The 144,179-nt window shown below is 39.5% G+C and overlaps 1 protein-coding gene across 1 annotated transcript; it reads right to left on the bottom strand.

Moving 5' to 3' along the window:
- Nucleotides 1-113,048: 113,048 nt before the first annotated feature.
- Nucleotides 113,049-114,145, bottom strand: LOC124615753 (U2 small nuclear ribonucleoprotein A'-like). The gene has a single exon (XM_047143840.1). The coding sequence runs from the start codon at nt 114,045-114,047 to the stop codon at nt 113,256-113,258; it is 792 nt and encodes a 263-aa protein (XP_046999796.1). The 5' UTR covers nt 114,048-114,145; the 3' UTR covers nt 113,049-113,255.
- Between the last annotated feature and the right edge of the window lie 30,034 nt (nt 114,146-144,179).

The following is a 144,179-nucleotide window of genomic DNA, read 5'->3' as shown; positions in this document are numbered from 1 at the left end:
TAACCCACCAAGGTCGCTGATGTTCCACTTGTCGCAATCATCATGGATTTTCTGTTGCCCGATAGTGCATATAAGCCGGTTTATGTTACCACTGTTGGTGATTGACGCTTCGTCACTAAATAGAGTGTGTGAAAAAAATCTGTCATCATCCCATAATTTCTCTTGTGCCCAGTGGCAGAACTGTACACAACGTTCAAAGTTGTCGCCATGCAATTCCTGGTGCATAGAGATATGGTATGGGTGCAATCGATGTTGATGTAGCATTCTCAACACTGACATTTTTTAGATTCCCGATTCTCGCACAATTTGTCTGCTACTGATGTGTGGATTAGCCGATGGCAGCTAAAACACCTACTTGGACATCATCATTTGTTGCAGGTCATGGTTGACATTTCACATGTGGCTGAACACTTCCTGTTCCCTTAAATAGCGTAACTATCCAGCGAACGGTCCAGACATTTGGATGATGTCGTCCATGATACAGAGCAGCATACATACCACATGCCCATTGGGCATTTTGATTACAATAGCCATACATCAACAAGATATCTACCTTTTCCGCAATTGGTAAACAGCCCATTTTAACACTGGTAATGTATCACGAAGCAAATACCGCCCGCATTGGCGGAATGTTACATGATACCACATACTTATACATTTGTGACTATTACAGCACCAACTATCACAAAGCGAAAAAAGTGGTCCAACTAAAACATTTCTTTACGTACTACACGTATATGTATTAAAAAAGGGGGGTTCTTATTTTGAAAAACGCAGTTGATATCCGTTTGACCTATGGCAGCGCCATCTAGCGGGCCAACCACAGCACCATCTGGTTTCCCCCTTCAAGCTAGACAAGTTTTGTTCTTTGTAGCTTTTTCATTTGACACATATTTCGTGAGCTATTTGGCCCGGTCACTATCAGTGGACCACCCTGTACACACACACACACACACACACACACACACACACACACACACACACACGACTGCAGTCTCAGGCAACTGAAACCATACTGTGCGCAGCAGCACCAGTGCATGATGTGAGCAGTGACTTGGTGTAGGTAAGGAGCAGGCTGGGGCAGGGAGGGGGAGGGATAGTCTGATGGAGGTGGTGGACAGTGGAGTGCTGCAGGTTAGACGAAGAGCAAAGGAGAGTCGTGGAGGGGGAGGGGGAGGGAGTGCAGTAGTGGCAAAGGAGAGAGGTAAAAAGACTGAGTGTGATGGTTGAATGTACTGTAATGAGAACAGGGAAGGGGCTGGATGGGTGAGGACAGTGACTAACGAAGGCTGAGGCTCGGAGGGGTACGGGAGCATAGGATGTATTGCAGGGAAATTTCCTACCTGCACAATTCAGAAAAGCTGGTGTTGGTGGGAAAGATCAATATGGCACACATAAGGAAGCAGTCACTGAAATGAAGGATGTCATGTTTGGCAGCGTGTTCAGTAACAGGGTGGTTCACTTGCTTCTTGGCCACAATTTGTCGGTGGCCATTCATGCGGACAGACAACTTGTTGGTTGTCATGCCCACATAGAATGCAGTGCAGTGGTTGCAGCTTAGCTTGTAAATCACATGACTGGTTTCACAGGTGTCCCTGCCTTTGATGGAATAGGTGATGTTAGTGACTGGACTGGAGTAGGTGGTGGGGGAGGATGTATGGGACAGCTCTTGCACCGAGCGAGGTGGCGCAGTGGCTAGCACACTGGACTCGCATTCGGAAGGATGACGGTTCCATCCCATGTCCGACCATCCTAATTTAGGTTTTCTGTGATTTCCCTAAATCACTCCAGGCAAATGCCCGGATGGTTCCTTTGAAAGGGCACGGCCAACTTCCTCCCCCCGTCCTTCCCTAATCCGATTAGACCGATGACCTCGCTGTCTGGTCTCTTCCCCCAAAAACAACCCAACAACAACCCAACAGCTCTTGCATCTAGGTCTATTACAGGGATATGAGCCATTAGGTAAGGGGTTGGGAATAGGGATTATGTAGGGATGGACAAGTACGCTATGTGATCAAAAGTATCTGGACACCCCAAAAAACATACATTTTTCATATTAGGTGCATTGTGCTGCCACCTACTGCCAGGTACAACATATCAGCGACCTCAGTAGTCATTAGACATCATGAGAGAGCAGACTGGCATGCTCTGCATAACTCACGGACTTCGAAAGTGGTCAGGTGATTATTGGGTGTCACTTGTGTCATACATCTGTACTCGAGATTTCCACACTCCTGAACAGCCCTAGGTCCACTGTTTCCGATGTGGTAGTGAAGTGGAAATGTGAAGGGACACGTACACCACAAAAGCCTACAGGTCGACTTTTGTATCCTGCCTGGAAGGCGGCGTGTGGGCCTGCTCCTGTGATCTGCAAAATAGGCCGAAGGAAGAAAGCGAGTAGGAGCAGGAAAGGTAAAGCACTTTGGTACTGCATTTAAAGTAAAAGCACATTTAATAGAAAATATTAGTAAATGACATCTACTTAACTTGGTCTTGATGAGCACATAGGTGTGAAGCTGTTCATGAATCAAAGCTAACAATTGCTATTAGTTAAACTATCATTGAAGTAACAAATGCAAAGTCTGTATTGGCTAGCCCCCTGTGAAATAGAAGCTAAGTTGCTTGGCCATCTGCTCTTGATCAACTGGGGCGAAAGCAGAGCGGCGCTCGTTAAGCTCCACAGCGTTTGTTAGAGGGTGCTGTGGTCAAAATAGTTTGTCCGCTCTCATAGTGCCAACTTACAAGCATGCACCTACGCTGTGGCATCAGAACTATTAATACCACACTGACCTCGACTGTGACTGACAGAGACTGCCGACAGTTGAAGAGGGTCAAAATGTCTAATAAGCAGACATCCAACCAGACCATCACAGAGGAATTCCAAACTGCATCAGGATCCATTGCAAGTACTATGACAGTTGGGCAGGAGGTGAGAAAACTTGGATTTCATGGTCAAGCACCTGCTCATAAGCCACACATCACACCAGTAAATGCCAAACGATGCTTCGCTTGGTGTAACGAGGGTAAACATTGGACAATTGAATAGTGGAAAAATGTTGTGTGGAGTGATGAATCATGGTAGACAATGTGTTGATTTGATGGCAGGGTGTGGGTATGGCGAATGCCTGGTGAACGTCATCTGCAGCATGTCTGGTGCCAACAGTAAAATTCGGAGGAGGTGGTGCTACAGTGTGGTCTTGTTTTTCATGGAGGAGGCTTGCACTGCCTGTTTTTTTGCTTGGCACTATCACAGCACCAGTCTATATTGATGTTTTAAGCGTATTCTTGCTTCCCACTGTTGAAGAGCAATTCAGCAATGGCGATTGCATCTTTCAACAAACGAGCACCTGTTCTTAATGCATGGCCTGTGGTGGAGTAGTTACATGACAATAACATCCCTGTAATGGAGTGGCCTGCACAGTGTCCTGACCTAAATCCTATAGAACACCTTTGGGATGTTTTGGAACACCGACCGACATCGATACCTCTCCTCAGAGCAGCTATCCGTGAAGACTGGGCTGCCATTCCCCAAGATACCTTCCATCACCTGAAACTTCCTGGCTGATTAAAACTGTGTGCTGGACCGAGACTCGAACTTGGGACCTTTGCCTTTCGCGGGCAAGTGCTCTACCAACTGAGTTACCTAAGCACGGCTCACGCCCCATCCTCACAGCTTTACTTCTGCCAGTATCTCGTCTCCTACCTTCCAAACTTTACAGAAGCTCTCCTGCGCAGGAGAGGTACTGGCAGAAGTAAAGCTGTGAGGACGGGGCGTGAGCCGTGCTTGGGTAGCTCAGTTGGTAGAGCACTTGCCCGCGAAAGGCAAAGGTCCAGAGTTCGAGTCTCAGTCTGGTACACAGTTTTAATCTGCCAGGAAGTTTCATATCGCCGCACAGTCCGCTGCAGAGTGAAAATCTCATTTAACGTATGCCGGCGAGAGCGGAAGCTGTCAACAAGGCTAAGGGTAGTCCAGGGCACCATGAACTTGTAAGTCATTTTCAGCCAGGTGTCTAAATACTTTTGATCACATAATTTATATGGTGTAGGTTCAGTGGACAGTGGAATACCACTGTGGGAGTTGTGGGAAGGATAGTGGGCAGGATATTTCTCATTCCAGGGCAGGATGAGAGGTAGTCAGAACCCTGGTGGAGAATGCAATTCAGTTGCTCCAATCCTGGGTGGTACTGAGATACAAGGGGAATGCTACTCTGTGGTTGGACAGTGGGGCTTTGGGAGGTGGTGGGAGACTGGAAAGATACAGCATGGAAGATTTGCTTTTGTACAAGGTTGTGAGGATAATTAATGTCTGTAAAGGATTCAGTGAGTCCTTTGGTATATTTCGAGACTGCAGATGTGACAACCGTGGGTGGCTAGGGTGTATGGAAGGGACTTCTTGGTATGGAATGGGTGACAGCTGTCAAAGTGACATGGACAGAGGTACTGATGTAGCCATCTTTGAGATGGGGGTCGACATCTGGGAAGGTGGCTTGTTGTGTTGAGTTGGACCAGGTGAAGCAAATGGGGGAGAAGTTGTTGAGATTGTGGAGGAATGTGGATAGGGTGTCCTCACCCTCGATCCAGATCACAGAGATGTCATCACTGAATCTGAACCAGGTGAGGGGTTTAGGATTCTGGCTTTTTAGGAAGGATACCTCTAGATGGCCCATGAATAGGTTGGCATAAGATAGTGCCATGCGGGTGCCCGTAGCCATACCCTGGATTTGTTTGTAGGTAATGCCTTCAAAGGAGAAGTAATTGTGGGTGTGGATATAGTTGGTCATGGCTACTAGGAAGGAGGTTGTTGGTTTGAAATCCATTGAGCATTGGGAAAGGTAGTGTTCAATAGTTGTAAGGCCATGGGCATTAGGAATGTTAGTGTAAAGGGAGGTGGCATCAATAGTGACTAGCAGGCCACCTTGTGGTAAAGAGATCAAGACCTGTCTCATGCATCCTCCCACCACCACCTACTCCAGTCCGGTCATGAAAATCACCTATCCCATCAAAGGGTGAAACCAGTTAAGTGATCTACAAGCTAATAAGCAACCACTGTGCTGCATTCTATGTGGGTATGACAACCAACAAGCTCTCTGTCCGCATGAATGACCTAACAAACTGTGGCCCAGAAACAAGTGGACCACCCTGATGCTGAACATGCTGCCAAACATGACATCCTTCATTTCAATGACTGCTTCACAGCATGTGCCTTAAGCATCCTTCCCACCAACACCAGCTTTTCTGAATTGCGCAGGTGGGAACTTTTCCTGCAATACATCCTATGCTCACGTAACCCTCCTGGCCTCAACCTTCGTTAGTCACTGTCCTCAACCATCCAGCCTCTTCCCTGTTCCCATCCAGCACAACACAACTGTCATTCCACCATCACACTCAATCTTTTTACTTCTCTTCTCCTTTTCGCTACTCCCCCCCTCCCCTCCCCACCTCTCCCCTGCCCTCTGTCTAACCTGCAGCACTTCACTGTCCACCACGCCCACCATACTATACCTCCCCCTTCCCGTCCCAGCCTCCTCCTTACCCCAACAGAGTCGCTACTCCCATCATGCACTGATGCTGCTGCTCTAAAAAAGCTTTATTTATGACAGTTTTTCTGTTGTGCTTATGTGCGACTCAGCATCTTCACTGTATGGTGAGTATTAAGGACTTAGATTGGAATATCGTCAGGTTTAGAAGAATTACAGGTTTTCAGTAAATTTTTCTCATCTCTGAAACAGGATATGGGAAAACTGATTGGTATGTGACTATGTAATGCCTATCTAAGTAAAAGTAGTGGATCAATCTTTGATCTAAAATTTTTCTTCACTGTGTTTGCAGTTGCTGTTAGGAAAAATTAATTGAAATTAGTGGTCAGTTATTGGAAGTCAGGATTGTATCTCTCACCACTTCTGTTGTCATGAAGTTTAACAGCATTTGCCTTCCCAACTTTACTTGGTTCATGTCTTGAATTTCTTGGGTGCAGTACTTTTATTTGCATTTTAATGGTATAATAAAGAATTCTGCAATATTGCTTGTAGTTCCCTTTAAATTTTTGATTACAGTATGGCATTAGACGATCTGCATTAATTAAATCTCTCTTCCTGGCACAGATACTGTGATCTCAAATTTTAGTCACACTCTCTCCCAGCTTCTTCTAATTGTTCCAGGTCCATTATAAAGGGATACAGGATTGAAAATGTTGTAATAATAGGTTTAGGAAAGAATTAAATTTTTCATCTACAGTGTGTCATTCATTTGGACCAATCTTCGATGAAAATGTCATGGAGTGGAGGATAAGGAAAAATGAAGAACTACGGGAGCTGTACAAACATAGTACCATTGTGGAAATGTTAAAGAAGAGAAGACTGAACTGGGCTGGTCATGTAGCAAGGATGCCGGAGAACAGACTACCCAAAATAGCATCCACTAAGAAATTAGAAGGAAAGAGAAGAAGAGGAAGACCTCGAATTAGGTGGATGGAGAATATCCGGGAAGATGCAGCTAGGATGGGCATCAACTCTGATTGGACAACAATTTCCCTGGATAGAAATAATTGGAAGAGGCTCGTAGAGCAGGTGTATGGTCGATAAGGCCTTAGCCACGTGTAAAGTAAAGTAAGTGTGTCATTCATAAAATTCTTCCCAGTGTTTACTTCATAAATTCTCACTGAATGGTAGCTGAGTCTGGTGCAAATGACTTCCTCAGGCTGGGCACTGACAACACACACCTTGGGGAGGCGCAGCGAGAGTTGTCCTCTCTGGAGCATCACCTGAGCAATGAGATGTGGACTGCTCTCCTCTATGTTGCCTTTGATAGGGCAGCTATCTCAGCATCTGCCGTAACATCCAGGCAGTGCCACTGGGTCAATGACTTTGCCTGCTTGCTATCTGGATGTGACTTCATCAACTGTATCTGGGCTCCCATCAATGCACATCTGACAGTAGCATGATGGACTAGTGAGCAGGATGCAGACACCAACTGAAGAGAGAGCTGAAATACCTCCAAGGCAACCAACCATGTTATCCAGGCTTTGGTTCCAGACCAAAAGTACCCACATCAAGTGCCAAGAAGCAGTTTTGATGTACCTCAGCACTTCCTGTACCAGTAGGGATTCGATGTCTCTATCAAGCTCCCCTTACACACAAGTGAGGGGGGTCCAGAAGCTGGACATCATGGTGGTCCAGCAAGGCAATGTTCACATCATCGATGCGTAGATCGGCTATGACAATATGCACATGGACAGATGTCAACAGCAGGATGTAATGAAGTGTGACTCACCAGCTATCTGTTGAGCAGTACAGCCTGTGGTGAAGGAATTACCATGTATAAAGCCAAGCTGAACTGGCAGTGTACTGGGCTATAACATCTGCCGCCGACATCTACTCCCTCAGCTTCTGCCACCAGAAGCTGTCCGTCCTATCAATAGGAAAGATCATCAGTACCCAATTTGCTTTCGGTGTTTTTTAGAAGATGAATTCCACATGGATGATTTCAAAATCCAAAGTTGGCTAGTGTGTTGGATTCTTTGTCAACCCATGCTGGGATCCCACCAACAAGCACAAGACATTCATTGTTCAGTCTTGTTAATACATAAGTTGCTAAAACTCTGTAATGCTTTGGAACATTAAATATCGTTTCTAGTCAAATTGCCTAAAAAATTATATTTTTCCCTTCATAACCAAACTTGATTAATAGGGATACTTTATTGCTACCATTTGACCACCATGGTCAGTTGAGTTCACATGTATGTCAAGGAAAACATTGGAATTTGAAATAAATTATCAAGTGGTGTTGTACTATGTCCCATTGTTGGGAAATTTTGTGTGGGGATCAAACCAAAATCAGTAACTGTACGTGCCCTTCCCAATTTTTTACTCTGTCTTACTGATATATTCTCTGATTGTTTAATGAAGTGTTAAACATTTGCTGTCAAGAGGTTTCCATATGGTCAAAACTGTTACATTGTATATTTCCACATATGTTGTTGAAGTACTGCACTCAAAGATCTGTTCAATGCAAATTTTTCGACTACATCTGTTTCCTGGGACTTCATATCTTTTCTTTTGCAAGTAGCCACTCTCCCTTTCCATACAGTAATGTGATACTGACATGAAGCCATTTAGGTGGATATTTCCAATTTCTGAGCTTTCTAGACGCAAGACACATCTTTAGAAATATCTTTAGATTTTTCAGTCTCCTGCAGTGAGATGAGAATCTTATCTCTCTTATTTAACAAGCTTCTTGTTATGTCCTAGCCAGTAATGCCACCCGAGCCCGCTGCCAAAAGGTTGGCAGTATCAAAGTCCAGACGCCGTCTGCATAAGCAGCGCCAGCGAGACAGCAAATCGCCGCAAGTCTGCGCGCGCCACCACTGGTTTCTGGCTTCTTAAGCACTAGAGTCACGAGCGCTAGGACAGTTCTGTATTCACCGCTCAGTTGTATACTCGCCACCGAATTGTGTACTTGCTAGTCAGTTGTGTGTTCATCGCAGCAGAGTTGTTGTTTGTCGTCAGCCGACGCTGACCTAGCCGCTCCGACTCGAACTAGACCGATTTCTGTAGACACGGAGTTCTCTACTGTGTTTCTGTATCTTCGACAATAAAGATAAGTACCGACTTTTATTTAATCAGAGTGTTTGGGTTTTCATCTTTCTGTTCACTGTTCCAGCGGACCGGTCGGCCCGCTATTAAAAGTGTGGCGGTGACTTCGTAAGCCGTTTCTACCGCGAAGTGTTTGTCGCTACGAACACCGCCACAAAACTTCTTATGGTATGATATAAAAGGACAAATGTATCACAGCTGTTACCTTTCATGCTGTCCAAACTGGTACTTTTTCTGAACTATCCATGTTATTTGACTGTGGCTTTCTGCAAACATTCTCTCCCATAATTTCTAAAAATCACAGCATATTCAGGACTGCACAGCTCTGTAGTATTTTCTTTTTCTTGAAGTCTGTACTTAATTTATTACAGACTAGCTTAGCACTCACTTCTTTGCTTGCATAGACTGTATGGTCTGCACAGATTTTTTTTCCTTTAATCAAATTATTATGTTCTTCACAAATTGCAACATCTTCTAAACTTATCATGCTAATTAAGACCATAGAAGCATGGTCTTTTCTGAGTGTATTTCTGGCCAAAAGGCTATCCTGGTAGCTAGAGTCAGAGGTATTTGTTAACCCTATCTCTGAGTTCTTGTGGCTATATGTCCATAAAAGCTTTCATCCCATAACACATATTTCTTTAAAAGTCAAATACCAATTTTCACAGTTTTGGGTTCAAAACTGCTTTAATAGTGACATATTATCAAAAGACTTTTCATCCTGTACTTCATCCCCACAGGGATGGAATTTCAAGCAATCCCTTACTAAACAATGCAATAATATAAGATCAACACTCTCTCCAAATTTCAAGTTTCTGTCCTCAGTGGTTTGGGCTGAGTCATACACATAATTGCTCTATATGTCACTTAAAGTAGAGGGCATATCTGCCACTGCCCCCTGGTTCAAAAATAGAACACAGTGTAGCAAAATGTGGCACACAGTTGTCTGTATATACAACCACCACACATTGGAGGATCCTCTCATTGAAGTAGAGAGCCACGTATCAGAGGACTATGATCTATGCAAAGATAAATAACAAGGACTTCATGCCATCATTGTGGCTGAAAGAAGGCAGTAGTGGGCTTTACTATATGCAGCTTATCAGTCACTTCCAGCCACTCATCTTCCTATCGATTCATAATTCTGTAGCTCAATGGTGAGATAGTAGCATGCATGGGGACAGCACACTGAAATAACTGATGATCGCTACATGCCTTCTTGACTGCTACATCCTTCCTTTCATTCCCCACAATACCCATGTTCCCTGGTACCCAGCAGAAAGACACCTCCTTCACCAGCCATTATACCTGAAGGAGGGCACACTGGATATTCTTGAATACTTTATCTGCTGGGTACAAGCACTGTAGAGAGTGTAGGGCACTCAGAAAATGTATACTTTTTTTAAAAAAAGAAGAAAAACAAAGGAATTTGCACTCAAAGCATGCCTCATCTCCTCCAGTGTCTGGAAGATAGCGGACAGTTCCCCATCAGAGGCAGTGAAGTCTTGAGGCAGTCAGACGTTGAGGACACAATCAGGGAAAACGACAGAAAAACCAGTGGAGACCCCCTGTTTTGACACATCTATAAAAACAACTGTAGAGTTGTTGCGCTCAGTTAAAATGTCAGGAAATAAAGTATTAAAAACATATGCAAGAGTGCAATCTCTCTTGTGTTGCAATAAATCTGAAATTACTCTGGGCCTCTGCAATAACCAGCGTGGCAGACATTTAAAGCCCTGGATTTGGGGTTGTACTTGCTCCACACCATGTGACTCCAACACATGCTGCACACAGATCAGAAGTGGCCTTGTTGTTCATGGATGACTAGAGGAAAGGTATTCCAGAGGTGGACGAGCAACAGTATGGTGTGTAGATGAATTCAGAGCTGCGAGGAACTTACACTCCTGATGGACCATGAGGAGCAGCAGCCAGATGAGTGGCAGTTCCCTGGCCTCAGTAATGAGACTTGGTATGGAGCTGGTCCTGTAAGCATCTGTAGTCAACCTAACTGACTCACAGTGGACAGTGTCAATAATTTTCGGGCAAGAAGGCCTTGCTGATCCATAAACTGTGCATCCATGTGCATGAACACACAAAAGCCCCCTAAAACTGGAGCAGATGCACTGTGGTAGCTCCCCAAGACCTGTGGCTAATGCACTTTATGATATTCAGTACCTATTAAGTTCTGGCTTTCATGTCTCTCAGATGTGGTAACCATGACAATTGAGAGCCGAAAATGAGGCCCAGGAACCTCACTGAGTCTTTAATATGTAGAATGGTGTTCCACATATGCAAGTCAGGTAAATTAAAAATACAATGAGAATGATGAAATGAACACACACACTTTTCTGCAGAAAATTGAAAGCCTATCATTGTAGTCCACTCCTTCAACCTCTGAACTGTAAGTTGCAACTGACGGGTCACTGTTGCAACACTGGGGGAGGAACAGAAAACAGCAAAATCGTCCACAAATAAGGAGCACTGTACAGGACTCCCTAGCATAGGCATGATACTTTTTATGGCTATGGCAAAGAGGCTAACACTTAAAACACTGCCCTGAGGAACACCATTCTCTTGCTCAAAATGGTCCGACAGCATGCCACCAACCCAGGACTTAAAAAAGTGCTTGAACAGGAAAGACTGCATGAAGATGGTGAGATGCCATGAAAACCCAACTGATGGAATGAACAAGAGTATTGTGTCTTCAAGTAGTATCATATGCTTTACCGATATCAGAGAATATATGAAGACAGTGATGTCTACATAGGAAAGCCCACTGAATAGCCACCTCTAGTGGGGTCAGGTTGTCTACCATGGACCAAAATCTCCTGAATCCACACTGAGAGTTACTTTGGAGTTGCCTGGTCTCTACCAACCAGACCAGATGGCAGTTAACCATTCCCTCCAGGGTCATTTCTACACAGCTCGTTAAAGGCGATGTATGTAACTATTGGGACATGTGTGATCCTTTCCTGGTTTGAGTAGGGGTATCTGGATTGCCTCTCTCCTCAATTTGGGGAAGTTGCCTGTGTGCCATATAAGATTAAAACATTTGTGGAACATTTCCTTTGACGCTGCTGGCAAATGTCAAAGCATGCAATACTGGATTTGGTCATGACCACGTGCAGTATCAAGAGCATCAGACAGGGCTGATTCCAGCTCCCACATGGATAAAGGGTAGTTGTAGTGTCAAGCCTTGGTTCCTGTGACTAAAAATACTGTGAGGCTGTCTGCTGTTGGGCAGCCTTTGAACCTTATAAGAGGTGCACACTTGTCCTGGATTGCTGGATAGTACTCATCAGTCCACCAAGGTACAGGTTGCTTCCTAAGATGAACCAAAGACTTTCAGATAGGTAAGTCAGCGGCATGATGGATCACTCGTGTAATGTGGTCCACACATTCCTGGATGCTACTGCGGTGTTTAAACACAGCTGGCTGAACAGTGTCCAATTAGCTCTGCTGACTGCCCATTTTGGTGGCTTCTGTTCAAGCTATCTGCTATACAGTGGGTGGATCCATAGGGGGAAATGGCCACTGGAGAGATTGTCATCAGTTTCTTCCTACTTTGCTGAATCAGCGAGGCATCAGTTGCTTCCCACTGTGTTGAATCAGCGAGGGCTGGAGAACTGAAAGAGAGGTCCAGGCTGAGAAATGAATGGGACTGTCCATATTGAGGATGCACAGTTCCTGAGACATCATGAGGTTCTCCAAGACTCGAATCCTGAGGCAAGTATAGTTCAAGCCCCTTAATACATTATGGGCACTGAAATCACCCAGTAGGAGAAAGGGGCAGGGGCATTGTGCATTAAGGCCTTCGAGAATCTATAGAATCCTGTGAAGGTATATACTTGGAGCTGAAAGTGATCTTCTGACCTACATGAACAGCAGTTTATACTGACTGTAGGTCGGTAACCAAAGAGAGAGCAGAGGAATGGTGTGTGTTAGTGACAAACACAGTGACATCTCCCTTCACTTTTTCCTGTCAGGTCACCCTTTTGATGGAGGGTAAAGCCTCATGACACAGGTGCATCAGTGGCTTTGAAATTTGTTTCCTGTAAACACAAGCACAGATGTTGTGCCTGCGCCAGGGGTTTCAGTTACTCCTCTTCAGTCCTGAACTCATTATGTTCCACTATAGTGTGGGAGCCATTTCGTCAGTGTGGTCTTGATTTACCCCTGTCCTGCACCAGGGAGGCTGGAGGGCCTGCCTGGGTCTGGTGATGAGGTGTCAAACTCTATGATGTCATCATCAGTCAGACATGCCAAAATGACATCTGATGACACCTGGAACAACTTCTGACCCAAATGCTGAGACCTTTTCCTTGCTTCCTTTTACAGCAGCAGTGAGGGGGAAAGGGGGAGGGGGGCTGAGAGACAGTCTTCTTTGAGGAAAGCAGGCATTGAGAGGCACTCTACTTTTGGGATGCCTTTGTGATACTCACTGTGAAAGCATTGCTGGTCTCTTCTGTTATAGCTGCCTGGATCACTACATTTTTACTAACTTGGCTGGAGAGAATGTCATCAGTTCCTTCCTATTTTGTTGAATCAGCGAGGCATCAATTGCTTCCCACTGTGTTGAATCAGCGAGGGCTGGTGTTGGATTTTGGTATGCTGGACATCATTTTGTGTTGAAGCTTCGACCTTGGGAACAGGTCTCAGCACCACAGAGGCATAAGAAATGACAAGGACAGGGTTTTGTAGCCATACAGTCCTTTTTGGCCTCTGCACAGGGGATACACTTGGTCACTTACATTTCTTGAATTTTGCATTCCTCGGCAAAAACAAGTCGGTTTCAGCTCCAGACTGTGTGGCTCCCAGAGCGGTTAATACAGAATGCTGGAGGTGTATGGTCAGTCCCAGCTTCATGAGCTGCCTTTCCACGCTTCCCACAGGTTGCTTTACTTCCACAACTCAGCACTGTATGGCCAAATGTATGTATGAAGCATGGCATGGGCTTAGGTACATAGGGCTTAACCCTGAGTCAAAGGAAAAAGATCACAATGAAGGTGGTGGTATTCTCAATTTCTCCATTATTTCTACATATCTTTGCTCCACATCTGCTATCCCCTATGATCCCCATTCTTGTTTGATTTTGGCAGTATTGATGTCCATTATGTCATGGCAGGTGGCACACCCTTGCTGGAGTTAAAGGTGCTATGCAACTCAACAACGATGTCATAATCACCCAGTTTTTGTGACTTCCTAACTAGTTCCTCCTGCTTTGCCAGGTTAGTCTCAACCAGCATGGAATCATTTTGCAAGTTCGTGATGGAATGTAAGGTACCAGTGACCTTTTCTAATCTTTTATGGATATAGAAGTGGGACACTTTTTCAAAAATCCCTTCCTTCCTCTTGATCACTATAAAAACATTCTAGTTTATGACTCCTTGAACCGCATTACTAAAGACAAGTTGATTATCAGGAACCCCATTACTAAAGACAAGAAGAAGATTTTGAGGGTTCCATCTCCGTCCCATGAGCAACTAGGGAAATAACGGTTCACTCAGACAGAGCCCCACATGCCTGAGTAAGTGTTATACAACTGCGGCACAGCAAGTACCCAGGGGTTGCCCACTAATGATTTTTTCACCTCAACAGCCATGCATCTCATCAGTGCACAGCACACTTTGAGACTGAGGGTTTTTTATAGAGATTTTTAGCATCCTCGTGATCCAGGTGGTGAAGCCAAGAACCCCGCTCTCTGTAACACTCAATGCTTCACTTCCTTGCTGTACAGTGGTCACAGGAACACACCCAGAGCTTACTATGACAGGGAACTGGTGACACCAGTCCGCAGCGCAATAATCAAGAACCCCAGGGTCACCAGGGTCACCAAGCTGGTACCCAGCAAACAAATGCTGAGCCCCTGATGGGACTCATAAAGCAGGTACATTGTGAGGGTACCTTGAGTAACTGAAGGTTGGTTTTGTGTAAAATTTTTTAAATTTATGGTAAGATCTTATGGGAGCAAACTGCTTAGGTCGTTGGTCCCACTGCTTACACTCTACTTAATGTAACTTAAACTAACTTATGCTATGGACAACATGCACACCCATGCCCAAGGGAGGACTTAAACCTCTGATGGGGGGATGGCTTTTTGTGTTGGCTTCTGTTGTAACTGTCAACACAATGAAATGTGTCACAACAATAAATGGTTATATTTGGAAGAGGACAAGTATAGTATGAACTGCTCACATGCTTAACAGACAAGTAATACAGATCAAACCTACAGCATAACTAAGTTAGTAGCAATTCCAGTATTGTAGCACAGTTGACTATAATGGTGGTAAACAGTGCAAACAATGACATGTCTGTCTGAGCTGTTGCATCAGTGTTTAACAGGGACCATAGTTCGGAGATTTAGAGATGGTGCTAGGAGGGTACCAGCTCATGCATTTTGTGTTGCAGACTTGCAGCAGCATCTTTGGTGCTGCGCCTAGTGGCTGGCCCTGAAACTCACCTCTGAATGATAGGTGAGGCTCAGGACGGTGTGCTGTGTTGAGCCCCACATCAGTGGGAACAGTGGCACAGTGTGTTGTGTCCTGCGATCATGAAGGTGGGGAGCAGCTTTGGTCCAACTGTGGCTGGCCCACTTGTTTACTCTTGATGACTGCATGACACAAAGCTTAATGCCTCAACCTGGGCCTGTCATCACTGACATTGGACTGTTGATCACACTGGAAACATGTTGTCTGGTCAGACAAGTCTCATTTCAAACTGTATCAAGCAGAATGATGTGTATGGCTGTGGAGACAACCTCATGAATCCATGAACCCTGCATGTCAGCAGGGGGACTGTTCAAGCTGGTGGAGGCTCTGTAATGGTGTGAGGTGTGTGCAGTTGAAGTGATATAGGACCCCTGATACATCTAGATATGACTCTGACAAGTGACACAAGTGTCCGATCACCTACATCCATTCATGACCATTGTGCATTCCAACGGACTTGGGCAATTCCAGCAAGACACTGCGACACCTCACATATCCTGAATTGCTACAGAGTGTCTCCAAGAACACACTTCTGAGCTTAAACATTTCTGCTGGCCACCATACTCCCTAGACATGAACATTATTGAGCGTATCTGGGATGCCTTGCAACGAGCTATTCAGAAGAGACCTCCACCCCCTCGTAATCTTATGGATTTATGGACAGCCCTGCAGGATTCCTGGGGTCTATTCCCTCCAGCACTACTTCAAACATTAGTCGAGTCTGTACACCAATGTCATGTTGCGGCACTTCTGCATGTTCCTGGAGGCCCTACGTGATATTAGGCATATGTACCAGTTTCTTTGGCTCTTCAGTGTAGAAAAAGTACACACATTCACACACACAATCATACAGACACTCAAATGCACAGATTGTGTTTCAGTGTTTGTACTTTTGCTAGAAAAAGAGCTAGTACTTCAAAGCTACATGTTTCTGTGCTCCACGCGTCCATCTGCTATTGTGTGATTGCATTTCCTTTATTTTAAATGTTGCTTCATCCAGGAATTTCAGCTTTCAAGGTACATAGAGCTGTTGTAATCTCCCCACGGAAAATTACCCTCTACCACGCAATAATTAATAATGGTCAACCAAATCATCCACATGTATTTTCGTTTGAAAAGTATCTGATCAGATTTTCTAGTAATATATGCGCCGACAGCTCGTCGACGTCAAGGTATTTTTCTAGTACGTTTATTCTTTGGAACAATAGAGGTACAGGTTAGTATAGAGAGAGAGAGGAACAGCTTCAGAAGTATCAGTTGGAAGATTGTCGGATTGCTAAAGGAGATTTATTTACTCTTCTTCGCGCTAAAGCGAGCTAGGAAAGTTTGTGCCGCTAGCGTGATAGATAAAGAGAAAGAAAAACCTGTAAAAGAAAATTACATGAGACTTGGAACCAACAGAAAACGGAACATGTACGGAAATGGATTCAATATACAATTTTCCTCAGAAATAAGGTTTGTGACCATTTTATTCTAGAGTGAATGACGAATGAGTTCTCTGTCTGAACCATTGATGATTGTCTGGGCCCTGTAATTAATTGGGAAGTTTCAGCTGTGACGAAGAGAGCCTGCAATCTCTGAGTTTTTTTGAAATCGTCCAAAAAGGCTTCGTCCACATCTGAAATTTTAGATCTCTCGTAAACTGAACGAATTGTTCAAACGATCGATTTTCCCAACTGAATGCAGCGCTTAATAATAATAACAAATGTAAAGATCTTTTCTAGCAAGCCAGCCACTGAATATTAAGACGAAGGGCTCCACCAGAGATTCTACTAGGCTGATTTCATGTAAATAATATATTTAAACTGTACACAGATAAAGGACAGAGAGAGAGAGAGAGAGAGAGAGAGAGAGAGAGAGAGAGAGAGAGTGAGAGAATCCTCCATTAGCATAATTGTTTCTCTGTCTTTTCACGGATCAGCCTAACTAGAAAACACGAAGCCCTGACTTTATTGTACTGATTTATGTTTGAGAGGGAAAGAGCGATAAAGGTGACAGATACACTTCTGTACAGACAAAACATTACACCAAGTTAATGGCAAGCTGCATTCACATAGACTTTCATCATTTATAAAAGCAGAGTAGAATTCATTATAATGGCCAATCCGTGACAGGACACGTTTTTGGACGTTGTTAAAATAATTTTGTTCTCTGTTTCATGTGAACTACGACGAGACAACTTAACTTGGAAAAGAGAAGAAATACTCGCAGGCAAATTAAGTGGATCTACAAATAAAAGCAGCACGCTGGGCACAGAAAAAAGGCCAGATCTATAATTTTTTATTAAAGCTTGCTAGTATTGAGGAAGTAGACGTAGATTTGAACATTTACTAATTGTGTTCATGCCAGACGTAGTTTGATTGACCTGCACTAGTTGCGTTTACCTGTATAAGTACTATAAGAAAGTAGCCACAGAAGTATTCTTGTGTGAAGGGAGATATATACATATTGACTGTAGAACATTTATATCGTTTTAACTAGGGCAATGTTTAAGATGAGTCAAGCAGAGCAGAGCAACACGCAACAGCCTTCAGCTGTGAGCACGGATAATAGTGATGTAGTAAGAAGTGTTGTAGAACCGATCGCTACAGATAGTGCAATAGAACGCCCGGTAGACACGGCTGGAGATGTAACAGCAAGTATGCAACATGGATTAGATCCATTAGTAATTATCATGAGACAGATGCAGATGATAACCGAGAGCATGAATAATATGAAAACCGACATTAATGCGAAGTTAGCCTCAGTTACTGAGGGGCAAAATGATTTGAATGCGAAATTAGCCTCAGTTACTGAGGGGCAGGAAAATCTGAAAGCTGAGATTAAGCAGCAGTTACATGACAGTTTTTCCGAATTAGGGCAGCAGATAGAGGCGAAGACAAAGGAACTTAAAGATCAGGCCGAAGAGACGGAACGAAAATTAACTGCACAAATAAAATTGGTTAAAGCTCAATGTGAGGAATCTACTTAACGCGTACGTGTAGAAATGAAGGAGTATGTGGCTATTAAGATAGATACCGTACGGGAACAGGTGGAAATGGTTCCGCAATTAGTACAAAAGCAAGATGCCATGTCATGTGCAATTGCGCAACTTCCTGAATTGGCACATACGCAGACAAACCTAAAGGAAAGTGTTGAACATCTGACCGAACGTCAAGACGTTATAGACCACCAAATTAATGTATTAACGGGTAAATTATCCAAAATCACATTAGAAAACAAAAGGCTAATGTGAGAAAACGTTGAGCAAAATGTTAAAGCAGCATTCCAGAGTCTATGCGGCAAACAGGAAGAGAATTTGTTTGCGAAAGGACTTGAGGAAGTGCGACTGCAGTTAGGTGCTGATTTCGAGCATTGGAAACAAACGATAGAAGAGTCGATACGCGTTTCACAACAAGGCTCAGAACAAATGAATACCGGCCAGCAGCAGAAGTTGGCAGCGTCTGTAGAGCCAGTTACTGCACATTCGCACACGATACCAACTTGTGTGAGTAACTCGAATATTAAATTGCCACGAGGTAGTTGTTCGCGTGAAGTTTTATCTGACGGAGATTACGAAAGCCTTTGCCATGCCGAAGAAAAAATGATAAAGCATCGGCAATTCCAGATTTTTAACACTGACAAAAGGGGGGTCCATCCGATTGTTTTTATCCAAAGTTTTAGAGGAGTGCTACCCAGAAATTGGTCGGAGTGGCAGAAAATCAGTTTCGTGACTGGGTATATACAAGGTTCGGGGGCGATCTGGGCCTCGGACATGACTTCTGTTTGCTCGACATATGACGATTTTGAGAAAGCGTTTTTAGCAAAATTCTGGTCAGAAGGGGTACAGGAACGCCTGAGGCAGGAGGTGCTCTACCCAGAGCCTTTCTCTTTTTCAAAAGGAAGCCTTAGGAAGTATTTTGAAAAACTATATAAACAAAACTAGATATTGGGATAGACCTATGCCTTTGCCAGACATAATAAACATACTTAAGGCAAGATTACCAACTAACATCCGGAATCAATTAATTTATGGGAACGATAAAGACTTGGAGTCGTTCCTCACGACGTTAGATCATATAGACATTATAGAAGAGAGCAACCAGAAAGCCCGTAACAACAGATTCCAATATAGGAAGATAGAACCTCCGCCAAATGGTAGGCAAGGGAACGCACAGAGATCGATAAATAGTGGAGAAACCCCTCAAAATCTCAATAATAATACCGGCAATAGTCTTGCGAGGGGCTATCCAAGGAACAACAGGAATGGGAAACGATACAATCCCGTATGGGGGAACGAAAGGAATTTCAGACCGCAAGCCTGGAACAATAACAGTAATAGAAAGTGGAATCAACCGGGGGGAATAGATTCAAATAACCAACATCAGTGGGGACGGACATCTACGAATCAACCGGTAATTACCGAAGTGACGGACGATGTCAACCACCAGGCGAATCAAAATCCAACAAACTTGTAAGGACCCACTCGTGCCCCGGAGGAGCGGTCAACAATTGGTTGAGGGGCAACAGGATATGTGTACCCATGCTAACGTATAATGATGGACGATTACTGGCAGATGAATTGACCGAGGACTTAGAACTCCAAGATGAGGATAAGGAACAGGTGGCAGTAGCCGAAGTGCAAGTCATTTTGGAGACTGTACCTATAGTGGCGGTTTTGGACACAGCTGCAACCACTAATGTTATTTCGGAGGCTCTATTCAACAAGATCAGAAATATAAGACGAGTACCAATTTTTCCAGTTCAAAATTGCAGAATAATAGGCGCCGTTGGGGCTAGATTGGCTAATGTAAAAGTGCAGTCACTACTTAGTGTAGAAGTCGGAAATGTAGCAATATTAAGCACACTCCTTGTTGTAAAAAATTTGGTGGTAGACTGCATTATAGGAGTCGACAGCCTACGTCAATACGGATGCAGAATAGATTTTAAAACAGGAAAAATTTGGTTAAATGTAAATAAACAAGAAATTGAGTTGGACTTGTTGAAAAAGGAAAGCCTTACCAGAAAATATAATAGTGGGATCAGTGTGCAAGTAATCAGGACTGCACAAAATTCTAAACAGCACGTAAATAATGAGTTCCAAGTCAAAGGAGACTTTGGTCAATTAGTGTATGAGAAGTTAAATGAATCCGACTGCATTATTGAAGAGCAGAAGAAGCAGCTCAAAGAATTATTATTAGTGTATGAAAACGTGTTTGACGAAAGGCCAGGAGTTATTAAGGGATACATACGCCATCTCTACGTTAAGCCACACGAAACGTATTGTAGAACTTTCTATCCTGTTCCCTGGAGGTTAAAGGCTCAAGTTCAAAAAGAAATAGATCGCATGTTGAAATGGGGTTTGATCGAACCCTCTACAAGCCCATACTGCTCCCCATTGTTGGTCGTGACAAAAGCAAATGGAACTGTGAGACTGGTACTCGACGCCAGGGAAATAAATAAAATCATAATTCCAGTGAGAACACATCCGGAAAACATAGACGAACTGATACAACGGTTCCAGGATGTCCAATATTTGACGAGCATCGATTTGTGGAGTTCGTATTGGCAGGTCAAGCTGGATGAGTTATCAAGGAAATATACAGCTTTCATTTATGCCGGAAGAAGTTACCAATTTACTGTAGTTCCTTTCGGACTCAACATTAGTGCTGGAATCTTTATAGCAGCTCTAGATTATGCTCTAGGCCCAGAACTAAGAAGCAGGATAACAGTATTTGTTGATGATATGCTTATTGCATCGAAGACCTGGGAGGAGCATATTACCTTACTGAGTCGGGTGTTGGGCGTGTTCAAAAGCATGGGAATAACTGCTAACCTACAGAAATCCCATTTTGCACTAAACAGAATCAAGTTCCTGGGGCATATAGTTGACGCAAAGGGAATTTTACCGACCAAGGAGAAGCTAATTGCGATTAGTAAGTTTCCAACACCGAGAAATAGGAGGCAATTAAAAGGGTTTATGGGTCTTGCCTCATTTTTTAGAAGATTTATAACGAATCAGGCCATGAATGCAGCAGCTCTAAATAGTTTGCTGAAGAAGGATGTGCCCTGGCTCTGGACATTAGAGTGTCAAGAAGCATTTGAAGAGATAAAGAAGCAATTAGTAAATGCACCGCTTTTGTACCATCCGGACATGCAAGAGGAATTCTACTTGTCAACAGATTCGTCAAATGTGGGTCTTGGATCAGATGGCAAACTATTACAAGCTGGTAAATGGCGTATTATTTTTACGCTGTGGAAGGCCAAACAAAGTCCGTTGGTGTGTTTGTATACCTGAGGCACAAATAGAGAAACTTGTATGGTTCACTCATTTAACCTGGGGACATTTCGGTGCGACAAGATGTGCAGACAAAATAAGTGGGTACTGTTATTTTCCCAACATAAAGCGCAGAGTGCATGAGCTCTTAAAGAGATGCATAATATGTCAAAAAACAAAGCCGGATTCAAAAGGGACTAAGCACCCATTATGCTCAATATTAGTACAAGAACCAAAAGAATTAATTTCATGCGATCTGTGTGGACCGTTACCTACTTCAAGAGGTGGTGTTAAATATGTGTTGGCATTTCTCGATGTGTGTACGAAATACATAAAGCTATACCCGATAAAGGCGGCTACAGCCAAAGTAATTGTATTAAGATTGATAAGGGATTATCTTCCACATGTTGGTACACCTAAGGCGATCATAACAGACAATGCTAAAATATTCACGGGACTCTGACGGAAGCAGACTTTGTCTCAAGTCGGTGTGAAACATATACTAACATCATTTTACCACCCACAAGGCAACTTGGTTGAGAGGATTTTTAGAGAATTCAATCGATTTGTGAGGACGTATTGCCATAATAAGCAAACTGCGTGGGCAAATTATGTGGAAGAGTTTGAGCAGATATACAATAACATGCCCCACTCCTCAACTGGATATACACCTTGTGAATTGATGTTCGGAGCAAAAGAGGAAAACTTCTGGACTGACCATATCCCCAAAACTCAGGAAACTGAGATGCCTTGGGAAGAAAAAATAAGACAAGCTATCATAAATATGACGAAAAAGGCTGATCAAAGAAAACAACGATATGACAAATTAATCAAAAGGGTACAGACATACCATGTCGGAGAGAAGGTACTAGTTAAACAACATACCAAATCATCCGTAATAAAGGAAAGTATAAAGAAATGGGAGTTACTATATACTGGACCATACATTATCCTACAAATTCCGAATCCGGGGGCTTATCTGTTAGCATACCCAGGATCGAACAAAATAAAAGGGTTATTTTCTCATAACGACTTAAAAAAGTATAATGAAGATTAGAAGATAGGGAGGAATGGTGTTCCGAGTGACAGAAATGAACGCTCGTAAAAAACATAACAATAAACTGTGCGTGTAGTGATAGAAACCTTTAAATTGAAATAGTTAATCAGTGACATAGAGTATAGAAATAGTGACTAACTATTATTATCGAGTGTTGTAAAGAAGATAGTGGAGATAGGCTTCACCTGTGGTTTGGGTGAACATAGAACTTTAGCATTGCTAATGTCATCAAGAATGATTAAGGATCTAACTGACCTTCAAGAAGAATGAAATGTTTCCCGCAAATGACGCGGAATAATCAAAAGAGGTTCCGAGTGAATATTCATATATAATCTCATGTGAACGCTTACATGTGTAAACGTGTGAAGGGATGTGTTGTGGTAGTGAATCGTGAGTGCCGGTTAACACCGCAAAGATAATTTCCCGCGCAAAACAGTTGACGTCGGCGCGAGAATTAAAATCGATATAGACGATACAGATATGCTTTGTAAGAGACTCACACCAAACGCGAGGATAAACTGATTCATGTTGAACTCTAAAAGGAATAGGTGTTATAATTAGAAGTTAAGAGTTCTTAATTTATTAATGAATGATTAAAGAAAGTAATATTCATAGATTCAGTAGTAATTTAATGGTTCGTGTTCGTTTGGGAATTTTGTGTGAAAAATCCATTTCCATATATGAGCATGGATGAACACCGTATGAATCAGAGAGTAATTGAAAGAAGCGAATCCGCATTCCTCAATGCTAATAACTTTTACATTTCAGCACTCAAGCGAAGAAATATGTGTATTTAGAATAAAAAGTTTTGAGTATAGCTAAATTATATGACTTATCAAGGAAATATGGATGATGTCTTGGTATAAAATGAACTACACTCTCCATTATTCAATGATTTGAATCCAAAATCTATAGTAAGTTACATGAATCCTTTAAATTACGAAGAACAAATCAGTGATAGAAAATGTGTTAGAACTTTTGGACTTATAAGCACAAGTGGGGAGGCAAAGTCAAAAGGAGTATTCAAAAGGGAGTAAATCGGATGATGCTTTTGGCAACATCATTAGTTAATGGTTGAATTCCTTGAAGTACGTCGTAACAAAAAGGATCCATGAAGCCATAAGGATTTTGCTTTCAAAAAGGAGAATCTTGGACGGTGCAACCTAATCAGTTCTCTTACAGGAAGAGTTTTCCTTTTGGTCATTGCTAATTCTTTTGGAATGAATGTTGCATGTGAATTCGAGTATCCCTGTTCCTTCTACTCTTCCCATTGTGGGCCGCGTAGAAGATCAACTACAGAGGGGGCCGCATAGAAGACCGACTACAAATGTGGACGTCGGGGACATGCAAGACCCGGGGGAGTTTAGCACCGCAAGATATTGTACCAGGAGCAAGATTGTAAAACGAGAATTCACGTTATTTATTGTAAAACGTTTTTTTTGCTAGAGGCACAAACCACTCTTCTCCAAATCGTGATACAAATTGATCCCTGTCTTTCCTTTAGAGATCTATTTCAAAATTATATTTTTTTTTTCTTCTACAGGCTTTCCTATCTTCTATGTACCGTAGGCTGGGGGTCTAGGCTTAAGAGGTTTTCCAAGGTTTCCCTGCTTAAGAAAGTTCCCGAATGGGTAGACCCTGACATCAGTTCATGAAAGATCATCTTCCTTGGTTGTGCACAGCAAATATAACACCTAGATGCACGTAAAAGCAATACAGCCGCGGTACCGGTCTCTTCATTTCTTCTGTCTTCAACATTTCTTTTCTTCGTCTGTCTCAAATATAATATTCTTTTTCAGTCGGAGGACTGACAATCATCACTTCCGGGTTATCCACGCTAATAGATAGCTCGCGAAGTGTGTTCGGTGAATCAAAATTGAGCTCACAAACTTCGCTCGCTGCGAGGGGCATTGTAATCTCCCCACGGAAAATTACCCTCTACCACGCAATAATTAATAATGGTCAACCAAATCATCCACATGTATTTACGTTTGAAAAGTATCTGATCAGATTTTCTAGTAATATATACGCCGCCGACAGCTCGTCGACGCCAAGGTATTTTTCTAGTACGTTTATTCTTTGGAACAACAGAGGTACAGAAATGTATGCTCCATGGTTATTATAGAGAGAGAGAGAAACAGCTTCGGAAGTATCGGTTGGAAGATTGTCGGATTGCTAAAGGAGATTTATTTACTCTTCTTCGCGCTAAAGCGAGCTAGGAAAGTTTGTGCTGCTAGTGTGATAGATAAAGAGAAAGAAAAACCTGTAAAAGAAAATTACATGAGACTTGGAACCAACAGAAAACGGAACATGTACGGAAATGGATTCAATATACAATTTTCCTCAGAAATAAGGTTTGTGACCATTTTATTCTAGAGTGAATGACGAATGAGTTCTCTGTCTGAACCATTGATGATTGTCTGGGCCCTGTAATTAATTGGGAAGTTTCAGCTGTGACGAAGAGAGCCTGCAATCTCTGAGTTTTTTTGAAATCGTCCAAAAAGGCTTCGTCCACATCTGAAATTTTAGATCTCTCGTAAACTGAACGAATTGTTCAAACGATCGATTTTCCCAACTGAATGCAGCGCTTAATAATAATAACAAATGTAAAGATCTTTTCTAGCAAGCCAGCCGCTGAATATTAAGACGAAGGGCTCCACCAGAGATTCTACTAGGCTGATTTCACGTAAATAATATATTTAAACTGTACACAGATAAAGGACAGAGAGAGAGAGAGAGAGAGAGAGTGAGAGAATCCTCCATTAGCATAATTGTTTCTCTGTCTTTTCACGGATCAGCCTAACTAGAAAACACAAAGCCCTGACTTTATTGTACCGATTTATGCGTGAGAGGGAAAGAGCGATAAAGGTGACAGATACACTTCTGTACAGACAAAACATTACACCAAGTTAACGGCAAGCTGCATTCACATAGACTTTCATCATTTACAAAAGCAGCGTAGAATTCATTATACTGTAACTGTCAATCATTTCACATAATAGATTTCTTGGAACAAAATGTTCTCAAACACACCTTGTCAGCTGTATAAATAAAATATGGATACATTTCTGCACATACTTTTGACCCCTAATTTAATATAGTTAACTTTATCAAATATTATTAATCAATAAATTATTCTTAATGCACATGTACCTCTCATATGTTATTAGCTGGTGCCTTGTACATTATTTCGTTAAAAATAGATATAAATTTGCAGGCTGAAGTACCTTTTCACAGTTGTAACGTTATTTCTGTTTGTGGCCTGATGTCTTCAAGTCTGTCACAGGCAGTGTACACAATCCCATGCTGTATATCTCTGTTGCAGTTGTATTTTTGTTGTGAGGTGCAAACTTTAAAACTGGCCAGGTGACATATCAGCTGTGACACTGGATCCGTGTTCAGAAGGACAGAGGTTCCAGTCCTCATGTGGTCTACTTGATTAAGTTTTTCCATGGTTTTCTTAAATCATTTAAGGCAAAATACTTTAGGAATATACTTTATACAGCATACTTTAGAAAAGCACAGCAAATATTCTTCCCTAATCTGAGCTTGTGTTCCATGTCATACAACTTCATTGCTGAGAGAACATTAAACCCTGATCTCCATTCTGTGGAAACTTTCACGTGCATAACTGTTGATCTTATTTGTTAAAATATTATGAGTTGTTATACCATGGTCACATATTCCCTGTTAAAATTCCAAAGACATTTTCAGAGAGGCCGTGGCATCAATGTATAACTGATCCACACTGCAGTTGACTTCTGACTGGGATGTATCTTATAGGTTACATCTACACAAAGGCATGATGTCTCTTAGTTTCAAAACATAAGCTCAACTAGTCTGCTGATTGGTCATTACATAAGTCACTGTGCTTTACATTGAAAAAATGGTATCATATTATATATTAGTCTATGAGAAAGATATAGGAATATATAAAATCAGTAAATAATACTCATAATCAGTATAAAAAAATTAGATATATGAAGAATATAATGTAGGTACAAGCAGAAGTGGTTACTATGAGAACAAGTAAATGGGGAATGGTTTAAGTGTTAATCAGATGAAAAATGACATCCTAAAGGTGGTAGAGGATCTTTTATTATGTGTGCAATAAACTAATTGACAAAGGTTCAAATAACCTGGTGGAATTTCAGCTGGGTGAGTCTGACAGGAGCACACTCTGCCATTTTCAAAGAAAAACTGCAGCAAGTAAGCATTTTACATGGGAATTTAAATACTTGGATCTCAAATGGACAAAGGAAGCATTTCTAAAAAAGATAAATTTATGAACACTGAATATAAATTTAAATGTTAGGAAGCCTTCTCTGGAATATTTGTTTGGAGTCCGTGACATAGGAATTTGGAACTAATCCATCTATTATATCTTCAGTTCTTGTTAATAGCTAATTTTTTCCTAAGTACTGTGCATGTGAGAGGTGCTGGAAGAATTCAAGATGTAAATTAAACTATTTCCTACTTAGATTCATTATTCAAGTAATCTTTTTATGTGCTGAGTCTAATGCTGCACTTATTTTTGCTGGGAAATCAGGTGATTATAAATTATACCTAACTGAAGATTCTAGTACATGACTAAATAAGAAAAACCTTGTAAACTAATATGTGTTTCTGGACATAGTGATACCAATAGTTATAAAGACTGGTAGTTCAACTTTTAAACAACATTTTCAAATTTTAATGAAAAACATTAAATTATGAGATCATTAAAATTAAGTTTCAGAAGCAGCTTCAATTTCCATTTCACATTTTGCCTCAGTCCTTGTTAGATTCTGACCTTTGCAATGGTACTTTTACTAACCTAAATATTATGCACCAATAACATACTTCATTAATTGACTGGTTCATTAATTAAGCTTTTTGCATAACTTACAATAATTTTTGATATGGCACTTGTAAGATATTTCCAGTGTGGATGCATAAGCTGATTCCATAAATTTTTATATATTCTTAGATTAACACATTTCTTATAAACCAAAATTTTATCCATTCTGAGAAGCAAAATTTAACCTAAACATTTTTAAAATAATTGCAAAGTTTCCAAAATTACACTTTGTTCGTATACCAGACTGTAAATAATTGACATCACTCAAAGTCTGCAGCCAGTCCCAGTAAAGCTAACAAACACATAACATCTATGTCAAGTTTGTTCCCAGCATTTGCTCATTCAGTAGTTATGTGCAAGTGGTTCATGAAAATATGTGTATCAGTATCTGTAAAAATTCAGTAATGCCAAACTTTAAAAACTTAAAGTGATTTGTATAACTCAAGGTAATGAAAACTTGGACTGAACTGTATTGCGGTTGATAGCAGATTTAGACAGCCTTATTCATTTCAACCAACAATTGTTGCATGTTGTGACTCTAATAAATAACTCAACTAAGTTAACTGTTGCAGTGTACTTTTATCTGATGGATTACTACATGGTAATACCCTAACTGTATTGTTTAGTGTTAAATGTAAAGTTCAGGCATATTAGGAATATTGGGGGGAAAATTTATAAAGGTTTGAAACTTTGGGAAAACACTCTTAGGGGATGCAGAAGTAAAAAAGAGGAAAGTACCTTTCCCTATCAGGGGAGCTTCCCCCTTCCCCACCCCTTAATGTAATTTATTTTCCTTTTTTCAAACTTTATGGACAACGCTTCATTTAACAAAGTTATCTATATGACAGAAAATATTTATGGTGAAATTCTACTCAGAGAGGGTCAAATGCATGTTTAAGCAAGGTAATTAGTTTATGAATGCTAAAATTTGAAGGTAAAAAAAGTGAAATTTCTTTTAAAGCAGACTTCTATTTGTACAGAACAATTTTGCTTTATAGTCTTCTAATTCAGATTTATGAAACTTAAATTATTGAAATGAAAATCATTTTTCATGAAAATTAAGAATTACTGTAAAACTAATCAACAATTACTTTTGTTGTGATATATTTGCAATCATATGTACAGCACGTAGACAATGAAAATACCACAATATCTATCAAACAAATAAATTCTAGTAAATATTTTTTTTTTACATAAAACCAACATTCAAATCTTTTGTCAAATCACTGTGAGGCACATTAGTGCAGCTTTGTCTATGACAGGTTTTGCACATTGTTGTACAATGTAGGTCAGCCTTCACACACCCGCACTTTCTTCTGCAGCCCTGAGTGCAGTCCCATGAAATCAGTAGCAGTGTTTTCTCTGGAGCAGGTGGTTGCTTCTTGTTAATTGGGGAGAGGGATGAGTTTTATTCCCTCCAGATCCAGTTTCTGGGATCCAAGTTATTCCTCAGCTATAGCTGGACTTGTGGGTAAACTCGGGAAGAGCGGTGGCGTCCTGCGTCAGTAGTGGGTGGCAAATGAGAGAGTATGACAACATTGTTAGCCTGACCCACAAGTACATTAAAACATTTAAATTGGGCATTTTAGTTGTCATCATTAGGACTCTCCACTGTTTTTGGGTAGAGAGAGTATAAATTTCTCTCCTGCTTTTGCAACGGTATGAGGAGAGGAAGCAGGATCGTTGAATATCCATGGAATATTTGGAAGTTGGGGATACTGGTTGAATAGTTGGAAAGCTTGGAGATTTCTTTTCCCAAACAAGGCTGAAGTGCTGTCACAACCACTTACTGTATGATGAAACAGTATTGAATTCATGACTGAGTGAGTTCATTTGCAAAATTGTACACAAAAAAGATCCTGTGCATCATTTCATTTATATGAATGGTATTTGAGGTATAAGAACTGGAATAGAATTCTGTTAATGTAATAGTTTGCAGTTTTTATTACTTAGCAAAGTATTTAAGTGTAAATCATAATTAAGTGTAGGGAAACATTTTGTAGCCTATATATTCTACTTGATGATAGTTCTTTTGTGATCAGTATCGTTGACATCAGGAGTACATGCCAACAATGAAGACATCGAGTTCCCCTTCCCATTCACTCAGCACTCCCCTACCACTACTGTGATGTTTCTTCCAGCACAGTGTCCAGTTCAGTTGAGTTAATATTGTGAATTGTCAAAGTAGTGTCAGAGAGGTCTGTTTTTGTGACAGTATTTATCAGTTTGTGGTGTTATGAAGTGCTTCTTCTTAGTCTCATTTATTTTGCCTGGATGGAGAAAACAATAATACTGGACTGTACTACCTTTCTTTTTTATTTATTTATTTTTTATTTTTTTAAAATCTGTTTTGGAAGGAAAGACATGAATAGTGATGAAGGGCTTGAAAACTCTGTCTGATATGCGTCAGCAAGGAACGGAAGGCTGGGGCTCATAATCTTCTACAGAATGCTGGACTGATTGAAATGCATAAGGTATGTCGATGTGAAGGAATGTAATGTAAGGAAACTAATTAATCAGAATGTTGCACAAGCAGATGATAAAAGTTTGAGATCCTCTTTCTCTTACCCATTCGATTTCAAAAAGACTGTTTCATATGTGCTGAAAAGTGTGACATAGAGGTGGAAACAAAAAAACCATTCCACAAACTCCATGTGTGTTTGAAGTTTGCTCTTTAACTGAGAAACATACGCTGATTGAGAAAGCAGAGAAATGCGATGATGATGTCGGTAGAAAGGTTGCCAATTGCATCAAAAGTGTATTGTGTTTAGTAGATGCAGAAGCCCATTATCATTGAGATTGCTATGCTAAATTAGTGTTGAACCCCCCCTCTTTTCAAAAAAGAGGCTGTCTGCAAAATACCAACTTTGATGCAGCTTTTCAAGAACTATGCAAATTTATAGATAGTTCAGAGGAATGTCAATTTTCACTGCTTTTTTTCTTGTAGAAAGTTAATGAATGCCTCCCAGAACGAGAGATAATGACTATAAAAACTCTGAAAAGCAAACTGACTGAGTACTTCAGTGATGTGGTTTTGTTTGCCACAATGCCAAAAAATCCTCCAGCTGTATGTTTTTGTGGCAGTGGCCACAAACTTTTGAATCAATGGTACAACGAATGAAAATACTAAAGAAAGAGAATAGTAGAAGCAGCAGCAAGTGTCATCCATGAAGATATAGTAATGACTCCTTTAGTATTGCCGTTTATCCAAATATCAATTCTGAAGTTATGGTTCCTGACACTTTACAGGAATTTTTGAAGGGTGTGGGTTTGTCAAAAAAAAGATAGTGTACAGTCCCCTTTAAAAAAATGTACAGCAATCGCCCATGAGTTTGTGTCAACTACCAGGCCTCGTTCATTCACCTCCCCACTGCAACTTGGTCTTGCAGTGTACTTGTTTCACAAAGTGGTATCAAAAAATGTTGTCGAAATTGTCTCGAATGTGGGTTTCTGCTCTTAATATAGCACTATGGCTATATTTGAGGCTTCTACCATTCAGTTCTGGAAACCAAATATTTCAAATGATTGGTTCTTGCAGTTCATTTACAATAATGTTGACTTCACTATTGCAACAATGATGGGCACAGCTACATTCCATGCTATGGGTGGCATCAGTTGTGTGACTCCTGGGAGGGCAAGGAGATCAGAAAGTAATGAAATTCTCTGTCGTGCCAAGCTCTACTGAAACAGCATGTGCCTGAAAAAGTAGTCTCTAACATTCCAAAGGCAGAATAGAGTTGGAATTGAAGAAATTGTTCTGCAAAATGTCTACTCAGAACAATCACTCACTAAAGCAACAGTGCTTACCAATCACGATTTTACTTAGATGATGGAAAAGTTTTTACAGTTTTCTATTCCTGCATGGCAAGGTTTTATGGAGAAAATCACAACAGAGAACCTTGTATGCAACCGAACATATTAGTGCTTCCATTCATCAACAACCTGCCCACAGATTATAGTACTATTTTAACTGCTTTAACTTATGCCATCACAGATAGAAGACCACACAGCAAACATATATTGTGACATTTGATCAACCACTTTACATGAAAGCTTAAGATATAGTTGCAGTGGAGGCTAATGGAGGGAATGACCTATTCATTAATGTAGTTACTCAATTAGGAGGCTTTCACTCGATAATGTCTTTTCTAGGAGCAATAGGATTCTTAATGAGAGGCAGTGGACACACTCAACCTTTGGAGACTGTATATGCTGCAGCTTCTGTTCCCCATATACTTTCTGATAGTGCATACATGAGGGCAATTCAGGCTCACTCTACAATCATGTGTGCTCTTTCCATTATAATACTGGAGGAAATGGCAGACATGGAGGAGGCAAACGCAACTCACACACGACTGCAGTCTCAAGCAACTGAAACCACTGTGGTTTCAGTTGCCTGAGACTGCAAGTGAGTTGCGTTTGTGTGTGTGTGTGTGTGTGTGTGTGTGTGTGTGTGTCGTTGACAAAGGAAAGGTCTTAAGGGGCGAAAGCTGTAACTGTGAGAGTCTTTCTGTTGTGCCTGTCTGTGACTCAGCATCTCCACTATACAATGAGAAGCTACTTTCCTTCTCATAACATTGTTGAGAAAAGTATAATATTCATTGTTTATGTTGCCTGCACTACAAACCTCATGCAACTGTTGCCCTTTAAAGTGTTTTAAAAAAGTATTACATTCATTGTTTATGTTGTCTGCACTATAAATCTCCGGCAACTGTTGTTCTTTAAAAAGTTTTAAAAATTCGCTGTTGCCACTGGATTAACATTTCTAAATAGTTTGTACTTATATGTTGTGTGTGTGTGTGTGTGTGTGTGTGTGTGTGTGTGTGTGTGTGTGTGTGAGAGAGAGAGAGAGAGAGAGAGAGAGAGAGAGTGCGCATGTGGGCCTGCGCAAAATTCCTTTCAATGTCAAAATTTGTGTGTTGCAGTCTGAAAAGCCATCTGCACTTTCACTAACAGAATGTCCCTCTAGTAATGAAGAATGAACAAAAATGTTGTCTATAGGTGTGCTACTGTCCTCCTGCTGGTTGTAAAAAATACAGTATGCACCAGATGATACAAATTTAGGTGATCTCCCAGCACAGTTTTCATTGAACAACTTAATTCAACTTCACTTGTATTTCTCCCACTATGAAGTTGTTGTTAGAACTTATGTCTGCACCTGGGCAAGATTTTGCATTCTTCAGACAGTTCCTAAACCTTTTCTCCACTGGGATGTATCCAACTGATAACTTTCTCTATTCAAGTTTGAAGTCCATGTATAATTACTCCTTTTGTGATTTTCAAATAATATGTAACACACCACTAGGAAATTTTGTTTGTAAAAGCTAATTAGCCATTCACCTCTGTCATTTCTCATCCCTAATCCAAATTATCCTACTGTATCTTCATCTCTTCCTTCACCCCCCAATGCTTTCCAGTCCCTTATGACGATAACCCAGACATTTGTATTTTCTTTCTCAATAAGTTCTTGAATATTCTCCCAATGGTCCTCTATGCTAGCTGGCTGACATGTATACCTCTATTAATACCACGTCTTTTGAACTACCCTGCAATTTAGGATGAACTCAGAAATTCACAATCACAAAACTAGAAGTGTATGGGACAATAAAAAAGTTTCTGTTTGAGAGCATTGCTGCAGCATATAAGCAACAGAGTACAACTCTAGTGCAGCTATATAAGCACCAATATGTACACATGGGATTACTGTGACATTAATGTCTTTCTGATGTGCATGTGGTAAATTTGGCATTATTACCAAATACATCCAAAGAGGACCAGCATGCTTTTATTCTTTTCTTGGCTGCTGAAGGACAAAAGACAGTAGACATCCAGTGGAAAATGAAGAATGTGTATGAGTCAATATGGTGCGCCAAGTTCTGTGATGGTTCCAATTAAACACAAGATATGGGTAAATTGGGAAAGCCACCCTCATTCATTACAGACAACAACAAATGGGTCATTGATGATGTGCCACCACTGGGAACCGGAGTTGAAAGTGTTGACAATGCAGTGTTGTTATCTGTCATCCTGTGTTGCACAACGCTTAAGAACCAGCCATCTGCTGGAAAGCTAGTGCTCTTCTTGTTCTTTGATTTCCAGAACCTATTGTGTATTGAATACAAGGAATATGGTGCCTCCATCACAGAGGAACAGTACTGGGCAATGCTGGAGAAATTACTGTGTGCAATTAAGTCAAAACATCCAGGAACACTGCTTTACAAGAATACACATCCCCTTATTACAAATGTTGTAATGCAGAAGATATGCAAACTGAGGTGGGAGACACTCAAGCATCCGGCCTGTAGTCCTGATCCCTCCTCATGTGATTATCATTCCTTCAGTCCATTAAAAAAAGGCCTTGAAGGATCAATGATTCTTGTCAGATGAGACTATGCAGCATGGAGTTACAGACTTCTCCAGGGAGGAGGACATAGTGTTTTACCAAATGGTATCTTCAACTTGGTGCATCAGTGGAATGACAACTCCTATGTTCATGGAAATTCTGCTTGTTTGGCATACTGAGTCTGGATTGTGCGGCCTTCTCTAAGGTTCAGAATGAAGTTTTATATTCTGATTCACAAGCCTAACAGTTGTCAGTAGACACTGGACAGGAAATCATCATCCACAAATACTTAAAAGTAAAGTAAAAGAATATCTTATGAGCCCATCCTCCAACAATTATCAGAACAATTCAAGGCTATAATGTAAATTCTGTGTAACACTAATATTTACATAGATAGATCAAGAGGTCAGGCTGTTGCATTTTGAATGCTCACCAAAGAGAAGGCAGGTGGGTGTGGGCTCAGGACAGACAGAGTGGGCAAATGGTTACGTGTGGTGTGGGCAGTCTCGCAGCTGAGTATCAGCACAAGTGATCCTACTCCACTGACTGAAATCAGGGGGCCAGAGGTGGCCAAGCAGGTTGCATGTAATATTTATATAGATAGATCACACTGCTCTGGCTTGCGTGTCTGCCCGAGAGCAGCCAGGCGGACATGGGCTCAGTGCAGGTGACGGTGGGCAAATGGTTACATGTAGTGTAGGCAGCCTTACATCTGAGACCTAGTGTATGTGACTGTACTCCATTGGCTGAACTCAGGTGGGTGCGAGTGGCCAAGCAGGTCGCACACACGCAGCACACATGCAGTCTTTAAAGTTGCCCACACCACCTGTGCCTGCCAGCGAGTGAGCTAAAGTGTACTCGCAGGCACCTGTACCTGACAGGATGGTGCCGAAACAACCTGAGATAGATCCGTGTTTTGCAAGTATGCAGGCAACTAATAGCACTCTGTGTGTTACATAAGCAGCATAGTAAATGAAGCAGTGGCTCTTTTATACCCTAACTTACAGGGTATAAAAAAAATTCATACACAAAATTTCTGAGTGGTTCAATATAGATAAAAAGAAATATACCTTATTGCGATAAAATTTTATGGGTGCAATATTTCCTCACTGGGGTTCCATGACAGTTTTGACACAAGTGATTTTCAGAGATTGTGTTCAAACTGCTGTGAGATGACTATTGTCTTAGAGTTGTTGTTAAAAATGTTGCCTACTTACATTAGTGCACAAGTGGCACCTTCATGCTAATGATTGCTTAACATGCTCAAAACAACCAGGTGTGTCATGAATAATGGCAACAGCTTCCACCACATGGACAGCCAGCTCTTTTGGAGTGGCTATCAGTGACTCATGTAGTAAATCTTCACTCACAAAAAGAAATCCATAGAAGTGAGGCCAGGATGTTGTGGCACCTACCTTTCCCAATCCATCAATTGGGGAAAATATTTTCCCTGAGATAAAAGATAAAAGTGTAGTGGAGTCAGGTCATGATGGAACAATAAACATTGCCCGATTGCTAAAGGGACATTCTCCAACATTTTTGATAGTGCTTCACAGAAAAAGATACATAAATTTGCTCTACCATGTGTGTTAGGCAGAAGTTACAGCTCAGTCAGATGGTAAATCTCCTAATGATGGAACACACAAATTGTCCTAGGATTTCCCAACTTCCAGACATGACTACTGTGCCTGCCAATATTCCTTCCCTTGTGAAGAAAGCCACATCAATAAACAAAACATGTGTTTCTAAGTCAATGACATTTGTAATTTGACATCAACACTATTGGCAGAATTCCATGTGCTGGGGGAAGTATCAGGTGAAAGGTCTTGCACTTTCTGATGAATGCAGGGCATTTCACACATTGGTGTTGAACCTATTTAGCTCCTTTGCTATGGATCATGTACTGGTGCTGAGATTGTCCGAAATTCACTGCAACACAGCCTCCTAAACCTGAGTAGTTCACACACAGCAAGATTTTCTAGTTTCCCACCAATCTGGTGTAAAGAATCCTGTTTCAAAAAGATGGCCATCGAGTCTCTGAAATGTAATATGATTTGGTAACTTCCTTCCTGGAAACTGTTATGCATACAGGTGTCTCATTGCTCAACTGTTGCATCATGTCTCCCCATAAATGAGATGGATCTCAGCTAACTTGGTTAGTGTGTAATCAGCCATCAAGACCCAGTAAACATCAGTAGAAAATTTCATGTAAACACAACCTAACATAAACAATAATAATGTAATACTTTTTCCAGAATTGTAGAGACTGCCAGCAGCAATGAAAACCTTCTCTTCTTAGCAGCAAGATGTAATTGTGTTGTGAATCTGGTTCCACTGTCAATGCATTGCATACAACGGAGCCAAAACAGCTGTGAACATTGGCTTAAGCGAAGTCCAGCATCAAACCCTAATGTGGAAATGGTGCACCTTTGATGTCTGTGTGATACAATAAAAACGTTCCTTTTTATCTCCTCTGATTTATGCACAAATTAGTGTACATACTTCTTTTACATCCTGTAAAGCAGAGGTGCCCAGTATTTACCTTAATGCAGTCACATTGGAAGAAAATGAGTATTTTTAGGCTGCACATAAATGTACTTAACACTAAAAATAACTGACAATGGGGAAAAAGGGAGAAGAGAAGACAGCCAGAGGTATATAGTTAACACTTTTGGGTAGTTTAGAATTTATTAATTTATGATTCTTTATTCTAAGAAATACAGATGGAATTAATTTCACATTTTATGTATGAGATGTCATTAATAATTTTACATATATAAGTAATTACAAATCACAGAATTAATGCAACATTTGGCATTGAATTTGGAAAATAATGCATCAATATCAGGTTCTATTAAACTAGTTACATTTCTCGTGGTGTTTTCAAGGTGTTTATGTGAGATTTTTGTTCTATTTTTACTCTTTGTATGTTTTAATCTTAGAAATAACCGTTCACAAACATACATATATTCAAACAAAGACGGTATCTTAGCACATGACAGTGCAGTATGTTTTAATGCATCTGGATGCACAGTAATTATTCTGATCTTATCCACATGATTTCTGTGTCAGCATTACATAGGGTATTGCAGTATATTCCTAGAGCATCACTGAAAGACAGTTCTTGAAATCTTGTGAACTGACTTTCTCATGATGGTTTACAAACATCTTCAAGAGTCTTCCAGGTCAGTTCCTTCAGAATATCTGTGGCACTCTCCCACATATTAAACAAACCTATGACCACTTGCGCTGCCCTTCTCTGTATACATTCAATATCCCCTGTTAACCCTATCTGGTACGAGCCCCACACACTTGAGCAATATTCTAGAACTGGTTGCAGGAGTAATTTGTAAGCAATCTCCTTTGCAGACTGATTGCACTTCCCCAGGAGTAATTTGTAAGCAATCTCCTTTGCAGACTGATTGCACTTCCCCAGTATTCTACCAATAAATTGAAGTCTACCATCTGCTTTCCAGCAGCTAACTGTTGCTGAATCGTATCTTCCACTACAGATTGCGAATGATACAGTATATGATATGGTTTTTGTGCAATCGGCCGTGCTTCACCGGTCAGAATTTTGTGATGAACCAAATCCGTGGCTGGTAAGAATTGCCTCTCTTCAAACAACCAAGAAAATTGCTCTAACACTGGCTGAAACATCTTCTTCTCCTCAGTGTTTAAATGACTTAATTTCTCTGACAATTGAGTCCTTAATGACTACATGACACAGTGGACTTCTCTAACTGAACACTTCTTTCTCCTCCATCCCTTCTCATCTTTACCTCGCTGCATCTCAGCTCCTCATACTTCTTCAAAAATCTCCTGTCCACTAGCAACAACAGTACCTTTTGGTATCACAACATCTTTTACACCAAAATTATCTATACTCACCGGTATGGCAAAACCTTTCTGTTTTCTTTCTGGTCGACAAATACTTCTCTTTATATGTACTGATTGATGATCTAATACAGCATTCTGGGTGAGCGGATCCACCAGAATGTCTATCATGGCTGTGTATGATTTTTGACATCTATCCAAAGAATCTTTCCACTTCCACTTCTTATCTTTACAGGGTCAGTGATTTTTATCGCCCACGTCCGCGGTTTTATGGGAGACTGTGAATGGTGCCTTTCACAGTTTCCTTGCAGCTGGTGGGATGTTGCACTGCTGAAATGATGATAACGGTGGAAGAAGTCATTCTCTAATATGATATCAAAATCACCTTTCATTAACCTTATTATTTGCATTTCTTGACTGTATTTACCCTTGTCTAATTGCAGATTCACTACACACAAACCTGCAGGGACAATTACTCCCTCTTCAAGGCCAGTGATATGAAATCGGGGTGACTGAAACACCCTTTGATCATTTTTATCTACAAATAATAAATGGTGAGAAAATAGTGGCTTTGTGGGGCAAACATTATTGGTATGGCCTACAGTCTGGCGAAAATTACAGAAAGGTGTGCGACAGCACATTGCCATGTGGTTGTGTCTCCCACAACGCTGACGAAATACTTCCCTTGCTGAAACCGGTACTGGGTCCGGAGGACGCAGTGCAGCGGCACAGAAGTGCAATACATCTTCGCGTACGATTGCCAAACAAACAGCTTCAAACAGTGAGGTGGGGGAGGCTGCTTTAACTTCTTCTCTGATGCGGGGATCAATACCGCAAACAAACACATCAATTGCATGCAATTCTGCTTCTGAGTGGGAAATTCTATTTTCACTGGCATTTTTGCCTAGCTTGTAGGTACAACAAGATACGGCTCATATGTGATCTGCAAAGGCATCAAAATCTTCATTTGGCTTCTGCCTAAGGGTTGACAATTGATCTCTATAGTATCCGGTACCTCTGGTATCAGTATAACATGTAGTTAGTCCGTGGGCCAAAACTTCAAAGTCACGCGTATCGCACAGTTCGTCCACTGTTTCTATAAACATTTGAGCTTCCCCTGTCAACTTTAATCTGGCTAGATCATCTGGCCAGGCACAAGTGCAACCCACAGTGCAAATATTCTGTGTGAACATAGCCATATTTTCGTGGGACTTCCCGGAAAAGGTGGGAATGAAATCAGCTGCAGGAAAATTACTTATAGTTACCACGTTAGCTGATATTGTGGCAGTCGCATTAGTGACAGAATTAGTATTAGGTGTCACTGATGGCACATTGGTTACAGGCATTCTAGCCACAGGTACTGAAGGTTGCACACTGGCTTCCAGCATCTGTTTCAAGATGTGGTTTTGCTCAAGAAATTCATGATTTTGTGTGAACAATTGGTTCATTTGTGCATTTATGGCTTCGAGCGGGTCTTGCAAGACAGCTACCTCTTCAGGGGGGTCTCTCCCTTGAGATTTTTCTTCGGCATGTTTACAAATTTAAGGGACACTAGTGGCCAAAAAAAATAATTGTTACATAAAAGGACGGTCGCAAAGTTTCCTAATCCAGTGGCAGATGACTCATGATGTTACTGTTCAAAACAGCGCCCTGACTTACATAGTAGTGGAGTCGGCGCGACGCATTGGTGGTGGTGGCAGCGGTGTGGTAGAGTGGCGGCGGCGGGTGACGTGCTGGTGGCGGTCATCCATATGGGCGGCTGATTGGCACATTGTATGTGCAAAATACTCGGCGTTTTGTCAGGAGCTTTGGAAATAGCGTCAAAGTCACTATGGGAATGGATCCCACTCCTGACACCAAATGTACAGGATGGTTGGATGGGAAGGCTGTGGGTGTGAAGGAAGGATTAAAAGAGTAGATGTAATAGGTCTTTTATTGACCATTTTTGCCTTATGAAGGATCACATCATCAGGCCTAGGGAGGCGAGGGTGAGCCAGAGCGTATTGTTTGGTGAAATATAGTTCGTGAAGCTAACGAAAGTTGGTGTCTGCCAATCGGGCAAGTTAGAGCGGCATTCCTTCTGCGAAAACTAAGTTCATGGCATGTCAGCATCAGGAGAAGTGGGAGATGTTCACTGCTACAGGGTACGTGTCCAAGAGTGCGGGCCCAGCGACTGGTGGCCGGGTACATTCATCATGCCATGCGGCTTTCTCCGCCCTGATTGGTCAGGACTGAGAAACCCGCGGGGGTGGCAATGGAACTTTCCAGAGTGTGGCTTGGTAAGCAACGCCTGGGGCGGCGTTACTTTGTCACCACATGAGAGAGGCACGTAATCGAGATTGCCTGCCTTGGTGCTGACTTCCTGTTGCTGGACCGTGGAATGGAAAAATTACAGGCAGCCGATGCTGCCGGCTGAGGCTTCGCTGTAACAGGAAAAATAAAGTTAACTTTTGAAAGCTAATATAATAAAGTAAAATCCCCTACTGTCTGGGTCATCTTTACAATATCAATGAGTCAGTGTTGGAATCGACCAACTCATACAAATACCTGGACTTAACTTTTAGTATGGAAATGAAATTGAATGATCACAAACATTCAGTCTTGGGTTCATGAGTGTCCCTCGTGGTTATCATACGAAAAAGACCATAAATGGAGAGAAAGCCTATCTGTGTGTCAATACGCAGGCAGTTAACCAAGTAACCACACCAGACATGTATCCATTACAGCGCACTGACGAGACATTAGACCATCTAGGTAACTGCAAGTATTTCACCACCCTTGACTTATGCTCCGGATATCATCAGATCCCTGTTGCACCCCAGGACTGCCATAAAACTGCTTTTGTCATACCGACAGGATTATGTTGTTGTTGTGGTCTTCAGTCCAGAGACTGGTTTGATGCAGCTCTGCATGCTACTCTATCCTGTGCAGGCTTCTTCATCTCCCAGTACCTACTGCAACCTACAACCTTCTGAATCTGTTTAGTGTAGTCATCTCTTGGTCTCCCTCTACGATTTTTACCCTCCATGCTGCCCTCCAATACAGGATTATATGAATTTGTAAGAATGCCTTTTGGTTTGAGGAATGCACCCACCACTTTTCAAAGATTTGCAGATTTGCAAATACGCTTCTCGGGTTTGCCGCCGGATCGTATTGTCTCGGGTTTGCCGCCGGATCGTATTGTGTAAATCGTACGATATTTCTTCGATGCAACTGCTCGACATCATCAGGTGGTGGTAGCTGCTGCTGTCACTGCTACAAGGCGCGACTGATGATAATCGCGCGGCGGCGGCGGAATTTATCATGACGGGAGCAGGCAATACGCGTGCGCGAGAAGACGCTCATAGTTGGAGAAAGCGGCGCTCCTGGTGCCCCCTACTGGGAGCTGCAGAAAGGCCATCCACGCGTGCGCTTTGGGCAATAACTGTGCTGCCGGACGCCCCTGCGGATAAAATTTGAACTAAATCTCAGCTACACGTTGAGTCACTTGAGGAAACGGAAGTTCTTATTTTCCCTGTTTTTGATTTAATGGCAGCCAGTGCTGGATTCCAGGTGGCGCTCAGTTGAAAACCTGCATCCCTGTTGATTAGATTGTCCGCCGTGTGAATATATATGGCCTCCTTAATAACACAGTCCCAGAAAGATGACGCTGGGGATAAAATTTCCGTCTGTTCGTAAAGCATACAATGTCCCGTGTCCAGGCAATGTTCCGCTACCGCTGATTTATCAGGTTGCCCCAGGCGTGTATGACGATGATGTTCGACGCAGCGTTCTTGCACGGTTCGGCATGTCTGTCCAATATAAGATTTTCCACATTGGCATGGGATATTGTACACGCCACGTTTTCTGAGGCCAAGATCGTCTTTGACAGAGCACAATAAATTCCTCAGTTTTGCTGGTGGGCTAAAAACACACTTGACGTCATGCTTTTTGAGGATTCTTTCTATTCTCAAAGACATGCCACCAAAATAGGGCAAGAACGCTGTTGCAGTGGGTGCCTCCGCATCTTCATATACATCCCTGCGTCGAGTTTGCTGAGAACGGAATGCATGGCATATCTGCCTTTCGGAATAGCCATTCTGTTGGAATGCCGTTCTCAGGTGTTGTAGCTCACCAGGTAGGCTGTCAGCATCTGAGACTACAGGGAAAATAAGAACTTCCATTTCCTCAAGTGACTCAACGCGTAGCTGAGATTTAGTTCAAATTTTATCCGCAGGGGCGTCCGGCAGCACCGTTATTGCCCAAAGCGCATGCGTGGATGGCCTTTCTGCAGCTCCCAGTAGGGGGCACCAGGAGCGCCGGTTTCTCCAACTATGAGCGTGTTCTCGCGCACGCGTATTGCCTGCTCCCGTCATGATAAATTCCGACGCCGCCGCGCGATTATCATCAGTCGCACCTTGTAGCAGTGACAGCAGCAGCTACCACCACCTGATGATGTCGAGCAGTTGCATCGAAGAAATATTGTACGATTTACACAATATGATCCGGCGGCAAACCCGAGAAGCGTATTTGCAACAGATCCGTCGGGAAAGCATGAAAAGTCACATTTGCAGATTTGTTGTTGCACGGATTGAAATCCACTACATGATTTAGATGGCATTATTATTTTTTCTAAAACTATCAAAGAAAATGCAGAAAGGCTGAGCGGTGTTTTTGAATGGTTGAAAGGAACTCACTTGAGTGTGAAACTGGAAAAGTGTGCCTTTGCTCAAATGCAGGTACAATATTTGAGGCATATAATAAGTGAAGAAGATGTAAAACCGGATCCCTGTTTGACTACAGCAGTAAAGGAATTTCCAACACCAACAAATAACAAAGAATTACAGTCATTTCTAGGCCTTGCAAATTATTACAGACATTTTGTGAACAATTATGCTACCATTGTGAAGCACTTGACTAAATTATTGAAAAAAGGAGGTAGTTTTATCTGGACCAAGGAATGTGATGAAGCAATGAAACAAATCCAACATGTTTTAACTAGAGCCCCTGTCCTAGCATACCCAGACTTTGAAAAGCCATTCATTCTGTCGGTAGATGCCTCCAATTATGCTGTAGAAGCCATCCTGTCACAAGAAATGGATCGAGAAGAACGACCAATTGGTTATGTGTCTCGACAGCTTAACAAAGCAGAATCAAATTACAGTACCACTGAGAAGGAGCTTTCAGTGCTCAGGTTTGGTGTAACCTGTTTCCAATTTTATTTGTAGGGGAGAAAATTTACTGTCATCACTGATCATGCCGCATTACAGTGGATGCTAAGCTTAAAAGACCCTAGCAGCAGGCTAGCTTGTTGGACTATAAAATTGAGCGAATATGAAGTAAAACATAAACCAGGTAAGTTACATCAGAATGCCGACGCATTAAGCTGGAAAGTTAGGGTAATTGTTACCAAAGATGTTTCTACTGAAGAATGGAGAGAAACACAACAGAGAGATGTTGAATGTCAGAAGTATGAAACTCTGCCTGAATTTTCCGTTGAAGATGGAATCTTGTATCGAAAAACCCAATGGGTAAATGGGTAGTAATTTCAAAAGAACTATGTCCCAAGATAATAGCACAATGTCATGATAGCCTAAAAGCATGTCATAATGGCCTTAGCACCACTAATTATTGAATAGGCACCTGCTATTTCTGGGAAGGCAGACGAGGAGATGTACAAAAGTACATACAAAATTGCTTGCCCTGCGTTAAGAGGTCATTACCACCCAGAACAAAGGTACCCTAACAGAAAGTGCCAGAAGCCACATGTCCTTGGGCTTTAGTAGCCACAGGTTTTGTTGGTCCTTTCCCTCTGAGTCCACAGAATAACAGATATATATTGTACATCATAGATCATTTTTCCAGTTTCTTAATTCTCGTTCCCATACCAGATATGTCCACAGAAACAGTAGCTTGTGCATTTGTCACCCATTTGATATTACCCTATGGAAGTCCTGAAGCTGTACTTACAGATCAAGGCACGAATTTTATGTCCGCATTGTTCACATAAGTCTGTCGATTGTTGCGAATCAAAAAGTGGAGAACGACATCGTTTCATCCAAAAGTGGACGGACGCCTGGAGCGGGTCCATAGCACCGTTATGCACATGCTTTCTTACTATGTCAATAAAAATCACACTGGCTGGGACAGGTATGTCCAATACGTCACATAAGCATATAATAGCCATATCCATAGCTACAGGATATTCCCCTTACGAAGCTGTATATGGCCGCCCTTAAATCCAAAGACGTGAAAGGTTTGGCCTGACATCTAGAAACCATTTGGAAAAAAGTGAGAGGGAATAACACAAAAGCCATGGCTCAACAGATAAGAGGGATAATCAGAAAGCAAAAATGCCCAAGCACAAGGTAGGAGACCTAGTTATGTTGCGCAGTCCAGCAGTAAAGAAGGGAAGAACCAAGAAGTTTACACCTACTTGGCTTACTTCACCAGTAAATGTGGAAATTCAGTTAGCAGAATTCACAGTGATCAATCATTTTGACAGGTTAAAGTTGTACAAAGTTTCTGAGCCACCCCTGCCCAATAGTGAAACCAGGCCTATTACGCCAGTAGTTCCACCCAAAAAAGCAAGAAAGAAGATAATACGACTGTCTAGACTGCAACATAAATATGCTCTAAGATCAAAGCACCCCAATGATTTACGTTCCAAGAATTACGTCTGTGATGACATGTAAACAGTTGCGAAAGTCCTGCGTGCAGCAAGAGCATTAATTGACGGAAACTATGGTTCATACTATATATTCATTTCAGTTGTGCACGTTAGTTAAAAGCAGACATAAGAATTTCCAACCATTGGTGACAGAATTTAGGATGTCACATGTTAATGGAAGTGATTGAAGTTTCTGTAATCATTTTGTCTTGTGCCATTTAATGTCTCTAGTAATGTTGTTGTAGCAGCCGAGAATTGAAAACACAAATACTTATTGGTAATGGAATTAAGGGGAAAGTTGTCCTTGCCAATAGAACATGCTAAGCTAAGAATCAGCTAATCTGGTATATGTCAAAGGGATTCACACTTCACCTGTTGATTTAGTGAATAGTGCACAAACACAGCTGTTAAAGCTTTACCATAAAAAGATGATAGTAGCATACCTCCATATCTGCCAGTAGATCAGTAACAACATGCTGCCATCTACCTGCCATTAGAAATAAGCCCCATTACATATATGTATATGCTGAATATTTACACGCCGATAATAACAAGAATATGTACAGCCAAGTTAAACAACAAATAAGTTACTTTAAAAGTGAAAGGAGCCTTCCTTAAGGGCTATCTTACTGTTTTCATAATGCGATGTTGAAGAGACAGCAAAGTAAGTTTTTATAATGCTAAGTGTTTCGGTAAATTAAATACCAACATGGAAGTCGCACAATTAATGTCAAGCACAATCTGTTTACAAAGTGCCAGCCTCGCCCCTCCCTGCCAACTGCTGACACGACCTCCCTTACTTCCGGCCGTTGGCACAGGCAGTACCTGCACCTTTCACTTCACCCCACCTCACCCCCCCCCCCCCCCCTTCGTTCTGCAGGCCACGTGCCTCAGCTATGCTGAAGCAAGCACCCAGCTGCGTATCCCCACCTGCAATCTTATGTTGTAGCATAACCAGTAAATCCAAGAAGATAGTTATGAAAGTAAATCCACCCGCATAATATTGTCCTAGAGATTTTACTAGTTTTACCCAATAAAGGAAATCTATTCGTGATGTGTATTCAAATTTTCAGTAAAGAACAAAACCTAGAGTGAAAAGAAAATTTTTTCCTTGTAAACACTGTCTATGCCGCCAAAAGGTAGGAGACATTGGAATTTCAGACCAGACTCCAGCTGTGTTGTATTACCTTTCTTGCAGTTAATAAACAGGTCTATATGGCGTCAAGGAAACTGGCCCTTTCTGTGATATTTATTCTGTGAGTGACCGCTGTGTGGGAAACACGTCAGCCAAAGGATCGAATTTGAAATGCCAACGTGCAATACAGTAACGTCAAGTAACAACCAAGTCAATGTTAGTTCCAAATAACAACCCTAACATTAGTGTCCAGTTCAGAAGTTATTAGCCACTAGTTTCGAGTAAGTGATCTCTAAGAGAGCCAAGTCATCTTCACAATTAATACAGAAGTATAAAAATTCATAAATTATGTTCATTTTAGATTGACAGAGTATCTAAGCGAATAAATGAGTCATGATAATTTCACGAATTTTAACGGTTGAGTTATCTGAGTTCCTTGAAAACATCCTCCATGAATAACTGATGTGAACAACATATGCTAATGCTGGAAGGAATTTTGTGACCATCCCGAGGAACTAAACTCAATGTACAGCAAGGAGACCACCTAGCCACCCACATACGAAGGCCTACTCAGTTCTACGCCAGCCTCGCCAACCCCCGTCAGGACCAGGCTTGGCCATCCACATTGTCTCCAGCTGCAGGCAAAAAGAAACGACTGTTGAGACAGTCCGCACTCTCCGCATTTCTGAGGCGTTCGGACCGTGTCACCTAGTGCAGTGTACGATGATAGCAAAAGCAGGAAGTAACTGAAATATCTATACTTTATAAGGGATCATTTTTTACTTCCATTAACACTACTACTACTACTACTACTACTACTACTGAAATTAAGGTTTAATCTGTTGCAACAGCAAGATTGAGAATGCTTTATGTACGTATTAATTGGGAGTTGTAAAGAGGGAGAGATAAAAGTTCAATGACCTGCAAAGAGCTACTTGAGAAGCCATCTACACTTCTATTTGCCTTTCGTAAGGCATAATTCTGCCTGCAGGGAAGTACAGTAGCTCCGGCATATGTGTGCACAGACACCATTACAGCTGCCGAGCCAGTTAGAACCAGTCGCAGCCATACTGTCAGCTGTATTGTCAGCACTCAGCAATCTTACATGTGCGACACGTGTCGCACCTTAGCACCTCAAGCTCCACAGAATTTTTAACCACTCGTGATGAATATTTGGTATAACTTTACACACATTGTCAACACTAAGGAAATTACATTCCTCCCTATACACTCTATATATGGCAATGGACTCCAATTCTATTAAAAACAAAAGTGCCGACAGGTACATCATATCGACGTCTTCTAGAGGCAATCAGCTTCATCGGGCCGTCAATAATGAATATATGGAAGCAGGTAGGTAAGAGAATTAACAAAAGGAACAACAATCATACCCTTGAACGATTGATTGGGAGACTGATAAGCACCAATATTCGCAATTATGAGACAAGGTGTACAAATCAACACAGGAAATATCATACAAAATGTTTAATAATTACTGATCTGTTAACTGAAGGAGACATAAAACTACTTTAAATTAAACCTCTCTAAAGGAAATGTTGACAAAACACTGCATTCTTCCACAGCATTACTCATAACGTTGACATAGCTCAACAACAGCTTTCCTGTAGGTAAACACACCCAAGCCATTTCAATCTGTATGGAAATATAAACAAGGGCATAACGAAATAACAGAGAATACTTACATTTATTTTGCTATGAAATGTAACTGGAGAATAAGGGAGTTTTGTGTAAAGAAAATAATATTTAGTACTTTTGCTTCTATTGCGGTTTTCCCACTGCTTGTGTCACTATGATGGGTTGCCAGTTACTTATGTTGATGTATTATTTTTACTATTGTTCATTTTGTCCATGTTTTATTTATGTTATTATCAGTTTATTGGAGAGACTTGCTAGAGTTTTGCCAGCACTAGTAAATTAGTGTATGGGTACCTGAACCTAATGCTTCTATGGGTTACTTCGTAGCTAGAATTATGGGGATAATTATTCAATTCGTGGGATTCCAAGTATGCCAGAGTAAGTTCTTGAGTATTGCCAATTACTTAAGTGTTTATTAATAATGTTCGAGTTAAGAAACTATTGTGGAAGGGTAATTTAAGATGTAACCATGATTTATTTCATTTGTATTTGAACGTTTATCTGGAGGGACATACCACATGCCTATCCCGTGATAAGTAACGTAAACAGAGTGAATCACACCCACAGGATGAGCAAGGTTTGGCCATATACCTAGTCTGTTGGATGAACAAGAGAACCAATCCTGCAATGGTACGCACCTGGTGTAATGCAATTGGCAATCGCACGGACCTCTAGCCGTCTGTGTCATTTCTTCACTTTTAAATTTCGCGACGTAATCTGTCCTACCCATTGTTATCTATCAACTTTCAACTGAGCAGCATTTTTTGGAGTTTATTATCAGGGCATATTCTAACACAAAACTATTCAGTCCATGTGAACTAATGCAGTCAGACTTTAATCTTTCATGTTGAAGAAGAGTTCATGAGAACAGTGTTCCATGCTCTCTGACAACGGCTGATCAGACGCGAACCGCATCTAGCCTGCAGCTAAACTGCCAGTAAGCAGAAATCTCTGTTCAAAACTTGAGCCTTCTTTGACACTGTTTTTCCGTAGTATTTTCCAAAGGAATACCGACTACTGAAGTAGTAGCATTTAACTGTATGATGTGTCTTAGGACACTGCGATATACCCAAGGATAGATGGGAGTTTTAAGCAATTGGCTGGGCCCGATGAGGCCAGCATTATGGAGTCATAAGGACGGCAAATTTGGTCACACCAAAAAGTTTTTGTCTTGTGAGAGGTGTCAAGCTTTAGGAAGAAGTACGTAGCACCTATCTTGGAATAGTAGCATTGTCGTATACACAGTTAAGTAGGTGATCATAAAAGAAAAGTCCTTCAGAAATTATGCTCAACTTAATCATTTGTAATTCAATTCCTTACGCTTTCAGTTTTCCTGTCTTTGGGGTCTGTCATCTTTTCCTCTTCAACTCCACCATTCCCTATCTTCTATTTCATTTCTTACTTCTTGTCAGAGTACCAAGCTAATCTTCCCTCTGTCCACATGTATATGTCTCTACTGCTGACTCGTCATTGTTGACTAAAGCCTATTATGGTTCAGAAGAAACAAGCTAATAATAAATAATGAAAAAACAGTGACAGTCAATTTCCACAATTCACAGAAACTACATTCTGAAGACGAATTTTTAAAATTGATGGAAAAACTGTCTCATCGGTGAGCAACACAAAATTTTTAGGTATACATATTCAGCAAAACCTAAAATTGGAGACACATCTTAACCATGTAAATAAAAAGCTAAACACACTCATGTACGCAGTAAGAATCCTCGCACAAAATACAAGCCGTGCATCTGTGATCACAATGTACAATGGCAGTATTCAGTCACTGCTGATGTACAGAATTATCTTTTGGGGGAACTCCGTAGGTACAAACAAAACATTTAGGCTACAGAAAAAGATTGTTAGAATAATAAACCATGCTAAGTACAGTGACTCCTGTAGACCAATATTTAAAAATCTCAATATACTGCCTCTTCTTTGCTTATACAGGGTGTTACAAAAAGGTACGGCCAAACTTTCAGGAAACATTCCTCACACACAAATAAAGAAAATATGTTATGTGGACATGTGTCCGGAAATGCTTAATTGCCATGTTAGAGCTCATTTTAGTTTTGTCAGTATGCACTGTACTTCCTCGATTCACCACCAGTTGGCGCAATTGAAGGAAGGCAATGTAGACTTCGGTGCTTGTGTTGACATGCAACTCATTGCTCTACAGTACTAGCATCAAGCACATCAGTACGTAGCATCAACAGGTTAGTGTTCATCACGAATGTGGTTTTGCAGTCAGTGCAATGTTTACAAATGCGGAGTTGGCAGATGCTCATTTGATGTATGGATTAGCAAGGGGCAATAGCCATGGTGCGGTACGTTTGTATCGAGACAGATTTCCAGAACGAAGGTGTCCCAACAGGAAGACGTTCGAAGCAATTGATCGGCATCTTAGGGAACACGGAACATTCCAGCCTATGACTCGCAACTGGGGAAGACCTAGAATGACGAGGACACCTGCAATGGATGAGGCAATTCTTCGTGCAGTTGACGATAACCCTAATGTCAGCGTTAGAGAAGTTGCTGCTGTACAAGGTAACGTTGACAACGTCACTGTATGGAGAGTGCTACGGGAGAACCAATTGTTTCTGTACCATGTACAGCGTGCGCAGGCACTATCAGCAGCTGATTGGCCTCCACGGGTACACTTCTGCGAATGGTTCATCCAACAATGTGTCAATCCTCATTTCAGTGCAAATGTTCTCTTTACAGATGAGGCTTCATTGCAATGTGATGAAATCGTAAATTTTCACAATCAACATGTGTGGGCTGACGAGAATCCACACGCAGTTGTACAATCACGTCATAAACACAGATTTTCTGTGAACATTTGGGCAGGCATTGTTGGTGATGTCTTGATTGGGCCCCATGTTCTTCCACCTATGATCAGTGGAGCACATTATCATGATTTCATATGGGATACTCTAGTTGTGCTGCTAGAACATGTGCCTTTACAAGTACGACACAACATGTGGTTCATGCACGATGGAGTTCCTTCAAATTTCAGTCGAAGTGTTCGTACACTTCTCAACAACAGATTCGGTGACCGATGGATTGGTAGAGATGGACCAATTCCATGGCCTCCAGCTCTCCTGACCTCAACCCTCTTGACTTTCATTTATGGGGGCATTTGAAAGCTCTTGTCTACGCAACCCCGGTACCAAATGTAGAGACTCTTCGTGGTCGTATTGTGGACAGCTTTGATACAATACGACATTCTCCAGGGCTGCATCAGTGCATCAGGGATTCCATGCGACAGAGGGTGGATGCATGTATCCTCGCTAACGGAGGACATTTTGAACATTTCCTGTAACAAAGTGTTTGAAGTCACGCTAGTACGTTCTGTTGCTGTGTGTTTCCATTCCATGATTAATGTGATTTAAAGAGAAGTAATAAAATGAGCTCTAACATGGAAAGTAAGCGTTTCTGAACACATGTCCACATAACATATTTTCTTTCTTTGTGTATGAGGAATGTTTCCTGAAAGTTTGGCCGTACCTTTTTGTAACACCCTGTATATGAATGAAATATTAAATTTCACGAAAGGAAGTATTTTAAAAGATGGAAATATCTTCAAGTATAACTGTGATTACCACCCTCATGATACTAGGCAAAAGCATTACTTGCATGTCAATACAGTAAGTACAAACATTTGTAAGAGAGGAGTGTATCATACAGGTATAATGCTGTACAATCACATGCCATCCTATTTGAAACAGATGCAAAATTTACAAAAGTTTAAAGTGAAACTGAAAGAGTACTTGCTTGACCACTGCTTCTATTCTGTTTCTGAGTTTTTAAAGTACCAGAAAAGTGTAGTGCAACTGCTCAAATAGTCTTAATAAGTCTATCATTTTATTTAATTATATTAAATTTGTCATCAATATTCAACATGTATTGAATAATTTTTAATTATTTATCCTTTCAAAATAACAGTGTGTATGATGTTGTATATACTGTAACAACCTGACTCGTCCTACATCGTTTGTGCAAAATATGTACCTAAACACGATTTACAGGACCAATAAAGAAATACAAATACAAATAGATCCGGGTAACAAGCCAGCATTTCCGCACTACTGAGGATACTGAATTTACTTGAATACGTTTTATGTATAATGCTTAACTATGTAATCTCAAACAGTAGATTTCTAGTGAACCATTCTTATTATGATATTATTACACCACTAATAACCTTTCATGCCACTATAGCTTACTCACTTAGTATTCATGCCTGTTTACCTATGTTTTTATTCCTGAAAGCTCATTTGTGATTTCATTGTCAACTGATTTGCCTACTTTATCTAATATATCAAATGATCACCTCTTAATGTCAAATGATGACCTTTTAAAACATGAGCACAGACAAATTTCTTACAATTGCCTGTTAGCACACCTAAATGAATGACAAACAGCCACTGAACTCCATACGACCATTATACCCAGTGCCACGGTAACCCAGGTCACTGCTATTCTTATTATTGTACTGACATAGACCTTGTACAAAAAGGAGTTCTGCAAATGGCTAAGTCCATACTATCCAATAGTTCCAGAACTCCAGCCTCAGAGTGAATATTGCCCTTGAATAGGGGAAAGAACCTATTAGGCATGTGCCCTCCCTTAGTTTTAATAGTGCAATTGTGATATCAACTAATGTGGAAAAACTAGTGTAGTGTAGTGAAGTACTCCCCTAGTGTTAACTCCCTTTTTAAATGTGTTTGAAACATATGAATCTTTCCCTCATACCCCACTGTGGTGAGTTCCAGTGAATGGGCTTGGCCACAACCATGCCCCCTTCTCGCCGGCAGCTTACATGCTGCCCGCTGAGGACAATACACCACGCCACCTCGCGCCATTCACTCAGCATGTGACTCCTGTGGTGATGTGAATATGTTAATTTTATTTTTTTTTTAAAAAAAGAGAACATTTGGCATGTATGCCACATTCAAACCACACTTGTTCACTCAGTTAATTTTGTTCTGATGTTTTTCAACTAATGTGATTTTATTCTGATGTTTTGTAATGTTTATGTCCTGTTTTTGCAAACACAAAATATTGTTGACATGCGTAAGCCTTTTTGTGACGCCCTAGGAGGTCTTTAGAGTCTCTACACCCTCCCATAGGTTAAGCCCCCTGCCGTCTTCTGTGGGAGCCCTTAATACCCAAGTAATGTCTACTTTGTTTTGCAACCTAAAATGATCTACATCTGAATTACTCACTTTTTAAGCAAATTCACTTACTTTCTCCACTCCCACGGAAGGGGGAGGAGTGTAAGGATGATATAGACAAGAGGGGATTTTACTTTATTATATTAGCTTTCAAAAGGTGACTATATTTTTCTTGTTACAGCCAAGCCTCAGCCGGCAGTGTCGGCTGCCTGTAATTTTTCCATCCCACGGTCCAGCAACAGGAAGGTAGGCAATCTTGATCACCCGCCTCCCTCGTGTGCTGATGAATTAATGCTGCCCCAGGTGTCGCTGACCAAGCCATGCTCTGCAAAGTTCCATTGCCGCCCCCACAGGTTTCTCGGTCCTGACCAATCAGGGCAGAGGAAGCCGCATGGCGTGTTAAATGTACCCGACCACCCATCACTGGGCCCGTGCTCTTGGACACACACCCTTTAACAGTGAACATCTCCCACTTCTACCGATGTTGCGGCACTGTGGACTTAGTTTTCACAGCCAGCATGCAGCTTGAACTTGCCCAATTGGCAGACACCAACTTTCGTTAGCTTCACGAACTATGTTTCACCAAACTCTATGCTCTGGCTCACCCTCGCCTTCCTAGGCCTGACGATGTGACCCTTCATAAGGCGAAAGTGGTCAATAAAAGACCTATTACACCAATTCTTTTAATCCTCCATTGATGCCCACAGCCTTCCCATCCGACCATCCTGTACAATATTATTGTCATAGGACATTACATTTTTTCATTTTGGGGAAGTGCAAAATTTTACATTTGTGAACATTTAGAGCAAGTTGCCAATCTCTGCACCACTTCAAAATCTTATCAAGGTATGTATGAATATGCAGCTCCTTTCAGATAGTACTGCATCCTCTGCAAAAAGTCTGATTTCATTTTTAATATTGTGTACAAGGTCATTAACATACAACACGAACAGCAGGGATCCCAATATACTCCCCTGGGACTACTTCTACATCTGACAATGACTCTCCATCCAATTTTCACCTGATGATGACTCTCCATCGAAGATAACATTCTGTGTCCTCCCTACCAAAAAGTCCTCAATCCAGTCACAAATTTCACTTGATGTCCCATATGAGTGTACTTTTGACAATAAGTGTAGGTGTGGTAATGAGTCAAATGCTTTTTGGAAAACATGAAATACTGTATTTTCCTGATTGCCTTGATCCAAGGCTTTCAGTATATCATGAGAGAAAAGTGCAAGTTGGGTTTCACATGATCAATGTTTTCAAAATCCATGCTGATTAACGTTGAGGAGGTCATTTTGTTCAAGACCCCTCATTAAGTTTGAGCACAGAATGTGTTCTGAGATTCTATAACAAATCAATGTCAAGGATAACAGTTGGTAGTTTTATGGATCACTTCTACTACCCTTCTTGTAGGCATATGTGAACAGTGCCTTTTTCTAAGAACTTTGCATGGTTTTTCGTTTGAGGGATTTGCAATGGATTATAGTTAGAGGAGAGGTTAACTCAGCCACAAATTGAGTATAGAATTTGATAGGAAATCTCTCAGGCCCTGGAGCTTTGTTTAATTTTAATGATTTCAGCTGTTTATCAACTGATATTTCATTCATCTTTTCATTGGTATGGGGATTAAAATGAGGCAGTTCTCTTGTGTTTTCCTTTGTAAAGGATCATTTAAAAACAGAAGTAAGCATTTCAGCTTTTGCTTTGCTACCCTAAGTTTCAGTTCCTGTCTCATTCACTATGGACTGAACACTAACTTTGGTGCCACTAACAGCCTTTACATACAACCACAAGACCACTTGACAATATTATACTATGGCAGTCATTGAAGACATTATGCATTGCTCCCTTGATGGCCAAATGCATTTCATTAAGCACTCTCTATCTATAGCTCCATGCTTCATTTTACACCTACTATTTAGTAATCTCTGTTTTTTGAGAAGTTTCTTTACAGTGACTTTATACCATGGAGGTTTCCTCCTATTACAAACTATTCTACTGGATACATATCTATCCAATGCATGGTCAACTGTTCTTTTAAACCTGAGCCATAGTTCCTCTACATGCTCCTGCCTTTTGCTGAAAGTTTCAAGTTCCTCCTTGACATATGAGACTATTGATTTTCTATCTAGTTTACTGAACATATATATCTCTCTTCTTGTTTTAGATGTCCTCTGTACTTTTGATAATCACTGTTGCCACAACTTTCATGGGTACTGATATCAGTTTCAATGTTGACATCCTCAAAGAGATCAGGTTTCTCTGTCGCCAATAGATCCAATATATTTTCATCATGAGTGGGGTTCCTAACTGCCTGTTCTTGGTAGTTTTCAGAGAAAGCATTTGGTAAAGCTTCACGGGACGTCTTATCACACCCACTACTAACAAAACTGTAATTTTCCCAATTAACTGTTGGATGATTAGTCTCCACTAATGATAACAATATGATTCAGGAACTTACATACAAGTGAACTGAGGGTTTCTTTAAAATTTTTAGTTACATTAGGAACTGAGTGTGGTAGTCAATAGAAGGATCTAATTATCATATTATACCCACCACTGATACTGAGTCTTGTCCAAAGAATCTCATATGCAGCTTCAATTTCTATCTCACTGGGTTTGAGTTTATTGCCTACTGCAACAAATACACCACCACCACAAATACACCACCATCTTCCCATTAATCTATCCTTTCAATATACACTTAAATTGTCCTCAAAAATCTCACTGCTAAAAATTTCAGGTTTCTACCAGCTTTCTGCATCTAATATTATATGAACTTCATAACTTTTCAGGAACACTTTAAACTCTGGCACTTTGCTGCAAATGCTTCAGCAGGTGACCATTATGATTTTAATACTCTTACTTGTGGGACACACTTCTTTCAGTCTTACACTCAGGGTGTAAACACAGACAAGGAGGAGAAATCCCCAGATCTTTCCCAGATCTCCCAGTTAAAAATACATTTTTTCCCGGGTGAAAATATGCTTTTAACATGTTAAGTGCTTTCCCTCAGAACTGTAAAACTTATCCTTTGATAGGATATGGTTTTATACAGCAGCATAGAATTTCCCAGCACTTTAGAAAACAATACTCAGAGGGGAAAAAACATGTTTTGGAAAGATCTTTGATGTGCAGCAACATGTACACTGCATATTTTCATATTACGATAGTATAAATTCGAATTCCACCAATAGGAAAAGTTAATGGTTTAAATTAATATACATAGTGTTGCTGCAAGAAAAGCAAAGCTTTCGCATATAATATTTGTCTTGAAGATTAATAAGCTACAAAGAAGCTAAGCTTTCACTTATAATCTTGATCTATTTAGCGCATATTACAAAAGATACATCACACAAATATGCCAGCAAAATTTTTAATACCGACATAAATCTCTTATCTTATGGGCTTGAAATTCTTCTAAATGGCTTGTCATCCAAGAGTTGATTTTTAAAAGAGAACAAAACCTCTGTGATTTAAAAAATCCATTGTACATTCTTGCACATAGTTCATCTTGCATAAAAGGAAATTTACTTTGAAAATAACGCTTTCCGAACAACAATTCACAATATTTTCCCGTGGCCTGTTAGAAACAGGAAAGCTTACTTAAAGTCAAATTTATTTATCAAACCGACAAAAATAACTTAATTGTTCTGCAAGGTGATTAATGTTGACTGCCAGAAAGGTGGAAATAAAATAAAATCTGAAACTAGTAACATAGTTTACCCTTCCGTAATTATGTTATCGTATTTTAATTCACTTGATAGCTCCCAGCCGCAGAAATCTGTCTTGTTTTCATTTGATGTGAGAGCAGTAAATGATGAGGAAACAGAAAAATCAGTAAATATAAAAAGGGTCACGTGGAGACTACACCCCCCCCCCCCCCCCCGAACTATAACTCAGACTGCTCTGAGCATCAGAATGTAAAAAATAAAAATAAAAAAAAAAAACTTTTCAAAAATAAGTTCATTTTGTAGTGCACATCTTTCTGAAGAGTCTGATACATAAAAAATATATCTTCAAGGAAATGTAAGACACGTTATTTGGTCTTAAGTGTGCCGTGAGGTGCCACACATCTTCAAACAACATTGTTATACTGCACGTCACTGTATTTTGCTCTGTGGAATTCAAACGTGTATATTTTGTAATGGATGCCATCAAACTATTTCAGGACAGTGGAAATTAAAATGTCCTGTAGCACCTCTCCTGCTACCAGTTGGCCGGTTTGACATCTTACCCCTCCCCCCCCCCCCCCTTTTTTTTTAGGAACCCCTTGGAATTAATACTGGATAGGATTATTTGTAACCAGGAGAACAAGAGCTTTTCAGAAAAACTGGACTCTTTATTGCCGTTTAGCTAATAACTTGCTCTTCTGTGAGACATAAAATTAAATATAGGTCACCTAAAACCAGTAAACACAAGAGACAGGCAAGACAGTACACATTTCATCAATCCTTAGGTCCTAGCAATTTTTCTCTCTAATCTCGCTATAGCTTTACATGGCGCGCTTTCCTTTCTGTGAAAGGACTATTACCTTATCAAAGTTCGTCAAACGTTTTGCTACATGAAAAATAGAAATGTTGTTGTCTAATATTGAAAAAGCTGTTAATACAAAGTACCGAAGACTGGTGTGGTTTCTCAATCTGAATATGTCTATTTTGTCACTGTGTGCTGGAGAAAACAAAATAGGCCTTTCTAATATTTCAGCAATTGTAACACACACCAAATAAGCGAGACTGTTTTGGCAATGATGATCATTTTTATAATACATCAGAATATAATTCACAAAGTACCAATATGAAATACCTATTTGGCCTACTACAAGCAAAAAGCTTTACGTTAGGAAATAGTTTCACATCTCATTCATACGCTCCAGTTTCCCATACACGAGACCGAAAATTAGTATAACGAAATTTTTGTATAAATTTGGAATCGTCATATTTTTCCATAATTTGTGTGATGTCCCCATTTCTTCTCCTTCCTCGTTCTAACAAACAGTCTTGTCATCACTAATTCTATAATTCAGCAACTAAATTCAATCACGCCAGCTGTAGTCTGTTCCTGACATGAATTTCCGCAGTCCTATAGCCTCGAGAACCCAGGGACCTCGTGAGGTGCAGTGGTTTTGAACATGACGCCAGCGGTCTCTGACTCCGGTTTCAGTTTTCACCGCACAGCAGTACAAGAAACCACTACACACTGATACCGAACTTTAATGCAAGTACTGTAAACAGTGGGGAGCATAGTTTTCATAATGTGCCACAACAGGACGCCTTTTGAATGTGGAAGCTCCTCATGTGTATCGCTCCGCACCAGTTGTACACTACGTGAATGACATTCGCCAGCCTGTTACTCCGAGTGTTCATCAGTGCAATAATTTGTGTGTGTCAGGTTCCACCAAGCTCATCAGTGACTCTGTGATGGACAATTTTGCTGCAGATGTGGAGGGCCACTTGCATAATACCCTGTCGAGCAACCGCCGTGACCACTTTGACCTTCCGCCGCAACAGCCAGTCCCATTTCGCTCCACGCCGGGCTTCCCGCTAATGGATTTCGCTTCCCCTCCAGCTACTATGAACACAGCTGGCACATCTGCTTCCTCTCTACCACCCCCACGACGCAGAGTTAAGTTTGACTTACTTACTCCTGCGTCCATGAGCGGCTGCCAGCATTCTTCGACCGCCAGTTCATCGAATCTACCAAAACTTCCGGCATTCAAACCTGTGCACCTGGAATTCTGGTTCAACCTGGTCGAGCAAACTTTCAGTGTCTGTGCACTTGAGGACAATGCCCGTTTCACATGCCTCATGAACCACCTCCATGACCGTGTAGACTTAATTTATGACCTGGTTAAGTCACCTCCTCCGAACGAGAAATACACTATGGCTAAACAAGCAATACTGGAATGTGTCTCTAAGACAAGAAGAGAAAACGTTTGACAGCTCGTCTATGAAGAACACCTCAGCGACAGATCTCCGTCCCAGCTGTGGTGATGTCTTCGACTTCTCGTCGGTGAATGTGACATGCCGGACGCCACACTCATCGAGATTTGGATGGAAAAGCTGCCTCTGTCTGTCCAAATGGCCATCTCCGCCTACGAAGATAGACCAAATAGCGAACGCTTGCACACTGCTGACCGAGTTTACTTTGCTCTACTACGTGAACGTCATGCCCAGCATTCCGGCAGCTACACCAGTTTCCAACCACAATCAGGGCCCCAACTTGGATGCCCCACTAAACCTAAGTCTGTCAAGCTCGCCGCACTACCGGCACCTTCACATCTGCACAACAACAGCACATCTGACTCCGTGGAAGATTCTGGGCCACCGCCGTCTGACCGCTCGCAGGAGCAGACGTCCGCCCATAAATACTGTTTCTTCCATTCAAAATTCTGGGAACAAGCACGCAATTGTAAACCGCCGTGCTCCTACCCAAACTTCAACCGCAGGTAGGCAGCAGCGCCACCTCCTGCGACGTAAACAACAGGCACCGTCCCATGCTCTATTCTGTGTCCAACACTAATGCTTTGAATGGGTGAGTCTACGTCTGCGACTTGAACTCTGGCACAAACTTTCTCACCGACACTAGCGCAGATGTTTCCCTACTTCCGTCCCGTCTTCCTACTGAAAAGATCCAACTACACAAAACTGTCCTACATGCTGTAAACTCATCTAGTTTGTGGTGCTTAGGTTCTACTTCACATGCAGTTTCCCTCTCACCTGAGTGCAACCTGAAGTGGTCCTTCCTGGTGGCTGACATCGACATTCTCATTTTGGGCATCGACTTTCTACGACACAACAAACTGTGGCATGACCTCGTCAAGAATACAGTGTTCTACCACCCTACACACGAATACATCCTGTGTGCTTCGTCGAGTGTCAATAGTACTGCTAAACAGGTCCACCTGGCTAGGAAATGTAATAACCCCTCCTATGAGATCTTGTCACAAACAAATAAGTGGCTCACGGAGCATGTCGAGTCTACACGTCTGTGCTTGGAACAACTTGAGCTACACCATCACCTCAACGGCTTAAGTAACGAGTTGTCTTCGGCACGGCAGCAGCTTGCAGCAGACAACGCCTCGGCAACACACAAGGTTAGTCGTTGCCACTACAGTGATCTCGCGCCTGAGTGCATTTGTGACCGTGTGCGACATAAACTGTACAGTGTCCGCACTCCCGCCAGCTCTAACTGTGCGAACTCGAGTGCACATTCATCCCCCTCCTCGCTTGGGCACCTAACTTCCCAGGCACAGGTTAATGTTTTACATTTATTGCCATCAGCCGTTCATTCGCGCCCACTACCGCCACCAGCTCGACAGCGGCGCCTTCGATTACTAATAAACAGCGTACCAACCTTGTTCATGTAGCTCACTTGCTTGTCTCTCTCAGCCACCCAGCAGTTGGGACTTACGCAAACTTTTGCCGTCCGCACCACAACCCAGCCTAGCGGCTGCCGTGCACACTATACCACAGATAGTTGCCTCGTGTACCGCGTCGAGCATTTCCCCGGTTACAGACGGCACCGCCCAAAAACTTCGCTTGCAAAATGGACCGCCTATCTCTTGCTGACCACGCTGTCTCGAGCCAGAACTCATGAAAGTGGCTCGCGAACAAATAGACGATCTCTTAACAGCCAGCATCGTCAAACCAACTACTGGATGCTGGGCCTCGCCTATCCAGTTCGTCACAAAAAGCGACAGCACCTGGTGTATGGTTGGCGACTATACTAAGTTGAACTCTCGTACTATCACGGACAAGTATCCGGTTCCTAATGTCGTGGATTTTAACTGTGCTCTTGCAGGCGCCAAATATTTCTCGGTAGTGGACTGTAGGAGGGCTTATCATCAAATTCCGATGGCACCAGAGGATATTGTAAAGACAGCTGTTACAGCACCTTTCGGCCTTTTCCAGTACCGGTTCATGCCCCTTGGCCTCCGCAACGCTGCACAAACTTGGCAGAGATTCATAAACGAGGTGTTAATTCATCTGGATTTTTGTTTCGTTTACTTGGACGACATTTTTATGTTCAGTCCTACTTTGCAAAAGAACAAGGAACATTTGCAGATTGTTAAAGAAACTCTTACCGCTGCCAGTGTTGAACTGAATAATAAGAAGCTCCAGTTGCACCAGACGTCGGTAAGATTCTTAGGCTACATCGTGTCAGCTAAGGGCCTCACTCCTCCCGAGGGTAAAATCAAACCTGTTTTGGATCTGCCACGCCCTCACTCATTTAAGGAGCTGCACAGGTTCATCGGAACAGTTGACTATTATAGGAAGCACTCGCCTGCTGCAGCCGAGGTTCAGGCTCCCCTAACAGACGCCCTTGCTGGCAAAAGTACGACCGGTATCCGCCCAGTCCCCTGGACCCCTGCCATGGAACAAGCTTTTGACAAACTGAAGCACCTACTAGCAAACGCAGTGACTGTTGCCCACCCGCATCTGGACACAACATGTTTTATTACCGTGGATGCCAGCGATACCACAGTAGGTGCTGTCCTCAGCCAAACTGTCGGAGATATTACCTCTCCTTTGCAGTTCTTTTCTAAGAAGCTCAATGGCGCTCAAAAAAAGTACTCAGCCTTTGATAGGGAACTCTTGGCAGTTTACGAGGCTGTGAAACACTTTTGCGCCGAGGTTGAGGGTAGGGACTTCTACATTTTACCCGACCATAAACCTTTGGTTGCTGCTGTAAAGAACCCCCCGACTGACCCTCCACCTCGACGCTTCCGTCATTTGGATTTTATATTGCAATTTACCTCTGACATACGATACATCAAGGGTGCAGATAATGTGGTCGCAGATTTTCGTGGCGGCACTCTCACAACTCTGACAGACTTCTCTAACTTGCCTCAGCTGCAGTCTGCCGACACGGACACCATGGACCTTATTTCCGATCGCAGCTCGTCACTCAAACCTGTGTGATCCACCTTTCCCGGTGTCATGGGCGAGGTTTGGTGTGACGAATCCCTTCATACCCAAACCTCTACAGAGACAAGTGTTCGACAAATTACACAACCTAGCTCATCAAGGTGTGAGAGCCTCTACCAGACTTATTTCAGAGCACTTCGGATGGCGCGACAGGCATTGCGACTGCCAAGCCTGGGCCCGTGCCAGCATTCCGTGCCAACAAAATAAAGTTTCGCTGCACACATCACCTAGGCAGCTTCACCGCTCCTCCCAGTCACTTCCAGTACATTCACATCGACTTGGTGCCCCCACCCCCTCTGAGGGTTACAGATACGTGCTGTCTATTCTAGACAGAACCTCTCATTGGGTGGAAGCTGCCCCACTACCCAATATTACATCCGAATCAGTGGCACGATCCTTAATAGACACTTGGATTTCATGCTTTGGCTGCCCTGTTTACTTGACAACTGACCAAGGCCATCAATTTGAGTCTGCATTGTTTTCCGAACTATGTAGGCTGTGCGACATCAAGAAAATTCATTCAACAGCATACCACCCCCAAAGCAACGGCCTCGTGGAACGTTGGCATAGGATGCTTAAGACAGCCCTATGTTGCCATGGCCTCCTTTGGACGGAAGCCCTGCCATTCGTCTTACTCGGTTTGCAGACCACTTTCAAGGAAGACCTTAAAGGTTCAGTGGCTGAGTTCATCTACGGCCAGTCCCTTTCACTGCCAGGCGAACTTGTTGCTCCTACTCCAGTCGCCAAACTGTCCGAACTGCCATCCTTGGTAGAATGGGTGAGGTTACATTGTAACAAGCTTCAACCCCTGCCCCCTGCCAGCCACACTCTGCGATGACACTGTAAAAGCCCCGTTACAGCCCCCTTACACAGGACCGTACACAGTTGTCAAATGAGCCAGTAACACAGTGGACATCGTAATTAAGGGCTCAGTAACTACTGTCTCCCTCAACAGGGTTAAACCTGCTTGCATCGAGTTTTCCCCTACCTTACTCACCATTGGAGAGACCAGGCTCTTTGGCCATCCTCCGCTTTCTTCCTCTGCTCATGATTCGAGTAAACTCACACCTACACTGGCCCTGTCAACGAGCCCATACTCACTCCGGGGTTTTCCGTCTCCTGGCTCCCATAGCAGACGCCCCAGCTCCCAGGGCTCTAGTATAACAGTTCCATCTTCGTGCGACAGCACACCGCACCGCTCTTCTAACCAGTGCAGCCCCCAGGTTCCTGCCACGCCCACTCAGACCTCACCGTCTGACACTCACCCCTCTACTCGCAGCACACCGCCCTCACCGTGCTACGGTTTCCCCACCCCACCGGCTCAGCATACCTCTCCGTTAGCAGGCGCCACTTACGAGCTCTCTACCCATGTTCATCCTAATGACATTCATCTGTGGTCATTAGTGGTGATACCGCATTAGTGCTGCTTGTGTGTGACGATTAGTGTGACTCGTTAGATGGTGTGTCACAACGTGTAGCGAAGCATTTCAAAATCTCTTGACGTGCTTTGTATGGCAACCTACATGCTTACGTTAGGCCAAGTGGAAAGGTGATCATTAGGTTCCCTGCCGACGACACCCTTCCACACCAGCGCTCCCGCACCGGCCGACAACTACGGCCGCCGATGTTGGTTCAAGACTTCAGCATCAGCATTTCAGGATTTGCTCCACACTCCCCTCCCACACAGCCCATGTCGTTAGACGTGGAGGAATTCACTGTAACCCACTTAAACTCTCCCCAACCCCCCCCCCTCAACCTCACCCCCCTGTACCTTCGGGTACATGCTCCATACTGCAGGGGGAGCTATGTGGCGTCAATCCACAGATCGATAGACCCGAACATCATATGTGTATTATGTCTTTGAGTTGATCTTTGTTTTGTATACTTCTGGGACCTCAGTTCCGGCCTAGTCTTCGACCTGTATGTTTGTCATGTAATAAAAGTATTGATGATTAGAAGAGACAACCAAGGTCATTACCTTACCACCTTGATATCTCCTTCACTTACCACAAAGAAGACACATCATGTTGCAGGCTTCTCCTACAAATAATACTGGGAAGTGAGAATTGAGTGAAAGGCAAACTAGAAATAAGATAAATTTTTAACATTCAGAATGTTTATCAGAAACATAAACTCCTGAGGAGGTTGAGTTTTTATAGCAGTAAGCATAAAAATTAGGTATAATTAGGTACACAACTAACTCACCAGCAAACTTATACAGATGAGAGTAATGACAGCATACAGTGTTAAATTAATGACCAAATGTTTGTATCAGAAGCTAGACTCAGACAAATCAGACATAGAGTTATTTAAGGAGAGCACTATTTGATATCACAAAAATATCCCAGTCCATACAGCGATAGTAGATGGTGACTAATTTGCCTAATATTGACTGGAAATATGCATATGTTGCAAACAATTAAGACAATTCTAATAAATTGTAGGGCAAAATGCTGGACAGTAGTTACATTCACTAGATGAAATGAGTAACATTAACACCAACAGACAAGGATAAAACAATTGAGACTCCAGGCTGAAGACATGTAAGTGGGTTACACATTACTTATCTTTCAGAACTAAACTCATTCATCAAGGTTGAGTGAGGTATAGGTTAGGGTATGTCAAGAAGAAAAGGAATGGCAGCACACTGTCCACCATGTCTGTTATAATTCATTAGTTTTCTCAACTGAATACAACAATTAAGATTGGTAGAGCTGTAAAGTAATAGATGCTTTTATGCAATTGTCTGAAACAACTAATTTGATGGTCCATGTGTGAGAAACAGCCTGAGGACTTGCTACTGCAGCAGTTATGCTAACCAAACACAAAAAGTTAACTGAGAAGGCTGGAAGAGTAGTTATGTTTGGTAGAACTGATCCCACTTAAAAGATCAAACAATGAAAAGTCCAATATGGAGTACAACAATATTACACAGGATTGTTGTTGTGGTCTCCAGTCCTGAGACTGGTTTGATGCAGCTCTCCATGCTACTCTATCCTATGTAAGCTTCTTCATCTCCCAGTAACTACTGCAACCTACATCCTTCTAAATCTGCTTAGTGTATTCATCTCTTGGTCTCCCTCTATGATTTTTACCCTCCACGCTGCCCTCCAATACTAAATTGGTGATCCCTTGATGCCTCAGAACATGTCCTACCAACCGATCCCTTCTTCTAGTCAAGTTGTGCCACAAACTCCTCTTCTCCCCAATCCTATTCAGTCCCGCCTCATTAGTTATGTGTTCTACCCATCTAATCTTCAGCATTCTTCTGTAGCACCACATTTTGAAAGCTTCTATTCTCTTCTTGTCCAAACTATTTATTGTCCATGTTTCACTTCCATACATGGCTACACTCCATACAAATACTTTCAGTAATGACTTCCTGACACTTAAATATATACACGATGTTAACAAATTTCTCTTCTTCAGAAACGCTTTCCTTGCCATTGCCAGTCCACATTTTATATCCTCTATACTTTGACCATCATCAGTTATTTTGCTCCCCAAATAGCAAAACTCCTTTACTACTTTAAGAGTCTAATTTCCTTATCTAATTCGCTCAGCATCACCCGACTTAATTAGACTACATTCCATTATCCTCATTTTGCTTTTGTTGATGTTCATCTTATATCCTCCTTTCAAGACACTATCCATTCCGTTCAACTGCTCTTCCAAGTCCTTTGCTGTCTCTGACAGAATTACAATGTCATCAGCGAACCTCAAAGTTTTTATTTCTTCTCCATGGATTTAAATACCTACTCCAAATTTTACTTTTGTTTCCTTCACTACTTGCTCAATATACAGATTGAATAACATCAGGGAGAGGCTAAACACTGTCTCACTCCCTTCCTGACCACTGCTTCCCTTTCATGCCCCTCGACTCTTATAAGTGCCATCTGGTTTCTGTACAAATTGTAAATAGCCTTTCGCTCCCTGTATTTTACCCCTGCCACCTACAGAATTTGAAAGAGAGTATTCCAGTCAACATTGTCAAAAGCTTTCTCTAAGTCTACAAATGCTAGAAACGTAGGTTTGCCTTTCCTTAATATAGCTTCTAAGATAAGTCGTAGGGTCAGTATTGCCTCACGTGCTCCAATATTTCTACGGAATCCAAACTGATCTTCCCTGAGGTTGGTTTCTACTAGTTTTTCCATTCGTCTGCAAAGAATTCACGTTAGTATTTTGCAGCCGTGACTTATTAAACTGATTGTTTGGTAATTTTCACATCTGTCAACACCTGCTTTCTTTGGGATTGGAATTATTATATTCTTCTTGAAGTCTGAGGGTATTTCGCCTGTCTCATATATCTTGCTCACCAGATGGTAGAGTTTTATTAGGACTGGCTCTCCCAAGGCTGTCAGTATTTCTAACAGAATGTTGTCTACTACCGGGGCCTTGTTTCGACTCAAGTCTTTCAGTGCTCTGTCAAACTCTTCATGCAGTATCATATCTTCCATTTCATCTTCATCTACATCCTCTCCCATTTCCATAATATTGTCCTCAAGTACATCGCCCTTGTACAGACCCTCTATATACTCCTTCCACCTTTCTACTTTCCCCTCTTTGCTTAGAACTGGGTTTCCATCTGAGCTCTTGATATTCATACAAGTGGTTCTCTTTTCTCCAAAGGTCTCTCTAATTTTCCTGTAGGCAGTATCTATCTTACCCCTGGTGAGATAAGCCTGTACATCCTTACATTTGTCCTCTAACCATCCCTGCTTAGCCATTTTGCACTTCCTGTTGATCTCATTTTTGAGACGTTTGTATTCCTTTTTGCCTGCTTCATTTACTGCATTTTTATATTTTCTCCTTTCACCAATTAAGTTCAGTATTTCTTCTGTTACCCAAGGATTTCTAGTAGCCCTCATCTTTTTACCTACTTTATCCTCTGATGCCTTCACTACTTCATCCCTCAAGGCTACCCATTCTTCTTCTACTGTATTTCTTTCCCCCATTCCTGTCAACTGTTCCCTTATGCTCTCCCTGAAACTCTGTACAACTTCTGGGTTAGTTAGTTTATCCAGATCCCATCTCCTTAAATTCCCACCTTATTGCAGTTTCTTCAGTTTTAATCTACAGTTCATAACCAATAGATTGTGGTCAGAGTCCACATCTGTCCCTGGAAATGTCTTACAATTTAAAACCTGGTTACTAAATCTCTGTCTTACCATTATATAATCTATCTGAAACCTGTCAGTATCTCCAGGCTTCTTCCATGTATACAACCTTCTTTCATGATTCTTGAACCAAGTGTTAGCTATGATTAAGTTGTGCTCTGTGCAAAATTCTACCAGGTGGCTTCCTCTTTCATTTCTTCCCCCCAATCCATATTCACCTACTACGTTTCCTTCTCTCCCTTTTCCTACTATCGAATTCCAGTCACCCATGACTATTAAATTTGCGTCTCCCTACACTATCTGAATAATTTCTTTTACTTCATCATACATTTCTTCAATTTCTTCGTCATCTGCACAGCTAGTTGGCATATAAACATGTACTACTGTAGTAGGCATGGGCTTCGTGTCTATCTTGGCCACAATAATGCATTCACTATGCTGTTTGTAGTAGCTTACCCGCACTCCTATTTTTTATTCATTATTAAACCTTCTCCTGCATTACCCCTATTTGATTTTGTATTTGTAACCCTGTATTCGCCTGACCAAAAGTCCTGTTCCTCCTGCCACCGAACTTCACTAATTCCCACTATATCTAACTTTAACCTATCCATTTCCCTTTTTAAATTTTCTAACCTACCTGCCCGATTACGGGATCTAACATTCCATGCTCCGATCCGTAGAACACCAGTTTTTTTCTCCTGATAACGGCGTCCTCTTGAGTAGTCCCCACCCGGAGATCCAAATGGGGGACTATTTTACCTCCGGAATATTTTACCCAAGAGGATGGCATCATCATTTAACCATACAGTAAAGCTGCATGGCCTCGGGAAAAATTACAGCTGTAGTTTCCCCTTGTTTTCTGCCGTTTGCAGTGGCAGCACAGCAAGGCCGTTTTGGTTAGTGTTACAAGGCCAGATGCTCTGCAACTACTGAAAAGGCTGCTGCCCCTCTTCAGGAACCACACGTTTGTCTGGCCTCTCAACAGATACCCCTCCATTGTGGTTGCACCTACGGTACAGCTATCTCAGTCTTCTTTGGAGGTGCCTGTCTGCCTACCCTATGTAGTGAGTAGCAATCTATCATATTACAGACTGTCACTTAATAGATGAACTGAGACCATTTACTTCTAATCTGAGAATCATGTAAGAGCTGCAATCAAAGTTTGAACAGTTTGTCACTCACAATTTCTGTAGATATGTAACAAGTAAGGTAATAAACAACTAAAAAACTTGTTTCAGTTTAATAATTTCATTTGGAGAATATTTCACTGAATAGTTACTAGTGCATCTGCAAAAATCACTGAGTGAAGTCTACAAGAAATTTGACAGCCTGACCATGACTATATAAGGTGTCTTCTAAGAGCCATCAGGTGCATTTTCTGTCATGTTTCCACAGATATTTGCAGTTTTGTTTTTGCAATGTGTGGCGGGAGGCAGCCCAAACAAATACTGTTCATCAGATCTTTCATATGACACCCAGTGTTGAAATAAAGTATCAGTTTGTTTCTCAACACAAACAAAATTATTTTTAAAGCAGCATTTTATAGAGTGGTCCCAAATTAGCGTGGTATTTGTTTTTTATGTGAATTAACAGAGACAGTAAAACACAAATAATAACCAGTACGCCAGGAATGACAGCAGCATTGGTGCTGAAGAGCAGTAGCAGTCAGTGAGGGCCAGGTCAGTATTGCTGCTGCTAGAGTACTATTTGTGTCAATACATATCAATAAAACAAATATTGCACTAGACTAATTTGAGACTGCTCTATCAAATGAGCTTGTAAAATTCCACTTTTAAAATCGGTTTGTTTGTAAAGGAAATCAAACCAACACTTTTGTATAACACTGGGCACAATATAGGAGAAGTGATGAGCAGTATTTGTTTGGGCTGACTCCAGCTACACATTGCAAAAAGAAAACAGCAAATATCTGCAGATATACCAGAGCAAATGTGCCTAATGACTCTTAAGAGACACTCCCTGTGTACCTTCAGAAAATCTTTTGTAGTTTTGATGCTATGTGAAGTGGGTAAATGGATCGAAACCTTCCTTCCAATCTCTTGTACATCAGTTGCTACTGAAACTTATGACAGCTATCTGTTGCAGGATCCTAGAGTATAACTCACACTCTAACATTATGATATTCCTGGAAAAAAAATCTAGCTCCTCTCAAAGACTCAACAAGGCATCAGGAAATATTGCTTGCTTTTTTCACATGTAATTTCCCGACATAAGTGAACAGGTATTTTCTGTCATGCATTTTTGGAAGCTGTTTCACACTGAACCATACCATCAGTTAGTAACCAAGATGTGATCATACACAGTATCTTCACCAATATGCAACTGTCTTCTTCTTCTTCTTCTTCTTCTTCTTCCCTAGCATTTGTCCCACAAGCTGGTGGGGTCTGCAGTTTTGATGCTGTCACCATTTTATATAATCTTATGAAGGTGCAGGACCTAAGATCTTGAGACCTTTGTGTAGTGTGTCCTATTGGCCATTTACAATTTACTCTCAAACTAACACCATTCTGTGCCATTGTTATTGCATCTGCTCTAAGAATATGCCCTGCCATCTTGACTACTATTGGTTCTACTTCATATAATTTATGAACTTCATTATTTGTGAACTTATAGTGCTTTTTTCCATGGCAGTAAGTCATTGTTCCATTTCTGTTGTTGAAGGCCAGCATTCAACAGTCTGACTTGCACATGATTGGAATCATCTTATCACAGAGTAGGCCAGACCCAGAACACCATTTGAGCAATGTGTTGCTCAGATTGTTAGAGATTTCTGTGCTGAGATTTGGATTGGCAGCAATTTCTGAACCTAGATACTTAAAAGTCCTCATTGTTGGGAGGTCAACACCACTAATTCTGAAGGTATCTGAGTTATTTCCATCTGTCATGGGATACAGAATTTTTCTTCATGTAGATTCATAGACTACATTTGCAAGGTGGTTGTTCCTGGTATGCACCCGAAATTGCAGGTTGGTCTTATCTTCAGAGGAAAATGGCACATTGCCAGCATACAGTAACATGCAGAGGGCAGTTTTCTGAAAAACTCTTTGTAGCTGTACCCATGACTGTGATGAAAAGGAGAGGCAAGAGAGCAGATCCCTGATGTGCTCCTAGAGAAACAGGAAGACTGCCCAACAGTCCAGCAGCTAACTGTACCTGGCTCTTCAATTCTGGTAGAGCAGTTTGAACCATCTTACAAGTTCTTCAGACACTCCCTGTTTTCTCAGGGCAAGCCACATCATTTCACATGGCACTGGTCAAAGGCCTTTCAAGGCTGAGGAAGGTAAGGTGCAGATGCATTGACTTCTCAGGGTATTTTTCAATAAGCATGTGAGCAACACGGATAACATTGTTGACTCACAGTCATTCATGATTTGATACTAATTTGTTTGTGAGACAGGTGATTTGTCAGATCTCTTTATCAATAATGTATTTAAAAACGTTCATTGTATATCACAGAAGACATATTGGGTGATAATTGTTACATTCAGATAGGCTACTCTTCTGCATCCTAATTGGAACTGTTGTACTATCAATCAGCTGGAATCCTTCTCTCTTCAATAACTATGTTTAAGAACTCTATTAGCCATTCATTTCAATCCCACTGGTTTGATTTCCACAGATCTGCAGACATAACAACTGTTACTGCTGCCTTTCCATTTTTCAGTTTCTGCAATACTTCGACAATTTAATCCTTGCTGACTGGTGCAACGGGTCCCTGGACAGCTGCTCATGCTGGAATTGGTGCATGTGAAATCTCCTCATTCTGGACTTTTTCATATTATTGTGGTCATCACTATGATAAATTTGCCATCTTTATTACTGATTCCACATAATTATTCTATGTCTGCTGTTTGTCTGTGATGCTGCATCACAAGTCCAGTAGATTTCTCAATCTCCAGTTGGTGTTAAAAGTTTATCACACACTCCTCTAGAGTTAACTGATTTTGCAGCCACAATTTCCTTCTTTGCTGCAATCTTAGCATCCCAATGATTGTTCCAATTTCCCTCTGTCTTAGATGAAAGGAACTTTTGACAGAGCTCATTTTTAAAATGTACAGCTTTCTTCCTCTCTTCAATCCACAGCCATGTCTGGCAATGAAGTTTATTTTATGGTGCCTAATTTTTCATGGGCTTCTGGTTTGACATATTCTTTCAGGGCATCCTTTATTATTTCTACATCATTGAAAGGTGGAAGAATGATGGATGAAATGATGCCATTTCCTACTTTTTTGAGTTTTATCATTTAGACTGTGTTGGGCCAGTGCATTCTCTTTTCCTTTGATTTGGATGTCTGACACACATTTGGACAACTAGTGGGTGGTGTTGGGTAGCAACATATCCAAGATGACTTTTGGGCCACGTCGCTGTACAAGAGTCAAATTCATCTGGCTTACTTTGTTACCATTGTAGTAAGTCCAAAGGTGGGACATTCATTTCCTGAAGTATTTTTTGGTGATGATTAGATTGTGCATCTCTCCATCTGCATTTTGAGCTCAGCAATATCCATTTGCATTTGAACCAACATGACTGTTGATATCACAAGAGATGATAAGAGTAGATTCAGATGGCAGTTTGAAAATTCTTTCATCAAGCAGCATCCAAAAGTCATCTTTTGTCTTCCATGTACAGCTTGAGTGTGGAGCATAAGATGATTACACATGAATTTTCCACTCATTGACAGCCAACACAACTTTCATTAAGCAGTCATCAAATCATTCTATATTTTCCCACAGAATCACTAAGTCTCATGCTAATAATGATCATGCCTCCAATGACTGTTTTTGGGCTGAAATGCTTTTATATCTGTCACCAACATCCTGTGTTTTGCACCACTCCACCTGGTCTCCTGCACTGTGCAAATGTCAGTCTTACACTTTTTTAGCGCCACAGATACTTCACATGTTATTAACAGTAGCAAATGTTTAAAAGAAATGAATACAACATTGGGTGAACTCTAAGGAACTGTAATAGGATTGGTAACGTTCTCAGAAAACATGAATGATTAATCAGCAGCCCTCTTCAACTGTTCTCTGATGAAGTTGTTAAGAGAAAAATAACATTGCTAAATGACTTCAGAACAGTGCAGTGCAGCATTTATCTTGGGTCTGATAAATGAAAGTTGTATTTAAATGTGATTAAATGCAAACTTGTCTTAACCCATTATTGGCCATTGTCCCTTTTTTGGGACGCGTATATTTTACTTATTTCTACGTAAGCAATGAAGCTTTTAGCCTTTATTGTTGCACCTGTCGGTTCAACTAACTGCTATAATGCCTGTAAATGTAAAATAAATAACTTTTTTCTAGGTACTTCACGTCAGGAAAATTATAAACTTGCCGATTTTTTGTTCTCGCACTTGGCAGCACTGTATGTCTGCTGGTAGTTCCTGGACGACAATGAGCTGTGATTTAGTTGTCTAGGCGTGTTTGTTATGAACATATGGATGTCCATGTAAGATTAAGTATACTTCAGACTTTTTCAAGTAAGTGCAATATCGATATATTTTATGCTTCCCAATAATGGGACAATGGCATGTTACACTATCGTTTATTGTTGATGTGCCCTATTCTTGTATACATGTATTATACAGAGAATAATTGCATTTTACATTCTTTATATCTGCTTTTTTTTATACTCTATTTGAATTTTATGATTCCAACAGGATAAAAACATGCCGCGTGGACTTACACTTGAAAAAATTCTAACAGAACTACAGAACCATCAAGAGAGTGACGATGAAGATGATGACGTAGAATTGGTGATTATTCCACCCAATACAGATGTAATAACAGATGAGGAAGACATTGACAAAAATGTACTGAATAATGAGTCTGTTGTGCAAGATGTAGCCGGTACTTTAGAGCTCATAACTAGCCGAGATGAAGCTAATGCTACAGTTACACCTCCAGAAGCCAAAAGAAGGAAAGCGTTAGGAGATGGAGCATAAAGTGGTACGTTATCTACAAATAAATATAAATGTAAGTGGTATAAATGTCAACCAATGTACACAAACACTAGTGAACCAGGGAAGAGCAACGAACATTATGTTGCGGAATGTCTAGCAAATAAGACAGTGCCCCAGGTGTTTGAGGATTTTATTTCCTTCTTTCTTCTTCTTCTTCTTCTTTTTTAGGCATACTACTGCTGAGTGGTTATCAGTCTTCAACTCCATGTCAAGGAATAGGTTTTGGGAAATAAAGAGATTCAATCATCCCAATGACAACTCCAAAATAGACAGAAACGACAAGATGTAAACAAGATGTACAAACTGAGGTTGTACTTTGAAATGCTGAAAAAGGAATTTGGTAAATTTGACGTCTTTCATTCAGAACTCTCAATTGATGAAATGATGGTACGTTATTATGGCAAACATTTAGCTAAAATGTTTCTGAGGGGAAAGCCTATCAAATTTGGATATAAAATTTGGTGTCTTACAAGTTCCAATGGCTTTCTTTATAATTTTTCGCCATACTGTGGCAAGACTGACAACAAACAGGAGCCTTTAGGTGCAAGGGTAATAAATGCACTAACCAGCATGATTCCAGAATCAGAGTATCCGAATTATATGCTTTTCTTTGACAACTTTTTCACCAGTGTTGACACACTGATAATGCTCGGAAAGAGTAAAATGAAAGCTACAGGAACAATAAGAGAGATCCAAACTAATGCATGTCCTTTGATTGACTCGAAAAGAATGGGAAAAGAAAAGGAACGAGGATTCTATGGCTACATGTTTGACAAAGAGAACGAAGTTCTGGTTGTGAAATGGAGTGACAACAAACCAGTATGTGTAGCAACAAATTACAGTACTATTACTCCTCTGAGTTCTACTAAAAAGATACTCACAGGCAAAGAAAAAGGAAATATCTGTTACAATGCCACATCTCACTGAAGAATACAATGCCCATATGGGTGGCGTAGATCTACTGGACAAGGAGATATCACTTTATAGGACAAGGATAAGGTCAAAGAAATGGTGGTGTCCATTATTCACACACATGATAGATATCTGCGTAGTAAACACATGGTGTGCATATCAAATTGCTAACTCTAATGAGAAGCTCTCACTTTTGGACGTCCGACAGGGAATAGTGATGTTTTACCTATCAAAGAAAACAGTATCAGAACCAAAATGCAGAGGACCACAAGGAAGCAAATTGATGGGCGGACGGGTGATCACAGATGTATGACTAGATCCAGGAAATCATTTCATTGTGCCAAGTAAAACACAGAAGAGATGTGCTTACTGCAAGAAAAAAACAACAAAAATGTGTGATAGGTGCAATGTTGGTGTACACGACAAGTGTTTTGCTTCATTTCGTACTGAATAGACATTCAATAATATTAAAACATTCTTTATTTATTATTTATGTTGTTTCTTACAATATTGTGCATGGAGAATAAGGTTGCGAATTTGGATAGCACATTTGGCCAATGTCCCAAAAATGGGACGGTCTGTAGTTTTTGTTCTAATAAACTGAAAATTTTCAAAACAACTTTGTGTCCAATTAATCACTGAATGTAACATATTTATGTATAAAATTTTGCAAAAAATGATCCGATAGAGTTTTGGCCAGTAATGGGTTAATAAGAAAGAAAAATCACAGTAGTATCAGTTATAAGATCACTGTTAGACTTATAGATCCTGCCATATCCTTAAAAATGAAAAAAATACAATGAAATTAATGCATGAAATCAGTTGTAGCCAAGACAAATGGAAGACTTAGATATCCTGGGAAAGTGCAGTGCATTGTCTAATCATACACATTCTCACTGTTCACTATGCTGTCAAAAATATGAACTCTGCATACCACTACTCAGTCTTGTTGGCTTTCAGCTTAAATATTTCAGAATCACTTTTACTGTTTTATAATTATAGATCAATGCATTCTGTTTTCATAAACCACTTACTTTATTTCTGTCACTGTCCTTAAATACTCTGCTGCGATAAGACGATAAGGAGTAAGAGGGTAGCACATAGCTGGTCGTGTTTGTAATTAAAAAAAAACACAGGCTGCAGAAGGTATCACTTCAGTATGAATTCAATACTAAGAATAAAACAAGCAACAACTCTTTCCTTTCTAGTGAACTACCAATAAAATGCAGCTCAATCTTAGGTCAACTACTTTTCTTGATTTATGTGGATGACTTTGTTGGATACACGAGTCCCCAAGAAACTATCCTGTTTGCTGATGACACCAGTATATTGCTTACTGGATCCACCACAGAAACCTTTGGAATCAACAGAGAAAAGTTATATGAAAAGAATATCTGAGGAGTTCACTGAAAACAAACTCATTGTAAATACTGAAAAGACTGTTAGTGTCAACTTTCATGTATTTCCTCCATTTAATCAAATGTCAACAACAACCAAAAAAACAGAACTGCAGGAATAATACGTGCAGTTCTACTCATTGCTTCAATGTGGGATCATTTTCTGAGGACATGCAACTCACAGGGTAAAAGTTTTCAGAGTCCAAAAACAAGCTCTAAGAATAATTTGTGGCCTTAAAGTGATGGAGTCCTGTAAATCTCATTTTACTGAGCTTGTTGTTCTGAAAGTTCATTTATGAAACTACCTTGTTCGCTAGAGACCACCTCTTGAAAACAGGTAAACTGCTATACAACAAAATGTACAGAACTCTTTTACCAGAGGTAAATCAAATATACATCAAAAATATCACAGAACAATAGCCTATTAGAGGAGCATAGTTAACAATGGTGTAATATTACATAATAAAATTCCAGAAAAAATAAAAGTTGCTAACTATCCAACACCTAAAATTAAATTGAAGATATTTCTGGTAAAGCACTGTTTCTATTCTGTAAAAGGACTTTTGAATTTGTAACAAAAAAAGTTATTTAAAAATTAAATTGTAAGAATAGGTAAGTTACTTAATTTTAATTTGCTTATTATTTGTTAATGCTATGCATTATTGCAGCTTGTACATTATCAATTGCACAAATTATACTGTATGATAAAACTGGACCAATACAAAATCAATCAGTCGGATCATTGGTGACAAAGAATTATGATCAGTTTATGATATACTGATACATTTAATGTTTTTTACTTTGAACAATACTGTGGCTAATACCACTGATTCAACAGATGCTATGTGATTACTTCAATATGTTAATCACAGCTCCAGATGAAGAACCACAATATTATTTATACGCTCATAACTCAGTACAAAAGTGAACATGTTGTTATTAAAATTATACTTCACATTTATATCAACATTTCTTCAAAAAGGAATATTTCAATAATGACTTTGTACATAAGCTTAAAATTGAGATCTATTAATGATGGACACAAGGTAACAACTGCAATTGACATACTGTGTTATTTATTTATTTAATTGAAGAGTATTATAAAATACAACACAATATGGCTGACATCGAAATAAGTGTCCAAGAAATAGAAAAGCAACTGGAATCACTCAACAGACGAAAGTCCACTGGACTTGACGGGATACCAATTCGAATCTACACACAGTACGCGAAAGAACTTGCCTCCCTTCTAACAGCCGTGTACCGCAAGTCTCTAGAGGAATGGAAGGTTCCAAATAATTGGAAAAGAGCACAGGTAGTCCCAGTCTTCAAGAAAGGTCATCGAGCAGATGTGCAACACTATAGACCTATATCTCTGACGTCGATCTGTTGTAGAATTTTAGAACATGTTTTTTGCTCGCATATCATGTCGTTTCTGGAAACCCAGAATCTACTCTGTAGGATTCCGGAAACAGCGATCGTGTGAGACCCAACTCGCTTCATTTGTTCATGAGACCCAGAAAATATTAGATACAGGCTCCCAGGTAGATGCTATTTTCCTTGACTTCAGGAAGGCGTTCGATACAGTTCCGCACTGTCGCCTGATAAACAAAGTAAGAGCCTACGGAATATCAGACCAGCTGTGTGGCTGGATTGAAGAGTTTTTAGCAAACAGAACACAGCACGTTGATCTCAATGGAGAGACATCTACAGACGTTAAAGTAACCTCTGGCACGCCACAGTGGAGTGTTATGGGACCATTGCTTTTCACAATATATATAAATGACCTAGTAGATAGTGTCGGAAGTTCCATGCGACTTTTCACGGATGATGCTGTAGTATACAGAGGAGTTGCAGCATTAGAAAAATGAAGCGAAATGCAGGAAGATCTGCAGCGGATAGGCACTTGGTGCAGGGAGTGGCAATTGACCCTTAACATAGACAAATGTAATGTATTTCGAATACACAGAAAGAAGGATCCTTTATTGTATGATTATATGATAGCGGAACAAACACTGGTAGCAGTTACTTCTGTAAAATATCTGGGAGTATAATTGCGGAGCGATTTGAAGTGGAATGATCATATAAAATTAATTGTTGGTACCAGGTTGAGATTCATTGGGAGAGTCCTTAGAAAATGTAGTCCATCAACAAAGGAGGTGGCTTACAAAACACTCGTTTGACCTATACTTCAGTATTGTTCATCAGTGTGGGATCCGTACCAGATCGGGTTGACGGAGGACATAGAGAAGATCCAAAGAACAGTGGCGCGTTTCGTCACAGGGTTATTTGGTAAGCGTGATAGTGTTACGGAGATGTTTAGCAAACTCAAGTGGCAGACTCTGCAAGAGAGGCGCTCTGAATCGCGGTGTAGCTTGCTGTCCAGGTTTCGAGAGGGTGAGTTTCTGGATGAGGTATCGAATATATTGCTTCCCCCTACTTATACCTCCCGAGGAGATCACAAATGTAAAATTAGAGAGATTAGAGCGCGCACGGAGGCTTTCCAGCAGTCGTTCTTCCCGCGAACCATACGCGACTGGAACAAGAAAGGGAGGTAATGACAGTGGCATGTAAAGTGCCCTCTGCAACACACCTTTTGATGGCTTGCAGAGTATAAATGTAGATGTAGATGTAGAATATTATTGATGATATTCTGCAGCCCACTGACTCATTCATTCATACATCATGTTCCATGAATCCTATCACTGAGGATGTGAAACACATCAAATCATACATCAGTCATCAGAAGCAGCAACCTCAGGCTACTTCTGTAAAGAGTGCAAACAATTACTTAGCTCAAGATTATTTATTATATATATTTCAGCAAAAAAGCAGCTCCTTTGGGGAAAAATATATCCTAATGCTCTTCTTTTCTTCCTCTATTTGGACACTGTTTCTAACAATTTAAACGAAGTATATGTATAAGATTACACAGAACACTATCAGGTGTGTATCTATTGGCAAAGTTAGCTTATTGAATGTGGATGTGAATGTCAACTGGAATTTGCATCCTCAAGTCCAAATATTCTAATAAATGATGTAAAGAGTGCCCTACAAACTACACCACCCTCCAAAACTCCCTCTCATCACCACACAGAACCCAGAACCACTACAGAACCAAAACACAGTCATTCCTCCAAAAGCCCTAGCCCTGCAGAAGCATCAAATTCAACCACACAGGACTTGTTAAAGACCTCTCCTTCTCCCACTCCCTAGAGTGGAAACACTTTTTTGCTACCAACCCTGCCAATCAGACTCAACCAAAGACCAATGTTGAACCCTGCCTGACTCAGTTCACTCCACCATCTAACCATGTTCCACCCCCACTGCCCCCAAATCACCCCCTGTTAACTTCCCAAATTTTCTTAACCTCAAACCTTGTCTCACCATCATTCCCCAAATCACTAAACTGCTCTTCCAGGTCCTTTGCTGTCTCTGACAGAATGACAATGTCATACGTAAACCTCAAAGATTTTATTTCTTCTCCATGGATTTTAAGTCCTACTCCAAATTTTTCTTTTGTTTCCTTCACTGCTTGCTCAATATACAGATGAATAACATCGGGGATAGGCTACAACCCTTCTCATTCCCTTCTCAACCACTGCTTCCTTTTCATGCCCCTCAACTCTTATAACTGCCATCTGGTTTCTTTACAAGTTGTAAATAGCCTTTCGCTTCCTGTATTTTACCCCTGCCACCTTCAGAATTTGAAAGAGAGTAATCCAGTCAACACTGTCAAAAGCTTTCTCTAAGTCTGCAAATGCTAGAAATGTAGGTTTGTCGTTCCTTAACATATCTTCTAAGATAAGTTGTAGGGTCAGTACTGCCTCACGTGTTCGAATATTTCTATGGAATACAAACTGATCTTCCCTGAGGTCAGCTTCTACCAGTTTTTCCATTCGTCTGTAAAGAATTCACGTTAGTGTTTTGCAGCCCTGACTTATTAAACTGATACTTCAGAAATCTTCACATCTGTCAACACCTGCTGTCTTTGGGATTGGAATAATTATATTCTTCTTGAAGTCTGAGGGTATTTGGCCTGTCTCATACCTCTTGCTCACCAGATGGTTGAGTTTTGTCAGGGCTGGCTCTCCCCAGGCTGTCAGTAGTTCTAATGGAATATTGTCTATCCCGGGGCCTTGTTTCAACTTAGGTCTTTCAGTGTTCTGTCAAACTCTTCACACAATTTCATATCTCCCATTTCATCTTCATCTACATTCTCTTCCATTTCCATAATATTGTCCTCGAGTACATTGCCCTTGTATAGACCCTCTATATACTGCTTCCACCTTTCTTTGCTTTCCATCTGAGCTCTTGATATTCATACAAGTGGTTCTCTTTTCTACAAAGGTCTCTCTAATTTTGCTGTAGGCAATATCTATCTTACCCCTAGTGAGATATGCCTCTACATCCTTACATTTGTCCTCTAACCATCCCTGCTTAGCCATTTTGCACTTACTGCATAACAGGTGTAAAACAATAGCATGGGGCTATAGATAGACGGATGCTGAATGAAATGCATTTGGCTATCAAGAGAGCAATGCGTGACACCTTCAATGACAACCATAGCAGAATATTGTCAAATGACACTTCACAAAACCCAAAGAAATTCTGGTCATATTTATAGGCTGTTAGTGGCACCAAAGTTAGTGTCCAGTCCCTAGTGAATGAGACAGGAAATGAAATTGAGGGAAGCAAAGCAAAAGCTGAAATGCGGGACTCCATTTCCAAACATTCCTTTACACAGTAAAACACAGTAGGATTGCCCCAATTTAATCCTTGTACCACTGAAAAGATGAATGAAATAAGTATTAGTATCAGTGGTGTTGAGAAATAGCTGAAATCATTAAAACAGAACAAAGCACCAGGACCTCGAAGGAATCCATGTCGAATTCTGTAGTAAATCTACAGTTGAGTTAGCTCCTGTTCTCACTATGATCTATTGTACACCCCCCCTCAAACAAAAAAATTATGTCCAGTTCCAGGAAATGGCACAGGTCACACCCACCTGCAAGAAGGGTAGTAGAAATGATCCACAAAACTACCGTCCAATATCCTTGACACTGATTAGTTGTAGAATCTTATAACATATTCTGAGTTCAATCATAATGTGGTGTCTTGAACAGAAAAACCTCCTCAATGATAACCAGCATGGTTTTCAAAAACATTAATCATGTGAAACCCAACTAGCACTTTTCTCACATGACATACTGAATGCTTTGGATCGAGGCAACCAGGTAGACGCAGTGTTTCTTGATTTCTGAAAAGGATTTGACTCAGTACTGTACCTATGCCTGTTGTCAAAAGTGCAATCATATGGAGTATCAAGCAAAATTTGTGGCTGGATTAAGGACTTTTTGGTAGGGAAGACAAAAGCACGTTATCTTGGATGGATATTCATCGTCAGGTGTAGAAGTGGCTTCAGGTGTGCTTCAGGGTTCAAGTGTGTTGGGACCCTTGCTGCTCGTATTGTATGTTAATGACCTTGCAGACAATATTAATAGTAAAATCAGGTTTTTGCTGATGATGCAGTTATCCATAATGAGGTACTGTCTGAGAGATGCTGCATAAATATTCTGTCTGATCTTGATAAGATTTCAATATGGTGCAGAGATTGGCAACGTGCTCTAAATGTTCAGAAATGTAAAATTGTGCACTTCACAAAATGAAAAAAACATAATATCTTATGACTATAATATCAATGAGTCTCTGCTGCAATTAGCCAACTCATACAAAAACCTAGGTGTAACACTTTGCAGGGATTAAAAATGGAATGATCATATAGGTTCAGACACGGATAAAGCAGGTGGTAGACTTTGATTTATTCATAAAATACTGGGGAAGTGCAATTAGTCTACTAAAGAGATTGCTTACAAATCACTCCTGCGACCGGTTCTAGAATATTGATCAAGTATGTGGGACCCATACCATATAGGACTAACAGGGGATATTGAATGTATGCAGAGAAGGGCACCACAAGTGGTCACAGGTTTGTTTGATCCATGGGAGAGTTTCACAGAGACACTGAAGGAACTAAAATGGCAGAGTCTTGAAGACAGACATAATAGTTTATATCTGCCTTCAAGAGTCAGCCATTTCAATTCCTTAACAGTTTCAAGAACCTGCTTTAAATGATTACTCTAGGGATGTACTGCAACCACTCACATATCACTCACACAGGGATCATAAAGATAAGATTAGGATAATTACTGCACACACAAAGGCATTCAAAGAATCATTCTTCCCACACTCCATATGTGAATGGAACAGGAAGAAACCCTAATAACTGGTAGAATGGGAGGTATCCTCTACCATGTATCTCATGGTGGTTTGCATAGTATAGATGTAGATGCAGATGCAAGACCTGTCGCACGCATCGTCCCACCACCACCTACTCCAGTCCGGTCACAAAGATCACCTATCCCATCAAAGGCATGGCCACCTGTGAAACCAGTCATGTGATCTACGAGCTTAGCCACAATGACTGCACTGCATTCTTCGTGGGCATGACAACCAACAAGCTGTCTGTCCACATGAATGGCCACCAAAAAACTGTGGCCAATAAGCAGCTGGACCACCCTCTTGCTGAGCATGCCACCCAACATTATATTCTCCATTTCAATGACTGCTTCACAGCATATGCCACATGGATCCTTCCCACCAACACCAGCTTTTCTGAATTGCACAGGTGGGAACTCTCCCTTCAATACATCCTATGTTCCCATAACCCACCATTACTCTTTGTCCTCACCCATCTAGCCCCTTCCCTGTTCCCATTCCAGCACTACAAAGCCCTCTATTCCACCAATGCATGCAGTCTTTTTACTTCTCTTCTTTTCTACTACCTCACCCCCTCCCCCTCCGTCCTCTGTCTAACCTTCTGCCTGCACCTAACTGCTCTACTCTCCACCTTATGCCTGCATGTTCCCAGTAGCGCTTTACCACCCCCTACCCCTACCCTGCTATCCCTCTCCCTCCCCACCACAGCCTCCTCCTTAACCTCACCCAGTTGCCTCCCCCATAATGGGCTGCTGCTCGCAGTCTGGCTCCAAGTGCCAGAGACAGTGGTCTTGTGTGTGTGTGTGTGTGTGTGTGTGTGTGTGTGTGTGTTTTTGACAAAGGCCTTGTTAGCTGATAGCTAACTTTCCTTTCCAACAGTGTTTTTGTTGTGCCTTTCTGCGACTCAGCATCTCCACTATACGGAGAGTAGCAACTATCCTTTCCATAATATTCTTACATTCCATCCGGGATGGTCCATTGTTTAACAAACTACTCTTTTACTTTAATTCTGAATATCTGAGGATTTCCAGTTTCTTGCTAGGGGTCTGTTAGTACCCTGTTATAGATTTTTGTAGCAAAATAGGCAACTCTATACTGAACCACAGAAGGCAATTTACAGCATATACTTGAAAATTATTTTTATTTCCGGTAATGTGATCATAAATTTCGCAGTTCATCCTACATCCTCTGTAATTACCAACCACGAATTCCACTAGTGGGTGACTGTATTGGCACATTAAAAACCACAAGGTGCCTGTAGAGGCTGTTGCACAATGTTCGTAAGATCCTCACTGTAGAGTCCACCCTTGTCCTCACTACAGACAGCTCCCTCTCCTCTCATCTTCGGGTTGGAGTGACCTGCCTTCCTTTTTTAACTTTCACCATCCTGTTCCTGCCTCCTCCTTGAGGGAGGAGCTATTAGATCAAGAAACTAGGTAGTGTGCCACATTTGTTTTTATACTTGTTTACCAGCAACAATACACATTCTGACTTCTGAAAGTAAGTAATGGCCAGCAGTCCTGTCTCATGGTTTATTAGTTTTCTTGATTGATTTTTGTTTTGATACAATTGTTGCATGATTCTGTAGAATAAAACCATTCTTGACTTCAGTTGCATTGCTCAAGAGATAGAATGGTATTGAGTTAAGTATGCCCACAATTATATCCTAGGGTCAGCACAGTGGAAGACATTTCAAAGTGCAAAACAAGCACAACTGAGAATTTGGGTTGCTGTTTCAGTTTCTCAGAAATTTCATACACAAAGGTTCATTTAGTGTGTGACCAGTGGCCTCACTTCCTGATATCTTTAAGTCATTTTTATGTCCTTGCTATACTGATACTGCACCACAGTTGAAAGTAAGGGGAAATTACAGCCATCTCTGTGCTCACATTTGTTTAAACATGTTATTTTATTCCTATACAGGACTGGAGGTATTTCATTCATTTAGCAGCAATAACAGATGCTTCACTCTTTGATTTTGAAACTTTTATCTGACAAACAATAAACATTAACAAAGGCACAAAAAATTACTTGTTACATACAACTTTTATTATCTCTACTCATACAGAAAGGAAAAATCACTGTGTCCCTTCTCAATAAAAAAAGTAGTTAGCCAGTTGTTTCTGCTGGACAGAGTCAGTGTAGTTTTCATGCAGTTACCCACACTCAGAGGTGTAGCCATTGGTGGACAGCATAAGGATCTTGCACCCTGGATATACTTTAGGCAAACAGAAACAATCTGCATCCATACTCATACAATGCAAAGTGCTGTAAGTGCATGGCAGACACTACTTAGCATGTTAGAGTTCCTTCCCATTCCAACTGATACAGAGTGTGAGAAGAATGTCTGCTTAAATGCCCTCTGTGAATGCCGTAATTGTGACCCATTGATGTTGTCATAGGATATTTCTTTTCCATGTTTTTTGAACATTTAAAACATGTTGCCAGTCTTTGCACCATTTTGAGTTATTATTCAGACCTAATGGTATAGTTGTGAACCTTTTCTCAGATAGTGCTTCATTACAGCCAACTGCATCATACACAAAAATAATGAGGTCACTGTTAATATTGTCTGTCAGAACATTAGCAAACAATATGAACAATGAGGGTCCCAACACACTGCCATTACTACCTGAAATTACTTCTGCTTCTGTCTACAACCCTCCACCCAAGATAACATGTTGCATCTTCCCCACCAAGAATACCTAAACCCAACCACAGATTTTGTTTGTAAGTGTACTTTTATTAGTTATCATTATTGTAGTAATGAGTCAAATGCTTTTCAGAAGTCAATACTGCATCCCAGTTTGTTTAATAGTTATTCACTTTTAAGAGAACAAGCATAGACTGACATCCACATAAAAAATTGACCAAGTGCAAGTAGGGCTCATGCTCTGAGGGTACTGTGCAAACTTAATTACATCCATAGACAGTTAATCCATTCTGGGAATCAATTATCTCAACATTGACACTGCCAGAATATCAGTGCCTGGGATTCCAGACTTTCGAAATGTTTTAATTTCAAGTGTGAAGTCTGATAACAAATAACAAAAGAATTAATTTTTTATGTGATACAATTACAAATTCACAATTTTCTGATTCTTTTCCTTTATGAAACATTGCTTCTTGGTAAATTTCATGATTCTAGGTCAACAGGAAGTACTCTGTAGGTTTTGAAGCCCAAGTTTGTGAGTATCAAAATATGGGAGATAAATGGCAGCATCTTTTGACTGTATCAACTTAGAAGCTAATGTTTATTATACCACCGGGGGACCATAGGCCACAGAATGTGACATAAATTTCAGCTTGAAGGGAAGCTCAAGTACCTCCATCTACAAGAAAGGTAGCAGAAGCGATCCATAAAACTACCCCCCAATATTACTGACACCCGTCTTTCATGGAATCTTAGGACATTTTGTCAGCTCAAACATAATGAAGTACTTCAAACAAAATTACCTTCTTCATGTCAAGCAGAACATATTCCAAAACTAAAAGTGCATTTAACATCCTGAAGAGCATGGATCAAGGCAATCAGTTAGTATTTGTTGACTTTCAAAAATATATCAACTCAGTACCATATCAATGGTTATTAACTAAAGTACAGTGACATAGACTACTGAATGAAATTTGTGGCTGGACTGAGGATTTCTTGGTAGGGAGGATGGAGTGTGGTATCTGGGGCAGAGGGTCAGAGACAGAAGAAACAATTTCAGGTGTGACCAGTGAAGTCTGTTGGTAGTCAAAGCTGTTCATGCAGTATAATAAAGACATGGAAGACAATTTTAATAGTTGTGAAATGAGACCATTTTGACCTGTGGAGGACTCTGGTGATCTGTGTATTAGATTAGATTATGAAAGTAAGTGTCTTGGACACATTCAAGTTCATTATACTGATAACTGGTTATGGCAAGCATTTTATTTGAAATTTTTAAATAACCTTGAATCCCAGGTTTAAAAAAAATACTCTTGTATCAAAGAAAGAATTATTTATTATTACAGATATGTTGGTGAATCAGTTTTATTATATAAAGATGATGCAGAAGATGTGAAAGAACTATCCCAAAAAAGTCTTCTTCACATCCCAACATGAATTTACCACTGATACCAAAGCAAATGGACAAATTAACTTCCTCAGCATGGATTCAGCTAATCAGGATGGGGAACACATATTCAGGATCTATAGAAAGCCAACATGTGCATATGTTATTACTGATACAAATTCATGCCACCAATTGCAGTATAAAATTACATTCCTCAGAGTCATGGTTAAAAGAATTTTAAGGCTGTCACTTCTAAAAAACAAAACCAACAATATAAAATCACAATTAATAATAGCTATCATGATCATATCTAGCTGAGACACTATAGAAAAAATGTAAAAAAATATTAATATAAAATATTCTCTGAATTCAGTGAACAATGCCTCCTTTAATAATGGCAGCAAGGAGAAAGTAACATGTACCACAGTGACTTACAACAGACAAATATCAAATAAAATAGCATAATTTCTGTATAAAAATAAGATAAAAACAGATTCCAAGTCACAAACACATTAGGAAATAAATTAAATCATAATATAACATGAAAATACATATATTTTTGAGCTTAGCTGTGTAAAAACTCAAGTTGTGACGAAGAATATATTTTTTAAAGTGCCATAAACTTCTTTATACAATATAACAAACACACATTTGAACAAAGTAAAAAGAACAGCGTATTGCAAGTATATAAATGCCACTTGGTACACTATGAATGGCATCAAATATGTTTTAGAAATTCCACATTAAGAACAAAAACAACCTTTACTCAATATATTGAATGAAACTGAAATGAATGCCAGCTTTAAAAATAACTACATGAAATCCTATGTGAAGAATGTTAGTTGCACCAGAGTATCTATTTTGACAGATTTCGAGATATGATGTGACAGAGCACTTATGGGTACTTTCTAGGTGCATGACAGTTCATTATAACTGTCTCCATCTTTATTATAAAATTGTGCTTCATACTGATAGCAACATCATGATCCTCCAATGTCAACACAAGCCGATGGACTGCCCATCACTATGTGGCCTGTCGTTACAGCTGCAATTCACCAGATTGCTAACGTCACATGGACTGCTTTGCCTACTTCTTCATTGTGGTTGAATTTTAATTCCATTTTTTTACTACTACTTGATTTCATACATTTTTACTGAAGTGACCTTAAGTTTATATCTAATACTTTCAAGGTTATTCTGTTGATATGCTTTTGTTTATGTTTTCACATTTTTGGATATTGAATCTTTTTTTTTAAAAAAAAAAGTAGTACAAGACCAAGTCACTGACCTTTATAATCTAATATTAGTAGTAATCTCAGACTTTTTGCAGGTGATGCAGTTACCAGTATAAGATTTCAAAGTAGTACAGAGACTGCAGATAAGATTTCAAAGTAGTACAAAGACTGGCAGCTTGCTGTAAATGTTCACAAATGTAAAATTGTGCACTTCACATAAAACACAAGTGTAATACCATATGACTACAGTATTGATGGATTACAGTTGGAATCAATCAACTCAATGTAGCCTGGATATAATAAATTATAGACATGTAATGGAATTATTGTGTAGGCTCCATCATGGGTAAAGCAGGTGGCAGACTTTGATTTGTTGCTAGGAAACTGAAAAAATTTAGTGACTCAACAAAGAAAACTGCTAACTCTTCTTAGAATATTGCCCAACTCCTTTGGATCTATACATAGCAAGACTGGCAGATAAGATTGTACACACACGGAGAAGGGCAGCATCAGTGGACACACATAGGTCTGTTTGGTCTAGGGTGGCCGGATTTTGTAAAATAAAAAACGGAGTGATGACTCATCATTTGTCCACAACAATACTAGCTGACAAACCTGGCATTGCCCAGGTATTCATTTTGCTAATTTTCTATTATAAATGGAAGTAAAGGAATGAAGAGTGTTTGCAGTGAAGTTTCTGAGCACTGGGTGCTGCTCCTGTGTGTCTCTCCAACATGACTTCATAAACATCTCTATGGAAATGTCTCTTCGTAGCTCTACAAACAGCTTTAGTTTTCACCTAAGGCCATCTGTGTTTCACGGTTGCAAACTGTAAAAAATGCTGCTTGATTTGGCTCAATTTTAGGAGTATCTTATTAGTACAGAATAAATATACTGAAACTTCATGCATGATGCTGGACTTTCTTCACACATCTCATTGTTTCTGACATCATATCTCATGAAATATACATTGTACAATGATATAATATGTCCAAGTATGTTCAGAAGCATATGTGGATACTGTCTGCAAAATATTTTGCAAACAGAGTCAGGAGAAAAGAAGTAATAAGTTTCAATGCTGAGCACAATGCGGCCAAGTGTTCACTGAAATAAGTTAGAATCAACATGAATCTGACTGACCAGCCCTTGAAGATGATAAAGCTGTACTTTCTGTGTTTTTAGACATGTACTTCCACACTATTAATACACTGATGGAAGAAATCACAAAACCAAGAAATAATTAATGTATGGTAAAGGAATTTTGGGGATGCATTTGGCCAGATAACATATTTAAATAATTAAAATTGCAGTATCACACGTTAATGTAAGCATAAGAAAAGCAATTAAAAATGTGAGATGCTGTTATATTAATAACCAGTGTAACAGCTAGAATGTTGACTGTAAGCATGCAAAAATGTATGCATTGTATTGCACGTCCCCAGCCAGTATCAGTTTATGGGATGGAGTTCCATGCCTGTTTCACTTGGTCGGTCAGTGGAGGGACAGTTAATGCTGGCTGTGGATGATGTTGGAGTTTTCATCCAATGATGTCCCTGATGTGCTCATTTGAGGACAGATCTGGTGACCAAGCAGGCCAAGGCAACATGGGATGGGCGCATAGGACAACCACAAGAGTACGTCTGTTACCTTAGTAGCATCCCCACCCCCTCCTGCAAGGTGGTAAACTAGGTTCAATTTCGAATGACACATGCCACAAGATAAATAGCACTGATGGTCCACCTGCGCACCACATGCCTTTCAGATAGTAACTGATCATCCCAAATTCATTTTGTATTCAAAAAAAGATGGGTCCTATCAATTGTGCAGTGACTATGGGCACCTTAACACTAGAACCAACATTGACAGTTATCCTGTTCCACATATACAGAACTTTGCACAACTTCTTAATTGCACATGAGTCTTTAGTGTCATTGTCTCTCACAAAGCATACTTGCATGTTTCTGGGAGACATTCCTAAAACAGCATTGATCGCCCCTTTCAGCTTGTTTGAGTTCTGTTTCATGCCTTATGGACTAAAGAATGTGGCCCAAACATGGCAACAGTTCATTGGCCCCACCCTGTACAAGATGCTATTTTGCTATGCATAGCTGGATGATATTTTAATTTTTTACACCTTAGTTGAGAATCACCAGTCATGCCTCTAGCAAGTCTTACAAGCTTGGAAAGCTAACAGTGTGAAAATCAACCATGAAAAATCTCAGTTACACCAAGATTCTGTGAAATTCCTGGGCCACACAGCAGACACTGATGGCATCCAGCCATCATCCAATCAGACTGATGACATCTATAACCTACACAGACCTACAACAGTCAAAGAACTGCATCATTTTCTGGGAATCATAAACTTTTATAGACAAACCTACTCAAGGTTGAAGTAATTCAGGCTCCGTTGACAGATGACTTAGCATGTAAATAAACATCTGGCTCATGCCAGATCAGATTCAATGGACAGTCAATGTGATTCAAGGCTTCGAGGTTCTCAAGGTCGCGTTAGCACACGACATTATGCTCACACACCCTCTCCTGGATTCATGCATCTCGATCACCACACATGCGAGTGATTCTGTAGTCGGCACAAATTTACAGCAAAAAACTGGGTGATCCCCGCCAAACTTGATGATTCTTTTCTAAGAAACTATACAATTCACAATGTAAGTGATCTGCATCTGACAATGGGATGTTCACATACATGAGGCTTTGAAGTACTTGCAGCATGGCATTGGAGGCAGAGAAGTCACCATATATACTGACCACAAATCCCTTGCAGGTATGATCCATAACCCGGCAGCGGATCTGCCACCTACCGTTTTCGGCACATGGATCTCATTAGTCAGTACACTACAGACAACAGGGACATTAAAGGAGCAGACAATGTGGTGACACATTACTTATCCTGGGTTTTGGCAATTACTTCCCAACCGAATTTTGAAGAGTTGGCTCGCTTACAGCAAGAAGACAGGGAAGTACAGAAATTGTTATATGATGCCTCTACAAATCTGGGCATATGCATGCATCCATGACAAGGAAAATTCAATGTTCCAGGATGCTTAAGGCAAGTCCACCTCAACATTATTGGTCCTATACCACGATGCAAGGGCTACAGATATGTACTGTCAGCTGTTGATAGATGTATGCAATGGCCATGCTGCTTCAAGATATTGCTGCCGATTCTGTCGCTTTTATTAACATGCGGATTGCAACATATGGTTGCCCAGCTCAATCACACCTGATCATGGTTGGCAGTTCGAGTCCCAACTGTTTGAAAAACTGAGCTCCCTCTGTGGTATGGCTTAATTCCATGCCACCACTTACCACCCTCCCTGCTGAGTTCATCAAAGACTTAGGAGTCATACCTCAAGGTGCATTACCGGCATTGTTAAAGGTTAAAAGCTATATTGCCAAACTGTGCACACCTCTATCCTGACCACATTAAAACCTCAAACATTTGTCCACAGCAAACTTACCAACAGCAAATTCATTAAGCTTAGAGATGAAATGATCCATACAGCTATGCAACTGTCTTACTCACATCCACACCATGTCCTGCTAAGGTCCAACAAAACAACGGACATTGTACTGAGTGATATACACTCAACTGTTTCAATAAACTCTCCCTGGTGGAAACCTCATCCACTACAGCGCAAACTACCACCATATCTCTGACTGGCAGCAGCTCATCAGGGCAGCACATGGTCTCTACCCCACTGCAAGTGATGTTTAGTATCAATATCTCCCATGTGCAGATTACCTGGCCATTCATCTGCACAATAACACTCAATCCGTGTTCTCTAAGACTATGCATGACTACGACAGCGGTGCAACACCACATGTAATGTTCCTATCCTTCTTCAGATTCCCCTGAATGCGGATAACAACTGCATCTGGTGAATACGATTTCCGAAAAGCTAATAATGACAAATGTAATTTTTTTCACTTCTTATATAAAGTCAGAGTAGATTTCCTATACAAGAATCACGAGAACAGATTTTCGACAACCTGCACAATACCAGCTGTCAGGAATTGTCACCATTACAAACCACTTTCTTGTGATTATTTAGATATTATGAAAGGTAACTTCTTAAGAAATCCTCCTTTGATTTTTCATTCAATGAGAATGCCCCACAATGGACGTGCGGTCATCCCCAACATAATTCTTTTGTAGCAGCTCTACAAAAGGAGAGACAACTCCTGTTTTGTGCCTTTGAAAAATATTTTATGTGCTGAAAATTCCTGGCAGATTAAAACTGTGTGTCGGGCTGAGACTCGAACTTGGGACCTTTGCCTTTCGCGGGCAAGTGCTCTACCAACTGAGCTACCCAAGCCCGACTCACGCCCTGTTCTCACAGCTTTACTTCCACCTGTACCTCGTCTACCTTCCAAACTTCACAGAAGCTTATGTGCTGATGGAGTAACTAAATCAACATCATTAGGCAGAATGTATTACTTTAATGAAAAAGATATGAAGTTACCATATTATAACTTGTCACAGTGGATTAAAAACAGAGATGCTCTTAAGAAGTTTGATTGATACTTTCAGGGCTCTTCACTGCTGAACATCTACATTTTAAATTAATGTTCATGTGGCTAGAATAATTGTTGTTTAAAGATGCTAATTTGAAGTCCTAAATAAACTTAATCCATGTAATGAAAATGTTTTAATTAAATTCGTAACTTTTATCTCTGTACTTTCATGAGGCAGCCATACTACAGGTTGTCAGTTGACAAAATCTGATTTGCATGATCTTCTGACCAACATGTTAAATGACCATCCATATCTACCAAAACTCAGGATGCTGCTTCTTTTTTCTTTACATAATATCAAAGTTTCAATAAAAATAAATCTTTTATCAGCTGTCAGAAAGTGTTTTATATATTTAAACATCGTTGTTTGGATCACAACAGCTTAAGTTGATTTTCTATATTCTCATAAGTCAAGAACAATTATTAATTTTTTTCCAGTAAAGATACATCCCTTCTGTGACACCTGGGACAATATGACAATGGTATGTTGAAAATAAGATATTTTCTGTAATTATTGCAGAAGAATGCTAATGTGAAGAAATAGCACAATAGTTTCGTTATTTCTTCACATTAGTAAAGTCTGACAATTTCCTATACTGGTGAAAAGCACTTACTAGTCTTTCTGTGCATACCAGTTACGTCTTATACCTTTCCCTCCAGCACTGTCACACAGGTTTATTATTATTATTATTATTATTTTTTAATGAATGATTGGTCACTGAATAGTTACTTCTTTCACATCATCAGGAGCCTTCACAATTCAGGAAATTTCATTACTTATAATTGCAATTTCAGCATCCACTATAGACAGATGAGATGATTCACATAGAGAATCAAAGGACAATATTTCTAATTAAATAAAAATTTAGCAACTTGCTTTAAATGCCCAGAAATGTAAAATTTTGCACTTCATAAAATGGAAAAAAATAGTATCCTATGACTGCAATATTAATGAGTCACAGTTGGACTCAGTCAACTCATACAAATAATTGGATGTACCACTTTGCAGGGATAAGTAGGGAAATGATCACATAGGCTCAGTCATGGGTAAAGCAGGTGGGAGACTTCAGTTCTTTGGAAATACTGTGGGAATGCAACAGGCATACAAAGAAGACTGATCAAGGATCAATTGTGCGACCCATCCTAGAATGCTGCTCGAGTGTGTAGGATCCACACCAAATATGATTAACAGGGGATATTAAACCTATACTGAGAAGGGCAGCACAAATGGTCACAGGTTTGTTTGACCCATGGGAGAGTGTCATTAAGTTGTTGAAAAGATGAAAACTATCCTGTGCAAGTTTCAAGAACCATCTTTAAGTGATGATCTAGAAATATACTATAGTCCTCTATTATCATTCACAGAGGAGTTACGAAGACAAGATTAGACTAATTACAGTGCAGACATACTTTTAACCAACCATTATTACTGCACTACATATTTGAATGGAATGGGAAGCAGCTCTATCTGGTACCGTGCGCCATGGAATTTGAATCCCCGCCAGATGTCATGGAAGTCGAAGACACCTAGAGGTCTCTGCACCATCGCGCCATAAGCTGTGGCGGCGCACGCCTCCTGGCCCACATTTAGAGTGAGGGTGCCACAGTGGAACACGTAGTTGCAGTGGCCAATAGCGGCTTCCCCGATAGTGCCTGCTTCTCGCTCAGCCTGCCAATCTAACCATGCGTACGTCTCAGGACATATCGCCTCATTTTAGACAGCGTATTTACTTCGTGTTTTGTTAACGAGTGGACATGGTTGTCTAGTTATGTTTTCTTGACACTTCTGTTTTGTTCTTGTTGTTGTCGTATGGTCCTTCATTGGTAGTGTCCTCCCTCTCCCGTTGTGTTGTTGATCGCGGGCTGCTCCGCGGGTCCTGCCGCGTTTTCCGTCACTTCAACCCCAAGACTGTTCCGGTCGCCATTACAAGACTAATAATTGGTACAGTGGGAAGTACCTTCTGTCATGAACATCACATTAGTTTGCAGATCACAGATGTAGATGTAGTTATAAATTGTCTTAGCTGGGAAATAAGTATAGTTTGGTATTTTAGATATGACTACTACTTCTTTTCCCAACTATTCATCTCTTTCCTACATTTAGCATTGTGGAAGAACGTCCCCTTTCTCACACTGGGCTAATCATTTTAATCTGATGCAGGGAAACTCATTATGTAGGTTTTTACATGTAATAAGTAAAAATACTGTATATCATGTCATTAGATGATTGTCCATGCAGTATGGCAGAATGACTGTCTTATTATACAGTGCAGCAAGGTATGAACCTAGTGCACAAAATAAGTCTTACAAAGGGCCTACCATTTATCACATTCAAACCATAAAGTTGAGTGGTAATTGTCAAGAAAAATGACTTGCACAGCAAGTTTTAAACACTGTGTCATAAGAATAAAATGGTTATAGATGACAAGACAGACATACATGCCAGATCTGTATATTGTTCACAAAAGTCAGCCTGGGACACAATAGCAAAATCTTTTCTCAGATTTGACTTAAATTATATGTTGTTTCTGTAATGTGAGCTAGACTGAATACCTTAGTGATTCTGGTTACAAGCTGTAACCAAGTTGTTACAACACATCACTGAACACAGACTTACTTTGAAAGACTAGTTAACACAAGTGAGATCTTGCAAGGGGGACAGAGGGAGATTAAGGTTCAAAATGGTTCAAATGGCTCCGAGCACTATGGGACTCAACTGCTGAGGTCATTAGTCCCCTAGAACTTAGAACTAGTTAAACCTAACTAACCTAAGGACATCACAAACATCCATGCCCGAGGCAGGATTCGAACCTGCGACCGTAGCGGTCTTGCGGTTCCAGACTGCAGCGCCTTTAACCGCACGGCCACTTCGGCCAGCTGGAGATTAAGGGGGAGGGGGCAAGTGGGGTACGGGAAGACAAAGCCCTTGCACTCATCTGAAGTCTGTGAGCAAGTTTTGCTTCATTCAGGCATTGCCACATGTAGCAGTCTGACCATCAAAGCATCCCATTAAATAATAGCACATCAAATGCTACTTCCAATGATATTATTTGAACAAGACAACTGATACAAATGGTTTTATCCTGAGTACAAGGACAAGCAGCCAATGGGCACTGTTGATATAAAACCAAAGGCATGAACTGTATATGCAGACAATGGGATGTCCCTCTTCAGATTTGCATTTGTTTAATAGTACAACACTGGCACATTGTAAATGCCAAGGACTGTGGATTTTGAAAACGAGAAAAATCTTATTTACAGTGGCCACCTCTTTCAAAAATGAGGGACAAATTCTGGATGTCTGTGTCAGTGATAAATAACAAAACTGTGTTTTTCTTTATGATCTCAAGGTACTGGCCATCCAGAGTGTATGAATCTATGTTAATAAGCAAGTAGGGTAATGTATGAACAGTGGCACAATGTTGAGCAAAAAATTCTGTTGGTGTGGGGAAAAAACCTACTGTTCTGTGATGACTGTGTCTGGTGTGTTCTGAACAATTTTTGAATATGTTGCCTAATTAAATGCTGAGTCACAAACAGCAATGGATTTTACTGAAGCATGACATTATTTGGTGAGTCCGAAAGGCACTCAAAATATTCTCTCGGTTTCAATACCACACACAAATTTTTGCTTTCTACTTATGCTAAGATTAATCAATGCAGTTTCTACTCTCACTACAAGTAGTTGGACTGACACTGTCACAAGTCCAAAAAGGTTATTCAGCTTTTCTTCTATGAATAAGTCTCTTCATCATGAAAGTAAAATAATATTTTGGGAAATTTAGGTTGTGTGTGTACTGAAACTTAACAAACTTTCAGGGAGTTCTTATAATAAGAGACTACTCCAATCACCGACAAACAGAACTGGCAGTTGCCTGTCATCGCAGGTGCTGTCTTGCACAGGCTGCCTCAAAGTTTACCATAAATTATCACAGCTCGTGTTAAAAACTAAAATGTATCATACTACATACTTATAAACTTTAGATTTCAGGATGCAGAACATTTGTGATACTCTTCACAGGACTATGCCACAACACGACACAGTTTGGTGAAGCGTGATCTATGTCGCATTCAGTGCTGGAAAATAGAAACAGAAAACAGTGACATTAGGCAGGATAGAATGAGAACAAAAAGTGTATCTGAATGGTTTAAACCCGTGGATGAAAACTTTCCAGAAATTCGTTGAAACTTGATTGACAAACCATAAAAGTAAACCTGAGGTGGAACCCAAAACCAATGAAAGGAACATAAAACATAACTGCTAAAACAGTGCTAATGGAGATGTCAGATTGAGGCCAGTCATTTGCAGTGCTGCGGTGCTAACAATTTCCTCCTGAAAAATTGTCAGAGACAGGTGTGAGGGCCCTGACAGGGCAGGGCCTGTAGCGTGTGCTGCGTAGGTCATCTGATTTTGGTTCTAATAACAAATAAGAAACAGGAATGCAGGTGACTATCATGAAGAATATAATGAATGGATTACCATACTTGAGACAGACACAAAACCTCAAGCCACTACAGTAGTACATGTATATAGGCCTACCAGTTCAGTAGATGAAAAGGAGAGATTGAAAAACGCATGTCAAGGGGGATAAAAACAGCAGAATTTCAGTAGAATTTAATCTTTGCCAACATTTGGTTTTAATCATCATCACGGAAGGTTGTCTATGTGGAAGAAACTTGGAGACACAGGAAGCTTCGGACAGATTATAACGTTCAGACAGAAATTTTGAAATCATATTTTCACTGCAAAACATTTCCAGGGGTACATGTGGTTTCTGACCTCAATTTATCAATTATCAACTGTGGATTAAAACTGAAGACATAGCAGAAAGTTGGTAAACTAAAGAGATGGAAACCAAATATGTTGAATGAAGTGGAGGTTGCTGAGAGTTTTAAAGGGAGCAATAGGCAATGACTAATTAAAACAGGGGGAAGAGATACAGTAGAAACAAATAGGTAGTTTTGAAAGATTAAATAGTGAAGGCAACAGATGATCAAACAGGCAAAAAGAAAAGGTCCAATAAGAATTCTTCGAGAAAATATGAAAGCTTAAATTTAAAATCAACTGATAAAAGTAACAAATGGAACCAGCAAAAAAGGACTACAGACATATAAAAATGAGATTGAGGGAACATGCAAAATGGTGAAGCAAGAATGGCTAGAGAAAAATGGAAAGCTATAGAAGCACGTGGAGGATAGTAGATGCTGCACATGTAAGAACTGTAAAAAAATTTAGCAGAAAAGGAAACCAGCAATGTAAATATCATGAACTCTGATGACAAGCGATAACGAAGCAAATCATGGAAGGCTGAAAGGTGCAAGGATGTGTAGAAGGGAAATATGCTATAAAAGAGAGAAACTGAATGACAGCATCATGGAAAGAGAAGAGCAACTGGATGAATATGAAAAGTGGTTGTGGTACTGTAAGAGGAATTTGACAGAGCTCTGGATACCCAAGATACTTGGAATAGATGATACTCCTCACAATCATTGAGAGCCTTGAACCAACCATGACAAAACAGTAAGGCATGTACACGAATAGTGAAATACCCTCCAATTTTCGGGTGAATGTAAGAACACCAAAACCAAAGAAATCAGATGCTGCCAGGAGTAACTATTACTTAACCCTCAGTTTAAATACATTATCATTGCAATTATTTACAGAAGAAGGGAGAGACTGTTGGAAGCTGACCCAGGAAAACATTAGTTTTGGTTCAGGAGAAATGTAAGAACATGCAAGGCAATATTGGCTTTATGATTTATCATAAAAGAAAAAAGTGAAAAAAATGGCAAGCTTATATTTATAGCATTTACAGATTTAGAAACAGATTTTGACAATGGTAACAGGATTTATAATTTTAAAGTTATTTGTGGTACAATGAGTAATGTGAAAGGTTATTTACAACCAGCACAGAAGCAAGAATGGAATAATAGGCTAAAGGAGATGAAAATGAGACAGTAATTCAGAAGAGAGAGATACAAGATTGTAGGCTTTCCCCCATGTTACTGAATCTGTATATTGAGCAAGCAGTGAAGGAAATTATGGACAAATTCAGAAATGGAATTAAAGTTCAAGGAGAAAAATAACATCTTTGAGGTTTGCCAGGACACTGACATCGGGTCAGGTTGGCAAAGGTCTCAGAAGATCAGTCGAACGGAATGGATAATGTGCTGTAAAGAGACCAGAATATAGACATCAACAAAACAAAGATAATTAAATGAGCCCAAATAGAAACAGATGAACTTGAGGTGATTACCATAGGGAATGGAACTCTTAAAACAGCAGAAATTCACTATTTGGTCAGTAAAATAGATGAGAGTTGTAGAAGAAGATATAAAATGGAAGTTGGAAAAACAAGAACAATTCTTCTGGAAAAGAGAAATACGTTAACATCTAATATTAAATTTAGGTGTTTGGATACAATTTTTAGAATTATTTTCTGCGCTGTAGACTTGAAATGTGGAAACAAAAAAATACAGACATGAAGGGAATAGAGGATTTTGAAATGCAGTGTTGCAGAAGACTGCTGGAGACCTGACAAGTAGACTGAAGGTGTACTGAACTGAGTCAGAGTAAAAAGAATTTATGGCACAACTTGACTAAAAGAAGGGAATATATGTCCTGAGACATCAAGGAACAATTAATTTGGTAATGGAGTGAAGTGTGGGAGGAAAAAATTGTTGAGGGAGACCGAGGTTTGACTACAGAGAACACGTTCAAGTAAACATAGGTTGTATGGAGAGTGCTTTTTTTTTTTTTTAAAAAAAAAAAAAAAAAAAAAAAATATTAACATGGCTGCATGGTCATCTGTGTATATTTAGAATGTTAAGTAGCCTATTTGTATTTGCGGCTACTAGATGGCACTCTTGGTATAGTGATCACCTGCCTGCAATTCATAATGCAGGGGCCTCAATCTGTTGCTACCTGAACCTCGAAATATGAGAACAGCCCACAGTGGCTTGCCTTCCATGTATTCTTTTTCAAAATTTTATGACTAAGGCTTTATAGCTTGCTATTTATTTTATACATGACATGTAAGTACTGTTTCTTTCTTGTACTGTTAGTCAGTACTTACACTAATATAAAAAAAATCCGATAATTTTTTTACCTATGTTATAGGCCAATTTGAATTTTTTACTTCTGATGAAGGCACTCATAGCAGTGCCAAAACCTACGTCAAAAGACTTATATTTTGCAACCAAGGTCTGTTATTGCTTTAATTTTATTATGGAGAGTGATTCGAACCACTCTTAAGGCTTAAGACCACAATTCAGCACTAAAAGTTTTAGGGAAAACTATGTGGAAGAATACAATGGCACTGACAGTTGAGAGAGATATAATGTCCAGATTACCACATGCATTGAGAAAGACATTAACACAGATGGACTATAAACACTTCACAACAAGTACAAGAAACTGCTGGGCAACTTCATGAGACAATACTGGTACAAAATGACCTTGAAGTACGTCACAAAATACTGATACAGACACTCAAACGAAAAACATTGTAACAGATAACTCGCATAATAAAATACTCATGCTTTCAGATAGTCATGGCCGTGGACTCGCGAAGAAAATTAAAGAGAAAACTAATAGAAGTTTGTGTAGCATAGTAAAACTGGGAGCCCCACTAGCGGAAATAATAAAAACGACTGAATCTAGAGAGGTTAAAAATCTACACGACAAAGACTGTGTAATACTCATCGGAGGTTCAAACGATGTATATAAAAATGAAGCTGCAAATGCTACACGTTATCTTAAACAGTGTCTGAAGAACCTCATGCATACAAACGTGATAATTGTGAATACACCACATCGGCACGATCTGGATAACCAAGCATGTGTAAATACAGAAGTACAAAAAGCCAACTATCAGTTTGCCAAAATCTGTAGACGTTTTAAAAATGTTAAATGTGTTAATATAAATAATATAGGTTGTAGATTCCATACACAACATGGACTACACTTAAACAGTATTGGGAGAGAATATCTGGCGAACATGATAATGAAGGAATTAAAACTACTTCAAAACACCTTCAACACAAAAACAACTGTTATACCACTATCAGTAACAGAACATTCCACAATACAAGAAAAATCAACAAAGGCAGTCATCTCGTCAGCAGCAGAACTGACATCAGCAGAACCTTCACCACCACCACCACTAACAATAAGAACAGGAGACACAGCAACAGTGGGACAGACAACAGCAAAGCCAACAACAGCAGTAGCACCAGAAACGACAGTACCAATGGAGAAGCCACCAGCTAAACCACACCCCATCAGAAGGAGCCAGAGGACAAGAAAGTACATCACTCCAAAGGAGGATTTTTTATGGTTCAGCACCAAGAGGAGAAAAAAACTGGGACAAACCGGCGCAAAGCATCAGTCACTGTCAACAAAATGCAAACAAAAGGTACAGGCAAGGTAAGCTGTGCTCGTTTCTCAGTCTTTCATCAAAATATACAATCTGTCAGAAACAAAGTGCAACAATTAGAAGTGGAACTACAAACTTTAAACAGTTCAGTCACATGCATTACTGAACATTGGTGTAGAGGTACTGAAATAACATTAATAAATTTAAACTCATATATACTAGCATGTCATTATAGTAGAACCACCATTAGAGGTGATGGATCATGTATATATGTTAAGCAAGGAATTGCCTATAAAATTAGAAATGATATTAATTCTGTAAGTGAGGAAAAACACATAGAAATATCAGCCATAGAGATAAGCAAGTCAGATGAGGCACAAAGGTTAACTATAATATGTATTTACCGTTCACCCAGTGGTGATATAGATACTTTCACTGCAAAACTAATCCAGATTCTAGACATGGCTTCGAATCCTAAAGGGAAGGTTCTCATTTGTGGAGACTTAAATATAAACACACAAAACCCAGATAGATTCTGTAACTCATTCTTGAATATATTGCGCTGTTATAAGTTATCACCATTAGTTAACAGAGCCACGAGGATAGCCAAAAACTCATCATCAACAATTGATCACATCATCACAGACATAGATAAAGAAAGTTGTGAAATTATTGTAGATAACCTTGGCCTTTCTGATCACTCCTGTCAAATCCTAAAATTAAACATAAATATAGACAATACAACTAAAACATACACATACAGAAGGGTTTTCTCCAAACCAAACAGATCAGAATTTGCCAAGCAAATAAACAGTATAACTTGGGAAGAAGTGTATGCTGAAACTAGTGTAAATAAAAAAATTTTCTAAATTCATGTCACTATTTAAACTCAGATTTGATTAAGCATTCCCAAAAGTGCAAACTGCAGTACACTTACACAAAAGAAATACCTGGGTGACCAAAGGAATAAGGAAATCCTCTGCAACACTCAAACAACTGAACAGATTAAAAAACTACCATAGTGATCCTGGTTTCCTAAACTACTACCACACATACAAAAGGATATACAGAAGAGTATTACGAGATGCAAAAAAAGCCCACAATGACAGTATTACAGAAAAGGCAGAAAATAAAATTAAAGCAGCCTGGACTGTTACCAAACAGGAAACAAACAGTAATAAATTAAAAACAGTAAACATTCAAATTAAACATAATGGTGCTATTATACATAACCCAAATACACTAGCAAATACTGTAAATGAGTACTTCAGCAGTGTTGCTACCAAGCTACAGCAAAAGTTTGGCAAAAAACAGCCTGAACAAAAATTGAACTATATGGCTAACTCAATGTTACTGTTACCAGAAGAAGTAAGGATGGTTGTGAAGAATCTAAAGAATAAAACATCAGCAGGTTTAGATGAAGTGCCAGTGTGCTTACTGAAGGACTGCATTGACAGCTTACAACATCCTTTGGCACACATCATAAATGAATCTTTCACTGCAGGCTGCTTCCCAGAATACTTAAAATGTGCAAAAGTGCTGCCTCTATTTAAGAACGGCAATCCAGAAAATATAGAAAACTATAGGCCCATCTCATTACTCTCATCCTTTTCCAAGGTAATAGAAAATATAATGAAAAAGAGACTAATGGATTTCCTAAACAAGTACAACCTACTGTGTAAAGAACAGTTTGGTTTCAGGCCAGGAAGAAGCACAGGTTCAGCAGTAGCTCACTTCACAAATTTTGTCTTAGAAGCACTTGACGAAGGTGAACATGTAACAGGCATATTCCTTGACCTTAGCAAAGCATTTGACACGGTAGACCACAAAATACTACTAAACAAAATGGAGGCACTAGGAATAAGGGGAACAGTAAATAATTGGTTTCAATCGTACTTGGAAAATAGGGTACAGTGTGTAGAGATCTCACAAACGAAGTTCAGCAGATTGACAAAACGCATTTCCAAACCAGAACATATTAACATAGGAGTCCCTCAGGGAAGTGTGTTAGTGCCAATACTCTTCCTAATATATATCAATGATTTTCCCCAGAGTGTCAAATACGGGGAAGCAATACTATTTGCAGATGATAGCAGCATCCTTATCAGTGATGAGTCACCAGACAAATTGAGAGACAAAGCTGAAGAAACTCTCGATCATGTATGCAAGTGGGTAGTAAGCAACAAATTAACCCTCAATATTAAAAAAAAACAAACAGTATTAATTTCCACATAAATAAAAAACATAATAGCATAGGCCTAAAAGTTAAAGATGAACTTGTAGATTGTGTCACAAACACAAAATTCCTAGGAATGCATGTTGACTCACAACTTAACTGGACTGACCATATTGCAGCACTAGAAAAGAAAATTGCTACTGCTTGCTATGCACTCCGGATAATTATGTCAGTATGTAATAGTTCATGTGCTAAAGACTACATACTTTGCATATGTGCATTCAATAATTAGTTATGGCATAACCTTCTGGGGTACAAATGTGCAGAACATACAAGCAATTTTCAAGCTGCAAAAGAGGGCTGTACGAATAATAACAAAAAGCAGCAAGAGAGCTCACTGTACTGATTTATTCAAAACCATGGGAATCTTGACAGTACCATGTGAATACATCTTTCAGACTGTGATATATATAAAGAAACTCATTGGCCAGTACATACAAAACAGATCTATACACCAACACTGGACTAGATCCTGCCACCATTTGCATCTCATACGAAAAAACAAAACAAAAACCCAAAATAGTTTATTATTTAATGGAATAAAAATGTATAATAGACTTCCAGAGGAGATCAAAGCTGAAACTGGAATACATGCCTTTAGGAAAGCTGCAAAAAGTTATTTAGCAGATAAATGTTACTATACTGTCAAAGAATACTGTAAATAACGTGTTCACCTCAATTCATGCAAGAGTACCTTTGTAAATTTATATTTATCTGTAATTAAGATTGGTGTGTATTTGTTTTGTGTAACCCATGCAAGAATACATTTGTAAATTTATATTTATTTGTAACTAAGATTGGTGTGTATTTGTTTTGTGTAACCCATGCAAGAATACATTTGTAAATTTATATTTATTTGTAACTAAGATTGGTGTGTATTTGCTTTGTGTACAAACGATTAAGTTGCACCATAGAAATATGTACTACCAGAAGTACTATTATGTATATACTCATTCCATGTATACAGTTGACGACATCCATACAACACAAGTTGTCTACGGATGAATAAATAAATATAAAAACTGTGTGCCACGTCAAGTCTCTGACCCGGAATCTCGCCTTTTGTGGATAATGATCTTACAACTGTTACATGGGCACAATGACTCATGAAGTGCACTCAAAATTTTCTTCCGCCATTACTTGTCTCCTATGCCACAGGCCATGCTTGGTTGGGTCAGCTGGTAAGAGCATTGCCTGTAAAAGACAACATTCTGAAATGAGCCCAAATACCAGTCCAGCTGTCAGTTTCACTCTGCCAGGAAGTTTCAAAACAGTACACACATCATGCTGCAGCTTCATCATGCTGCAGCTTCAGTCTATAAACATATATTTCCATATCTGTCTAAATTTTTGAATAAGGTTTAGCACAAAAGCCTCTTTACCAAGCTACAACTTTATTGTATGTTGAGATGCTCATCATATGGATTAATTCATTCCTTCTCAATCAAAGACAACTCTTGTTGTTGAATACACTGATCAGAAGTACAAAGCAGCCACTGAAATGCTATCAACTGAAGGAATCACCTCTCATCCTTCGATACATCAGTAATATAAATGTGAATGTGGAAGATCTTCTGGCTGTCTTGTTTACTGATACAATACTCTCCAACTGTTGTGAACAGAAATGGGTAAAATGTGACACAAAACTAAACAGTAACTGGAAATGTCATAATCAGTCAAGTGCAGTAACTATAAGAGCGTTACCGTCAATTTATATTTACATGGAAGCACAATTACACAGCACAAAGCAGTACATATTAAGGGTACACTAAGATAATGAAGTTTTGCCTTAAGATGTTCTGATATCCTGCACCATCAATGATGAAGTAATGAGTGTTTAACGTCCTCGTTTTTGGTCTCATTTAAATAATACTGTTCTGTGGAAAATGTCCAACGTCACTGAGTACATTCAGAATTCAAAAGAAGTCCATTAGAATAATGATTGGACATAAAATAAAGGTGTCGTCTAAAGCTGTGTTAACAACATTTAATATACCATACCATGTACCTGAATTAGAGGAATACTTATATTATTTAAAAGCAATCTAATAGATAATGACAGAAGATTGCAAAATAACTGGGTTGTTCACAAATACAATATCACAACTACCAAATCCACCATACAAATAACAGTGATGTTGAACTCCAGCAGGAGTGAATATTTCACGTGGGGTGAAACTTTTTAATCGATTCCATAAGACCAGAAAATTAACCAAGGATTTAAAATTCAACAAACAAATCTTACAGCCATATATATAGCGTCCCTCTTCCTAATCTATTACTGCAGATACCCGGATCAGAAGTAACGCAGCCCACTTAGTTTTGTGGGTTAAAAAAGCACTACACATTTGTTACTTTTTTCATCTTGTACCTTGCATCTTTCTGCAATATGTTAGGTGCTCACTTGAGTAAAAGGTACGTCACCTGCTGAATTATTTTCACTTGTTACACATGAAATAAGATTGATTTGTCACTGTGACAATCTGGTGAAGCAGACGGAAACCTAACGGCATAGGGTCATTCCATGTCAAAATACACAATAATTCAAGGACTTGAAACCCTCTATCTCAGATATAACATAGGAACTTCTGCAAAATCTTTTTGGTCTCAGAGTACAACTTTATTTTATATCGAATGTTAAATATAGCGTTATTCAGCTCAGCAAGAATGCCAATGCAAAATAGTACTTAAGGTGTTTATGGAGCTTATGATTTGGAATTTTTTTCTGAAGTTAAGTAAGGCATAGAGTTAACAGATGTCCAGTTATTGAAGCAGTAAAGTTACAAAGAAAAATTTTAAAAAAATATTAATATCTGTCCATTTTCAATTTCGGAAAAATTGTGAGGATGTGGAAAAATGCTTATATCACATTTCTCCAACATTCTGGGAACCTGTTTTTGGTCTTAAATAATCCCCTAGATTGTAAACTTTCTAATAAAATAAAAATTTTAATGCATCTTCTGCTAACTGACACACACATCTGAAATCAAAATACTTTTTGCTATGTTTGAAAAGTGTCATTTTAAATAGGTTCATCCCCTCATTGCCTCAGATGCAAGGGTATCAAATTAGCATATTTAAGTATAACTCATTCTAGGCAGGCAAGTTAACTTTAAGTGTGAAAATTTATTTCCTTTCATTTCACTAATTCAGTAATTTTTGAAAGACTGTAATATATATGCTTTATGTGTTCAGCCAATCACCTGCTCACAGTGATAAAAAAGTGCTCTTAGACAGCAGTAACTTGTTTGAAACCTTTATAGGCATGAAACAATGCAACAATTGCTGAAGTTTCTTGTTGAGAATAAATGGCAATTAGTCTATCTGACCTCAGCTGCTCTTTGTCTTTCTATAGGACAGGTCATATATGTTTGGGGTGCGGCCCTATCATTTCACTTGTATAAAGTATGTTTTAAGTGAATTAGTACTCAGTTAACTGCAATGGAAAATGTGAATTCATGGCCTATTGGAAAATTACTAAACACACCACTTCATTTGACAACCTGCACCTTAGTAACAACTAAAAAAAAAAAAAGAAAATAGAATAGCTGAGTGAAGACCAGCGAGTTTTGATATTGCTGCGATCCAATATAAGCTTTCCACAAGCTGAAGAAAATGCTACTGTGGACAACACAGGTACTATTACTTAAAAGTTTTAGAAAGTCATCAAAGAACTTGTTGTGATCCTTTCAAAAAAACATAAACAAACAGTTAAAAAATATTTGAGGTCAGTTTGCTTGTCTCAGGCCAAACTCTATGCACAACATGTTGTAAGATTTGTGAACAGACAACTGATGTCAGTGACAGAAATGAAAGTGATGCAGAGGACCCAGAGGTGACATTTCATGAATCAGTACTAAAAAGTCAAAGTACTAAGGATTCAAATAAAACTTTACATGATATGGGGTGCTCTCCCTTAAAACTTCCCTATATTCCAAATCACAGCAAGGCTATATATGGTAAAATGAGAAGAAATGAAGCACGTTTTGGAAAGAAAACTGTGCTGGGCAATAGATTGCAGTATTGAAGATTCTGAGCATAGAGAAGAAAAATTTGATGATGAAATTGTTAAGAAAGTCAAAGATTTTGCTGCTATGACACTGCTAATGAAAGAAAAAATTGCTAGTGCACGAGTACCAGCAAAAATTCAAATTTTAACTTTAGCTCCACCCTCTTGGTCAAAACAAAACATAATCTCAGAATTCAATGTTAGTGAGTATGTGGTTCGACAAACAAGGATGCTAAAACAGAAATGGGCATTTTATCAGCTTCTAAACTAAAAATGGGGAAAGTTATTGGTGATGAAGTGATAAAGATTGTCGCTGATTTCTATTAAATGATGAATATACTCTAAAGTTTCTTTTTTGTGTGTACACATTCTTGTGAATGTTAACTTTGCCTTTTGCTCCTTTACAGCTTAAGAAAACTGTGCTCTTGTTTTAAATGGGAGAAGCCAAATGTTAACAATGGTCTTTCCAGAATTTGTTCACTAAGAGCAAAGTGGTGGAGTTTAGCGGGTGCTACCAGCACTCATCCAGAGAGAGAGAGAGAGAGAGAGAGAGAGAGAGAGAGAGAGAGAGAGAGAGAGAGAGAGAGAGAGAGAGAGAGGAGAGTGGGAGGGGCGGGGGGGGGGGGGGGGCAATTCCACCAAAATGTAAAACTGCTTGTGAATGCGGAAAACACAGAAGAAATATACAAAGAACTTATAAAATTTCTTGTATGTGATTCTGAAAACTACTACCGCATGCTTAATCATTGTGATAATTGTCCCAGTGATCACAAACTGTTACAATTATTATAGGCCTAACAGAAATTAGCTTACAAAGGTGCTGATGATGAAACTGAGTTCAGTCAGTGGATAAACATAGATCATCAGGCAGAATTGGTAAAGCAGTCTTCAACTGCTGGTGAATACACAGACTTGTTGGTAACAAAGTTACAAGCACTTAAACCACACTTATTTTTATCTAAATGTAAGTCAAAAGCACTGACAAAATTGAAAGAAAATCTAACCCCAGAAAAAGCAATTATGTTAACGGAGTTTGCTGAAAACTACAGTATTATGATACAGAATTAAATTCAGAGTTACCGCTGGACAAGAAGCAGCTGCACAATCTATCCCACGTGTGTTTATATGGTAAATGAAGAAAGTAAATTATAATAGTGAACCACTGCTTTTTAAGTGACGATTGGGAATATGATGTACGATTTGTAAATGCTGCCCAAAAGAAATGGTTGAGTGGCTGGCAGAGCATTACCCACAAGTGAAGAAAGTGCATTATTTCACTGGTGGACGTGCTGCTCAATATAAGAATAGAAAAAGCTTTAAAAATTTGTGTGAGCACAAAAAGGATTTTTCTATTGATACTGACCACTCCCTTTTCTGCTATTTAGCCACGGTAAATCGTTGTGTGATGATTTGGGAGGAACTATAACATGAATATTGAAAAGAGCTAGTCTTCAACAAGTGGATGATGCACAAATAACAACTGCATCTGGTGAATACGATTTCCGAAAAGCTAATGACAAATGTATTTTTTTCACTTCTTATATAAAGTCAGAGTAGGTTTCCTATACACGAACCATGAGAAGAGATTTTCGACAACCCGCACTATACCAGCTGCCAGGAATTGTCACCATTACATACCACTTTCTTGTGATTCTTTAGAGATTATTAGAGTAACTTCTTCTGAAATCCTTCTTTGGTTTTTCATTCAATGAGAATGCCCCACAATGGACGTGCAGTCATCCTCAACATAATTCTTTTGTAGCAGCTCTACAAAAGGAGAGACAACTCTTGTTTTGAGCCTTTGAAAAATATTTTATGTGCTGAAAATTCCTGGCAGATTAAAACTGTGTGTCGGGCTGAGACTCGAACTTGGGACCTTTGCCTTTCGCGGGCAAGTGCTCTACCAACTGAGCTACCCAAGCCCGACTCACGCCCTGTCCTCACAGCTTTACTTCCACCCGTACCTCGTCTACCTTCCAAACTTCACAGAAGCTTATGTGCTGATTGAGAAACTAAATCAACATCATTAGGCAGAATGTATTACTTTAATGAAAAAGATATGAAGTTACCATAATGTAATTTGTCACAGTGGATTAAAAACAGAGATGCTCTTAAGAAGTTTGATTGATACTTTCAGGGCTCTTCACTACTGAACATCTACATTTTAAATTAATGTTCATGTGGCTAGAATAATTGTTGTTTAAAGATGCTAATTTGATGTCTTAAATAAACTTAAGCCATATAATGAAAATGTTTCAGTTAAATTCATAACTTTTATCTCTGTACTTTCATGAGGCAGCCTTCCTGTAGGTTGTCAGTTGACAAAATCTGATTTGCATGATCTTCTGACCAATATGTTAAATGACCATCCATATCTACCAAAACTCAGGATGCTGCTTTTTCTCATTAAATAATACCAAAGTATCAATAAACATAAATCTTATCAGCTGTCAGTGTTTTACATATTTAAACATCATTGTTTGGATCACAACAGCTTAAGTTGATTTTCTACATTCCCATAAGTCAAGAACAGTTATTAATTTTTTTTCCAATAAAGATACATCCCATCTGTGACAAGTGGGAATATATGAAAATGTTATTGGAAAATAAGATATTTTATGTTATTATTATTATTGTTATTTTTGTCTGAAGTGAAGCAATGCAAATGACAAATTTCAGTTACCACATTTACGTCTGTGAAAAATTTCCATTGTTTTCCATCGAACTATATGAAGTACGTGCAGAAATTTTCCATTGACTATTGCCATGTGGAAAGTAAGATGTAGAAAAAGTTTTGTGAAAATCTGTAGCAGTAGATGTCAGGCATAGATGACCTTACTTAGAATTATTCTTATCCATCACAACAGAAAGTATTCTTTGTGTTTTCATTCATAGATAACCAATTAATAATATTATTTTATTACAATGTGTACTTTGTTGGGAATTATTTAAGATCAATTATACGTTCCTATCCCCACCAGGTTGGAGAAATGTGACATAAGCATTTTTCAATGTATCTGTACTTTTTTCAGAAATTGTAAAGTGACACACATTAAATTTTTTTTGTATTGTTCTTTGTAACTTTAGTGCTTAAATAATTACATGCCTGTTAAGTATGTGCTTCTCTTAACTTATGAAAAATTCCAAATCAAAAGCTTCATAAACACCTGAGTTATGGGCATTTATGACGAAAACTACCATTTTGCACTGACATTCTTGCAAAGCCCAGTTATCTGAATTCCATGCATTTAAAATTCAATACAAAAAAAGTTTCAGTCTGAAAGGAAAAAGAGTATGCACAAATTCTTACCTTATAAGCATATGCAAATTTGCTGCAGGTTTTTATCAAACTGCGACAGCCAGTTCAGTAACAAGCAGAAATGAGGAGGAAGGATATTACAATATCTGAAATAGTGTGTTGATGCTCAGTGTTGTAATCTGTAGGCTACATTTTACTTAATGTGTCATTTAAAATTTATATTTAGAATATGTTACTGTAAAGGAGCAATTTGTGAAATATGTATTCTCACACAAATATACAACAGATTTAAAAAATATGACCAAGGAAACAAATATTTTGAAACAAGACAAACGATCATCATCCAGTGTATTCTGTTGTTGCCACAAACATGACACCTTAACATATTCAACAATAAGACCGAAAACCTTCAGAAACTTTATGACAGACATCACCCATCTCAAAACGTAGTGATACACTCAGGAACTTCACTGTCATATCAATACCTAACAAAAAAACCAATTAAAAAATTAGGCTTCTTTCCTTACATCAAATACCAATAATCAAACCTAACATAAATGCCAAACACATCTTTCTTTAAAAAATAAAAAAAAACTTTATAACTCACTTAAAACACTCCCACAACCCATATTATCACACCAAATACCTAAACTCGGAAGCATGTTAGCACGATGACAACAAAAACTCAAATGAACCCAATACCATACATTAAACTCAGCACATCCACCACCAGAGGGCACCAGCACCATCAAATATAACAACATGACATCTACAAACAGAACCAACTCAAAATTCCGTGCCGTAGTGATGTCACACACCACAACGTAATTAAGTCATAGGTCAAAGCAGACTGGTGGGATCGGATGCTTCCATTAACCCAAGAAGTTACATAAAAGGAATGACATATCACTGGGAATTTTTAGTAAACTGAACAGAGTCGATCAAAGCGTCCGATCCCACCAGTCGGCTTTGACCCGTGACGTAAGGCTGTTATGGTGTGTGACGTCACGACGGAGCGGAATTTAGTTTGTGAGAGTGGCGTGTTTGTAGGTGTCGTTTTGATGCGATCGGTGGTGCTCTCTGGTGGTGTGTTAGGTGATGTTTTTGGTTTAGTTTGCGAGTGTGGCGTCGTGTGTGAATTTTGGTAAATTGCTTTTTTTATGTCTTTGGTAGGTATGGATATGACTGACAGAGTCAACAGTTTTCGGTTGTCGGCTGTGATGGGGTACAGTGCGTTGTCTCTAATAAAATTTCTTCAACTATTCGGATTTTTGGATGAAGTCGTAAAGTGTTCAGTATGTCGTGAAGAAATGAGGCTTACTTTAAGTTCCGGCGTCTCGGACCAGGGACGGGTGTATGTGGAGATGTCGTAAGGATAACAGGTCAAGGGAAGTGTTTGATCCCAGTGGGTGGCTGTGAATGTTGGTATTGGTATCGGGAGATGTTTTTGAGCTATATAGGTCAAGGGAAGTGTCCGATTCCAGATGATATTGTGTTTAGTGGTATTTGGGGAGTTTTGTGATGTCGTTTTTTTTGTCGTTTTGTATGGAGGTGGGTGTCTAAATTTGTTTATATTTAGTTTGTCCCCACCCAAAAACCCCATATTTCCCGCGCTTGTCCTGTTAGTGTCATTAGGCTTTTTGTGGAATGTGTGTGTGTTTGTTTTTCGATGTATTTTCGTCCTCATAATGTGTACGTAACGAATTTATATGCGCCTTATTGGAATCGTGGTTTATGGTCGTTTCCGCCATATTTGTGACGTCATGGGTCAAAGCAGACGGGTGGGATCGGACGCTTCCGTATTTCCACTGAACAATATAAAAATCAACATATGGCAGAGATGCAGTGTCGCAGATAGACACAACAAAAAGGCTCTCCAATTATAGCTTTTGGCCATTAAGACCTTCATCAACAATACACACACAAACACACACACACACACACACACACACACACACACACACACACACACACGACTGCAGTCTCAGGCCTTCCTAGATTATCCATTGTTTGAACAATGTAAAATGAGAGATGATACCAATAAATATATTAGGAATGCCCAAGTTAAATGGAAAAATGAAGAGGATTTCCACGGTGACAATTTTCTGTAATACAGTCAGATGACCAAGAGCAAAGTAAATAAATAAATAAATAAAATAAAAATTGAGTAGGTGTAGTATTGTCCAAGGAATGGTGGGGAAAAAAGTGAAGAGCTAATTTCTGTAAAGTGACCGAATGATGCCAATGAAACTGAAAGCAGGACGAGCACATTTAGCTGTCATCCAACTATATATGCTAACACCTGGATACAGTGATGATAAACTAGAAGAAATGAGTGAACAACTTGAGCAAGTTATTGAATCTAAGTAAGAAAGAGCGAGAATCTTATTATTACAGATAACTAGACTGTTGTGGTAGGAGAGACAAAAAAAAGTTCACGCGACAGGATGGTGTGGATTAGGATCTAGAAATCAAAGAGAACAGACTGTACAACTTTACCATAGAGAAAGAGCTAGTGATAACAAATAGATTAATTCAGAACCATCCTGAAAGACATTATACAAGGATAAAACTAGGGTGCAAAGGGTGCTATTACACTAATTATAGTCAGAAAGAAATCTAAAGCAGCAATTGAAGCAGCAGCAAGTATCACAATTGGTCTTTCACAAAACACACCAAAGAAACAACAGGTAAATGATCACATAAAAGAATTAACAGAACACGAAAAAACTGTAAAGGAGAAAAATAGACCAAGAAATTTAGTTAACAAGGAAGTAAAATAGCCAAAGATGAGTGGCTGGAGGCAACATGTAATGAAGTTCAAAAGTAAAAAAAAAATGGTAACATAAAAAGGTAAACAACCAGATAAGAAAGCATTTTGGAAAACAAAAACAAAACATTAACTCAACCTGCACCACAAAGGAAGGGACACAAATATAAATTGAGGTTGTAGCTAACAAATGGAAACAATGTATTGTACTGAGCTACAAAAACTGAGTGGCCACAGAATATGATGCATCCAGTTGCTTGGAAATGCCCTAGAAAGAACATTGCAACAGATGATAGTCCAAGGAATACTGTGACTTACCATTTTCAAAAAAGCTACACACAATGCAGGAGTCTCCAATTATGTAGACATTAGCTTCTAACAAATCCAGGCAAAGAGCTGCCAACCAACTGAAAGATTGATGATGACAATCCCTTCTCCAACTTATTGACTGAAGCCCACAAGCAACTCGTTACAAACTTTCACACGAGAATACAATAAATCTCTATTCTGAGCCCTTGAGACACCACAGAATAGCACCTCCATAAGTGCACAGCAAGACACATGTTGACATACACAATTGCTGAACAGTACTTATCTTCACAATATGGAATATTTAGTACCACCAATAGACATACAATTACACATGCATACTGCCCTAGCATTTGGAGTTATTAGTTCTTTCCTGGGTAACAGGCAGGGATAAGTAGAAAAGTTATGAAGACAGCTCACTCAGCCCCAAGGTTAAGAGGTGCCACCTGCTGTGAGCATGAGGGTCGTGCCTAAGACAGATAATGTTCACTTTTATATGTGCCTACCAGCACAAAATATTTCGCTTTCTGAAGGTAAATACTAGTCAGTAACTATGTCTTGCAAAACAATTTTAATAAAACTGTTTATTGAGTAGCTGTAATAATTACTAAATTTGAGAAACGCCACATTGCGCTAAAATACAGGTTTTGTGATCTCGTGGAACACCTTTTGAAAACTTGTGTAACCATCAACTTTAGGTTGTCATGATTTCTCTATACCAATCCACATGAATTACATCTTATTCTTTGTTTGTGGATTCTATCACTTGGACACTGTTCTGACTTGCTTGGCATTGTGTCTATTGACTGTGCACATTTGCATTTGAAATGTCTGCCTGAACACGAGTAATACTCAAAATTGCAATCACAACATAAAAAAGTCATTTTTACAGCTATATTTGAAAATGACTATATTCAATAATTGCATGAAGGCTGTGGCACAATCCCACATAAAATTACTACACATCACATTCCATTTTTGTACTTACAACTTTCCCAGGATACTGCATGAACTAACAGCAAAGGCAAAGTTTGGTGCATTACCGGTATAATAGATTCAACTATACAAATATCTACATCACATTACCACAACACAGCATGGGTCAAATATTGCAAACGTTGAGCCTGCACACACAGTGAATATTTAAGAAACTCATTTAATTCTACACAAGACGTATTACTTGCTGTCAAATCTTGATTCTAGTCACAGAGTGGTCTGTAGTGCTGCTCCACATCTTTGTGAGGAAGCAGAAAATCTGATTTTGGTATCAAACTGACTGGTAGCGAAGCACAATCTTCGCATCCACACCATATTGAAATATGCAAGGGGGCCCAATGTTTAACTTTTACCCAAAAATCAAATAAATTAAGAGATATAATATGCACAATAACATCATAAATAATTCAGAAGCATGGTGTAAGTAGTCGCATTTTATAACAAAACTTTATTAGGAGCTATCTCTCTGTTTGTACTTCAAGAGAATGTAGTGAATATTTTACATAATTTCATAAATTAAACTTCCAATGTAATATAAATGAAAATATAAGCTTACAAATAGCACAAATAGTATGTGTCAAATTGACTTATGTTTCACATTAGAATATAAGTCTCTACACATCCATTTCCTCAATCAGAATTTAATAAAAGGAAAGGAGGTACCCTTGAGATACACTTTAAGACAATTTACATTAATGTTTTGTGCCGACAAAATGGATTAATATATTAAACAGGGAGACTACTCATGTTCACAAATGTCATAAGAATAAACAGTTCTTAAAGATATTAATAGTTTCCAGCAACATAACTCACAAAACCAATGTCACTTCAGTTCCCATTCATCATCGAGCGGTTGTGTGACGACTCCTCTTCGTCCATCTCTTCGTCCATTTGCGAAACTCCTGGAGGATGTGCCCTCCCAGGTATTTGCCCAGCTTGAAGTAGTCTGTTGAGCCTTTCCACTTCTTCTAATGAACTGGCCTTCGAAATAGCTTCTCTAATCTTCCACAGTTCTTCTGCTGTGGGTCCTGTAGGCTTCTGCTCCTCTGAAGATCCTGCAGCAGCGGCATTCTGGAAGGCATTTTTTGCTTTTTTGGCAATCTCTTTCTGCAGCTCCTTGCCTTTCTTGCTTTTGAATAGAGCAGCTGCATCTTCTCGCTCTTTCATTTTGATTTTTCGAAAATCCAGTACACGTAAATGTGGTATTCTGAAAATAACATATGCACGATAATGCTGTCGCGTAGTCACTGGGTTGTGCAGAAGGCTTAGAGTTCTTAGTGATTTGATGCTTGCCAGTGGGTCCAAGTCCGCCAGTTCCTGTATTTGATTTCCGGTTAACACAAGCGTCTCCAAACTTGGTAAGGACTTTTCCAAACCTTCAGATATACGAACAATTCTGTTGTTATTGAGTAACAGCCATTTCAGACGTTTCAAAAGTGGAAATCCATCTAACTTTCTGATGTCATTGTCTGAAAAATCTATACAGTCAAACTGATCCAAAGTTGCTCCCATGTTTTCGATGACTGGTATCTTGTAACCTCTTAAATCCAATTCGCGATCTCTTACAGGGTTAATGTACTGCATAGCTTGATAAATCAAGTCCGGCGTTAATTTCACCATGATCGCTAGATTTACACTATACACAAATGTTTACAACTACACACAAGACATACACGCGCACTCAAACACATTCATACAAAGATATGCACCCTTCACTGCCCTTACAGACCATCATACTCTCTGATCATTGGAATTACACCACAGTCTAACAGTCGCGACACTTCGCCTCGATTTTGTTGCCTACAGCGCCAGCAGCGCCCCAAGCGGCTGGTAGGTTGAACTGTGAGTTCGGCGCGATCGTGAAAGCAAAGAGTGATTGTTTATTTTGATTTATACAATGATTTTTACCATCGAGAGCGTTTGTAGCGCAATAAATTGCAGCAACAACAGGAAGAAGACACCACAGCTGTGTCTTTTTAGGTTTCCTAATGATCCTGAGAGGTATATACCACCATGTTACTAAATTGTATCGTCAGGATTCACTTGCAAACTATATGTGTATAAATGATAAATGTTTCGTTTTAGGAGCAGAAAATGGCTAGTTAATAGCAGACGAGAAGACCTTATGAAGATAGATCCAGTTTACCTGTATAATAATATTAGGTTTTGTCCGCTACATTTCGAAGAAAACCAGTTCATGAACGCAGACAATAACAAACTCGTGTGGAATGCAGTACCCACACTGTTTGACATCCCAAATAAGCCACTTCTACTGACGATGAAGAGGAAACTGCCACAAAGATCGACAGTCAATCTAAAGCTGTAGAACAATCGTATGACACAGAGGCAGCCAGTTCAGCTCTCCATGTATCAGTGCAAGATTCGTGCGAATCGTTACCACAGACGTGCTTTGACGATAAAATGGTTAGATTAAGTGCAGCTGTTCGTGTCTTACAAAAGCGTGTGAAGTGTCAGATTGTGCAGATCGGGCGAAACTATTACGGGACAAGGAAAGTGCCTACAGACACATTGTTTGAAAATTATTTAAATATTTGGTTTTTCGTGAAATGTAATGTAATCAGCTCATTATAATGTTTTCAGCATATTTCTGCCACTATTTGGCAGTTGCTTGACCCACTTAGAATAATATAAAGATTATGGTCGTACTTGTGGCGACAATGACACACACAGTAGGCCTACAGAACAATAAACGAGCTGTCGATCGCTTTTGCATGTAGAGGTACATGTCTGTGCTTCTTACATGTGAATCTGTGTGTTTATATTCTTTTGACATCAACGTGGTAAGCTGCAATTCTGTCCAATGTCACAAGTGTTTCTTCACGAATGTGTTGTAGCTTGCCACTCTATTCATGGTTTTTGTCCATACTTGCGCTTATTTTAGAATCATTAATAGAAACATATATGCCTTCTGATGCTAAACAAACTCATGGAGGCAAGAAAATAACTCGAATAATTTGGAAATTACGTAGGAAATGGATGCAAACAAACATTATGCTTACGACGCGTCTGACGATCACCTTACCTGCCGCTTGGAGCGCTAGTGTCGCTCCATCTGTCAAACGGCAACAACTTTTACAGCAGTAAGTGTCGCGACTGTTATGTTAGACTGTGATTACACTATGCGGTCTGCGATAAGAAAAACGTCATCGTATTTCTCATGGAGGTCTCCTTATACCTCCATGGTATTTCTTGCACTTCCGTATTAAAAAAAATGATTTATGAAATATAGGATGCCTAAAGGCTCGTTTTTAACTGCAGGAAGTATATGAAATTACATCGAATGATAACTCAAATCACACAGAAGTCAAAAAAATAAACTGTGGCTTACACAAGGAAAAAAGATATCACGTAGTACAAAAAGACTGTATGTACTTCTAAGAACAGCTTTAATGTTACAATTGTAATGTATCATAAAGAATACTGCAAAATATTGAGGCAAGTAATCCAGAAATAGAAGCAGCTTCAATATGAGAAAAAGATAATTACATCAGGTAACAAAATAACTGTATGGGATATTGCGAAGACAGAGACAGGTGGGGCCACAAAGGAAGAGGAACACATAGCTCTAAAAATAAATGAGACTTTGGTGACAAGTACATGTAGTGGTGCAAACCTCTTAAACAAGAACTTCATTTCTGTTACTGACAGCTTGGGGTAATCAGGTTCAGTGAACAGTGCAATGGAGTAACTGAGACCAGTCGTTAAAAATAACTTCAGTAAAATGGATATGACACACATGTCTCCTAAATAAGTAGCATTCATCATAATACCCTTAAAATCTAAGTATTCCAGTGTGTGTAATAACATATCAACAAAGTTAATCAAAGAGTGCTCATGCGAGTTGATTTCTATCTTAGGATATTTGTATAATCAGTCTCTTACCAGCGGAACACTTCCAGAATGGCTAAAATATACTGAAGTTAAGCCTCTTTACAAGAAGAGAAAATAAGAGATACCATCAAACTATCAACCAGTTTCACTTTTGCAGGGCTTTCCCAAAAAAAAAAAAAAGTAAAGGTTGTGTTCATGGGTCTCCTTAAGCATCTGATGGCAAATAATATATTGCCAAAGTCACAGTTTGGATTTCCGAAGGGTTCTGATATACAGAAAGCTGTTTACACTTACAGTGAAAATGTTCTTAATTCATATATTAGAGGCTACTGGCATTTTCCATGACATGCTGAAAGCCATTGACTGTGTGAACCACAGGATTGTCTTAAGTAAATTAGAATATTATGGTGTCACTGGCAATGCTGCGAAATGGTTTGAGTCTTATCTATCTAACAGGAAACAAAGGGTGTCGTTGCGAAATACCTGTGCAGTAAGCAGTCAGTCTTCATCTCACTGGGAACTAATTACATGTGCTGTTCCTCAAGGTTCCATCTTGGGTCCATTGTTTTTTCTCGTGTACATTAATGGCCTCTCATCTGTTACATTGCCAGATGCTAAGTTTGTTTGTTTGCAGATGATACAAACGTTGCAATAGGTAGAAAGTCAAGGACAGATTTCAAAAATAGCTGTAATCAAATTTAACTGGTTTAAAGCTAGTTCACTGTCACCGAACTTTGAGAAGACCCACTATATGCAGTTCAGAACCTGTAAGAGATTTTCTTCCAGCATGAGTATAACATATGAAGACATGCAGATCAAAGAGGTTGACATTGTTAAATTTTGGGATTAAAACTCGATAATGAATTCAGTTGGGAAGGGCATACCACAGAATTGCTTAAACACCTAAACAAGTCTGTATTTGTAGTGAGAATGATGTCAGATATAGGAGATATAAATATTAAAAAACTTGCTTACTTTGCTTACTTTCATTCTAGTATGTCATATTCTGGGGCAACTCATCAAACCAAGCAAAAGTTGGTAGGGTGCAAAAGCATGTGATAAGAATCACTTGTAGTGTAAATTCAAGAACATCTTGTAGAAACCTGTTCAAGGAACTATATATTCTAACCACTGTTTCTCAGTATATTTATCCCTTTATGAAATTTGTTGCAAGTAATACATCTCTATTTCCAACCAATAGCTCAATACATAGTATCAATACTAGGAATAAGAACAATCCACATAAAGACCTAAATTCACTTACCTTGGTCCTAAAAGGGTTCCTTTCTTCAGGAACACACATTTTCAATAAATAGCCAGCAACCATTAAAAACTTGGTTTCAGATAAAGCACAGTTTAAACAGAGTTTGAAAGACTTTTTGATAGGCAACTCCTTCTACTCTAAAGATGGATATTTAACAGAGAATTTTAAGGCAGCTTAAGTAAAAATAACTGTTAGATTTCACTTTTGACAACTCTTGGTCACAACAGTTAAGATTAGGTATTTTGTGTATGATAAATTTATTAATAGTGCACAACAGTGTTTCATTCTGACAGTGTGTTAATTCCGTAAATATTAGCTGTTCCAGTTTACTGCATTGTATTAACATATTTCAACTACCTCCTGACAAATGATCAGGGTAGTTAGTATTATATTAAAATGTTTTATGTTTTCATGTCATGCTTTCTGACATGTCTCGCTCCCACTAGAATCATCTCTTTTTTGGGTCTATGGAACGAAAACCGAATCTAATGTAATCTACTCCCATCTTAAAAGATCCTTAGATTCACAATAAAACTGTGCAGTATAGGCTGATTCACAAACTACATAAAGGAAACGGAATGGAGCGTCAGGCGACGTCATCATCAAATGGTAAGGTGTTCACCATTGATGGATCGTCAGCACAACTTAATTCACTTAACACAATTTCCAGTGGCCCAGTGTAATGTTAAGCTCTCTCTATACAGCTTAAGCATTTGCGTGGACTTACTTGTTGAAGAATGCTGGTTGTGTTTTCTTGCAGCGCTGATGTCTTCTGCTAGCACCAGACGCTTCTCCATAGATTTCACTGCTAGGAAGGGAAAATTTTCACTCTCTCGCTCTCTCTCTCTCTCTCTCTCTCTCTCTCTCTCTCTCTCTCTCTCTCTCTCTCTCTCTCTCTCTCTTCTTATTTAAAAAATACGCTACTCTTGGAATATCATTCAGTGCACCAGAACATATTTATTTCCACTTTCTACAAAAAATAAAACAACTAAACCTTATGACATAAGCCCACACATTACCGGGCACCCAGAATCAGTTAATTACACATTTTTGAACACAATTAATACATCAGCTTTTAACGTGGCTGACTATCCACGTCCAGTCCACGTACTCTCAACAGCAGTTCAACGTCTAATAAACAGTCACTATTTCGAGTCTCTCTATTTGTTTTTCAACAATACAAAGCTACATTACTCTTTGCAGCCGGCCATGGAGCTTCTGGGCTGTACTTCTTTATTCTTGGCAGGTCGCGCTGAACACTTCCCAGCGCCGATGAATTATCTCCCTCCCAGTTTTGCCTGCACAAACAATAAATGGGTGCAGTATCCCATGCTCATCCTTACGCCCTGCTTTAAAATAACGCGTGTTCGAAACAGCTGGAACACAAGTGTCTGCAGAGTTTCGTAAAATTCTGGGGGCACCACATACCTCTCCCCTTAGCTCGAACACGTGGTATTTTGCACACAACATATATTTTAATAATTTTTTTCTTAACGCTTATCTTGTTACTTTGTATTACATTAGGTACAAAAACTCTCTTCCATCTCCAGTATTTTATTAAGCTGTTGGTAATATCGTTCATAGATATAGTAGTATGATAAACTAATAGTACAAGTATTAGCTATTTCCAATGGATTTATCTGCTTTTGCTTCCAAGATTGAGCCAAATAAAGCCCTCCCCTTAGCCAGTTTCAAAGCTAGGCGTTATTCTGAGTAGAGTCTTTAGTTTTTTTTTTATAAGCTTTTGCAATGATAACCCCTGGTTTCCGGGTCTGAAAAAAAAATTAGTTGTACTGTGGGTTTTCTCTTTTTTCTATCTCCTCACGCAGGACTCGTCTTTTCTATTTAAAAAAAATTTAGAATTCAAATTTACAAGGAGAGACTTTCCACTACAATCTCAGGTCACTATACCACCCTTTCCCTTTGGGTTCCAATCTATGTAAGGGTTGATACTATGGAAACATCTTCTTCCTCATCCTTGGGTGGGTACAATCCTTCCTTTTATACTAAGCTATAGTACAGGTCAATCCCCTTTTTGGTGCCCCTGCCTGCACAGTATAGGTCAGCCTCCTCTGGGTCTGCCTACCGGCCTCTCTTTCTCTCATTTCATCTATATCGGATGCGCCCTCCCTATCTTCTCTAACAATGATTCATAGTCTTGTCTCTTTCATACTCCTCTGCACACTTTTTTATTTAGAATTTCCTTGTAAAATTTCTATCTACCTCTCCTTTCCTCCTCCTGAGTCCTTCAGCCTACCTACTTAAATTCTTCGCTTGTTCATTGCTTACAGCTCACTTATATAGCCTTAATAACTAAATATGTTTCGTCCTTGGTTGTAACTTTATTTCTTTTCATCGGGCTATAAGGTCTGCACAATCCTATTATTCATCAGAAACTTATTTGACTCGATACCTCTGGCTTAATATCTATTTCTTTTTATCTCCATTCATATTACTTTGTACTACTATAGCTATGAACACAGGTGGATATACACTTCGTCCCCCCTTGTTCCATTAGCTTAAGCTTACTATACCATTTCAATGGAGATGTGCAACTGTCATTACCTACCACATGTGCTCGATCCCTTCCTGAGCACTACCTCCCCCCTTATCTGTGATGGTTGTTACATCTCCCTGTGTACTACATCTCTGTGTCTTTGTATTTAATTGTTTGAGTGTGGAAGTGTTTTCGTGCGCCCTGATTCTTTGGCCCACTAAGGTTCTTAGTTGAAGATTTTTAGAAATCACAGAAAAGAGAAGAACTTCAGTGATAGAAGTATATGAATGTGGACAGAGGGAAAGATAGATTGGTACACTTGAGAGAAGTAGGAAAGGAAATAAAAGAATTGGTTGCTAAGATCGAAGAAAGAAAGAAGACAGCCCCTAAGACAGGAAACCCTTCCCACCCCCCTTCCCCAGGATCCCCACTTCGCCGGTACTTAAGTGAGAAGCCGGAGGAGATATGATGTTCAGCATCTCATGCAGAATGGACATTCTCACCTTCACCTTTGAAGTGCGCGAAGATCTTAGCAACTCCCACGGAACGGCAAATGATGAAGAACCAGTCACACTTGTTTGCGAGGGTTGTATGAAGGGCATGGTGTGTAGGTCGTGTCTGTGCCTATGCTACCCACCCCTTTCCAAATTAGATATAAACCTTCCCCAATCACATCACACTTTACAAAAAATATAAAACATTCTATAAAAATAGAAATTATATACACGATAATCAAATAGTTATTCAGTTAGTCACTTCACTTTATATTTCAAACACATGTTCAGTTTATGTCATATAGGTATCATTCTTCCTGAACAGTACCATCAGATTATATCTCCTGTTAGAATGTTACCCTGTTAGTTTTATCTCATGCTTAGAGGTTACTGTTTATTGTGACTCCTTAAATTAGTCATAATCGTGTAGTCATAATTTGTCTCTTTTAATACTAATATGATAGGATAGCTTAAGGGCTATAAATAGATTACAGGATAGTCGAAGATTTGAAGGGAGTTCGGTGTAGGAAAACTAATGTGGAAGTAACACTGAACCTAGCTCGGGAACTGGTGGACGTCTCTCCGCCTGTTGACATAGAACGTCAATCTCCCTGCAGGTTTTGTACATATCGTTTTATATCCTTAACACTATGCATTCCCTTTTCCTCTCCCATCACAGGATCTACTAAATATTCCGCTCTTGTCAAATGCCAGTCAAAATACTTGCGCATTGTACCCAAGGCATTACTATAGTATTTGGGATCCCACAAATCCGAGATCAACTTCTCTTGTGCGCTTGAAGACCAATATTTTTCCTTAAAATTTCTCTGAAAAACTTCCAAGGATATGAAGTTTTCAATATTTACTGTGTCCCATTCTGAAGCTTCACCCTCCAAATAACCTACCGCAAACTCTATTTTCTTAACATCCTCCCAACTTTTAGGTGTGGTTTGGTTAAACCGTTTTAAGAAATGCGTGGGGTGTACCTTCCCATCTGGTTTGCATTTAGGAAACTGTCTCGACAAGCCTGAATTTGATTCGCATTGCAAATCAGTTTTCATGTCCTTCTTTAATATAATATTTTGGGAAACTGTGCTTTTCTCTAGTTTCTCCTGCATAAGCTTCAATTCTTTCCTTGACGTTTCTAAGTCCTTCTTGGTGTTATCTAAATCAGAAGTTACTATAGTCGAAGAGATATCAACACTTAGTTTCTCTTCAACCTTTTGTCCTATTAATTCTTCTACTTGTTCCTCTAAGCCATTCAAATTTATAAGCTCTACAGTCATTAACTTTTCTTTGAAGTTCTGTTCTACGGTTTCCACCTGTGATTTGACCCCTGAAATTTGCGCCTGTACTAGGGGGAGCAACTTATATTGTTTCTGGATATTGGATTTTAGCGTACTTAATTCTCATTCGACCACATCAAATGTAACATTACATCCATTTTTCAAAGAATCGTATTTTTCGTTAAATTGTGTTTCCAAATTACTACATTTACAGTCTACATCATTTTTTGAACTAACCCTTTTAGTTTAGCTTCATTTCTTTGTTCTAAATCCTTAAATAAAATATTTGTCTGTTTACTCAGGGAACCGGACAATTCTTTTTTTAATTCTTTTTTTCCATTCTTGCATCTGATTACTTAGGATATTAACTTGAGCCTCTAGTTTTGTGTTTTGAAAATCTAACTTAGAGTTTAATTCTGCCTTCAGTTCGTCCTGTTTTGTGTTTGTGATTCAAACTGCGCTTTTATAAACCTCATTAATTCGCCTAAATCTGGCCCTTGTTTCTCAGTTCCCATAGCCCCAACAGACTCTATGGATTGATGTTCTTTTTCCATTGCGTTTTGTTTTACCTTTAATTTAGTTATCATTAAAAGTACACTCGCTTATATCCACATTTCACAAACAATCAAAGGTCAGTAGTAGCTCACCCAGCATCGGTGGAAGGCGGCATCGGCACCGGTGTACGGAGGCGTCAGCGTTTGTAGATGGCGGCGTCGGCGCCGGCCATTTGAGACTAACTGCAGCGTTTTGCGGTTTTCTTGATCCCCTTAATAATTTCACCATTTATCAACACGATATTTCTGGATAAGTATCGTGGAATCGCTCTTCACCCTCGCTGTTATGGGTTGCTATGGCAACTCCCAACTGTATTTTTTTTTCTTATAACTTCTTTAATATTTCCCCTTCTTTCTCAGGTCCTTTCTTTATGGTCGCCACGTTCTTGCGGTGGCATGGTGTAATGTTAAGCTCTCTCTATACAGCTTAAGCATTTGCGTGGACTTACTTGTTGAAGAATGCTGGTTCTGCTTTTTTGCAGTGCTGATGTCTTCTGCTAGCACCGGACGCTTCTCTGAAGATTTCACTGCTAGGAAGGGGAAATTTTCACTCTCTTTCTTTCTTCTTATTTAAAAAATACGCTACTCTTGGAATATCATTCAATGCACCAGAACATATTTATTTCCACTTTGTACAAAGAAACAACACATTACCGGGCACGCAGAATCAGTTAATTACACATTTTTTAACACAATACATAACCTTTTATCATGGCTGACTATCCACGTCCAGTCCACGTACTCTCAACAGCAGTTCAACATCTAATAAACAGTCACTATTTCGAGTCTATCCATTTGTTTTTTAACAATACAAAGCTACATTATTCTTTGCAGTTGGCCATGGAGCTTCTGGGCCGTATTTGTTTATTCTTGGCAGGTCGCGCTGAGCACTTGCCAGTGCCAACGAGTTATCTCCCAACCAGTTTCGCCTGGACAAACAATAAATGGGTGCAGTATCCCATGCTCATCCTTACGCCCTGCTTTAAAATAACGTGTGTTTGAAACGGCTGGTACACAAGTGTCTCCAGACTTTCGTAAAATACTGGGGGCACTACAAATTCGAAACGGTGAACGTAGTTATGATATGCCATCCGCGAGGGCCAATTGAGTGTTTGATGTTGTGGTGAACTAAGAATAAGTTTTGTAGCAAGATCAGAACAGGACACGTTTACAATTGTTCGCATGATGTTGAAAGGCGGCCCAACTTTCAGTCGTTCTGTGCATACCCTACCATTAACTGCTAGTGACCAATAAGATTCATTCTCCTTCCGAGCGGCTATCCATGAGTTACAAACTAGACTGCGAGAATCTCTCTCTCACATGCTGCGCTGTTGCCGAATTTCGCGACAATGCAGTTTCATTCACATAGCGACCGATATAATCACACAGATGTCGATGTTACTTTTTCGTAGTAGTGTAGCTCTGAATGTGTATCTGCAAACGTTTTGGTGTGATTCCGATATGAAAATGTCACGTGATGGCAATAAACGTGAAATTCCTCACAAGCAATTTACATTAAATTGCGGTCCTATGGAATATCGTCTTAGTCGTGCACTGGTTTCGTGCTTTCCTATCAAAGTAGATCCCTTGATGTAGTAACCGACGGAAAATCAAGAGATATGGTTCAAATGGCTCTGAGCACTATGGGACTTAACATCTATGGTCATCAGTCTCCTAGAACTTAGAACTACTTAAACCTAACTAACCTAAGGACATCACACATATCCATGCACCAGGCAGGATTCGAACCTGCGACCGTAGCAGTCGTGCGGTTCCAGACTGAGCGCCTAGAACCGCTAGACCACCGCGGCCAGCAATCAAGAGGTATGTGGCGCTTGCAAGGAAGTGTTACTGGTGCCCCTCTGTTCCTGATATAATAAACTATATAGGAGATAATCTGACCAGCTGTCTTAGGCTGTTTGCAGACGGTGCTGTAATTTACCGTCTTATAAACCCATCAGAGATTAAAACAAATCGGAAAAACGACTTAAACAAGATATCTGTATTGTAAGAAAAGTGGCAATTGACTCTAAATAATGAAAAGTCTGAAGTCATCCATGTGAGTACTAAAAGTAGTCCACTCAGTTTGGTTTACAAGATAAAATTAAATTTAACTAAATACTTAGGGATTACAATTACGAATATCTTAAAATGCAATTATCACATGAATAACGTTGTGCGGAAAGCAAACCAAAGACTGCGATTTATTGATAGAACACTTAGAAAATGCAACAGGTCTACTAAACGAATTACTTACACTATGCTTTTCCACCCTCGTCGGGAATATTGCTGTCAGGTGAGGGATCCACTGCAGATAGAATTGATCGAAGAAGTTCAAAGAAGGGCAGCTCGTTTTGTATTTTCGCGAAATAGGAGAGAGACTGCCACTGATTGATACGCGAATTGGGGCGGCAGTCATCAAAACAAAGGCGTTTTTCGTTGTAACAGGATGATATCATGAAATTTCAGTCGACAACTGTCTCTTCAGAGTGTGAAAATGCTTTGTTGGCGCCCACCTACATAGAGAGGAATGTTCATCACAATGAAATAAGAGAAAATAGATCTTGCAAGGAAAGATAAAAGCGTTCATGTTTCCTGTACACTGTTCGAGAGGGGAATGTTAAAGAAATCTATAGTTTGAAGGTGGTTTTGTTAGCGCTCTACCAAACACATAATTGTGAAATGCAGAGTTATCATGTAGATGTAGATGCTTCACAATTAGTCGAGGAAGTTTATGTCCAGCAATTGTAGCTTCTTTAAACGTGACTCTGAAAGCGATACATCTATTTTTGACATTTCGAAGACTCAAGAACGAACTGCAGAAGCATGTGTCGGCAAGAGAACTGTATAAAGAATAGTAAACAAAAGTGTCGAAGCTCAGGAAAAATCGTTTTCAGGTCGCCTGAAAATCATTGAAATCGCGAAAGCTGTAACACAAATAGTTAGTTTTGACAACGATGTTTTAAAGTGCTTCGCGATTGAAATGCATATAAGAAGGGACTACCCAACATCACAAACACTAGTTACTGTCATGCCTGAGCAAGCTAGCGCTTCGTCAATGTATAGAATTTTAAAATACATTGGTTTTAAACATGTTAAGAAGAGAGTTTTTAATTGAAAGAAGTGACATAGAAGGCGAACGAAGCACGTTCGTTAATAAACGGAAGAGTGATGGCACTGGGACATTCTGTCTATCGCAAGCCCACTCACACTGATTTGTATTTGCATTCTTCAAGTTGCGATCACCCATGCCAGACTATGAGTGTACTTAAAACCCTTGTACACAGGGCACACACAATGTCAGATGCAGAGAATTTGCCTAAGGAACTGGCAAATTTGAGGGCGGTGTTCAGAGACAATGGGCACTCGAACCGGCAAATTAATAGGGCCTTCTCAACTAGAGCCAGGAACCGGGTAGTGGATAAAGAGGAGGACGCGCCAGCCAAGGCCCTAGCTTTTCTTCCCTTTGTCGGAAATATCTCCTTCAAGATAGCAAGGATTCTTAATCGTTTTAATGTGAAAGTGGTTTTTCATCCGCCTTGTAAGATTTCGGATTTGCTGAGTTCCGTGAAGGATGATTTGTTACTGCGGAAGGCGGGAGTTTACAAAATACCATGTCAGTGTGGTATGGCCTATATAGGACAGACAATGCATACAGTGGAAGAGCGTTGTACAGAACATCAACGTTGCACTCGCCTACTGCAACCCAGTAAGTATGCAGTTGCGGAACATTGTATTTCTAACGAACATCCAATGGAGTAGGACAAAACTTCGATTTTCGGTGTGGCCCTTCTATCTCCGCAATTGCAACGCATGCGCGTCAGTACTATCAGCGCACTATATAAGCTGGAGCAGAGAACGTCTTCGTCAGTCCTTGTTCGGCTCACCTGAAAATGGCTGGCAGTTGTCCAGCCGCAATATCGTGCAATGAAGTTTACGGCGACCGGCTGCAAACCCGAAATCTTTTTGACCTACTTCCAAGCTTTTATTGATTAGGAATGTGTAGCCTCTGAAGTATTCAGACTATAATGTTCAACACATTGTCAAAGGAGAAGTTAAGCTTTTCCCAGTCTGTTGTCTCACTCGAGAGAATGCGTCTAGATAAATTCGTCAAAAACTCCAGTATTTCTAAATGAAACGCCTGTTATTCTCATGTCCCAAATTGTAAAATGCCTTAAAATGAAAGGGAGGATTACATATCAAGATATCAGTGCTTTTCGACGTTATCAGTCAGCATTCCGTCAAGTTATTCACAGAAGATTGTTAATTGTTAGCTTATTCAATGGATCATAAGTGTATTCTCCCACCATAATGTTGAACGAGTTAGTTTAAACTTATAATGCCTGTTTACAGCGAAAAATATGATACCAGCCTGACAATTTTTACGATAGTCTTTCGCACTAGTGTTTGCCACCAGTTTTTTTTTTTATGCATAGTGATTTATTTTGAACAGCAGTGAAACACACCCACATACGCGCATTATACACATGTGGAGTAGAAGCAGTTGTCAAACAAAAATAATGATTTCGGTTTGAGTTTGAAGTTTATTTTGTTATGCATTGCATTTTTACTTATAATACGGTCCAACTCGTAATAAATGGCAATTATTGCAACTACTTTCAGTGCTCTTGCCGTAAAAAAATCGTCGTTTTGAGAAAACATTTTCTTAACGTCTTCACAAAGCGGACACCCTAAAGACTCACATGTAAGAGTTCTCTCACGTAGACGAATGATTGAAATAGATTTTAAAATGCATTATTCCATCATAGATTTCGACGTATAATACAATGTACCGAAGGCAAATGAACATGATTGCTGTCCGCAGCAAGACAGTTCGGAAACACGGACTTCGTTGGCCCGCTCTCTGCCGACACGCATGCGCAAACCTCATCCCCTCGAAGCCTGCCTATCGCTCCACCACTATGCGTGGAAGCGCCGTCTTACGTGAAGTGGGCTTTAGAAACGTTACCGAATCATGTACGTCATGGCGATACATAAATCGTTTAATTGCATTGAATTTACAGAACTTTTACATCGTTACAAAGTCAAGAACACAAACCTAGTGTCGGCCTTTTCTCCCCCAAAGGTTCTCTGTCTGGCACGTCTGAGAGGCTTCGACTAGTCGAAGCCATTGATGTTCCCGCAACACATTTGAGAGAACGGTGTGTACTGCAACGTGGATATACAAATCATCACACACAGAGCCAAAACGCAAACTACCAAAAAAAAGAATGGACACTCCTAGAGCAGTGAGGTTTCGCTGAACACAGCACGACTCATTTATTTGGTATCAGATGATGGCCACCAATTAACCATGGCATACATAAGGTGCACTTTCAAGATTTACATGTTATATATTCTGATGCACTCATCTATAACGAAATTAAATATTAGTGTGATAGACCCATCTGATATATAACCATTCAAGACAAATGTAGCAAAATGTTTATGTCTTAGACTTTTAGATACGTTTCTGTAACATCATGAATCATTCACAATTAATTAATCACATAGTAGTGTTTCTGGGCAATGGAATATTCAGCTGGTTGAATTTGCGATATAATTTCCTTTATTGTGTCCTGTATTTGGCGCTTACTAATATTATATTATTTCAGTTGGCTTCTTCATTGTCATGACTGCTCAATGTGGAATCGATAATTTTGATTTTGTAAAGGTGACTGGGGTAATGTACATATCCTAATCACATTCTTACTATGGAGCTTTCAAGCCATTTACTTATTCCAAAATAGTTAAACATTTGAGTAACTGCCCTCTTGTAATAGAATATTGTGACAAAGAATTCCCAGCCTCCCAATATGTGAGATGATGTAATCTCTGTCAACACATTTCGTTATGTTTTCATTTTAAAACATTTGCTGGAGCTAGCTCAGTTTTCTTGGACCACTTACCTCTTGGTGCCTTTCATGTCTGCATGGAAAACAGAATGTAACAATTGTACAACTTAGATTAATTACACACGACGCAAAGCTGTAATACTTTTGTTCAGTATTACCAATATTCCCTGTCCTAAAACTGTTTTTGAATGTTTTTCCATGTTTGTAAGGGCGAGTGTCTAATGAAGTTGGGCATTACTAACACCATGATGCTATTGATCGAGTGCCATTAGTGCAACCTTAAATGCATATTGCACAATCAATAAAATAACCTCTGTTTATTCAAAATTAGTTTTATAAAGCTTGATCTTTTTAAAAGTAGCATTTATGTAGCCTTGAAATACATACATGTATATTGCTTCCCATGGTCATACATCAATCTGTTAGTAAGGGACCAACAAGCATTGATTGTGCCGATTTCTGTCGCCACTCCCACCATTAAGATTGTTCCAGTTTCTCTTCTTGTTAATCACATAAAACAAATAATATTTTATTATTCACTAAAGAGAAGGGAGAATTATAATGACGAGCATGCATCAGGAATTGGTTTATAATGTTTGTTTTATGTCTCAGTATGTAACTGGGGCTGCGAAAATTGTTATGATGGAAATGACAGGAACCATTGCACAGAATGGAAAATAAGTAAAACCAGAATTTTTATGACAAAAAATTAACAAGAAATAAGAGATTTATAGAGAATTCTTTGAGGTAAAGACAACATACTTTTTTGTGTATCTTTAAAGTGTGCACAGCTTTTGACATCAAGATCTTTATCCATTACAAATAAACAATTTTCACTACATGTAAGATACATTTTATCATGCAATAATTTTTTGCTCGCAAGATGTCCATTTTAGTAACATACTGCATGTAATGGCAAAGTCACATTATATTGCTAGGTGCACAATGCTTTATTACTGATTTAGATGAAAGTGAATGTTAAGTGCTGTTACCACGTAGATACTTTTACAGATCATAATTAATCCAAAATTCATTTGCTCGAATTTTTCCTTATGGTAAAAATAAGAAAAAACGCCAAAATGGTTACAGGAGAATATTGTAACATGGGCCTTGATGCAGAGCTAAGTGAATTCACTAATGCAGAAATTGAAAATTCATATATTTCGGAATGCAATCTAAAATAATTTTCTGAAAGCGATATCAATATGGTGGTCATTTATATGATGGTGATATACACCAAGATAATCCTTCAGGTTGCGTAATTATTCAACCCAATAATGTCTCAATTGCGTATATGTTCAAATGGACGATAGTTATGTGAATCGATTGTGCAAACAAATGATAATCCTCTCAGTTCAATAATGCAATTGTTACAAAGTTTTCATGCAATGGAGGAAAGTACAAAAAGTCTTAAGACTGGAAAACAAACGAATTTTGAAGCAACTGGAGACAACATATCGACACAATTACAAAAGCTATACATGCAGCTGAACTAATGGTCCAATGATTTAACAAAATCCACTATTAATTTTGACAATTTGTCACTGCACGTTAATGCTTAAACAGACAAAGTTACATGGCTAAAGACGATGTATTATGGATTTGGCAGAAGCCATAAATCTTTGTCTAAAGAATAAAATCAGCTGAAAGATATTGCAGGAAAATTAGAAAATAAAGTGTACCTATTTCTGGATCAGGAGGAAGCTAATGTACAGAGGCAATTTAATTATCATCGAAAGCACAGTGCTGATGAGTTTTCACAATGGCTTTTTTTCAAGGAAGTTGAATTTAATGGCAAACTAAATTCATGTTGAAACGTGTTGTAAGTGAATTAGTCATGGCCACTAGTTCTGAACGAGACAGTTACAGTGAATCAGTAATGTCCAATTTAATTCAGACACAGTGACTTTAAACAAAGATTTGCCAGAATTGTGTGTCAAGTAACTGCGTAAATTTTAACATTTTGTCTGCTGTCAGGGGCATGGTTCAAAGCACTCCATCATATACTAATTAATAATTATGCGATAGTCACAGCAGTCCCGCTGCATATCATACAACGCACAGTAATGAAATGAATCCTGGTGATTTATCACCAAACCAGGTACTGCAGGAGGTAACTTCAATACTACTTGAAGAAAGAGTAATTAAACACAGAGAATTCAAGGTCTTTTTTTATGGATAAACTTCTACCACATTCTACCACTGGTCAAGATGCCTCCAGGGGAGGCTTAGGAAACAAGTATTCAGTCCTAAGCTCTTTCATGTTAGACAAAGTAGTCTATGAAAATATTTTGAGAAATATTTGAATAAAACTTGTTATTGGGCCAAACCTATCTTTCATACAGAATTCTGAAGGCAGATTTAGACAGTCACAAGAAATTAGTTTGTGTTTCATGTGATGACTTAGAGCATATTATGTCAATACTAGACTTCATAGACCTCATATGAGATGACATAAAGGTCAATAGTAATAACAGCAATGACTACAACAATGCACAGAGCCACAGCTTGTCTCGACTGAATGGCTATTATGCTGGTAGGCAGACAGTAGGAGAACTAGACAAATTTGATGACCCCTTGTGTCATCTTACAGCTTTGCATGTCATATTGAACATTGCTTTCGTCACATGGCAAGGTCACCCAAGGAAGGAGAGGGGAGGGGAAGGGAGGGAGAGGGGTAGAAGTGGTAGGTCATCCAACGTGAATCAAGATCCCCCCACCCAATTTGGCCTTATCCAACAGGAAATATTCTAGTTCATAATACGCCATAAGACCACACATTGTTTAACTTTTTGCAAGATTATTATCTCTGAAGTATCCAACTGATACAAGGCAGGTATCACACCTTCAACATGCCAGTGTCAATACTGGTGTCAATTCTGCACTCGTGCTATTCATCATTGGACGTGAGTTTGCAACAATATCTGTGGTGTCACACATAAATTAAAGATATTTGCATTTTAATTACATTGCCTGTAACCCATGGAACATCATGCACAGTATTAATTGTCAGCTTGAAGTAGAACTTACATAATTATATATGTGTGAGAACCTACTCCTGTTTCCTGATGTCCACATAACTGAGATGTATTATGAATGACAGCCCTGACATGAAGTGGAGGTAGGGTCATAGCGCCACAATAACAGAGCAGTTGTCAAGTCACCAAAGGCATAGTCGTCAATCAATATTTAAATTTACAGCAAATGGAAGAATGAATCACTGTGTTTCCTTGAGGGTAGAGAGCATTACAATCATCGTTACTGTTGAAATCGTGTAGTGTGTGCTCTGTAGTAACATAAGACAGTACACAAAAGTGTCACTGGTAATAATGCTTATATTACTGTTGCAGAATGTTTCACGAGATCATAAAAAATATAGATAAAAAATGAACAAAAATTGTCAATGATAAAATCCACTAGAGTTGCAAAAGTAATTTATTTCTGAAAAGGGAAGTACTTCTCAGTTTCATGACATATGTCCCATCTTCAGGTGCATATTGAAACGTGAGTCCACAAAAGTTGCATAACTAAGGTTACAATAATGCATCCCTGGTACCTCATATGCAAGAGAATATCATTTTCAGTACTAGGTCTGCCAGAAGCCCATCACAAAGGAGGACAATGGTCCAGGCTTAGGAGGACTCCACACATGGTCCACATGAAGACAAATGGGCGGTCTTCCACACATAATGCTTCACAGACACACAGTCCAAAGTTGAAATGCCGTCAGGATGGTGTGAACAGTCCATTTGTTAACATTATGGGTACACGGCCAGTCCCACCAGCATTTAAACTTTGATTTGTGTGTCGTACTGGCCTGATGGGTGTCTATGAACCACTGTGTGCGAAAGACCACTCATCTGTCTTCATTCGAATCCATGTGAGTGCTCCACTAAGCCTGAACTGTTGTCCTCTGCGGAGGGCTTTCTAGCAGACGTAGGACTGAAGAGAATATTCTCTTGCATGGCATGTGCCAGTGATGCAGTATTTTAATGTATTTTAACCTGTTTTAATCTTAGTGATGTATCCTACGCATTCCTTATGGACTCACATTTTAATATGCACTTGAAGATGGGACCTACGTATTTTTAGAAATAAATAGTTTTTACAACTGTAGCGGATTTTATCATAGACAATGAATAACAGTTGTGGATGTCCCATGAAGAGAAACATGTGAACAGTAATTATTTTTCTTACATCCGTTAATACCTACATTTAGAAATAAATCGTTATCGACATCACAGACACCACTGGCATGCAAGATTGTGATGGTGTCTGTTGCGGGTGGCTTCAAAACACAGGCATGTTGTGATCAGATGGTGGTGGTTATACATACACAGGGAGAGAGAGAGATAGGGTGTGCGTTCACGCGCGCGCACCCCCCCCCCCTCCCTCCCCCTCCCCCACCTCAAACACACACACACATCGTACTAATGGAGTTATGACTGATATTACAATGATTACAACAGCAGGTAGGTTGGGGATAAGGAGGGAGGGACTACACATATACACATAAACCCACCTGCTCACTTAGTCATTCGTACAATGTTATTATTCTTGAAAATGTTTTACCTGACTGATTGTGGTCTGTAGCGTGTCAATGTCACCTGACATTGAGTTATGGCAGGTAGTGCTTGACACTGAGCTATGGCAGGTACTGAATGAAATGACAATGTGGTATGTCATAAGAAGCTGCAGCACACACAAATAGAATGGTATCGCTTGTGTGATAGACTGTTAAGAGTCAATTAACTGATGAGTCTAGACCAGAAAGTGTCCACCAACAGTAAGTATCTTAGTGCCTGAACAGTAAGTGTTTTTAACAGCACAGTCCTGAAACTTTTGGATCTTGTTGTGATGTGCACTGTATTATAAAAACAGCAAAGTATTGGCAACATATGAGTGATAATGACGCAATATGTCTCACTGCCACCCAGATACATCCATTAAGTAATGATGTGAAGTATAAGTTCAGTAATATTGTGCAAGGTATTCTACAACATCATCTGTTTATTGACAGTGATGAGAGTGATTTTATTGGCAACCCATGGGAGAAGTGACATAAAATATGAATTTAGAGTGAATAAAAAATTATTTCTTAAATAGTGCTATATGGCATGTGGTTTTGATGGAGGGAAAGTATGTATTGAATGAATATATATATGAGGGGCATCTGTAATAAATCACCTCAGTAATAAGTGTTCTTAGTGACTCAACACTAAAACTACTGGATTATGTGATGACATGCTGCATTATTGAAATGAAAAACTGTTGTCAACATTTGAGTGCTATTTGATGCAATATGTCCTGCTGCCTACCTGAAACATCCATTAACTGATAAGGAGAAAATTATTAATATTGTAGGTGTGTTTCTGCATTGAGCTGAATGGTTATATAGCAACCCATGGACAACGTTACATACATGATGAATTTAGAGTGTATAAAAATTATTTGATACATACTTCACAAGGCATGTTGTTTTGACAGAGGGAAAATGAGTGTGTACTGAATTTATTTATATACTGATGAATCCAGTAATCTTTTTGGTAAATATGTATGGAAAATTGATGTACAGCATAATCTCTGCCTCCCCTTCTCAGACTTTGAGCCTTTTTTTATCAGTGTTGCAAAGGAAATATTCATTAGAAATTGATGTCACTTAAAATGAATGGTTGGGATCATTGGTATGTGGGTTATGAGAGAGATCTCTCCAGTGGATAGTAGCTTCTATGACAGTATTTTGCATGGGTTTAATCTGAAAGTGGGGTAGGTTACCAAGTTTCAGACAAATCAGATTTTGTTTGAAATTATGTCTCAGGAGAAAGAATACATATGGGAGAAACAGTTTATCTAATGATCTAAATTTCCCTCATATCATAGTTAAAACTGACTGTGAGAAAGAAAACTAAGCCACACATTTTCACAACACAGCATTTTCTCTCGGAGTTGGCTTTAGCAGAAAAACTGTAGTGTTGTTTCAAAAAATGTAGCCTATGTTTTTAGTGTATTGTGTAAAAATTGAGATAAATAGGCCAAGAACTTTCTGAGATTTTTGCCAATAAAGTGTGCTTCAGGGTGTTTCCGTAAAAGTGTGCAAAAATTTAACAGTTCATAGACGATGCTGCACTGAATGATTTGAGATAGGGAAACCAGCTTAAGGAGGTAACCAAAATAAAATTACTGTGTTCATTTTAATTTACATTAGTTACAGTTAAGTGCAAATACCATCACTGACACAACGAAAGAGCCATTTGTACTGTATCTTACAAAATGTGCTGAAACTGATGGCCGTCAGCCTCAATGGAAGCAGAATATTGGTGAACAAGGTTCTGACACACCCTGACAAATATCCCCAGTGTGTTTCGAATCACATCAGAGGCAGCTACAATTCTGGCAACTAATTCCATCTCTGTATCCACTGAGTCCCATACACAAGTGACTTTAGATGTCCCCATAGGAAATAATCAAGAAAATTCAGGTCAGGTGACTTCACAGGCCATGAAATATGACTTCTCCTTCCAATCCAGAGACCAGGAAATACAGCATTGGGTTTGTTGCGGATATCCACATCCTCTTATGAACAGCGAAGGGTACATTCTCCAACAACTCGGGTGGAACTCTTTACATGAACCTCAAGTAAATGTGGCCATTCAGATGGCCAGGTAGAAAATATGGCCCAATGAGATTGTTGCCTACCATGCTGGCCAAGAATGTACACGTAAATAAACAGCACAGAACATGTAAACTTGTACACCGATTGGCTGTAAATAAGCTCCAAAACAGTAATGCTAGACAAAGTGGGAGGCAAGTTTACTTCCATATCTCCTTAAGCTGGCTTGTCCAACCCCTGGTTCCCTACCTCAAATTGTTCAGTGGAGCATTCTTTGTGCCCTGTTACATTTTTGCACGTTCTTAGGGAATAACGCTATATAGCCTATATCTGTTCAAATGTTTATTAGCCTATAGAGTAAAAATTTGAAGTAATTCAGTCAAGAACATTTTGAGACTTTTGCTAAGCACTTTCACAGCATGCCTCCTGAGGTATGTATAAATGATGAATTTTGCTTCTAGTGACAGGCTATTATATAGCCTAGCTACAATATTTCTTTCTTTCTCCCTATGATCAGTCACACTCAGCACTCATTGCTCCTTATGCTATGTCACTCTCTTCATGAAGTAGACAGTGCATTTTGAACTATGACCATCACCCCCACTTGAAGTCTTAGCGGCACTGTGATGGCAAATACATCTCAGATGACTTTCAACAAGTTACGGACTGGTTTGCAGTGTCAGATCGAATGATGAGCCTCCAATGATCAATTCTGGAGAGCAGTTGGGGGTAAGTTCAATTATTTCATCACACAATGCTGTGCTCCAAATGTGTATTCATAGAAGTTTCCTCTATGCATCTGGTTCACTTTCAGTCCATATTCATCAGCAAATCTTATCACTGATATCCTTTACAGGTTGTGAAGATTTCAACATGAAAATTGTTTATTTGTTTCTTATGTGTGTGGCATTCCAACAGTAGTCGTCTTTCTTGTGGAACCACACTTAACAACAGTTTTACTTTATACTTCATATACTTTGTCTAGAGCTCAGTGGTGATTGATAGTGAAGGAATCTGAGAAGATGTTCTTGTTCTGAAATGTAATTAAATTTATGTGGTCTTCACTCCGAAGGTCTTCTCCATGCTACTCCATCTCATGAAGGTCTCCATTCGAAACCCCCCACTTAACTTACTGTATCCACGTTTTTTACCATACAATACTAAATTAATAATCTCTTCTTTTAGCTGAGCTATACCATAAAATTCCTCTCCCTCCCTCTTTCTCTCTCTCCAGCTTGATTCAGTGCCCCTCAGTAGTTACTTGATCTACTTATCTCATCTTTAGAAATCTGCCAATCTCACTTCTGCACTACCTACTGTAATGTTACACCTGGTACTACTATGAGGTGGGATGAGTCTGCTGCATCGCTGAATGCTAGCAGGCCCACGGCAAAGGCTGCACTTTAGCCAGCCCATCTAGTTGACTGGTTCCTGCCTGCGAGGTGTAGAGTTGAGCAGCTTCACCAGAAGCAGGAAAATACCAAATCTGGCAATTTGGATGGCTGTCTATTGCATGAGCTTCATGCAGGAGACAGTGCTCCATGAAATGGCAGAGTTTCAGACAAGCTGAAAGGTGGCTTCTTACTAGCTCTTTGAGAGACTACAAAAATTAACAGTTAATTATTAATTCAAGTCTGAATACATCTACAATCTCAGAAAAATGAGGTGTATCCAAACACACAACAATATTTCAATATCTTTAAAATACACCGCGAATAAAAATGTTCACAATGAGCATCTGAATTAGCACCTTTTAAACGCTTTGTGTGATATCAACATACAGTATCTCAGATGATAACATTGCACTGTAGCTGTCATGTCAACATGTCTTTATCTATTTTATTTATTGGTTTAAAATGTCTTTTATATCTTTTTATTATGCAAATGTTTGTCAGAACACCGTATCCTTTACATTTAGATGGCAAATGAACACAGCATCGGTACTTCATGTTTTGTCACACTTTTCTTTTTATTTAATGAACGTTTTACTATTTTGCCAGTAACTTTTCATGAAATTTTGATTGCAAGTGCTATTAAAAACTGTGCTAATTTAAAAGTGGTCAATTGCATGTGTTAGTGGATACCAAAATTGAAAAGAGAACCACAAGACGCTTCTGTCAAGAAATCATAAATGCGTGTAAACAATATTTAACAACAATTTATTGTCATTTAATGTGAATGCACTTGCACAAGAATACTAGCTTATTTATTTATGAATAAATTATTTATAGTTAATAGAAATTTGACCGGTTATTTATAACGTTTCTTCATTTGTTGTAATATATTAGTTTGGTCTGGAAAGTGGTCATGTTGAGTCAAATCATGTTTGTAGAATTTCAGAACGATGTATTTTTGGAAAAGCAGCAAAACAGTATGGGAGTCAAGTGGCGACTGAGAGTTTTCGAGTGAAGAGCTTACGGGAGCAATTGGAGACTTTTACATTCACTCTTGAAGAAGGCAGACGTGCCTCAGGTGACGTGAGTTATCTGATCGAGGAGGTGACTGCTTCTGACCTGTGAACGGCTACTGTAAGACATTAATTTTGACAACATTTTTATACTTTGTGTCGAGTGCTACAAGAAGGCAGACCTGCCTGTGGTAAAGTATGTGATACAATCATATATGTGACCGATTCTGAGTGGTGAATGGCCACTACAATACTCTATCCTTTGAATGGATTCTAACTCATGAGAGATCTGAATGTGCTCCAAACTAGAACTCTAACTTTTTCTGGTTATATTTCCAAACTGATGATAGAGAGCGTAAGTTGCTACTCTTCATATCATGTGTACATTGGGGATCATCATGTTGAACTGTGAACTGGTTTGAGCTTCTGAAGATTTTGTGTAATGTGGTCATGAAATGGACTGAGTTTTCACACATATATGATGAATATTTAGTTTGGGAATTCTGCTACCTTTCTTGTAACACTCTCAACGTAACTTTACTGCATTTGATAAGGATATTTTCTGTTTGTATTCTAAGTGAATATCATAGGAGTACTTCCCGTTTATCTGAAACGTCCTTTCGTGGGTAAAGATTATTCAGTATAATTCTGTCATCTGCATCAACTACAGACATTAGAATAGAACCCTTATTATTAAATTATTCAATTAACTTTCATTTTGTATTTCTGTGCATTTTATTATCTCGCAATGCTAGCCAATGCATGGAGTATTTCACTATAGGATCACAGCTGCAGGTTACGAAACCAGTCATGCGCAGTTCGGCCCTATAACTACATACAGCTACTCTTTTTAAACAGAGCCATGCATTGTGCGAATGCCTAAAGTATGAGTAACTACAGGTAAATGCACAACCTGTTCTGCTTGTTTGGGATGTTGTTTGGAAGAGCAATTACACTCAGCAGTAACCATTAGGTACTGTTTCATTTCTAGGCTCATCTGGGTTATGAGTGTAATCCCTTTAGAGTACAACTGCAATTATAATACTGTGTTCTGTGATGCAGGTCCCAAACCTATTGCATGATAGGTGTTTGCATGGGGGCTCTGAGCATAAGATATTACAGCAGTTCTGTGCATGAGAACTGGTAGCAAAAGATAGATGTGGGGAAGTTAGGTGTGGAACTTCATGAAAGAAGGAGAGTATGCAGAGGCATGCTGAGTTCGAGTCAGCAGCGGCTAGCAACAGTGAAAACCATGAAGGCAGTACAGTGGCAGGGGCGGCCATGGCAGTCTGAACTACTGCTGATGACTTCGAGATCCTCAGCATTAGTAGGTCTACACTTTTGGCAGCAGCAGTACTGCAGAAGCAGCCAGCATGACAGACAAGTTAAGTACTTAATTCATAGCATTAACATGTGTGAACCCATAGGGTCAGCAACAGCAATGGAGTTTACAATGAATTAACTACCACCTAGTCTGAGTGGTGCAGACAATACTAGTGGACCAGTTAGTTTTAATTCTGAATGTGGGAGTACCGAAATGGAACTTACTGACTGGTCAGGTAGTCCAAAACCAGGGATGGGAATCAAGCTTCCAGACAATAGATCATCACAGCTAACTCAGTTTGCTACAAATGCAATCTAGTATGGGAGCAATGCAGTCTAGTATGGGAGCTTTGGGCACAGAGCTTAGTTCTGTGAAAACAGAGCTATATTCTAAAACTGAAAATGTAGAGACAAGTGTAGCAGAAAATGTAAAAGATGAGATGGAAACAGTTATATCTGATACAGAAGCAATTATTGATTCAAAATTAGCAGGTATCAGGGCAGTTGTGGGCAAGATTTCTGAGGATGTTGGCCCAGTTAACTCCAGAGTCGATACTGTAGGAAAAGATTTTGGGGATAGGTTTGAAAACATACAGGGTGAGCTGGTGGCAATGTTAAGAATTGTGTGCTGAAGCAATATGCACTTGAGGAAGTGACCACTAAGTCTGTTAACATTTTGTTGAGTGGAGGTGTTTAAGAGTGGAGAATATTGGAGTTAATTAAAGAAGCTATGCTGTGAGAAGAACAGCTAAGAAATGTACATGCAAAATTAAATTCTTTAGCAGCAAATCAGGTACTCCATGGGTTAATCCAAAACCACAAAATGTTTTGCAAATGGTGGAAAACACCATCCACTTGATTTTCTTGCTGCATATGGAAATTGTTTTGTGAAAGTAATACCAGAAGAGGCAAAAATTAAGTTTGCTAAAAGGCATTTTGAGGGCAATGCACAGTCATGGGATAATTTAATGAGTGCTTCATTTACTGCCTAAGAAGTGTTTGAGATTTGTTTCCTGAACAAATTCTGGAGCAAAGCAAATCAAATGCAATCAAAAGCTCCTAAGTGGACCAAGTTTTAAACACAGAAGTGGGTCGATGTGGGATTGTTGTAAGCAGCAACTGGCTAAGTTGACATATTTAAATCTTCTGCTTTGAGTGTTGACGGATATTAGTGATGAGATTTGCTGATGATCATTTACCATGGGATCTTGTCCACAGCTCACCAAATTTCATTGATGGATTTTTAGATTTCATTGAGAAACTTGACCAGTTGTTGAAATTCAAGCCATGAAATAATGATCACCATAATAATAATTTTCAAAGGAGTAATGGAAATCAAAACCAGGAATGAAGATTTGAGAGACAGAAGCTGTATGAAATGCAACACCAGAATAAGAGGTCAGAGAGAAATAGACTGGTGTTGAAAATTACATGTTATTTTAAAAATTCTATGGGTGTCCAAAATTCGGCAAATAAGCCACAAATGTTGGAGATGGAGGTTATAAGAAATAAAAATAAAATGGGGAATAATTTTAAGCAGTGCAATCCTTAACAGGGTGCAAGAAATATTGTAAAATGTGTTGAGAGAATGGCATTGGTGATACAGAAGTGAATGATGGAATGAATGTATGTTTATTGAAAGATTCTGTGATCAAAAGAGATCCGAATTTAGTGGCAGTAGAATTTACAGTGAATTCTATGGGGCACTAACATAGCTATAATTATAGTAATGTAGGTGAAAGTAATGAAGATAATTTTGTTTCAGAGAAACTGGGTGAAGCTATTTGTGAAAGCTGCAAAGTAGTAATCTTCTCAGCTGGAGACGAAGTTTCATGTATATCAATGGAAGTAAGTGAAGGTATTTGTGAAGATGGTGCAGCAGGTCTCTTCAGCTGGTGATGAATTTTATTATGTATTGGAGGAAGTGGGTGAAAAGTTAGCAAAGATGATGTTTTAGAGACTAAAGTTGCGAAAGTTGAGGCTACTGATTTAGATCTCTCAGAGGATGGAGCTTGTGGGTTTATTTCTATGTATGGAAGTGAACCATTGGTTCTTGATGAGAGCATGAGTTGAGTGGATGTGGAAGGATGAAACGAAAATAAAGTGTTAGGTGGTGGATCAGGAAGCAAAGTGTTGGAGGAATCTGAGAGGAGAGAAAATGTTATGGAGACAGAGGTAGTTCAAAATTTGGCGGAATTCAATTGTAATGTGAATTGTGATATGGTGCAATGTAGTAATGGCAATCTGACTGGTGTATCAGCAGAGGTTGATGAAGTTATTGGTGGTGATTTCTATAACGTTTTGACGGATGTAGTGGATATTTTAAGCGTTGAATCTTATGAGCTAGCAGCAGATGTTAATAATGGAGTTAATTGTCGTAAAGTTTGGAGTGTTTCGGAGGAAAGAAATAACATTTTGTGTAAGAGAGATGAGGTATTACATTGTGTGGTTAGTTGCGAGAATGTTGCAGCTACTGATATCATTACTTCAGAGGAAGGGAACAGTATATTTGATGCTTACAAGAATGGTAAAATGAAGGATTTTGAGGGCAATTTAAAACCTACAGATAATTTAGAGATGGCCCTTGAGAATATAGAAGTGCATAAAGGTAAAAGTTTTTCTTTAGGATATGATGTTAGCACTGAATGATATGGCAAGAAAGAAAGTGATTGCTCTATAAATGATTGGAAATGGTACAGAAAAATTTTGAAGTTGTTACTACCTCACTATTGGACACAGGAGAAACATAAAGCAGCAAGAGGTCTTAGAGGGATGAAAGATGACTCTGGGTGAAGGGGTTGTTTAATGAGTTGTCTGATGATGATAATGAAATTGAAGTTGGTCTGAAGTTACAGTGTGTACAATAGATATGAAGAAGAAAGGAAGGGATATTGAAATTGATTTTTTGAGGGAGCAGTGTTTAGAGGAGGAAAAAATTATGAATGTGCAACCTATATTAGAAACCAAGGTTAGTAATCAAAAAATAAATGCACTTATAGATTCCAGCAGTAATGTGTTGGCCATATCAGAGTAATTTACAAATAGAAATAGAAATAAGAATAAGAAATCCGTAATTTTCCCAGTCAACTGTGTTAAGTTTAAGACAGCAGGTAAACCCATTAAACATTAATGCATTTTGAGTTTAAGTGTAGTGATTACTGTTTTAGCAGAAGATGTTTTGTAGTGAATGGTTTAGTTGACTGATGACCATAGATGTTAAGTCCCATAGTGCTCAGAGCCATTTCAATGGTTTAGTTAAAGATGTCGTACTGGGTATGGGCGTCCTGTGTAAATGAAAAATGTCTTTCAATTATGTTGAGGAATATCTTGAATTTGAATTAGAGAGTAAGAGGAGGAAAGTAATATTCAAAAGTCTGTTAACTGGAGACCAAAGAATTGCTCATACAGTAATTACTGAAGGTTGGGACAATTGTAATTCTGTACATATGACCAAATAAAAGAAACTAATGAAGCTGTTGATGATATTCTGAATGCAGAAAGGAGGAATTGAGTACTTTGTTGAGTCATTATCAAGATATTTTCTCAGACAAGCCTGGTAAGGTGTTGGACTTTGAATATTCAGTTAAGGTGAGGCCACATGAGCATATCAGATCAAAACTACACATGACGCTTATTGCTGATCAGAAGGCAGTGCAGGCTACATTAAAACAGATGTTAGAATGGGATATTGTGGAACAGTGTAGGCGTGATTACTGCAATCTGATAGTTAAAAAGAAAGATAATTCAGTTATAATAGTTTTAGACGCTCACAAACTGAATGAGGTTATAGTAAGAGAACTAGACCAACCAGGCAACGTGGAGGAACCTTTAAAGAATTTTCGCAATATAAAACTGATTTTGAATGTCGATTTGACATCTAGCTTTTGTCAAATTCCGTTGGCTGAAGGGAGTAGATGATACACTGCTTTTCTATTCGAAGGATGGAGTTATCAATTCAGAGCGGTGCCATTCATGTACTGAGAGATCGATTAATGAGCAAACTTTTTGTCTACATGGACAGTATTTTAATTGCCACAGAATCTTGGTGCAAAAATTGCAAGTTGTTGGAGGAAGTGAACTTGGCATTAAGAAGGGAAGGCATTACCTAAAAACTCCCTAGGTGTGAATTTTTTGGAGTGTAAATTGGGTTTTTAGGTCATAAACTCCCATCAAAAAGTATTTTGCCAAACAGTGAGAAGCTTAGAGACTTCAGAGAGCAAAAGACCAGTTACCAGAAAACAATAAAATCTTACCTTGGGTTGTGTGGTTTTTACAAAAAATTTCTGGGTCTTGGGGTGATGAATACTCAAAAGCTGTGCAAACTATTAAAGAAGAACTTGACATGGATACGGAGCAATGAGTGTGAGTGCGAATTCTTAGCAATAAAGAACAACTTAATGCAGTAGTAAAATGTTACACTACCCCAAAATGTCGCTGCCGTTCTGTCTAGCTATGGAAATTCAGATTATGGCATCAGATACGAGGTGTTCCATGAAACATTGGTAGGAGGATAGATGGAATACAGTAGTGTAGCTTTTGCCAGCTGAATGTTAAACAGGAGCATGGCTATAGCAGTTGTGAAAAAGAGTTACTCGCTGTTGTGTACGGGTTCAAAAAGTTTCGGCTTTTTCTGGAGCATCACAAGGTTAACATGCTATCTGATCACAAAACTGCAGGATAATAGGTTGCTAGATGATTATTTTATGCTCTGGGCAATGTTTTGCAGTAATTCAACTGTAGTATAAGATACATAAAAAGAACTGAAAATTGCATAGCTGACACACTGTCACAACCCCCTGTTCAGAAAGAAGGCAGTGATGAGAAAGAGGTAAATGAAGAATTTGGGCTCTTATATGTGAAGGGAATAGAAATGGAAAGAGAGATTCATGCTGTCTGCAAGGACATGCGGCGAGCTCAAAATGGCGGCTCCAAACTGAAGAATATAAAAATAAATGTTGGCAGCAAGTGTTACGACAAGATACTCCAATAGTATAAAATTCACAGGGTATTCTATTTAGTAGGTAAAATGAGAAAATGAAGCTGTGGTGACTGTGCTTTCCAAAAAAGTATGTTGAATGACAAATGCCAGCAGGTGAGACATTGCACTACCTCACACCAGGGGGAAATGCAAAGTATCAACCCCAGCAAAGTTGTTGAGCTATAGGCTGTAGACGATTTCAGACCACTCACAACTGGTCATGGTGGTATAAAGTATATATTGCTATTTGTTGATGTGTTTTCAAAGTTTATCAAACTTTATCCAGTACGGAAAGCTAATAACAAAACTGATTGCCAAACTGGTAAAGGATTTCTTTAATAAAGTAATAAAACCAGAAAGGCTGTCATCTGACAGTGGATCACATGCTACATCTAAAGTGTGGAATGATTTCATGAATAATAAAGACATCAAACACATAAAGATATCAGTATACCGCTCGGCAAGTAACCTGTGTGAATGATGTATGCAAGAAATTGACCATGTGTGCAGAACATATGCAAGCAACAAATATTTTAAAGGGACGGAAATTATTAAATCACTTGAAGAAGTATTAAATAGTGTTAAGAGCAATGTTACAGGACAACCACCATTAGAATAATGGCAGGAAATAA

This window comes from Schistocerca americana, chromosome 5 (genome assembly GCF_021461395.2).
Source record: "Schistocerca americana isolate TAMUIC-IGC-003095 chromosome 5, iqSchAmer2.1, whole genome shotgun sequence".
NCBI lineage: Eukaryota > Metazoa > Arthropoda > Insecta > Orthoptera > Acrididae > Schistocerca > Schistocerca americana.
The sequence above is the reverse complement of the archived record's forward strand: the minus strand, read 5'-3'. Positions and strand labels throughout refer to the sequence as shown.

Coding starts and splice junctions, on each gene's coding strand:
- LOC124615753 (XM_047143840.1), bottom strand. CDS start 114,047: ATGGTGAAATTAACGCCGGACTTGATTTATCAAGCTATGCAGTACATT.